General features: G+C 51.8%; 3 protein-coding genes and 1 long non-coding RNA gene across 8 annotated transcripts; 2 read left to right on the top strand and 2 right to left on the bottom strand.

The window, feature by feature from the left end:
- Positions 1-41,757: 41,757 nt before the first annotated feature.
- SH3YL1 (SH3 and SYLF domain containing 1) lies at positions 41,758-78,515 on the bottom strand. 4 transcript variants are annotated; one of them, XM_077844319.1, is made up of 11 exons: positions 78,374-78,515; positions 64,869-64,979; positions 61,480-61,593; positions 58,517-58,581; positions 55,302-55,414; positions 54,525-54,653; positions 52,645-52,813; positions 52,067-52,145; positions 48,163-48,219; positions 43,321-43,391; positions 42,388-42,596 (listed from the first exon to the last, which is right to left on the bottom strand). In XM_077844319.1, coding segments are annotated over exons 1-10 (876 nt in total). In that variant the 5' UTR covers positions 78,375-78,515; the 3' UTR covers positions 42,388-42,596; positions 43,321-43,353. The 4 variants fall into 4 exon arrangements, with proteins under 4 accessions (XP_077700442.1, XP_077700443.1, XP_077700444.1 ...); XM_077844316.1 differs by lacking the exon at positions 43,321-43,391 and having other exon boundaries at positions 41,758-42,596; XM_077844317.1 differs by lacking the exons at positions 43,321-43,391; positions 78,374-78,515 and adding an exon at positions 77,511-77,529 and having other exon boundaries at positions 41,758-42,596.
- A 505-nt stretch (positions 78,516-79,020) lies between these two features.
- Positions 79,021-91,738, top strand: ACP1 (acid phosphatase 1). 2 transcript variants are annotated; one of them, XM_077844321.1, is made up of 6 exons: positions 79,021-79,177; positions 83,845-83,918; positions 84,166-84,279; positions 89,823-89,884; positions 91,427-91,532; positions 91,607-91,738. In XM_077844321.1, the coding sequence occupies exons 1-6, from the start codon at positions 79,135-79,137 to the stop codon at positions 91,682-91,684; spliced, it is 477 nt and encodes a 158-aa protein (XP_077700447.1). In that variant the 5' UTR covers positions 79,021-79,134; the 3' UTR covers positions 91,685-91,738. The 2 variants fall into 2 exon arrangements, with proteins under 2 accessions (XP_077700447.1, XP_077700446.1); XM_077844320.1 differs by lacking the exon at positions 84,166-84,279 and adding an exon at positions 84,005-84,118 and having other exon boundaries at positions 79,022-79,177.
- Positions 91,739-94,289: 2,551 nt separating this feature from the next.
- Positions 94,290-99,821, bottom strand: ALKAL2 (ALK and LTK ligand 2). Its single transcript, XM_077916012.1, has 5 exons — positions 99,536-99,821; positions 98,196-98,249; positions 98,038-98,118; positions 95,642-95,707; positions 94,290-94,911 (listed from the first exon to the last, which is right to left on the bottom strand). Exons 1-4 carry the CDS (start codon positions 99,819-99,821, stop codon positions 95,643-95,645), a joined length of 486 nt encoding a protein of 161 aa, XP_077772138.1. The 3' UTR covers positions 94,290-94,911; position 95,642.
- Positions 99,822-130,702: 30,881 nt separating this feature from the next.
- LOC144281352 (uncharacterized) lies at positions 130,703-136,837 on the top strand. Its single transcript, XR_013349940.1, has 2 exons — positions 130,703-131,062; positions 136,713-136,837. It is a non-coding gene; the product is annotated as an uncharacterized LOC144281352 (long non-coding RNA).
- The last annotated feature ends 4,324 nt before the right edge of the window (positions 136,838-141,161 follow it).

Below are 141,161 nucleotides of genomic sequence, written 5' to 3'. Positions count from 1 at the left end.
ATTTTAATTACAAAATTTCCATTTGGTTCTTGTTCATATTTTCTCCTTCTCCACTGAGATTTCCTATTTTTTATTCATCTTGAGCTAAATTCCCTTTCCTGAGTATAGTCACAGTAGCTATTACAATCCCTATCATTCCAGCATCTTCATCACCTTGAGATTGACCTTTTCTTGGTTATCTTTTTCCTTAAGAATGGGTTCCTGGGGTGCCTGGGTGGCTCAGTGGTTGAGCATCTGCCTTTGGCTTAGGTCGTGATCCCAGGGTCCTGGGATTGAGTTCCACATCAGGTTCTCCTGCTTTTCCCTCTACCTATGTCTCTGCCTCTCCCTCTGTGTCTCTTATGAATAAATAAGTAAAATCTTAAAAAAAAAAAAAATGGGCTCATTTTCCTAGTTATTCCTGTATCGAGTAATTTTGGAGTGCATGCTGGACATCATTATTACTATGTTCTGGAAATTAGATTCTGTTATAATCCAAACAGTGTTATGTTTATTTGTTTGTTTAATTTAGCAGGTTAACAATCTGATTTGACTCAAACAACAAACTCATTCCTAACTGCAGTGGGTGGTGACTCAGTTTCTTAGACTCACTTGAAAACCACATGGAACTGTCCTGCCCACACACACCTTGTAGGCAAGCCAGAGCCTCAGGAGGAGTTTACAGTAGAACTAGGGCTTCTGTCTCTAACTCTTCTGGGTTCATCTTCACTTCCCAGTGGCTATTGCCTAAGCGCTGTCTCAACTCAGAAACTATTGAAAATGGTATCTGAAACTAATGGTATACTCTATGTTGGCAAATTGAATGTAAATTTAAAAAAAGGAAAAGAAAGAAAGACAATGAGATTCTTATTTTTTTTATTGGAGTTCAATTTGCCAACATATAGTATAACACCCAGTGCTCATCCTGTCAAGTGCTCTCCTCAGTGCCTGTCACCCGACAATGAGATTCTTAATGAAGCTTTAGCCATACTATGTCCACATTTTGCGTATTATTGTGAAAGTTCAAACAATTCCAATCAAATATAAAGAAAGAAAAGATCACCTAAAATCTCACCATTCAAAGGCATCCCCGTTAGTTTGGTGAACACTTTTACAGACATCTTTTGGCCTGTGTGTGTATATATGACACTTTAAGCTAGAGCATTTATTCTGAAGATATAGTTGAATAGGCTTGAATATACTTTTTGCATTCAATAATACTTTACAAAAACTTTGTATATTAAGAAGCATATAATTTCTGAATATTGTTTTACATGGTTTCATTTTCTCTTTTTTAAGTACAGGGAAGAATGAAAAGGCAAAAACCATAAAAATGTACTCTCACTATACTTGATCTCTCATTCTTTTACTTATTTCACAAATACTCGTCAAAGACCCACTGTTTCCTGTTCATTGTTATGGTCACAAGGAATAGAGAAGGAGTCCTAAAGGGGAACTTCAGAGTAAAAACAACCAAATAAATAAATAAATAATTTAATACGGTTGTCAGTGGTATGTAGAATGGCTACAAAATCCTCTTACATGATATTGCATTTTAGCGGCAGTTAAAGACCTTGTCAAGCTAATGAAGGCGTATCTGGGGCTTTAGGGAAAAGCCGCCACCCGAGAGCAGCAGCTCGTGTGCAAGTGTGCAGCCCACGGGGAACAACAGTGAGATCTAGGAAGGACCCCAGCTCCCCAAGCTTCAGGATTAAGAAGCTTGTCTCTGGCCCTCACAGAGAGATGATGCTGATCATCGCAGATGCTGCTGCCTTGGAGTCCTCCCTCCAATGGAATACTCAGAAAGGATAGTGAAAATTTTCCTTTCTACTTTTTCATCAATTTCAAAACAACGATTAATCATTTTTAATATAATAGTTCTCCAAAATATGACTGGAGGTTTTGAACATTGTACTTAAAATTTGCAAACAACTACACATCAACAGACTAAATAAACTCTAAGTTCCAAAGTTTAAATCTGATTTTAACACATTTCCACATGGAATGGATGCTTAATAATGCAGTTGAATATCTGACTTTCCAGGAGCATTACCAATGACATTTTTCCTGCAGGAGCACGTAGTCCCTCAAAGACTGAATGTGCAGCTATCTAGAAAAGTCACGTGGATGTGCTATGGATGCACGGATGCCTATTGGAGTGAGCCCAGCTTCAATGCCACACAAGGAGAATTTCCCAGCAGTTAGACTCAACAGAGGCCATGAACTGCCTTCTCAGGCAGTGTGTTTCCTCCCCCTGGAATTGCCTTAGGAAACCCTGAAATGTGTGCAGTAAATGAGAAGCTCGCCATGCTGACCTAAACGAGTGCTGGACTGAGCTCCTTACATCTTACTGGCCTTTGTTTCGAGGTGAAAGAAGAATCCATGTGACACTCGTGATAGCACCTGATACACTGATGTTGATGGCACATCTCCCACTCTATGAAGATGCCCAAATGAAATTTCTTAGAGTTCTTGGTAAGTAAATGGAAAATATGTCATTCTGAATAAAAATCCTCACATTTTAGAATGAACATTCAGGTTTTACAGTTCAGAGTTCTAATACTGGAATCTTCTCCAAAGTTTATGATTTACCTAAGCATAAAAATAAAATTAAAAACTTCTGTTAAGAAAATGAGAAGGCAAGCCATGGAATGGGAGAAAATATTTCCAAAACATATGTAAAAAAAGGATAAGTATCGAAAATATACAAATAAGTCTTAAAACAACAATAAGAAAACAGACAACTCAATTAAAACTGGGTAGACACCTAAACAGATGCTTTCAAGGTATGCAAAGGCCTGCAGATGAAAAATAAGCGCATGAAAAGCTACTCAACATCAGCTGTCACCAGGGGAATGCACACTAAAACAGCAATGAGAGAGCACCACACACCGTTAGAAGAGCCGAAATCCAGGATATGGACAACGCAGGTGCTGACAGGGACGTGGGGCAGAGGAACCCTCCGTCATCGCTGCTGAGACTGAGGATGTGCAGCCACTGTGCAAGACAACGTGGCCGTTTCTCACAACACTAAGTTAGCTTCATCGTATGATCTAGCAACTGTGTTCATATTTAACCAATTGAGTGAAAAAGTTATGACCACACAAAACTTTCAAATATTTACAGGAGCTTCATTCATAAATTCTAAAAAAAGTAGAAGCAAGGAAGATGTCCATCAATAGGTGAATGGATAAACAAAGTGTGGTTCACCCATACACAGGGTGTCAGTTCACAATGTATGGCACTACGAGAAATAAGACAATCTGAGGAAGCCACATGCTCTATGATCCCAGCTATACTGCATCCTGGGAAAGCCAATACTCTGGAAACAGTGAAATGATCAGTGGTTGCCAAGGGCTTGTGGTCAAAACAAAAATCGCCTGCAATTCCTATTCAGCAGCAAACATGCACGTAGAGACGGTGGGGAAATTTATTCCATGGCCCACAGAAATACAGGAATTTAGTTCGACTATTTCATTGATGCTATTTTAAAACACACTCTATTGGCACAAGTTTTAAATCTGTTATTACAACTTTAAGTGCCCAGTGTTACAGATTAAATTATTGGAGAAATTACCAATTCATAACTTCTGTGTGTGTGTGCTTTGCACATACCAGGAAAGAATAAAGCATCCTCTTTCCCATTCTCCAACCCATTTCCCAAAAGCCGAGATACATTTGTGTAGATTAGGGTGTTGTGTTACACACACACACAGGGATTTGGGGTTTATTTATTTATTTATTTATTTATTTATTTATTTATTTTTAAAGATTTTATTTATTTATTCATGATAGAGAGAGAGAGGCAGAGACACAGGCAGAGGGAGATGCAGGCTCCATGCCAGGAGCCTGACATGGGACTTGATCCCAGGATCCCAGGGTCACGCCATGGGCCAAAGGCAGGCGCCAAACCGCTGAGCCACCAGGGATCCCCTGGGATTTGGGTTTAAATGGGAAAAGAAAATTTGCCTGTATGGCTCTGGCCAAGGTCCTTCCCGGGGAGATCTGGAATGAGCTCAGGCCTTGAGTTGGACTGTCTAACGGGAGAGCAACCTGAAGGTCCTGGAGGGGTTTCCAGGAGAGTGCACGGCAGGGCTCCAGTGGGCCAAGGCCTCGTCAGACCCCGGGTTCCCCGGTGACTCACCTGCCCCAGGAGCCTGACCTCGGGGTCTGACTGCGGGGTCCTGCCCCCACCTCACGCTGTCCCTGTGCGGCCGGGCCCCGCCACCAGAGGGCAGCCGGTGACCGCGGGGCAGCCCGGGACATCGAGGCCCGGCGCCCCCAGCCTGGACTCTGCTCCCCGGACCCTCCCGAAGCCCCGGCACGGCAGCGATGCCCCACAGGCCTGCACGGGCCCGGGGCCCTCGGGGAGCAGCACCGCCGTCCTTCACCCACAAACTGCAAGAAAACCAGGAAAGAGAGAATTCCCAAATCATGTTCTTTAAGACACAGTATCTTCACTTATATGGAGCAGAGGAGCCAATTTTGTCTCAAAGAAAGGCTCGGTGACACCTGAAGTACGACATTGAAGAGCAGTCGTGCTTCCTCCAGAGAAACCCTTTTATCGCAATTGGACCCGCACTTTCTGGGTGTGAGTAATGCCCCCCAAACCTGCACAGGATCTTCATAACAAATCAGGGGCGAAATAATTCATTATTCCCTTATCATCACTCTCAGGAAATTCAGGAAGCTAGTGCCTTAAGATGCTCATAATGTCGCAAACATTTGAGTTACTAAACATTTTTAAAGTTTTGCTACTAGAAGAAAAAAACCTTCCAGTTGATGAGAGACCAAGGGGCGCCGGGTGCTGCAGTTGGTGGAGCGTCCGACTCTGGGTTTCAGCCCAGGTGGTGGTGTCAGGGTCGTGCGATGGAGCCCCATGTTGGGCTGGGTGCTCTGCGGGGGAGGGGGGTCTGCTGGGGGAGTGATATGCTGGGGGGATCTTCTGGGGAGGATCTGCTGGGGAGGATCTGCTGGGGGACCTGCTGGGGGAGGGTCTGCTGGGGGGATCTGCTGGGGGGGATCTGCTGGGGACTGTCTCTGCCTCTGTCCCTCCCCCCACTCACATTCTTACACACTCTCTCTCTCTGTCTAATAAATAAATCCAATTTTTAAAAAAGTAAAGTAATGATAGACCAAATGCTCAAATTCCTCCCGTCGCAGGAAGTGTCTCTACCTCAGTGCGGCAAGACCGAGGAAGGAGGCCAGGGCCCTGGAGCGTCAGAGGAGACGAGGCCCGAATGCTGGGTGTGGGACGGCAGGACACCTGCCTACAGGGGAACAGAGACAACGACCTGAAGCCAGAGGGGCCAGGTAAAACCTGGACTGCAAATGGCGCCCCTGTGACCCCAGCGGGGCCCTGTGCCCTGGTGGGGGGAACACCTGCGAGCAAGCACCTGCCTTCCCGGGAGTCGGGAGGGGTTTCTCCCAGAGAAAGGACGCAGGCCGTGGACTGCGCAGGACCTCGCTGTCCGGGAAGTCTCCAGCATGGCCAGCGACTCCCCATCAGATTACCCCAAAGAAAACCCTTGAACAATCCTTACTAATGATAACACACTCTGCTCACCTTTTGAATGGGACTGTTAAATGTGAGCAGAAAATAAAGGATCCGCAGACATTTAAGGAAACTATCTCCTGGTGAAGAGGACGTGACCATAAGCCAGCAAATGGGATTTCTCTGGAGAAACGCAGCCCCCAGCAGAACAATCCACAGTCCGCATGGGCGGGTCCCCTCAGTGCTCAGGCCTTCAGTTGCACGACTGCATCGCTGTCTAGATTTTTAGTTGGTAGGGAAAACCATATGAAATTGCCACTCTTATAGGAAAAAATAGTGTAATATTACCGATTGCACATGTTCAACATAACAACTTAAAAAAAACAGGATGGAATTAACTCACTATCTAGAGCAGCAAGCAAGGAAGAAACAAGGAGTGGAGGATTTTAAAATGATATAATAGCAGGATCGGAGCTCTAAAGTCCACAAAACAGGCTGATATACAGGGTCTTATTTCACCCTTAAGCAACTCCGTAATTATAATTATCATTAATATACGTAAAAATCGAACTATTGAGAAATCCAAGACCAAATAAATGCAGCTACTTGCTGGACCACAGCTTTCACTTGGCAAGGGATCAGCGGCGGCAGGACCAGAGCTCCAGCTCACTGACGCACGCCCTTGACCCTTGACTTCCATCCCCCGAAGGTAATCGGCCGAGAGGGATCCTAGGGTCCGGGAGACGCGCGGCGGGAAGGGCGCCGTAGGGACATTGTGCCAACAGGTGCAAGAGGAAAGCCTGTGACACGGGGGCTCGTGGTCAGGGAGCCAGAACCCGCCACAATCCACGTAACCAGAGGGCATCGTGTCGGCAGCAGACTCCTGACCTGACCGGGGGGAAACACTCATGGCGCTGATTCCAGGAAGGATAAACTTGAGATATTCCAGATGCGAAGCAATTACGCCCTCACTTGGAAGGAAGGACCCAGGGAACTGCAAAGTGTGCGAGCTGAGGAACGAGAACGTATATGCCCACGTAGAAGTGCAGGAAAGTAAAGACTCTCGCCAGGTTTCTGGGGACTAGAGCAGCAACATGCCACACCTACAGGTGCACACACCATACACGTGGACACACGCCCAGTGCCAGCACACATAGGCGCACAGCCACGTGAATACACGCACGCACACACGTGCACGTGCCCTCAGTGAGCCGTACAAGCAGGGTCGAAGAGGCGCCTGGGCAGCAGGGGGCATGCCCTGGGCAGGAGGGTGGCCGCCTCCCCACCCTCCTGGCCTTGTGCACAGGGGAACCCATGACACCTAAGGCTGTGCTCCCCAAATCCGGCTCTGCTTCCTTTGGAGCCAGAGGATGTGAGGTGACGCCCAGGAGGGACTGTAGCTTCACCTTCGAGGGCGGCCTCTGGGGCAGACAGAGAAGGCAAATGTAGGCAGTGGTGGGTGGGGTCGGCACCCCGAGGGCCCCGCAGCAGCCCTGCCGCACAGCCACCCCGAGCAGCCGAGGGCCAGGACGCCCCAGGCCTGCTGATGACCCAGAGCTGCGGCGCCACCTGGAACGCCCCGGCCCCCCGGGGAAGGGCAGGGACTCCGGGCCGGGCCTGGCAGCCAGCACCCGCCTGGTGTCCCTGGAGCAGGTGGCTGGGCCCGACGCCCCGCCCTCGCCCCGGTGCCACCAGGGTGCTCGCCCTCCTGGGGCAGCGGAGCCACAGCCCGTGGGCAGGCCGGTCGGGCCCTCTGGGGTCGTGGGACGGCCTCTGTCCCTGCGGGCTGTGAGGCTACACGCGGGAGGGCCACGGAGGCTGGGCCCGACCCCAGCTGCGCCCAACTGCGCAGCGCTCATCCCGAGCCAATACAGATCTCTCTGATCTTTCAAATGATCTCCTCGAAAACGTGCGAAAACAGAGCAAGTTGAAATTCTGTGACTCCCAAGAAAAAACCATCCAGTACTTGGATGTGACCTGGGGCCTGTGGGGTGACCGACGCCAGTGACGGCCAACGCGAGGCTCTCGTGCCCTTGACACCCCCCGAAGAGCAGCAGGGCAGGCTCCTGACTGTTCTCTCCTAACGCCCCGGGCGTCGGCAGGTCGCCCCAGTCTGCTTATTTCTTCTTTTGGAAAAAAGGAGGAGCCGTTCGCCGGATTCTAGATCCCGGGAAGATGGAGGGAAGCCAAGGGCAGAGGGCCGCTAACCGAAGCGTGAGTCCCGGGGATTAGCGCGCATTATTTTTAGACACCATGACCTTGGCCCTACTGGCACCTTACACGAAGCCGAGCCTACCTGCCGACAGGCGTGGGGAGCACTGCAGGCCGAGTCCCCAGGGGCCGCTGCGGGGAAAGGCGGCGCCGGGGTCCCGGACGCTGCAGCGTGTAAGTTCACGGGGCACCGGCCTTTCCCTTAGAAATGTGTTTGGATTTTAAAGATTTTTGCTAGATTTTGTTCTGTAAGCTTTATGTGCTGCAAGGTCTTAATGAAAGATTTTTAAATGTTGAGTAAAATGCTCACCAGGCTAGTTTGTGATACATATAATAAACCTGTCATGGAATTTATTTTTTTTAAAAACAAGCTTCTTATACACATCGAGCATGAAACTTTTATTTAGAATTTAAGGTCACTTGGGGCTTAAGGTAATGTAAACAAAATTCTCCAAAATGCTAGGGTCCTTTTTTGGGGTGTTGCATTCCTACGAACCGTAATCAAGCCAGGTTTTGTCAGCTCTTGGAAACACCAATCCTTCTTGGCCTGGGAGCTCCAACGCCTCAGGCTACGCCACATGCAGTTTCCATTACGAGGCATAAATTCCCAGATACAGGGTTTTCTGGAAAAACAGACACACCTTCAACATCAATATTTTGATCTGACAAAGGCCTCAAATATTTTTCTTGCAGTAAAAGTTACAAAAAGATGGTCTTGAGTCAGAGGAGATACTTGTGGAGGGTCTGGGTGCTCCATGCCCTCGACGCCCCGAGAGCGGCCAGAGCAGGCCCGTCGCGAAGCAGCTGGACGCCAGCCGGGGGGCCGGTTCCACCTGCGCTGGGCTCCGGGACGTGGGCCTGGGACTCAATATAGTGGTTCAGCAGCAGGTGCTGAGGGCAAAGGGCAGCGGCAGAAGGTTCTAGAAGCTCAGGCCACACGCAATTCCCGACAGCAGTGCCATGGGTGGGTGAAGGGAGGCGTGATGTGGGAGCAGCAGGAACAGGATCCGGAGGGGCCGGCGTCGCCGAGCGTCGCTGCACACCTGCACCTGGCCCCACCCAGGGGCCAAGCCACGTTCCTGTTGCCTTCATGGACCCAAGAGCAGCCTCCACGCAGACAGCACCTTAGTCCTTCAGCCGGCTGGGCCTCATTCAAGAATTCCCCAAATGCTTTTAGAGTAAGGGGATACGTGGGACGATTAGTAGGCGCAACCCCTACAGAGACATCGGGCTGCGGGGCGCGGGCCCAAGTGGCCGTCACAGGGCAGCGCGCTCCGTGGGGGATGCCACCAGCCCGGGTGTCCCAAGGCCGGGCCTGCTCGGCTGGCACAGCACGCTTGTCGTTACAGGTCAAGCTCAGGTCAACGACCCGGTAATCTAACTGAGGACGAGGCAACGAGGGACGAGGCAACGAGGGACCCTACGTGGTTTAGTTCTAGAAAGCTCCCATGGCTTGGGAACAGGAAAACAAGCAGAATGACACATCTTTCAAAGAAAATGCACAAATTTACTTTACTGTTTCCAAATAGTCGCCATCCTTTCTCGGGGAAGAGAAGCTGCTCTGAGTGTGCTGCGTCTTGCAATTCCCCTGGGTGCCCGATGCAGACTGTTCCACGCAGATTAGTACTCCAGGTAAATTATTAATCAGTAAAAACGTGCCTCTAGTATAAGTATCTGAAAGTATTATTCGTTTTCATTTTGCTGCTTTTGGTAACATACAGCGCAGATGATCAAGCTGACCTGGGATGGGTGGTGGCTCTGAGCTCCCCGACAATTATTGGGTTTTATTAGAAGCTCGCGGGAGTTGGGGGCTCAGAACCACTGAGCTGAGGAGCCTGGGAGGCTCAGCTGCTGAAGCATCTGCCTTCCCATGATCTCAGGGTCCTGGGGTCAAGTCCCGCATCAGGCTCCCTGCTCGGTGGGGAGTCTGCATCTCCCTTCCCCCACCTCCCCACTTGTGCTCTATCTCTCTCAAATTAATAAATAAAATGTTTTTTTTTTTTTTTTTTTTAAAGAACTTCTTGAATGTTTCCTGTGGTAGCAGCACCTCTGGGACGGCCCCACGGGATGCTGCCTCCTGGGATTCACGCCTTCCTGCAACGCCTCTCATTATGTTGGGCTGAACCTAGTGACCTACTGTGATAAACAGAATGTGGCAAAGATGAGGGCGAGCTCCTGCCACGGAGGCTGCTGGAAGGCTCCGGCTCCTTCCTACGTGCTCCAGTTCTCTCGCCGGCTTGCTCTGATGGAGGCCAGTGCCAAGGCGTGAGCCGCCCGCTGGAGGGGCCTGTGTGGCAAGAAAGGGGGGGGGACGCTTGGGGGGGGCTCTGCGGTCGAGCGCCTGCCTTCAGCCCAGGGCGTGACCCCGGGGTCCTGGGATCGAGTCCCGCATCGGGCTCCCTGCATGGAGCCTGCTTCTCCCTCTGCATGTGTCTCTGCCTCTCTCTGGGTCTCTCCTGGATAAATAAATAAAATCTTTTTAAAAAAAAGAACTGAGGGAGGCCACTGGCAAATAGCAAGAAGCACTGAGGCCCTCACCCAACAGCCCCAGTGGAAGGAACCCTGCCAAGGACCTCCTATGAAAGAGAAAGCAGACCCCCAGCCAAGCCTTCAGATGCGCATCCCTGACTGACAATAGGGTTGCAGATCTGTGCGAACCCTGGGGCGGATGTCACCCCTGGTTTCCTAAAGCACAGAAGTGTTTATTGTTTTAATCCACCGAGCTGTGAGGCAATTTATTATATTGCATCAATAACAAATAAATTCCTCCACCCTGAGTTCTTCCTATTAAGAAATATCCACCAAAGTGTCTAGAGATACAGCGACCCAATAACTCCAACTTACTCTCAAGTAGTTCAGAAAAAATAACATGCCCCTATATGAAAAAAGACATATAAGCAAATGGGGAGTAATGTAAACAATTGAGGTAAAAGGGCAAATCATAGGTGAGAGCTCCTTCTAATATCCTTAGGATTATTTCAAATTGCATCACAATAAAAATTACCAATAAGATCAATAAAAGACCAGTTTAAGAAGGAAAAGTTTAAAAATTATAAAAGTAAATATTAACAAAGTTGTATGAATAAACAAAAAATGCAAAAATAATGAAAGTCACAAGAAAGCAACATTTTTGTAGCTATGTGAGGTGATGAATGATAACTAGACATACTTCAAAGTTCATTTCACAATGTTCACAAATATCGAATCATTAGGTTGTTCCTGAAATGAATATGTTATATGTCAACTATATCTCAATAATAATAATTTAATTTTAAAACATTTTAAAGAAATTACAGTAAAAAAAAAAGTGAGGTTTTATTTTTGATTAGATATGTGTATGTTACAGCACATGGAATCCTGTGGCTGGTGTATGAGACGTGACAAGAAGGGCACCTGGCCCGAGTCGTGACCCTGGGGTCCTGATACCGAGTCCCACGTCGGGCTCCCTGCATGGAGCCTGCTTCTCCCTCTGCCTGGGTCTCTCTCTCTCTCTCTCTCTGTCTCTTATGAATCAACTTTCTTTAAAATAAAAAAAAAAAAGAAAGGTAACAAGATTTTTAAAACGCGTACCATTGCCTGGTCCACAGTAACAATAGTGATTAAGAAAAAAAAAACCTGACTTGCATAAATAAAGAAAAATTGTACAAAAGTATCAGGCAGTGTTATTTTATAAATCAATTATTAGTTTTAGTTCAGAAAATCTAAAAGGTCTCTGGGAAACACAGAGATATTAGCTATTCCAACTGCTTCTTTGTTTCCTGGAGCCTTTTTTCTGAGCAAAAATATATTCACATTTATACCCATCCCAATATCAGCTGTACGCCTCTATGATTTTTTTTTGAAAACATATCCTACTGGGAATACATAATCTACTGACATTAAACACATTTGTACAACTTTGTTCAACAGTTTGTTAATATATACCAGAAGTTTTAAAACATAACCTTTGGCTTAGTATTTTAGCAGTTTTAGTTTAGCAGTTTCTCTGCCCAAGCGCGGAGCTACAGGAAAATCCCAAACACAAAGTTGTACATGACGGTGTTAAATAGAACAGCAAAAGCCTGGAAACAATCTATACGTATAACTACAAGAAATTATTTAAAAGTGGGTAAAACAAGGCAGCCCGGGGGGCTCAGCAGTTTGGTGCTGCCTTCAGCCCAGTGCGTGACCCTGGTCCCGGGATCGAGTCCCGCGTGGGGCTCCCTGCATGGAGCCTGCTTCTCCCTCTGCCTCTCTCTCTCCGTGTCTCTCTTTCTCTCTCTGTCTTTAATAAGTAAATAAATAAATCTTTTAAAAAAGGTGGAAAAAACATGGGGAAATACTAAAATCTAAGAAGCAATGTATAAAATAGGAATGCCCACTGTAATTTCACATAAAGACTTGGAAGAAACACTATTTCCTTCTTAACACTCTCACGCATTTCCACATCCACCTGTGAAGGGAACAGTCACGCGTCTACACGTGTGGGACCCAAGGAATCTAACAGAAATCCCCTACCCCTGGACAAGCAGAGCAGGACTAACCCCATTTTGTGCTGCACCCGCCCTCCCCTGTGTGACCCCCACGTGGCCCGCTTAGTGCTTAGGGCGCTCCCCCACCCTAGTCAAGCCGCCGAGCACACCCTTCCGGGAAACTGGCTCGTACAGGAATGGGAACCCCTAACTGCCAGGGCTCCTCTGTGGTTTCTCGGACCCGCAATCTTGGGCGCAGCACATGCTGTACGCTGTACTGCGGGCATGTGCCGTCGAACCAGACGAGTACGCAGCGCTCCGCCATCCTGCAGGAGAGCCGGCGATGTTTTCGATCTGACATTTTCTTTAATAATTAAGACAATTAAGAAGACATGCCATGTGTGTCAAAGAATTTTTGGAAACTAAAGACTTAATCAGCTAAGGGGGACACCAGGGAAAACTTAAAAAGAGTTTTTGTTGTTGTTTTTAAAGAATATGTGTGTGTGTGCCAAAATTCAACAGCAATCACAGAGTTTATTTTCCTAAGAATATTTATAAGTGGTCTGGAGAGATGTTTTATTTTTATATTCCTAGGGTATAGTACCGATGTCAAATAGAATCGAAGTAATGCGAAGCCAGTTGTTTTACAGACAAGTCATATCTCCCTGTTGGCTTCAAACCACTTGCTGATGAGATTTTTTAGGAAAGAACAAAGTTTGAGTTCCCCCACAATACCAGAATGCTCCCTCGGAGGCATTAACATCCTGTAGTTTAAGCAGTGGGGAATCTTCAAAATGAGGACGGTCGGCTGTGTTTCTGCGTCCGTCTGTCCGTGTGTCTGTCTCCCCCTCGCAGGAAGCACAGCAGACCCCCGCTACGGGGCGCAGCGTTGCTGGCTGAGAAGGGGAGCAGGACCCTCAGCGGCCTGGGCGACATCCCGGGACACGGTGTCAGCACGAGGACCGCTGCCCCCAGCCGGGGTGTCCCCCCACCCCCGCAACACAGGCATGAGGCCGCAGGCAGCCCCGGGCCCTAGAAGGCTTCCGGTCAGAGTGTCAGCAGGGCTGAGCCCCAGAAGCCCTGAATTAAATGAAACCTCAAAACGAGGGGGATCCCTGGGAGGCTCCGCAGTTGAGCATCTGCCTTCAGCCCAGTGCGTCACCCCGGGGTCCTGGGATCGAGTCCCGCGTCGGGCTCCCAGCATGGAGCCTGCTCCTCCCTCTGCCTGGGTCTCTGCCCCCCACTCTATGTCTATCATGAATAAATAAATAAATAAAAATTTTATTTTATTTTTTTTATAAATAAAAATTTTAAAAAAGAACAACACAATGAAAGATCAGCTCACACTCGTTAGGATGACGGTCAGAAGACTAGAAAATACCAGGCGTCGGCAAGGATGAGGAAATTAGAAGCATCTGCGCGGTCGGTGGGGCTCTAAGTCGCCACAGCCATGGCGCAGGACAGAGGTTCCCGGGTCACGACAGAGAGAATCACCGTAGGACCCCTCTCCCACCCCTGGTGTAGACACCAAGAATTGAAAGCAGGGTCCCGGGACACATCCGACTCCCACGTTCCCACTGCAGCATTAGCCACAGTAGCCAAGAGGTGGAAACAACCCCAAGTTTCACTGGCAGGTGATAAAGAAGACGTAGTTTGAACACACAATGGAATACTGTTCAGCTTTTTTAAAATTTTTTTTAAAAAAAGGCTATTCTGACATTTGTGACACATGCTACAACATAGATGGGCCTCAAGGGTCTTAGACTGAGTGCAATGAGCCTGTCACAACAGGACACACGCGGGTGGTCCCACTCGTGAGGTCCCTACAGCATCATCCACTAAAGACCCGGGCGGCCCGGCCGAGGGGCTCTCAGCTGCGGGGCCCCGGGATGCAGGCCGCCCCTCGCTCCTCCCCTGTGTGCCCGAAGCGCTTCACTGGTAACCCCAAGGCTCTGCGACTGCTGCAAATAAACACCCCCTGGCTTTTAGAAGTGCCCGCGCTCACCCAGCCCCGAGGCTCGGACCCAGAGCGCAGGCCCTGTGGGATTCAGGGCAACGCCGTGGGGGGACTGAGGATCCGCGGACACCAGCCCACGCGGCCCGGAGAGCCGCTGTCCCCGCCAGGTCCCCAGACTTCAGGTGTGCTGTGCTTGCGACTGCTGTCTATTGGCCCCCCCAAACCCGTCCCAGGCCCACTCGCCTTCCAGGTCTTAACCTGCTGTGCCAACGGAAGGAACACCTGCAGCTCTTACTGGAGACCAGCCCCGTAGGCAAGGATCCTAGGAAGCAGGCTTGCAGGGCAGGGAGCCCTGGGGCAGGACGGGGGAAGGGACAGAGGGAGGCCCCAGATGGAGGGGGTTAGGGACGGTGAGCTGGAGGGGAGGGGGGCCCCAGATGGAGGGGGTTAGGGATGCTGAGCTGGAGGGGAGAGGGGCCCCAGATGGAGGGGGTTAGGGATGCTGAGCTGGAGGGGAAGGGGACCCCGGATGGAGGGGGTTAGGGATGCTGAGCTGGAGGGAGGGGGGCCTGGGATGGAGGGGGTTAGGGATGCTGAGCTGGAGGGAGGGGGGCCTGGGATGGAGGGGGTTAGGGATGCTGAGCTGGAGGGGAAGGGGACCCCGGATGGAGGGGGTTAGGGACGGTGAGCTGGAGGGAGGGGGGCCTGGGATGGAGGGGGTTAGGGATGCTGAGGTGGAGGGGAAGGGGACCCCGGATGGAGGGGGTTAGGGATGCTGAGCTGGAGGGAGGGGGGCCTGGGATGGAGGACGGAGGACTTGTGGCGGGGCGGGGGGCACTAGGGACAGTGAGCTGAGAGGAGGGAACGCTACTGTGATTATTGGGGAATAAACCCGGGACAGTCACTGTTTTGTCAGCAGGAGGAGTAGGTGGGAAGCAGGAGCAGGTGCTTGGCCTCCGTTTCTGTGGTGTTTGCCGCCTGTCTCAGAACCTGTGGGGACCTGGTGGCCTGCCCGTCCGGGTGGGCTGAGCCCAGCATCCCTGGGTCCCCCTGTGCCCCCCCAGCGAGGCCTGTAGCAAGTGGAACCCCCTCAGCTGCTTCTCCCTTTCCACCCCACTCTAACAGCCCTATTCCCGCCGACGGTGGGGGGGGGGGAGCTGCTGGTAGCGCTGCCTGGGAGGCCCCTCGATGGCTGTTCCACAGCAACCTCCGGGAGGCCGAGGTTCCTCCAAGCCGCCATCCCGGAGCCTCTCCCGTTCCGCGGCCTCTGGCAGCTCCTTCCGGGACACCTGCCTCCCCTATAAATAGGCCGCAGGGCTCAGCTCTGGGCCTCGGAAGTGTAAACAGTCCTCCCTGGGACGTTATTTCCCTTCAGAAAACATCTGACTCCTAAAATTTTCTAGCTCTGGGGGAGGCGGGGGGGTGTATTTTAGAAATTATTTTTAACCTTGCGCGGTTACACCGGCCGCCTGGGGCCCGTGGACGCTTTCCCATAAGCAGGGACGTGCCGTGAGCCTGAGGACCAGGCGGCCTGAGAGCGATCCCCGAGGCCCCAGTGTAGCTTCCCCCCGTAGCCCACGAGCCGTGGTCACTGAGCCACCAAGTCGATACCCCGTGGATCTCAACGGGCCCCTCGGGGTGTTTTGCGCGGCTCTGGGCCGGCGGGTGGGCAGCCAGGGAGGCGCAGCCCCGACTCTCTCTGCAGGTGCCGGACCGGAGGGGGCCTGAAGTGCCCCAGGATTGGGAGGTCCCCACTGTTAGTGCTCAAGGGGGGAAGCTGGGGCAGCGCGCACACACACCCGGCCGTGCCCGTGTCGACGTGCCACCCTGCGAGTCCACGAGGGAGCGCGCGTACAGCTCTGGAGAGCGTCTCATGCAGAAACAACAGCGTACGAAAAAAACAAAACAAAAAACTCAAAATTCCTTTTTTTTTTTGCCGACACTGTCTCTACCCAAAACATGCGTTGGCGTTTCCGCGCGCCCTCAGTCCTCGTTCATGTGCAGAGGTTGTGCTGACCCCGTTTTAGCCCTGGCCTGGGGAGAACACCCTGATGTGGTGTCCCCTTCCCTGAACACTGTCACCCTCACGTCGGGATCCCCGCACGATGCTCGGTGACTTCACATGAGCCTCTGGCACTCCGCTGCCACCGCCGCACGCCGGGGTCACTCCCTGGGAATCCACGTGCCAGTGGGTACCTCTTAGCATCACCGCCTTCTGCCGTCCGCTTGTTCGCTTGGGACGCGTGTCCCCTAGTTTCCACATCATACCAGAGACCGCCGTCCGCGCTTACAGACGGATGCAGATCGAGGGCTGGAAATACCAGGACTAGAACCTCCTCCCCTCCTGCGCGAGGCGCCCAGGCCTCCCGGCCTCCCGGCCTCCCCAGCACCCGGAGCCTGGCTGTCTGCAGCCCCACAGCCGGGCCTCCCATGCTCCCACGCTCTCCCCTTCCCCTAGGCCTCCCCGAGCAGCGCTGGCCCCGCAGGGAGGTTCCCCGGATTCTAAGTAGCCGCGCTCTCAACCGCGTCGGGCAACGCGAATCCTCTGCCCGCCCTGCTGAGCCACAGCAACCTCCCTGGAGCTCTGGCCAGCGCACTCGGGTGCCCCTCATTGCACGGACCGCTGGCCACCCTGCACCTGCAGCTCCCTGGGCCTCACCCCGGGCCCCCCACCCCGGGTCCCCCCAGGTCCCCCACCAGAGTGCCCCCCGGCCTCCCCCTGGGCCCCTCCTCTGGGCACCCCCAGGTCCCCCCCGGGCCTCCCCCCAGGCCTCCCCGGCAGCCTCATCAGGACTCTGCCCCAGACGGTCGCTGGCAGCTGCCCCCCAATCCCTGCACCTGCCTCCCGGTCCCCAGGGCACCGACCCCTCTCTGCCTCCACCCCAGGTCTCTGCAGACTGTGCTCCTCTGACAGGACAGCCCCGGATTCCAGGCTCCCACCTGGCAGTCTTCAGCACCTGGACTCAGGGGCTCCCCTTGCCTCCCGAGGCAGCAGGTGGCCTGTGTGGACAAGCTACCCGCCCTCCCGGGGCTCCATTCTGCCAGTGCGCCCCCAGCAGTGTGGATCCCCCAGAAGGGCCTCTGCTTCCTTGCCCACGGCTCCCGCCCTCCATTGGCCACCTCGTCCCACCGCCGGCATCTGTGACACTCCATCCTGCATGAGGCGGAGGGGTCGGCTTCCTTCCCAGGTGCTGCAGCTGCCCCTTCAGAGGACCCCCGTCTCCAAGAACCGTGGCCACTTCCCGCCTGTACCCCAAAACCCCGCCTCCGGCCGCCCAGGGTGGATGTTGTCGTCCGGCCGCCAGGCCTCCCCCACGTTGCCCACGGAGCCCACGCAAGGCTTGCCGCTGTTGGTTTGCTGTCCCTGCCTGTGCACCTGTGTGCTCTGCGTTGCAGGGGGGCGGAGTGCAGACGTGACCCGCTCCGAGCGCCCTCTGCCCCTCGTGCTTCGCTCATGGTCACAGAGGACTGTGCGTGATCCTCAGTGGAGTCACACACGGTGCAAAACTAATATGGTCGAGCCATCTACTTGGTCCATCTGCCCCAGAGTAGGTGACAGGAGGCTTCGTTTGAAAAGCTCTTTCACAAGAAGGGACTTTGTAGCGCCAGAGAGGGCTTGGGGCCGGGCACCGGGGCTCCTCCCGCGTGGGGGGCCAAGCAGAGTGGGTGGGGCACGAGCCTGCAGGCAGGAGCCAGCCCTGGACCGCGGGTCTTGTCCCTCCGCCAGCGCGCCAGCGATGGCCCAGGCCTCCTCGGGGTGACCTTGGCCAGCGTTGGGTCAGCAAGCGGTGTCCTATGGATCCCTGGAGACAAAGGAGTAGACGGGCCAAGGGATGGGGCCGTGGAGGGGGTGCTCCCGGCCTTGTCGCCCGTGGGGGCTGCGTGGGCTCACCCAGGAGCATGGGGGGATCCTGGCAGGTGGCCCTCCGCTGGACCACGAGGGGGGCTCTCCTCCCGGCCCGGGGATGGGGTCAAGGGCAACAGCGTCAGCAGCTGCAGAAGTGACCCAGGAAGTCCCTGGGGTCCAGGGTGCATCGTGCGGCAGCCTGTCCAGCCCCCACGTCACCAGCCTCAGAAGAGTCGTCGTCACCGGGGCAGGTGCACAGTCTGCTGGGCCCTGACCTTGAAGTCACCTCGAGCACGGAGCATCCCCGCCAGACGGGACACGGCCTCCGGGGCATCACTCAGCAGAGCCCAGAGGCCTGGGGACCCTGCGACCCCAGGAAGCAGGCCTAAGGGTTTTAAATCTTTGTTGCCAGGTTGCGTGGCATGTGCCCGCGGCATGGATCACAGCCTCAGCCTTCCTCAACTGAGTGAGTTACAGTTCTTTAAAGTCCTGTACGGAAAGGGTCCTCCAAATACGGTGGAAGCCTGAGCCTCACCACGGGGGCGCCCCGCGGCCGCAGACACCTGCCCAGGCCCCGACGGCAGGCGCCGCTCGCTTCGGGGGACGGTCGCCAAGGTTCCCCACCTCCCGCCTCCCGCCTCCCGCCTCCCGCCACCCGCCACCCGAGGGGCCACCCCGGGATGCTCTCTGGCGCTTCCCCTACATAAGAGACAATTGCCCTTAGTCATTTAGGGTAAAAGGTCAGCAGGGCGCCCGGGGGCTCCATTGGTGAAGCGTCTGCCTTGGGCTCAGGTCATGATCCGGGGCCCCCCGGGCTCGAGCCCCGCGCCGGGCTCCCTGCTCAGCGGTGAGTCTGCTTCTCTCTCCCCCATGTTCCTGCTCTCTCGGTCTCTCTCGGTCTCTCTGTTTCTCAAATAAATAAAATAAAATAAACTTCTCTCTGTCCCGAGCTCCCAGAAAGTCAATCTCCAGGCGTGTGCACTGATGTGGATGCTTTACCAGGTAACTTTGTTCTAGAACTTCCGTAGCATTAACCCGTCCGCGTTGTAACGCACGGACCTTGTTTCTAAGGAGTCTTGGATGCGATTTCACGGGAAGGTCTCTTTTGGGGATTCACATCATAATTACAATCTCCTCGGAGGTGCAGGAAGCGACGTTCCAGCCAGTTGGGCGGAGGCAAGCCAGAACCAGGCAAGAACAGGACATATCGTGGTTATGTTTATTTTTATCCTTCAGAAAAAAAGCGAGTTTCCACATGAATTCTTATTGTAGCTGTTACCATCGCTAAGAAAATAAGAGATTACATAAAAGGTTGGACCAAAAAAGTCTCAATGCAGAACCTCAACACCCCAACACATGGAACATTTCCAGCTTCGTTTTCCTTCCAGTTTCTGAACGCGCACGTGGTCCACGCGGCTGCGGCCCTGATGCTCACTGCGGGGCCTCAGACTCCTCTGAACAATGCATCCCAAGCCCTTGTCTGTGGTCGTGATCACAATTTTAATGTCTGAGTAATATTTCAGTTCCTCAATACTGGTAGATAAAATGTTAGTGTGGTTGTGAACAAAACATTGAGAAATGCGACCCGAAGCTTTAGGCATTTGGAAAGCCAGGTGTATGACCTGCGTGGCCGCAGTAACTGTTTTTTTCCCGTCTGCTCATATAACGTAAAATTCATTAAATATATTAGAATGAAATCAGTGTCTCTCACGGCTCATCCCCAATTTCGAGTCAGCGACATGACTTCCCCTTGCCTGGGTCTCGCCGGGTCAGTACATTAAAACAGAGACACTAAACAGAGGTTTTAAACTCATTCTCGTCATTCTCAGGGTCCTCCGCATTCCCACAGTTTAAAGTTAATTTTAAACTTTATCCTTTCCCACATTCTTTTTTTTTTTCTAGATAATGTGCATCTAATCAGGAAAATAAATTCAGATGGAAGCTGCTTGTGCAAAACAGTCACAGCCCGTCGAGGGAGCATGTTCTCTGTGCTCGTTCTGTGGGAATAAAGCAATAGCGTCATTTCAGAAGAGTCAGGGAAATAAAAACCCGAAACACTGAGGAAAAATGAGCCCCAGCAGCCTGTGGAGTGTCTTGAGCAGCTCAAACCTACCCCCACGTGCCTTTCCATCTCACTCAGCCTGAGTCTGGTTTTGCCCAGACGCCCCCAGGCTACGAGGCTGGCTACAAGCCAGCTGAGGTGTTGCTGACCTGACAGGTGCACCGAGCAGAGAAGGGAGGTGCCGCCCTGCTGTGGAGCCCGGGAGGCAGACGGGAGGCACTGCGGGTGCCCAGGGTGGAAGGGACGCTCCTCCCCGGAGACCAAGACCCACATCAGACCAGGTGCGCCTCACTGTCATCTCACAGCGTGGCGTCCCCAAGACTTAGTTCCAACAAAGGTTGCTTCCAGTGCATCCTTATGCTAGTTTTCTAGGCCCCAGTGGGTGACAGGGACACAAGCACCGTCCGTTTTGCACCAGATACAGAGTCCCTGTGGATTCCTCAGTAACCCTCACACCCCCACACCCCACAGGGATGCTTGGCGCTTCGACCTGCCTGGAGCACAGTAGATACTCAAGAAACACGTGATTGGACGAGTGGATGCCTGGATTGGCATGTTGCGTCGTAGGCCCCCGTTCTTAGAGGAAGTGCTCTTACCGAACGATGGAAGCATGAGGTCTTTGCGTGGGACCCACGAGCGTAACCGGCACCCAGGGATCCCTGCTCGTCAGCTAGCATGCGGAGCTCAGAGGGCACAAAGACGCAGCCTCTGTTTCCCGGGGAACGACCCTGCCTGGTGGGGGGACAGGAGACAGCGTGTGAGCTGAAGGCCAGCTCCTTAGCTCTGTTAGAGCGAGGGCCTCCAAGGACCAAGTTCCCGGCCCACCCTCACCACACGTGTGACATGAACTGCAGTTAGAATCCCAGGTGCAGTGATTCCTGAGCTAACAACCCCACATGGTGCTTGGGCCCCCACAGCTTGTTCTGGGACCACCGTGCTGGCCGGGGGCCGAGGCTAAGAATGCACGGGGTCCCCACTGGTGGCTGGGATCTGAATGCCCTGCTGTGGCTAAGCCAGAGGCCTGTGGTGGTTGCAGTGGAAAGCCCATGTGGCAACAGTCGTAGCAACACTACTTCCCAATGCTGAGTATTTCCTGTGCGTCCAGGGCTCGGGGAGATGACTCGTACTCCTTATTGTGTGTGGTGCCCGCTTTGCAGATGAGAAGCCAACCAGGACCAGAAAACAAAGAAATTGCCCCAGACTGGCCTCTTTCTTTCAGACTTATGTCCAAGTGTGGGTAGCTTTCCCAGAAATATTGTTTTAATATTTGACGAGCCAACAGCCTAAGGGCTGCAGACGAGCTCCAGGTGGACCCCGAGCAACCCAGTGAGGAGGGCCCTCAGCCCCGTGAGGTCCCCGCTGTCTGCACCTTCACTGTCTGCTGATGCGGCCTACGGGAATTTGTGTCTGAAGAGAGAGCTTTGTTTTCAGTGAGATGATAATAAAAACACAATTACGAAATACTGTCACTGTGCATGTAAAACACGTGGAGAAGCCAAACACAACAGGGACCCAGCCAAGTGCAGCCGTCTGGCCATGACCCCTAAGAATGCCAAAGACAGACTCAGGCCTTAACGGCATGTTCAAGCAGCACGGAAAAACATGCAAACTTTTCTGTAAAAGCTCTGCAAAAAATTCAAATGCAATTCTGCATTTGTTTATTTTGAAATCATTTGATACTTACAGAAAATGTGCAAACTAATACCTAGATTCCCCCATATGCGTCTTCCTCTCGTGCTAATACCTTACGTGATCACTGTACAATCACCTAAGCCGTTACCCTTGTCACAGATTTTAGTTGGCTGTCGTGTCTTTCCTCTGTGGTCCTCAGTGTCCCAGGGTCCAGCCACGGGCCTCCCTGGGGTCTCCCTGTGTGAGCCGACAGCTTCTCCCCGGCTCTCGAGAGAAGCGGGTTCTGGTGCAGACTGTCCCTCTTCCCTTACCTTTGTGACCAAGCGTGTTGACTGACCCACTACACACGCGTTCCTGCATTTTGGGGTCTGCAAGCGTCTTGAGAACCATGAGCTCATACCGATGCCCCTGACCCTGCTCCCACCCTGCTCTCACCCTGCTCCCATCCCGGCTCTCCCTCTGGAGACGTGAGCTCCCCTGCACTCCCACCCTTGGGCTCACGTCGCTGCTCACCCGGAAGACAGCGGGTGCCCTGTGTGCATTTCCGCCAATTTTCTGTCACTTTCGGGCTCTTTGGTTCTGTTTAAAGTGGTGTTTTATTTACATGGTGGCCTTCTGAGGACCTCTGGGGAGCTGGGTGGAAACTGCTCTGAGCAGGTGCACTGGTGTCGCCCCCTCCCAGGGGATTGGCCCCAGGCTGACCCTGGGCTCCAGGAAGGACCCAGCCTGACCCCAGGCCCTCCCAAGTCGGACCCGTGTCACCTGCTGGCACCCCAGGCATGAAGACGCTTGCGTCTGTGGGTCCACCTTTGGCCGGGGTCAAGGGCGGCTCCGAGCCTGGCCGAGCCTGCAAGGCCCCATCTGGCGCCTGGGGAAGGTGGGCCCACGTGGCCTCCAGACCCACGGGAGCAGGGGGGCTTCTCCAGGCCCCAGGGGGGCCGCGGAGCTCCCTGGACCACGTCCCCTGGGCATGGGGGAGGCGGGCTGCGGCCACACCCCTGGAAAGCACTCAAACCCTCTGTTTTTACCGAGGGTCAGAGGTTTTCCGTGAATAAATGCTTCTCAGCTTGTTTTATGCTTATGGCTAATTTTTGGAGTTCAGAAATGGTTGTTTTTGACAATTTTATCAAGCTTTTTCATTGCTTTTTTGGAGAGAGAATCATGCGAAGCTTCTTACTCTGCCTTTTTGCTAGTCCCCGGCCAACACAAAAATGTTTTCTTTCCTTTGCCTAAAATAGATATTTCGCCAAAGATTGACTGTGAGTGAGGGGCACGGACATTCTTAAACTCCCATGTTTGCTTTTTTAACCGACTCCTTTGCCACTCTAATTTAGCCCGTTCGGCTGTGGGGAGGGGAGAAAATGCTGACTTATTTATACCCTGGTTGAATTATATCCTAGGAGGCTTGGCCTGTGCTCTAGCTTATAAAGATACTTGGAGACTGAAGTATCACTTTTCGTTGTGATCCCTGCCAAATTTGCTTAATCTAAGAACATGATAATCAAGACTTTTACAGTGAGACCCAACATGCTAATGAGGTTCTGAGTCACAATAGGCCTGGGAAGGCCGATTATTACTCTGACTCCCAGGGTTTGGATCACAGGGCAGCGTCGCATTCCTCAGATTATGGTTGTGCTATAAGCCTCCCAACTTCAACTTGAGTGGAATTAAATCAGCAATCTGTTGCCTCGACTGTACATCGCGTTGTTTGAGTCGTGGCTGGGACAGGATCAAACCCGGGCCCCGACCGGCAGACTGACTTATGCAGTCCGTCTGTGTGGAATCTGCTGCCCTGGCGGCCTCTGTCTCCGTGATGCTCGCTGTAAGGCTCACCTGAATCACGGGCATTTGCCGTTTTTCCCTAAAGGTGGGTGTTGACGTGGCCTGCGTGTTATTTCCCAACCATCGATCATTTTAGAAGAGAATTCTACTTTTTGGATGTTAAGCCATTCTCCAAATTCAACTCACATGACCTAAACATCACAATTATTTTGCCTCTTCCCATTATTAAAGTCTCATTAGTTTATAATCAAAATCAAGAACGTGTTTTAAAAAATCCTTCTGTTTCCAAAAGCCTCTCAAAAGCTCTGTTTCCAAGAACAAAGGAGCATTCCTTTGCTGAACTATGTCATTTCATAATGTCTAGAAACAGAGCAGAGAAGGACTATTCACTCACTACTGCCGCCTGGGTTGAGAAAATATTTATCACATATTGAAAATATGTCAATTTGAAATATTTTATGTGACTTCCTATGTAATTGAGAATGTACACTCTGCTCTTAACGTGCCCGACATGCTCCCCGTCATGTTCAATCTTCGCCTGCTTCCCGCGGCGGGGACGTTTCCGTGCGCCCAACAGCCCATGGGTTGTTATTGTTGTGAAACAACATCCATGATGGAAACTATCCACGTGCAGGGTTCATCCTACACACGACGATGCACATATCAGGGCGTGAGTGGAAACGAAGCCTAGAAAATAGCTTTTCTTTGGTTTTATCCATATTACCAAAAATCAGACTGTAACAAGCAGATGATTTTGGTACTGAAGTCCTTGAATATTTATCTATACTTCGTAGCTCATGCCTATGTTTTGCATAATCTACACAACGTAGATTTTTATTAAAAGACTGCCTTTTTTGTCTTACCCTAACTAATACCATTTCTGAGACAATGTGTTTGGTGTGACGTTTCTATATTCTAAACACTGACACCGTAACCCTTGAACGTGTCGATCCAGACCTCCAGGTGCAAGGTCACTGAATCGGTGAGCACCCCCTTTCCCCTCTGGGAAATCACTGGGAAGCCACAGGACAGGGGCTCGGGCAGCTTTAATAACCGAGGAAACCCCATTGTCAACATAACAGGCAGCAGGTGGGATCTGCAGATGCCCGATGGATTCTGGGCAATGTCCAGTGGAACCGGCGTCAGGCCGCCGTGCGGGGCGAAGCCAGGGCAGGGGTGGGGGAGCCACGGCCCACTTGCTGGTGGCGAGGTCTGCGGTAGCAGCTGTCCTCACACGGCGGGGACACGGGTGTGCATGGGGCTCAGGAAGCCCCCGCGCACAAAGCAGGAGTCGTGCAAACCATGTGAGCAACAGCACAGCTCCTCCCACCTCACGGAAGCCCTGGAGAGGCCTGGCAACCCCCCATTCAACGATCGGGAGCTCAGAGGAGAAGGGAAACTCCTAATAAAGGGGGCAGGAGGCAGGGACACTTGGAAGGAACCGCGAAGTGAAGTAGCATCGAAAATTCTTTCCAGGGGCGGCCCAGGGGGCTCAGCAGTCTAGTGCTGCCATCAGCCCAGGGAGTGATCCTGGAGACCCGGGGTTGAGTCCCGCGTCGGGCTCCCTGCATGGAGCCTGCTTCTCCCTCTGCCTGTGTCTCTGCCTCTCTCTGTGTCTCTGTTTCTCATGAATAAATAAATACAATCTTTAAAAATAGATAAATAAAATAAAATTCTTTCCAATAGATTGGTATCACGACTAACATTTCATCAACTATAAAAGTCAATACAATAGTTGCTATAGTAAAAAAAAGATCATAAAGCAGAAAAGCAAACTCTTTTTTTTTTTTTTTTTAGTTTAAACAGCCAACCTTTATTCTCTCACAGTTCTGATGGCTAGAAGTCTGAAATTAAGGTGTTGACAAGGTTGGTTCCTTCTGGAGACTTGAAGGGACAATGCATGGTTCCATCCCCTTTTCTAGTTTCTGGCAATTCTTTTTTTTTTTTTTTTTTTGGTATGTTTTTATTGGAGTTTGATTTGCCAACATATAGCATAACACCCAGTGCTCATCTCACCAAGTGCCCCCCTCAGTGCCCGTCACCCAGTCACCCCTACCCCTCGCCCACCTCCCCTTCCACCACCCCTAGTTCATCTCCCAGAGTTAGGAGTCTCTCATGTTCTGTCTCCCTTTCTGATATTTCCCACTCATTTTCTCTCTTTTCCCCTTTACTCCCTTTCACTATTTTTTATCTTCCCCAAAAGAATGAGACCATATAATGTTTGTCCTTCTCTGATTGACTTACTTCACTCAGCATCATACCCTCCAGGTCCATCCACGTCGAAGCAAATGGTGGGTACCCATCCTTTCTGATGGCTGAGGAATATCCCACTGTATACATGGACCACAGCTTCTCTATCCATCGTCTGTTGATGGACACCGAGGCTCCTTCCACAGTCTGGCTACTGTGGACATTGCTGCTGTGAACATTGGGGTGCAGGTGTCTCAGTTAGAAAAGCAAACTCTTAAGGAAGAGATGCTGCGATAGCAGAGAAGGTGAAGCATGAGTGCACAGAAATCAGAAAAGTAGCTTCCCCTCCAACAGGGCAGCAAACGCAGAAGCAGCATCAGTGTGACGAAGCCTCTCAGGAAACTCAGTAGAAAGAAGAAAATTTAGAGACAGTGAGTCAGGCTTCAAACTCTTCGTGATTGTGTGGATCAGAAATGGAGACCCAAGAGGGCCTCAGAAGCAACACTGACCTGGCCCAGAGAAGGGGCCCAAGGGGCCGACAGGGCTGGGGTCCTGCTGGGTGGGCCTCGCCCGAGCACCCGACCCGCACTGGACTCCAGGGGAAGCCGTGAGCCGCATACCAACAGAGGACAGACAGCTGGCCGTGGCGCCCAGGCTGGCGGGAGACCCCTAGTCACTTGAACCTGCAAACGGTTACATGTTGCCTCAAGAATAAGTGAGAAGAGCTCTGCACTCAGAAGGAAACGGAGGGGCCTCGCTCATGTGGATGGACTTGGGGTCCAGGCTCTCACCACCCACATGCGCCATGGAGCCTTTGGGTGGAAAAGACTTCTGGACTCAGAGCCCCCAGGCTGTCCACAGGAACGGATACTCCCTGGGGCTCTGCAACCTGAAGCCAAGGCACAAACCATTGCCAGGAAATTGATCTGTCTGCTATCAAACACCCCAAAACCAGCACAGGAACAAGGCATTGATTTTAAGAAACAGCAAAGAACCGAACAAAGCAAGGGACTCACAAAGGACCTCAGTACTGGAGTTGCCAGACAGGAGGCATGAAATCACATGGTTACACGCATGCAGCAGAGCTGGAACATCCTAGCTAGGACAACAGACGATAAAGAAGGGAGGCCTGTTTGAAAATTCAGCTAGTAAGACATCAATAAATAAAAGTGTTAAGAATTGAAATTTGGGGGGATCCCTGGGTGGCTCAGCATTTGAGCGTCTGCCTTCAGCCCAGGGTGTGATCCTGGAGACCTGGGATCAAGTCCTGCGTCGGGCTCCCTGCATGGAGCCTGCTTCTCCCTCTGCCTGTGTCTCTGCCTCTCTCTCTCTCTCTCTCTCTCTGTGTCTCTCATGAATAAATAAATAAAATCTTAAAAAAAAAAAAGTAAAAGAAAAAGAACTGAAATTTAAAACTTGATGGTGCCTTAAGCAGCAGAGTGGCCACAATTGAAGATGAATAGGAAACGAAAGTATATGTCTGAATACGTTACCCAAACTACAGTCTGATGAGCCCAAGAGATGGAAAGACGCCGGAGTCTGAGAAGCGTGGCCACAGGGAGGAGGCTGGCGCTCCCTGGGAGCTCAAGCGGAAGGGACGGAAGGGAGACCACGGCAAAACTTTAAAGAAGTTTGCTCAGGGTTTTTTCAGAATTGTTGAAAGTGCCGTCCTTGGGTCCGGGGAGCCCATTGTGTTCCTATTACCATAGAAGGAAAGAGTCAACACTGAAAATAAACAAACAACAAGAATTTCGCTCCATCCATTCTCACCATATATAAAAATGATTGCAAATGGATCACAGACCTAACTATAAAACCACAACCTGTAGCGCTTCAGGAAAACACTGGAGAAACTCTCCGAGGCTGAGGGTTTGGCAAAGGCCTCTCAGATTCGCCAAAGAAAACTTGATGATGTGGACTTCATAAAATCAAGAGAGCTGCCCTCTGAAACACACGGTGAAGAGAAAGAAAACACAAGCCACAGACAAAGAGAAAGTACTTGTAAATCGTAGATCTGACGGTATCCAAAACACATAAAGAAATTGCAGAGCACAATAACGAGAAACAAACCAAAAGTGGGGAAAACACGGACCTGGAGAACTTACGGAGAAAGCTGCATGAAGGGCCGAGGAGCACACGTGAGATGCGCGAGCGGGCGTGGAAGCAAGGGACACCCTTGCTGTGTGTGTGGAGCTGCACACCCCTCAGAGTGGCCGCCGCCCCCGCAGGCCTGCCTCGTGGGAGCAGAACCCTGAGCGTCCCACGCGGAGCCACGTGCAGAGAGGCGGTAGCACCCTCGGTCTTGTCCCATCATAGCCAATAGGCAGAGAGGGTGTCTGTGGCCCAGGGTGGAAAGCGCGCGGCCCGGGGCAGGACCTGCAGGGGAGAAACCTGGAGTCACGCTGAACCGGCGTGGTCAGGCCCCAGAGTGCTCGTCACGGAGCGCAGCTGGGTGGTTGCCTGGGGAGGAGGGGTCAGAGAGGGCAGCAGGAGGGGTGCTGGAAGCTTGGGGAGTCCCCCGGGCCCGGCCTCACCTCTGCTGCACCCCTGCCCTGGCTGCACCTGCCCAGGAGCTCTCTGCACACCCCTTCCTCCCCTGGCACGGTCCTCCACAGCCCCCGCCCGAGGTCCACTCGCTCCTATTCCTTAATTGTGTCGATGCTGCATACTTATTCTAGATATATTTTTATTTTTATTATTTATGTTTTACTTTTTTTTGAAGATTTTATTTATTTACTCATGAGAGAGGCAGAGACCCAGGCAGAGGGAGAAGCAGCCTCCCTGCAGGGAGCCCGATGTGGGACTCGATCCCAGGACCCCGGGGTCATGCCCTGGGCAGAAGGCAGCCGCTCAACCCCTGAGCCACCCGGACGCCCCTAGATATATTTTTATTTATTTATATTATAAACATTTTAAACATCTTTTAAAAATATCTCTGTTTATTTTATCTACTGTGCGCCTTTCCTGAGAGGAACGAAGCTTCACGAAGACATTTCTTGGCGCACTGTCCCCAGGGCCCCCAACAGGGCTGGACGCATGGTCGGCACGAACTGGATGCTCACCGAGAGATGGAAAACTGCGTCAGCGCAGGGGCCGCACCCGGTCCGTCCGGAAGGCCCCCGCTGGGGCGAGGGAGGGCACTGGGGGCGCCTGAGCCCCTTGGAGCCCTGCCTGCCCGCGCCTCCTGCCAATCCACGAGGAGAAGCTCCGATGCATTTAATTCTGCATTTCCGTGTCTCTTATTCTTTGCTGCTACCTACAGTGGCCAAATTATTCAAGCACAATTTTTCACTATTCCGAAGGTGTAGCTCTGCGAGAGTGTGCAGGGCACTGTGCAACGAGACGAGTGCCACAGGGTGCGCTGAGCATGGTCAGAGACCGCACAATAGCAGAGAAAACCTGCCCAAGACAGGCTGAGGCAGGAGAAGATGCCAGAAGGGCAGCAGGAGCTGGGTCCTGAGACAAAGAGTGCCTCTCCCCAGATCCCTGGTGTGGGAGGCGGCCTCTGCCACAGGACCCCGTGGGTGTCTGGGCGCTGGGTCCCCCCATCCAGCCTCGGAAGGTGGGGTGCAAACTCGGAGCAGTGTCCCAGGCTCGGGGCCTTGGGCCTGAGGCCCTGGGCTGTTTCCCTCGAACCCCGGGGGCCCCCCACCTGCACCCACCGCCGCAGACCTGCCCCGCGGTGCGCCCTGGCCTGCGGGCCGCTGCATGGACAGGCGGACAGGTGCCCGCAGGGGCAGGAGGGCCGGGCCGGAGGGACGTGTGACCCCCGCGCGCCCTCAAGGAGACAGTCCGGGACCCTGAGCCGCCCTCGTCCCCGCGGGGCTGGTCGCGATGGGGATGGGCCTCGGGCTCTGCTCTGCGGCCCTCGACAGAGGCCTGCGGGTTTTCTGGGGGAGCCCACCTGGGCTGTGGGTGCGCGGGGGCCTCGGCCTCCCCGGCTCAGGGATTCGAGCCCACGGCGGCTTCTGCTCGGAGACCCTCCTGCACACCTGCGGGCGCCGCCCTCCCGTCCTTCTCCGTTTGTCCCCGCAGTGTCCTTGCCCCGGGAGGCCACAGTGTCCTGCCCCCCCCGCCCCCCGACGCAGTGTTATTTTGTTTATCTAATGTCATTGTAGCTGTTGCTGTTTTAGCTCTTGGAATTGCGCCTCCCTCACTGGGGCAGCCCCGTTCACCGCAGCATCCCCAGGACACAGGATGCCCAGCAAGTGAGGTGCCCAGAAAAGTTTCCCCACTAACACAGTGAGTCCTCCTTGGAATCTGTTTCCATTTGACTTGTTGATGAGGAAAAACTGCCAAAGAGCAAAGAAAAAGCACCCAGGCCCTTATCCCACGAGTCCTAGGCCCCTGGCAGCCATAATCAGCCGAGGGTTCCGGCTGGGGCTGCCCAGACCAGGTGGGCAAAGGACCTCCCTTCAGGAGCTTTGGGCCCAGCCGGGGTGGGACCGTTCGGGCCGAGGCCTCAGTCCCCGGTGGCACCATCAGGTAGAGGAAGGAACCCACAGGAAAGAACCCCGGGAAGGCCTGGGGCCTGCAGACCCGTATTCCAAGGAGGTTGTGGGGCCGGATGGAGAGGAAGCAGTCCGTGGGCATCTGCAAGCGCTGGGCCACCTGCTACGGCCACACACTTAGGAGTAGAACCCAACTGCTCCTTCCTTTTCAATACATCTCGTCCAAATATCCGTGTAAGCGAACAGGTGGAGACGCTGGTGAAGCCAGTGCATTGGGATCTTTCGGTGGCAAAGAGACTGGTAGCTGCTCACAGTTGAGCTCCCGCTCGAGAGCTCTCCCTTACTGAAGCCACATGAAGGACAGACACGTGGCCTCTGCTCACCCACTCCTCCTCACAGACCTGCAAAGCAGGTATTTTCGGGGGGCAGAGTGGATTTCTAAGCCATTGTAGCGAGTACTTTGCGAAGCACGGGGTGCGGTGGGCTAACCCCCCAGAGTCCACCGTCTGCCCACAGAACCATGTCGAAGGAAGTGAGGCACCTGGCCTCTGGCCCGTTCTCCCATTTCAAGGTTCTGGAAAAGGACAGTCACATGATAAGTTTCACGAGAGCCAGATTTTAGGTTGGCCTCGATTTCAGGGAGAGTGATCTGACTTCGGGGGAAGGCAGAGCGTCGTCCCATGCCCTCGGCTTGGCCGTTCTCACCTCTGGGAGCAGAAGGGGGCTCCGCTGGCTGCTCGTTTGAACCTGCCTGTTGTCTCCCTCACCTGACTTGCTGGAGTTAGTTATTTTGTTGGAGATGTTTTCAGGAAGTTCTGTGGCCTCATTTTAACTTTCCTGGAAGCAGTTAAGGTAAAACCATATTTAAATATAATTAAGATGGTTCTGCCAAAAAGAAGGAGCCTGGTGATATTGGAAACATTTAGGAGCATGTATGACACTCTTTGTGGACGTCTGCAGCTCTGACAGCGCGCAATGCTGCTTGGAAGCCTCCCCACCCGAGTGGGAACTTGGGCAATCTTGGTCAGCAAATAAGTAGGAAATTGAGAACGCTGAAACTTGGGAGAGCAATGGGAAATGCATGCTTTATACCACAGATGGCAAAGGAAAATTCACAAAGTGTTTAGTGCCTCCAGGTTGTGTGTTTTTTTTTTTTTATAAGTATGTTTAATTCTAATTGAAACCTTGGATAAAGTTTCCAAATTGTAGGTAATATCGAAGAAATGCTCGTAAGGATGTTGGATGAGAAAAATGTGAATCTTTTAACAAAAGTTGACCTTTACTGAAGTCTAAAATGAAAACATCAGGGGCACCTGGGTGGCTTAGTTGGTGAAGCATCTGCCTTTGGCTCAGGTCGTGATCTCAGGATCCTGGGATCGAGTCCCACGTCAGGTTCCCTGCTCAGCGGGGCGTCTGCTTGTCCCTCTGCCCCTCCCCCTGCTCGTGCTCTCTCTCTCTCTCAAATATATAAAATCTTTTTAAAAAGAAGAAGAATCAGGAATGGCTCCTAGGGAACTCTGTGGCCTCAGGAAATGGATGAATGGAATCTCCATTGACTAAGCAGGAATGTTGAGGGAGGTCAGGCCTAGTAAAGGGGAAGCAAGAGTCTAGTGTTCGACAAATTAGGTTGGAGATACTATTACCTGCCCAAACAGAGCTGTCGAGTGTATGGTTGGAGGTGAATCTGGAGTTTAAGGAAGAAGTTAGAGGGACCAGGATGGTAACACAGGTGCCCGGAGCATAAAACTACTCCTAGAGGAGTCCCTCTGAGAGACATCCAGAAACGAGCCTGGTGGTCTTCCATTTTGGGTAACTAGGAAACACCCACATTGAAACAGGAAGGAAAGGCGGAGACACATTCTGACCACAAACCCTGCCCCCTGCCCAGCACCACGCAATCAAGGGGCAATGCCCACCTCCCGGCTTCTCCCTGAAGAGCGAAGGTTTCGGACGGAACATCGAGTGCCCCAACTTTAAGGCTGCCATCCAAGGGATGAGCTCCCAAGTCACTGCGCTCTGAAAGCCAATGCGGCTTACATTCACAAGTCCCAGGGGACTGTTGCAACCCAAGAAGCAGTTCTTAATGGGGGCACAAACACTCAGGGCATCTATGCCCCCAGGGCTCGGCTGGCAAACACCATGTCCCACAGTCCCCTTCCTGGAAGGGGCTGGACTGCACACTGTACAAGCTGCTCCCCGAGGGTCCAGCCTCTAATCAGCAGGCCCCGAGGTGCTGCCTGTGATCCCCCTGACCCCTGAGAAGCCAGTGCACACTTATCCTGCTTTCTTCCTCTGGCTTGTTACAATAATGAAACAAGGCATCTCCCTGGAAGACTGTTCACGCATCAGCCACCCCAGTTCTAAAGCTGCCATTCACGGGACGGACCCCCAGAGCACCTACCTCTGAGAGCCAGCAGGGCTGACATCCACGGGTCCCACAGAACTGTAGCGAACAAAGGAGTAGTTTTTAAATGGGCACAGGAGCCCCGCCCACCCCGCAGGAAGCCTCCAGGCCCAGTGCGAAGGTGGCAGGAGAAAGGCTTATCGCCCAGTTTCTCCACAGAAAGAGATTAACTACACCCTTTCTCAGTGCTGCTGAGGGTCTAGCTGGCAACCAGCCTGCATCTAGGTGCTGACCAGAGGGTCTAGGGATCCTCCCCTTTGGAATACCCTGGTTGCGGCACGCCTTCAACTACCGGCAGCCACGAAGAGCAAAGTAGGTAGTTTGGACAACCACAAAGTTTTGGGGGCCCACCTGTAGCTCAGGTCACAAGGTTCAACTCCTACCAAGAGCATCAAGACTGGCAGAGGGGACTGTATTATCTAATGTCCAGAAAGCAACACAGAGACTGGGAAAATGAAGGGTCAGGGGAATAAATCACAAAGAAAAGAACAAGATGGGGACGACTGGGTGGCTCAGCAGTAGAGCCTCTGCCCTGGGCTCTGGGGTCACACCCTGAGCCGAACGCTCAACCGCTGAGCCCCCCGGGACCCCTGATTACACACTTTTAAGTTGGTGGCTACAGACAAAGGAAGTGTCTAAAGGATTTTCATATGTTGAAGAGGACTCGGAGGTGCTGGAGTTGGGGCTCCTGTCAAGGTTAGGGTGCTTTCTGCCTCCAGCGAAGCATTAGCAGGAGGACACTTGGGAGTTCTTTGAGGACCATCACCCTCTGCCTGCCGCAGGGATTTGTCAACGGGCTGCAAGCTGTAAGGAAATTTAATGTTATCCACGTTTCTTTTGCCTTTGTTTTTCTCGTCATTCCTCCCTGAACAATTTTGACCCTTCAATCTTTAAGGTCACTGAGGTTGGCAGGTGTCTTGTGTAACTTCTTCCTGCTGAAAGGAGGCATAGAAACGTCCTCACCTGTGGGTCAGCATCGGTCTGGTTGGGGAGCTTCTATGTAGGATTGACCAATGGCCGAGGCAGCCAATCCCAGGTAGAAAACATAGACGAGCCTCCCTGAGTAGAAAGGCTTGGAGTCATAGCAGCGAAGGAGACTTGGTACCAGGTCGGGAGCCGCCAGAAAAGACAACAAAATAAGCTTAATATTATTTTTTTTTTTAAACTTTGTTATTTATTTATTTATTTATTTATTTATTTATTTATTTATTTATTTATTATAGTCACAGAGAGAGAGACAGAGAGGCAGAGACATAGGCAGAGGGAGAAGCAGGCTCCATGCACCGAGAGCCCGACGTGGGATTCGATCCCGGGTCTCCAGGATCGCGCCCTGGGCCAAAGGCAGGCGCCAAACCGCTGCGCCACCCAGGGATCCCCAAGCTTAATATTATTATAAGAAAGAGAAGCTCAATAAAAAAAGGTCTTTTTTTGTTTTGTTTTGTCTTTTTGTTCTACAATTCATTTACTGAACTGGGACTAAAAAAGGCCTTTGACAGTTGACCCAAATTTCCCTTCAGTCCAGGAGTTTAACCAATGAATAGAGGAAAGAGAGAGGTCATTTAAAACCAATTTAGGTGTCCATGTCTTAGTAACCCTGTCACATTTTGTGGTGATCTGGAGTCTATACACAATGATCTGTTTTATTAAAAATAAAACCGTGAGCTGCAGTCAGGGTCTCCAGAGCCCTCCGGCTTCAGAGGGTCACCTTTTGAATTTCTGGGTGACTGCATGTCCTTTTTAGTTAAAGGGGCTGTTTTACGCTTGGCTAAAGCCTCTATTTGTAGTTTCACATCAATAAAGGTGGCTCCTTGCACAACACGGCTAAGGGAGAAAATCATCCACAAGCCCTGCTTATTCGATGCCTTGCCTTACCAGTATCCTAATTATGAGGAATCAGGCAAATGGGATAAGATTTGTGTGGGAACCTAGGCACCCCCGGGAGGAACATGCAGTCCGATCATAAGGAAAGTGGGGCCACCCGTGGTCTCCACAATGCCAGTCGACTCCACGGAGTGGGCTATGCTCTGGGTTCCAAGGAGTTATTTTTTCCTCTCAGCCACACAGAATTGATCAAGCTGAGAGCTGAGCTATACAATTATTGGGGAGTCCTATTTCCCAGCTGTTGAAATGATCATATGCCCATGGTTACTAATATGGCAATTTCTCTGAAGTTTACCTCTAGTTGTCTAACTTCGGTAAACAGTATTCATGCAAAGACAACCAAAACCAGGATTTAACATCCACAACAATGTGCTATTGAAGTATAATTTTTCTCTCTAAAATCACCCTTATTTCCAGAGATAGCCAAATCAAATCTAATTTGTTTGAAAAACAAGTCCAATTTTAACAAATGTGGCCTAAATTTTTATGTGTGCCCAGAGAGAATAGTGATTGATCGTAGATATCCTTTAAAATCTGCTTTGCTAGAACATTTTCTAAGGAATCTGGATTGAACTTTTTATCAGCCTCTCCGGGTCTGAAGCCAAACCAAATATTTGTCGGCAGACTTGCCTGCACTACCTGTCGATTTGTGTGAATTCCTGTTCTCAAGTCCCCAAAATACCCCGAGGTTCCTGCACCTGCCAGGACGTGACATTCTTTACTCACCTGGTGAGGCCGCTGGGAACCGTAGCCTGTATCGGCCAACATCTCCAAGGGCTCCATGGCTCCAGGCTTCATCGAGTCCACCTCAGTTCCTCCAAGCTGTCTGGTCATGGCCAAGCCTAGGAATGTCTCTCAAATAGGACGTCGCTATCAAGGCCTTGGCAAAATAACCAGTGTTCCCAAAGGTGTCCTGTTAGGAGGAGAACAGGTTGTTGCTGAGCTTATGCAAATGACTGTAATTGCCCTGAAAGAAAGAATCCTCACTGAGACATTTTGAATTTCAGAGGGTTCAGGCAGAGGGAAAAGTTAAACACTTCCATTTACTCACAAAGGGATGTTTCTTCGTGGTTCTGTATATCATGGATGGTTGAAGAGGAAGTTTCCTTAATCTGGACAAGCAAACATTAGAGAACCAGCTGTGTTCCAAACAAGAGCCACAAAAACGACAATCATCTTCCTCAGTTCGTTTAGTTCCGTGTGACTAATTCTTACTCAGTGTGAATACAGCTTTTTTTAGCTAGTTGTGGAAATTCTTACTCAGTTCAGTCATTTATGATCTTGAAGCCATCAAAAACCTGTATTTGTCAAAAGCCCTTTTTATGAATCTCTTTGAAGATGATTCACATTTTGCAAGAGAATAAGAACAATAATTCTAAATGATGACTCAAAAGTGGACCTGGTTCAAGATCTGCTACGAAGACTTCATTATAACGCAGCCGACAAGGAAATTCCGTTATTTCTGTGCCACATAATGATCAGAATATCGAGCGATGGCCTTATACCAAAAGCTACGAGAACTTTAGGAATTGCATGTCATCTCTGGACCAGTTATAGCATTTACCCAAACAACATAGCCGAAGGTCTAGCGTTATTTTTTTTTATTTTTTTATTTTTATTTATTTTTTTGTTAATAATAAATTTATTTTTTATCGGTGTTCAATTTGCCAACATACAGAATAACACCCAGTGCTCATCTATCATTATTTAACAGTAGTAACTTTAACATGCCAAACAAAAGGCCTAATTAGTCAAAAAAGACTTCATTTACATTTCAATTCCCAGAGAAGTTTGTTTAAAAACCTCAGATATTTATAAAATACAAGCCTAAATAGGATTACAGATCATTACAAAACTTAAAACTTGATTATTTATTTAACGAAAGTGGCAATAAGAGATTCCAAAGGCAAATACATAGGGTTATAGAGTACCTAGCCCTACGACCCAGCAATTGCCCTGCTGGGGATTTACCCCAAAGATACAGATGCAGTGAGACGCTGGGACATCTGCACCCCGATGTTTATAGCAGCAATGTCCACAATAGCCACACTGTGGAAGGAGCCTCGGTGTCCATCGAAAGATGATGGATAAAGAAGCTGTGGTCTAAAAAAAAAAAAGAAGAAGAAGCTGTGGTCTATGTATACAACGGAATATTCCTCAGCCATTAGAAATGACAAATACCCACCATTTGCTTTGACGTGGAGGGACCTGGAGGGTATTATGCTGAGTGAAATAAGTCAATCGGAGAAGGACAAACATTATATGGTCTCATTCATTTGGGGAATATAAATAATAGTGAAAGGGAATAGAGGGGAAGGGAGAGGAAATATCAGAAATATCAGAAAGGGAGACAGAACACCAAGACTCCTAACTCTGGGAAACGAACTAGGGGTGGTGGAAGGGGAGGAGGGGGTGAATGGGTGGCACTGAGGGGGGCACTTGACGGGATGAGCACATCCTGTATGTTGGCAAATTGAACACCAATAAGAAATAAATTTATTATTAAAAAAATGATAAATAAAAAAAACAAAAAAAAAAACTAGCTTCCTTAATATTGAGAAGTTTTGTTTTTGTTTTGTTTAATATTGGGAAGTTTTAACTTTAACTCATCAAAGGCCTGATAAAGACAAAACTAAGTTTTGGTTTTCTGGACAGACAAAAGGAAAAAAAAAAACACCTTTGCTTACATTTTCTTACCAAGAGCAGGCCACCCATTCGAGAAAACTTTGTTTTAACAGAGAGAAAAGCAGAATTTTAATCTTACACCAGTGAACTTTTAAAATCCACTCATTTCAACCTTACTTCTGACCACATAGGAAATCCCTCCCAGAGATCCTCCTTTGTAAACCTACAACATTTTCATTCGGATTTTGATGTCAGCTCTTGCTCTCCAGAGGCCCAGTCTCATCTGAGGACAAACTCACTTTCCTTTACCCCCACACCACGTACCCCCGTTGCTTAGATCCTCCTCACGCACCTTCCGCTCCCTTCCATCAGCTTTTAAACGTCTCAAGTCCTTGTCGGGAGGCCGTGCAGTGCTACGGAAGATCAGTCCTCTCTGACTGGGTTTCTGCATTTAGCGGAATTTTAACTCTTAGGAATCATAGTGTCCAGTGAGCACTAGAGAGTAACCAATTGTGAACTGTCTGTTACACCAACATTCTTAGCAAATTTATGAATATATTTCATAATTTTTAGGAACATGCGTTTTCCATAGTATGACTTTTCAGTAAGACACAAAGCTTGTTTTCCAAGACTCGAATATCCTCGGCTTCTCTGAAGTAAGAAGTCAGAAGTACAAACCTGTGTGTAGTGATTATGGCTTTAGTATTTTTATCTCGTTTGGAAAAGACTTAGGTGGCCAGTGAGACCCAACGTAACATGCAAGCAGGACTTTAAAGTTCCAGGCTACTAAAGACTTTGAAAGCTTTCTTACAAATTACCCGTGAAAACCTTGAGGCGGACAAAATTAACCACCATTTCAAGTCGTCGTTTCGCTGACAACAGAGCCCAGGGACCTATTCAACCTTTAGTAATCTTGGTAGAATAAAAGTCTTGTATTTAATGCTGAGGACAGACACATCCGTCTTAATTAAACCAACAAATTCAACCATTAGGTTAAATACCAGATATGTGCCACCTGGGTCCCCTTAAATAAGGTCAATTTGTTCCCCTTTGTCAATTTTTACCTGGGGCACCAGTGGGAAAATCTCTAGAGATTTTTTTCCTCCTCGGAGGAGCAGGAGGCTGGGGGCTGCAGGTGGAGGCTCCTATGGGGTCCAGTCATGCAGGCCGCGCCCACGGTGCGGGGACAGGAGGAGGGGACGGCGAGGAGGGAGGCGCTGCCAGAGAGGCGGGAGGTGGGGAAAAGCCCGAAGGGCCGAGAAGGGGGCTCCGGGTTCCACAGCTCGTCAGCTCAGATGAGCAGACACATGGCTTTTACACCGACGGGTGCATATAGAGCATCCATGTCAGGCCCGGGGAAACGGGGAACTTCCCCGAAACTCCTTCAGTTTTGTGGGAATACTCCTCGGGGTCCCGTCCCCAGGTACGCTCACCCGAGAGTGGGCTCCAGTTGGCATGCCGTTAACCCAAGAAACGAATGAGGGAGAAGCCCCCACAAGCAACGAGAGTTCCCTGGGTCTGGGGTCTGTCATAGGAGGAGCAGAGGCAGTCAGCATCCCCTTTATAGGGACGACCGTGTTTCCTCCAGCCCCCTGGGTTTATTAGGAGGACGAGGCCTGTTTAGACAATCAAACACTCCATCCGGAGGGGTTTAGTAGCCTGCTTAGCAGCCAGACACATTCTGCAAGGGGCCCTCCGGTTGGGGTCCTGATTTAGGGCCTGATTTAGGGCCGTGAGTGCCTGCACACAGCACATCCCAGTCCATTTGCCCGGTTTCCTGTCAAATACATCTGATAGATTGGATTGAAGTTTAATGTCTCATTAATGGGCCATTTTTCCTCGTTTCCTAAGGGGTGCCAGCCGTGCAGTGTTACAGAAGGGCGGGCGCCCCTTAAGCCTTGCCTTCTGAATTGCTCCCAGTGGGTTAAATCTCATCCCAGGGAGAGTCCTAGGGAACCGAGAAGAAACCCAGAAGGTCTGTGCCCGTGCACATCCACGCTACCTGTCCCCAGGCCCGGATTCCCAGGTGGTGACCCCCGCGGGGTATGTCAGGGGGTCCTGGTGTCCCAGCAGCTGGAGGCATTCGGGGCGGGGGTGGTGGCTGTGATCCCCGCCCTCCCAGGCCCCGCAGGATGTGACGTGGGGCAGACCCTGCTTCCCTTCTCACCCCAGGCTACAAATGGCACCGGGAGGGGATCAAAATACCGTGCCGGGAAGAACTTGCCATTTTTAACCCATGGAAAACCCTAGAAAAGTGTTACAGAGGGAAATCACCCAATTTTGTGACTTAATTAGCAGAGGACATTGACGGAAAACCGTGCAGATAGAAACCCGTCACGGGCTCAGCGACTTCCATCGCAGGTGGTCCCGCGGCCCACCCGCCTCCCTGGGACTTCCCATTGGGCACCGGTGTCAGCGGCTCCGGGTGGGTCTGTGGCCAGAGTGGCTACACCAGGGAGGGGGAGGGGCCGTCGGACCCAGGAGGGAACCTCCCGCCGAGTCTTCGATTGGCAGCCGGCCTGCTCGGGGTTGCTTCAGGCCCACCACAGACAACTTTGTGTAAGAAAAAGAGTAAAGGGGGGCATCAGGTTTCTGGGGTTTAATAATAACTAGGTGCCAGCCCAGGGCAGGCTTCTGCTCCTCCTGCAGGGGGGCCGCCGCGGACTGCAGCCTGAGCCACCGGCAGGAAAGTGTCCCCAGAAGGCCGCACTCCCCAAGGGCCCCCGAAATGAAAACAGAGGAAGAGAGGTTTGCACCGAGACCTGGGGTCTGGAAGAGAGGACTCAGGCTCCGTGTTGGGGCCCCAAGATGATGCAATGTGGGGCCCAGGACTGAATGGTCAACAAAGCATTCTTGAGACATTTTCAGGGCAGAGAGGTGTTTTTAGTATCACACGGGGACAGGACCCATCACTGGGATCGTGAGGGGCCACTGGTTACACATTTTTTTTCAAGATTTTATTTATTTATTCATGAGAGACACAGAGAGAGAGAGAGGCAGAGACACAGGCAGAGGGAGAAGCAGGCTCCATGCGGGGAGCCCGACGCGGGACTTGATTCCGGGACCCCGGGGTCACACCCTGGGCAGAAGGCAGATGCTTAACCGCTGAGCCCCCAGGGCCCCTGATTACACATTTTTAAGTTGGTGGCTAGAGACAAAGGAAGTTTCTAAAAGGATTTTCATATGTTGAAGAGGACTCGGAGATGCTGGAGTTGGGGCTCTTGTCAAGGTTAGGGTGCTTTCTGCCTCCAGCGAAGCATTAGCAGGAAGGCCCTTGGGGGTTCTTTGAGGACCACCACCCCCTGCACGTCAATGGGCTGCAAGCTGTAAAGAAATTTAATTTTATCCACGTCTCTTTTGCCTTTGCTCTCCTCATCCAAGAATGCGCTCGCGGAACTGAGGAGCTCCGTGACCAGTTCAGTAGAGAGCACAGACGCGGGAGGAAGAGTCAGCACGTCGGGGGCGGGGGGCAGTGGGGTCCCTCCCAGTCCAGGAGGAGACAGGTGGGGAGTGACGGGCCCCACCCAGGGGTCAGTGGATGGATCCCAGTGGATCCCAGGAGAGAGAGGGAAGCGCGGGATGCAAATGCCCCTCTCCCGGGGGACACAGACCTGCAGATGGGTGAGGGACGGGCGGGGCTGGGTAAGGAGAGAAGATGGGGGGCCGCGTGGGGGCCACGTGGTCGGGCTTCCAAACATCCCGAAGATGCCCAGTGTAAGTAAACCAGAGCTGGGGGAGCAAACCGGACCACCCTGCCCTGGCTGTGGGTGCGGGCGGGGAGGTGTCCTTTCGTGACAAAGGATAACCAGACCCCAGAAAGAAGGAAGCCACTCAAGACATTGTCACCAGTCCTCACTCGCTCAAACTGAGACAGAGCCAGAATCTCAAGGCCGCAAGTTTCCCAGTCGGTTCTCGACGGAAGCCCCCGAAAGGCCCTGAGGGGCAGCCAGCGGGACCCCGTGACTCCTGAGGGCTGTGGGTACCCCGCTGGCCATCGGGTGTCCGCGGGAGTCACGCTGACATCTCAGCGTTGGGGGATTCGTGGCCCCCACCTACCTCGCCTACCAGCCCCTGCCTGTCCCTCCTCAAGACTTTACGATCAAATTGCCGGGAATGAAAGACAAGGACAGAACCTTAAAACTAGCAGGAGAAAAGCAACTTGTTGTGTGGAAGGGAAACCCTGCAGGATGATCAGCGATGTTCCAGCAGACGGGCATTGTCCGCGCTCTGGCCGGGGTGCCCACGGGAGAAGCGAAACACAGCCCGAGGCCAGAAGGCACCTGCTGAGACGAGGACGTCCGGGGAGTGCAAAGTCGCGGAACAGATCCGGAGGGCACGATCCGAGTGACATACGTCAGTAAAAGACAAATACTGTCGGCTCTCACGTCTGTGGGGATGCGAACCAGCCAGACTCCGCCAGACTAGCGTGGTTACCGGGGGGCGGAGTCGGGGTCAAAGACCGCAGCCCGCCAGGCGTGCGAGGGACAAGGTGCAGGGATTCCGGGCGCGGCACGGGGACGGCCCCAACTGGTGCACCGTGTGCCTGAGATCCGCTAAGTGCTCTGTGTCCTCAGGATGCGAGACCCAAGCTGGTGGGAGCCGCTTCGCGGTGCGTGTGGATATTAAACCATCACGTCGTGGCCCAAAGATCCTAGTTGCATCTGTCAAGTGTGCATGACCACAGCCACAAAGAAACCGAGTTAGACAGCCAGTCGCAGGGGAGGTCTTAGCTTCAGGCCGACCAGGGGGCCTCCGGACGCTAGAAACTCGGGGGAAAATCAAGACTATAGCTCACCATTTAAAAAGCATTTATTTAGGGACAGGAGGCCAGGCCGCCGTAAGCTGACTCTCTTACTAGAAATGAGCACACAACCTCACGCAGAAGAAAAGTTCGCGGGGTCTTGTTTAACGCCGAGGGGCCGAGTTCCTCACCGAGTCTCTGCTATTGCTCTACGTGCACGTTGACGTTTGCAGAAATAAAGATCATTTTTAAGGATCCCTGCTCCGGTTTACCTACAACTAGAGGGATTACTTAATACCTTCGTTAAGCTGATTTCTTCTCCTCTAGTAAGAGATGCACGAATCCACGTACCCACGCCCCCGCCCTCAGGCTCTCAAAGTAAAACACGCGGTTACCGCATCCACAGCCAGTCACCCGTTTAGCGATGCCCGAAAATGAGCCGAAAGGACTGTGACCATAGGAATTGGAGAATGTTGACTATTACATGGCACATGTGATAAAATTAGTACAGAGCATTTAAAGACGTGTAAAGTAACCATCCACAGAGAGGAAAAAAATCTTTTACAGATTGGATAAAAGTTTATAGGGCAAAGAGCAGCATTTTAAAACCTGTTAAACATTGCTTAACTGGAATAGTAAACCCCGTCAGTGGTGAAATTAGTGTTTTATGATTCTCAAAGAAGAAAATAATAGGAACTTTAATCCATGGTAACGTAGTTGGCTGGAAAAATGCCAGTTTGACCTCGCAGCTTCCCTTCCCACCAATCAAAGTGTGAATCCGTTTTTGATAGGACTATGATTCTGTCTCCAGCTTGAAAATTCAAATCCCCCGGCTGTTGTCCTTCAAAAGAATATAGTGCCGTCACTTCTATGGGCTGACTCAAATTGCCTATAAACAAAAAAAAAATTAAATTATTTGCATTTTTAATGGGAAAACCTGGGAAAGGTGTGTAGGTAAGAAAAAAATGGAATAATCCAGACGATAACACTACAAGTAAACCCTTGACAACACAAGTGTGAGGTGCACTTATATATGGATTTTTTTTATGAACACTATGATACTGTAAATGTATCTTCTCTTTATTTTCTTAATAACCCTTGCTTTTATCTGGCATAGTGTATTGTAAGAATACAGCACATAGTACATGTAACATAAAATAGGTGTTAATTTACTGTTTATGGTTTTGCTAAGGCTTCTGGTCTATGGCAGGCCATTGGCACTTAAGTTTTGGGGGAGTCAAAAGTCATATGTGGATTTTCAGCTGCACGGGGTTTGGTGGCCCTACGCCCCCCGCCCCATGCCATTCGGAGGTCAGCCGTATTCACATCTTCCCTCACTTAATAGAAGGGTCATTATGGCTCCACAAATAGTAGCTGTTAGAGAAACACGCATTTATATTCATGATGATATCATAAAAGACTTCATTGAAAAACCACGCTCCAGGATAGGGCTAGAGTGCCATGCTCGGTAAAATCAGTCGGTCAGAAGAAAACAAATACCATATGATCTCACTCATATGTGGAATTTAAGAAACAAAATGAATGTCCAAAGGAAGAAAAAAGAAAAAAAAAGAGAGAGAGAGAGAGGGAGAGAGACAAACCAAGAAACAGACCGAGACTCCGAACTCCAGAGAGCCCACTGACAGTCACCAGGGGGCGGGCGGCGGGACGGGAATTAGTGCACCTGTCACGACGGAAAATAAAATGACATAAAATGTAAACACACACACACACACACACACACACACACAAAACCCCCCCAGAAGCCATGCTCTGTAGCTTTGAGGGTCCAGCTCAGATGCACTTTGCTGGCTCATCAGCAGACAGGTTTCCCACGGGCGTCGTGGCTGTTTTCATTTCTGCACTTGCTTTAGATTTTCTTTCAAAATAGAGATCAAACTCAAGTCAGCACAAGCACCACATCTGCGTCTGCGTAACAAGTGCTTCAACACGATGCATAGAATGTTCTGTGTTGTACTGGGAAAAAAAATCCCTTGAGAATTCAGGAGTTACTATGAGTAAAGCACAGTATTATAAACTGTGTAATATAAGAAATATAAGGACACGCACTCCCGTGTTCTCAGCCACGTGGAGTTCTGTGTTTCTGTTCCACATATTTTGTGCATGTATCAGGCAGCGAGATGCTTTTTAAGCGCATCTTACTGCGGATACACTGAAAATATAAATAACCTGATTCTAAAAACAAAACAAAACAAAACAAAAAACAGTTACTTATCTGAAACCTGGCCTGTCAGTAAGACATAAAAAGTCAGGAGTCTACACGTGGGACCGCGACGCTGATTGCAGCTCACACAAGATGCTGCCGCGGCGCTTCAGGTGCCGTGTGGCTTTTTTTTTTTTTTGGCTCTTTGAATCTACAGCAACAGCCCCCAAAACAGCTGATGCAATTGCACCACAGGTATTACCGGCACAGCTATTTTTTTTTCTATCATGCAGACATGTTCTGCATATTTTTATATATTTTATGCTCTATTTACTTTCAGTCTATTGATTGTAAGAAAGAAGGTTAAACATATATTGCAGAAGAGCACGGTTGGGTATCGAGTGGAGGAGCCCCTCGAGCCGGGGGGCGACCGCCGACACACATGAGCACTCGGGTGGTCGTCACCGTGGACGGGGAGTGGCTGTGAGGTCGCGGCGTGGGGGGGACGCAGAGCAAGTCCTCAGGCCTCCGTGTCATCAGCTCAGAGGAACGTAAGGTGATGTCACAGAAGAAGTCATCCTGAACGTCATTTTCACATCAATAATTGCATTGATCACCTCCACTCACGAAGCTCAACCTCCATGAACCAGACTTAATTCACGAGAGCCCTCGAGTGGCTGCTCCTCTCACCTCGGCCCTGGACGCACCGGAAAATAAGAAGAAGCAAACAAAGAAGGTGAACACGGGGATGGCCTGGAGTCACGGCCGTCTCTGCACGGCATCTGTGTGCCTTGGCTGCACAGAGGATGGCGACAGTGGTGACAGGTGGCGGCGCTCAGCGCAGCAACAGCAGCCGTGGCCACTGGGTCAGGCATGCACTCGCCTGTCCTCCCGCGGCTGGGGCGCGCGTGGGGAGCAGAGGTCTGAACGGCAGAGGCCTGCCTGACCCGGGCCCACGGCCTGCAGCGAACACATGAGCCCCACGTTGCTGCCACTGGCTGCACGGGAGGCCTGGACACTTTGCGTGTCAGGCAGCGTTTCGGGAGAAGCAGCTGTGTCCCTGCGTTGCCGGGGTCCCCAGACTCCGCAGGCAGCGAGAGCTGGGGGCCTGGGCCATCACTGCCGGCGGAGCCGGTTCTTGCCGTCGGGGATACAGCCGGCGATGAACAGCTAGAGGCAGGATACCACGAACTGAATGAGAGACGGAGGGGCTCCCAGGCGGGCCCAGTGCTCCCCGCTGGGGGCTGCCCGGCACCCCGGGAGTCGCAGTTCCAGGCACCAGGGGTGCGGAGCAGCGGGGCCATCGGGGTGCTGCCGGGGAGGAGGCTGGCATTCGGTGTTCCAACCGAGCAGAGGCGGGGCGGGGCGGGGGTCCTCGCAGGAGGGGAGACGGTGGGGAGAGGGCCACGCAGGCGCCGGGTCGGGAGAACAAGAGGCCGGGGCCAGGAGGTGCTTGGGGCACAGCCGCTCTATGCTGCCTACGGTCAGTGTTTGCTTCCATCAAGATGGCTTGAGGTTCTTCTTCACTATGAGTATTAGGGATGGTTCCCATAAGGAAAAGTTTAATGCCCACAAAATAACTTATTAGAAAAGACAAAGTGAGCCCTTTTTCTCCCCGGGAAGGCAGTCTGTCCTTCCAGAAAGGGGGCACCCTGGGGCGCAGAGATTGCTGCCGGGACTCCAATGCCTGCCATCAAGACGCCTCCTTCCTTGGCCGGGTATGCCCACGAGTTCTTGGGTTTAAACCCACGAGGCTCTTTGAAGCCAATAGCCGTCCTCCTCGTCACGGTCCCGGAATTTAAATGCACGTGCTCGGTCTCCCCCAGATCAGGACCCCGATGAGAAGGAGCTACAGCGACTGGCGGCCGCCCGGGGGCTCCTCGTCGGCGAGGCGGGGTCCCCAGGATGTCACCGCCCCGTGCCCCGTGCGGCAGACACGGTTCAGGGAAGGGTCTCCGCCTTCGCCAGGTCGGGTTCAAGGCAAACGGAAGCACGAGACCACGCCTTCGGTTTCCTTACACGTTTAATGCAGGCGTGAGCTGCACGGCTGACTTAACTCTGACCCCCGCCCCCCCGGGGCCAGGGTGGCCTGTCACCACCAGGGGCCCTGCAGGAGGGTGGGGGCTGCTGTTAAGGGAGGCACACGAGGCCTCTAGGTGAGGCCAGCAGACAAGCGGCCCTGAGAGGTGATGTCTGGCAGCTGGGGCGGGTGCCCCTGACACCGGGGCACGGAGTCCGAGCGTCCACGCAGCACAGGCTGGCCCCTGCAGTGGATGTGCCCAGGCTGCCGCTGAGAACTACAGGGTGGATAGGAGGCGGTGGTGGGGACGGACATAGGAGGGCACAGGCTGTTACAGAAACGTCCAGTTAACCAGGCTGTGCACTTGCAAGGCTGTCTTGCTGAGAGGCCCAAGTTCCACGGAGCTGGAGCTTCCAAAGGTGGCCGAACCAAAGCACACACAGTCTGGGGAAACGCTGCTTTGCCAGTAGCCCGTGCAGAAGTGCAGCCAGTCACGGGTGTGGGACAAGCCGAGAGCAAGCCCACGGGGCCCAGCCGTCCCCGCGAGGTGCGTGTGAGCTGGGGCTCAGGCCTGTCGCAGCCGGGGCTACAGAGAGGCCCTGGGGAGACCTCACCCCGTTTCACAGCTGCTTTTTAAAAGTCTGATAGCGCAAAGTCAGTTTTATTTTAAAAATAGGCTTTAAATTTTCCTTTTCACTTTTTTCTTCCGAATGCCTTATATTTGGAGAAAGGACTAAAATAAATAAGTATCGTAGTACCCACACTTTGTGCTACTTAGCTCATCCTACCCTCAAACGTTAAAACAAAACTGACGGGCCGGCCGCGGGCAGGTAACGCCATCGCGGGTTGCAGGCTGGTGGCCGCAGTACTGAGTGCAGGTCCCAGCCCATTCCCGAGCCCACCCGGGGGTGGCTTCCCGTGGCTTCGCACTGTCCCCATGCCTCTCGGGGGTGTCGTCATGCTCACGGGGCTGCAGGCCACAGGCGCGCTGCGGAGGACCCGAGGGACACGGTCACAGTCCCTGCGGCCGCCTCACCACAGCCCCAGCGTCCCGGCCCCCAGGGTCCCCCCACGGGACTCTGCTCCGTTCCCCTGAAATTTAAAGTCCCCATTAACGGCAGGCTGCCGGAGCCATTGCCTCATTCCAGCCGAGTCCTTAGAAGCCCGCCGCGTGACATCACGGGCCGCACACACGCCTTCACCTGTCCTGCCTCTGTGGGACGTGCATCTAAGGGTCAAATTTTGACAGCGTCCGATTCTGGCTGTAAATCACGTCTATAGGGGCAGGTTCGTCCCCAGACACCCGAGTCTTCTCACTGCCCCAGGGGCCACAGGGCCCCCCGCCCCGCAGGCCGCACCCGGGCGGGCACAGATCCCGTGCACCTGCCGGGGAGCACGGCCAGGAGAGGGGCCCAACGGGGAAGCCCCGCTGCGAGCGGAGGAAGCCAGCACCCTCGGCAACCAGGAAACGTTGACTTCTGCTTAAGGACCTCGGCTTGAGAGACATTTTTGAAGCACTTTATAAGTTTTAAGAAGAAGCAGATACTTTGTTAAACCTTGACATTGTGTTTCCGTGAAACGGGTAATTCCGCTGCAGGTTCTGTGACCCCGGCGACAAAAGATGATGTGAAAACATAAATGGGCTATTTACAGCGGGTTAACCTTCGCCCTCATTTTGTGTCCTGTTTACACTTCTCAATAATTGCTTAATTCTTCCAAGGAACATTTTCTAAGGAATATTGAAGTAAGATAGGTCGGGGGACTATTTTCATCACAACAAACCCTAATATGTGAATATGAAGCAGTTCCCAATTAATGGCAAAATATCTGAACATGAAAAATAAAAGATTCCTTAAAAAAATATTCATGGGACTAAAATCCAGAAAAAAAATGATGAGACGACGTTGTAATCCACAACGAGCAGAACAAGTCATTCTATTGTGACAAGATCTTAAAAGATCGCACGGTTGGGTCCTCAGACGAGGCCCCGGGGGTCAGCGGCTCCCTGTCCCAGGCTGGGGGCTCCTCAGCAGGAGCTGTGCCTCTTGAGCTCCCCATCACTCTCCTTATCTCAGATTAAAAGCAAGTAAGAGAGCAAAGCATAGCATTTTTTTTAAATGAAGCTACTTCTCAAAACAATGTGCATCTCCTACAAATCAAAGCGGGTCTGGACACCTTCCCAGAGGGTTTGACAACCTGCCATTCTAATCAGAAAGTTCGTGACTGTAAGATGGATGTGAATCATTTTTAACATATAGACGTTTTACCTACCAACTCTCTCCTGATAGCTGGAAAGTTCAGGGTAGAGCTTGTATTTGTTTCTGTCACCTGCAAAATAGAAAAAAAAATGAAGGGGGGCATTTAGAAGACTTATTAGCGTATATAGTATATAAAATAGCCAAGAATGCCGAATCTTGCCCTTGTGAAGATTTTTTGAATCCCTAAGATTGACAGAAATATCAGTATTTTATCACACTTCAAATCAAGAGGAATGCCTGAAGAAACCCAGAGAGAACACCGAGCACAAAGCAGCGGGCAAATATCTGATATTGATGGATCAGAAACCACAAGTCGCAGCCTTGGAATTATACGTTCTCGGATAACACACATACATATTTTTCTGGAAGTGATCATAAAATGCTTGAATTTTTACAAAATTTGTAGCCCCCAAGACAGTGATTTTCAAACATCTTTGCTTAACCCCTATAATAATTTTTAAACAGCATGTATTCACTTGTATATTTTCGATTTAACACCTCAAATTGTTCAATATAATGCTAAAAGTTGTAAAGGGCCTACTTTGCAGCATATTTCAATTTCAATTATTTAAATAATTATCTCTCTCTTTGGGGTAACGGAATCTAAATGTCATAGTATAAAAATGAATCATTATTTTTTTTTTAGGAAATTTTATTTATTTATTCATGAGAGACACACAGAGAGAGGCAGAGACACAGGCAGAGGGAGAAGCAGGCTCCATGCAGGGAGCCCGATGTGGGACTCGATCCCAGGACTCTGGGGTCACGCCCTGGGCTGAAGGCAGATGCTCAACCACGGAGCCACCCAGGAGCCTCTGTAGTGTTCATTTTAATCTTCAAGTCATATTTCCATTCCATTTGTCCCAAAGATTTTATACTAAGGTATAAATATATTTTTATGTAACAGTTTCTACAACAAAAATTTGTACATGAATTTATTTTTATGTTATTTGAAGTAAGCACAAGGCTCTATTAAATAATTTCTTATAGATTGATTATAGTAATCATTATTGGTACACAGCTCACCAAAATCTTAAATATACTATGAATTTTTTTTATTTACTAAACATGAAAGTAAATTTTTATTTGAAAGGCATCTTCATAGACGGGTAAGTCTTTTAGTTCATATACACAAGATGACTATTTCTTATTTCTAGAATGACAAAGTTTCGATACCCAATTGTATCTTAGTATTATTTTTTATTTTTTATTTTTTTATTTTTATTTTTATTTTTTTTTAGTATTCTTTTTTAAAGATATAGGTGGTAGAAAAGCTGGTTCTTATAAAAGCTAGAGAGGGTTAAATGGATATGTTTCACAGCAACGGAACAGGATTATTTTATATTCCTTCCAAGATGAAGGTCAAAAAAACGACTTAACTATAATTAAAACAAAAATAATAAAATATTACTTTTATAACTTTTTGTTTTGGTGATAGTTAGCTGTGTGATTTTTTTTTAAGATTTTATTTATTTATTCATGAGAGAGAGAGAGAGAGAGAGAGAGGCAGAGACACAGGCAGAAGCAGGCTCCATGCAGGGAGCCCGACACGGGACTCGATCCCGGGACTCCAGGATCACGCCCTGGGCCAAAGGCAGGCGCCAAACCACTGAGCCACCCAGGGATCCCCTAGCTGCGTGATTTTTAAAGTAAGTCATATACAATGACAATATTAACGACGACTGTTAGGACGTGACAGTTCCGTTGTCCCCCTTCAGTTCTGTTGGGCAAAGAAACCGAAATCCGGGACCTCCGAAGCCGGCGGCCTCTGCTGGGGGGCCGGGGGGCTCACTAGCAGCTGCCGTCTGGATCAGGCTGGGCCTGTTCTCGCGTTCACGGCCGGACTCGGGACCATCGGGGTCTCCTGCCTAGACGTGAGGGAAGGCGGGGGGGCCGGGGGCCCATGGGGCAGCGGAGCAGGAGCTCGGCAGGGCCCCAGGACAGAGGCCCACCCGCCAGACGGCTGCTGCCAGAAGCTGAGGGGGCGGGGACGGAGAGAGCAACGTGGCAGGATGGGGAGGACGGTATCACTATGCTGAAAGAATGCTTTTTAAAAAAAAACTGACTAGAAATAAGAGATTTGGGGTCGTGGTCAGATCTAGGACAAAAGACATGCCGAGCAGGACTTTCGCAATGTAAAGATAAGCAGTCTGCGATAGAGATGGGAGGAACCTCCCGTTCACCTGCACAGACCGAAATTATAAGGTACGTGGGAATACACGCAACAAAAAAGGCACAGACACTCTGAGCCCCCGCAAGTGGAAAACAGAAAATGGACAGATCACCACAGAAATGCCGAATTAGCAGATGTATGCGTGCAACGTTGTTGTAAGAAATATCCCAAATCAGAGGCAGGTAAGCGTGTGACAGCAGGTGGCTGGTGGCAGCAGGTGGCAGGTGGCAGCAGGTGGCGGTGGCAGCAGGTGGCGGGTGATAGCACGTGGTGGGTGGCAGGGTCATAGCAGGTGGCAGGGTGATAGCAGGTGGCAGGTGGCAGCAGGTGTCAGGGTGACAGCAGGTGGCGAGTGGCAGCAGGTGGCAGGTGGCAGCAGGTGGCAGGTGGCAGCAGGTGGTGGATGACAGCAGGTGGTGAGTGACAACAGGTGGCGGGTGAGAGCAGGTGGCAGGTGAGAGCAGGTGGCAGCAGACAGCAGGTGGCGGGTGGCAGCAGGTGGTGGGTGACAGCAGGTGGTGGGTGGCAGGTGGCAGCAGATGGCAGGTGGCAGGTAAGAGCTGGTTGTGGGTGACAATAGGTGGCGGGTGAGAGCAGGTGGCAGCAGACAGCAGGTGGCGGGTGGCAGCAGGTGGCGGGTGAGAGCAGGTGGCAGGTAAGAGCAGGTGGCAGCAGACAGCAGGTGGCGGGTGGCAGCAGGTGGTGGGTGACAGCAGGTGGCAGGTGAGAGCAGGTGGCAGCAGACAGCAGGTGGCGGGGCACAGGCCACAGCCACTCCCCGCAGCTCGCTCTCGGCCCATTCCTGTGGCCACCGTAGCCCAAGCTGCCGGTCCTGTCACCCCTGTCAGCCTGATGCCCCGCGCGCCCGCCGCGGCCCTCACCTCCCTCCAGCTCCCTAAGCAGGTGTCTCCTGTCACATCATGACAAGAAGGTGAGGAAGCACAGGAAGAGATCTCAGGAGACAGAGTGACCAGGTTCACTCTGCATGTGCTGCGGGGCCGTCGGGGCCGTTCACTCTATGACGTGCTGTCGTCCGTGTGTGAGGCCCGCTTGTAGGTGAGACCTTGTCACAGGTAAGTGGGTATCGGGGAGCACGAGTAACGCGGCTCAGTCCACCCAGTGGGACGAGGGAGGACCCGTGCGTGGCAGCCACGGCCCACGGGCACGTGACACGTGCAGGGCAGAGGTCAGTCCCTCCCCACCTGCTCGTGCTCTCTCTCCCTCCCTGCGTTTGGCGTGACCCCGGGGTCTCAGGATCGAGTCCCCCAGGGAGCCCGCGTCTCCCTTGGCCTGTGTCTCTGCGTCTCTCTGTCTCTCATGAATAAATACAATCTTTTAAAAAATAAATAAAACCACCTTATGAAATCCTGAGCGCCCAAGAATATATAGTAAATAGTAACATCCAGAATATAAGTCTGTGGTACACAAGAGAGAGGCTTATTTTGTTCCCCGTTTCAAATCCACAGGATAACAGCCTTTGGGAGAAATGACAAATAGAAGAAACCAAAAGACTTTAAAGATAAAATATCTCTAATTGGAGAAAGCGTCTCCTGAATGAGAACAGAAGCTTTTCCAAACTACAGCAGTGAGGATTTGGAAGGGGCTGAGCGCTTATTTTTCTCTCCCACACCCGTCAGTGCTTCTATTTGACACTAAAGCTTAACAACGTAGCTTGATTTCTTAATAGCAATATTTAATAATTGCTTAATTATAATTGTATTTGAATTGCAACAAAAGCATTTACCTTGGGAGCCAGAGTTCAGTGGGACTTGCGCAGGTGACGGCTGTGGTCTCGACAGTGGTTTCGGGGGTAACTCTTTAGCCTGAAAGGGACACAAAAATGCACATAATTTTAACATACTTCTTTGCCGCAGAGCACATAAGGCTTTGTTCTTCCGACGGGCGTACCTGAAGCATTTGGTCCTATGCACCTGCTAACAAAACACCCCGACAAGCACCTGCCCTGCGCGCGCTGCACTGGGTGCGAACCGAGGCACCTGCAGGGGCGGCCACCGCCCAGCTCAGTGTGCAGGGTTCCGTGTTGTACCAGGGGTCCCCCAACTCCGAAGGTGGTCACGGGCCCGGCGCACGGCGCCCGGTGCTCCCAGGCCCCTTAGGGACCTGAGCCGTGGGCAACAGGCCGTGTTCCTCCCCGAGGTCGGTACACACGACGCGTCCCGGTTACAGGACGCGTTCACAAGACCTGCAGGTAAATGGAACCGTGAGGGGCCCTGGCCGGTAGTCAGGAGCCCGATTCCGAGGCAGGATATGGCACAGAAAGCAGCGGCCTGTGCCCGAGGGAACGTGGAGAGCCGTACTTACAGCCGCCTTCCTCTGCTCCCTGGCCGCTCTCCTTGCGTTGATTCGTTGTCCCTCGTTTTCATACTTCTCGGTAAAGGAATCGAGAATTTCATAAAGATCTTCGGCTTGAGCGGGCCGCGGTACTTCTCCGAATAAAATGTCGTAAGCCCGGATATCTTGACAATAAAATCTAGTAAGAAATATCAGATTAGGAGCATTCATAGACATGAATCTTTTCTAGAGTTAAAAGTAGGACACACACCTGTATGTAGGCATTTACACGCATCTGGTACCTCATATTTACTATTTTTTCAAACATTAACTACAAGCCCTAACCTGGGTTAAACCCTAAATTCACTCCCGGGCACATCTCTAGAGTCAATCACCAAAAAATAGTTTGATATGCAGATCCTTCCTCCGATAATATAAAAAGCAAACACACACACACACATACATAAGCACATATATGCAAATATACCGAGAAGTACATATATTTGTACAGGTTTTTATTTTTTAAAAATGGTGCTTTGTAATATCTAATAACAAATATGGCTTTGTAGTTTCTTTGAAATGTTTATTTTACAAATACATATAATTACATATTATATGTATTACTGAATTACCGTAATACTGAATTACATATAAAGATTGGCCTTACATACCTCGAAGCCCTGCAGTGCATTAGGAAGTATATTTGTTTCAGTTTATCCAGGATTCAGGGGAACGGCCGTGAGAAAGTCTCCCAAAGGCCCAGAATCAGAAGTTTTTAAAAGAATTCTTCATTTAAGTTTCTCATACTAATAAAAGCAGAAGTAAAAGCCTCTCTCCTGGCTTTAGGAGCCCAGAGCCGCAAACCTGCTCGCACCCCGCCCAGGCCTCCCGCGCTCTCCTTCTGTGGCTGACCTAGAAGTTCTCCTCCCCGCTTCCCCATCACAGCATGCCTGAGGGAGAATGGAGGTCTGCCTCTGTTTTGTTTTAGGGACGAAAGACAAAGGCTGAGTGCAGTGACAGGCCGCCTCTCACAATAGGAACAGTCTGACCTGCAAGGGTTTTACAGATGTTTGAAAAGTACACTTCACATGACACGGCCAACTAATGGAATATTATAGCCATTAACTTACACTGAAGATTCTTTTTCTTTTTCTTTTTTACTATTTTTTTTCTAAATATTTTATTTATTCACGAGAGACACACAGAAAGAGGCAGAGACATGGGCCGAGGGAGAAGCAGGCTCCATGCCTGGAGCCCGATGCAGGTTCGATCCCAGGACCCCGGGGTCACGCCCCGAGCCAGAGGCAGACGCTCAACCCCTGAGCCCCCCAGAGGCCCCTACACTGAAGATTCCTATAATGCCAAGTGGAAAAAAAGGGTTTACAATGGGATCCAGTACAATTACAATCACACGTGGCAAAACAAGGGGAATTACGTTTAGGAAAACACCATAAGGCAATAAAGCAAAATGTGAATCGTGTTCATCTTAAATGAACGGTTTTTTTCTTGTAATTTTTTGTGTTTTCTGGATTTTCTCTAAGTACATATTACTTTAATTGAATCTTTAAGAAATATATAGTTAGAGTCAAATGCTGTGTTTAAAAAGAATATAGGGGCAGCCTGGGTGGCTCAGTGGTTTAGTGCCGCCTTCAGCCCAGGGCATGACCCTGAGGTCCCGGGATTGAGTCCTGCTTCGCGCTCCCCGCAGGGAGCCTGCTTCTCCCTCTGCCTGTGTCTCTGCCTCTCTCTCTCTCTCTCTATGAATAAATAAATAAAATCTTCCAAAAAATAAATAAAAAGAATATATAAGTTTACTCTGCAAACTGGGAACAACTATATGGGTCTATGAAGTATTATTTTCCTCATCATACGTTCCTGAAATCAATTAAAACTATTTGGCTTGCACTTACTTTCGATTAGTTTCTTTCCTTTCAATCAAGCAGCTGCCTTCTAAAGATATGCCAGCAAACAGTCCCCTGGACTTGCAGTATGTGAAGACGGCAGCAGGACTCCTTAGGGCCACATTTCCTTCTAAATTCCTGCAAAACACACGGTCTTGCATCACAGGACCACCAGGGGATGGACACCAAAGGCGGTATCTGCGCAGCCCCAAGCTTCTCATTCGAAGAGGGGGCTTGCTCTGTACTACACACTGAGTATTGTCATGGAATTTAGAAACCTTTTTATATGACTATATGCTCTGGGTTTTCCGCACGTCTACGTGGCTCAAACGACCCGAAAATAGTCGTTCCTTAACAGAGAGGTAAAAGGCACGCTACGTACGGCAACCATCGCTCCAGTGAAACCCTTCTATTCTATTTCGGTTTTTCACAATTTAGTTTGAAGAAGATCTTTTTTCTTTCTCAGTCAATGCTGCCCTTTCTTTATCAGTTAATTAAATTTGACTTGGCTCCTTCAGAGCGTAAAGGTCAATTTTATGTTCGATTCCAGTAGATACGATGACCTGCATTTCTGAAATGTTTAGTTTCTTTTTGTGTGTTCTAGTTTCAGATTTTCTCACTTTATCACACCGGCTTTCTGATTTCTAAACAACCTCAGGCCCTCAGCTTATATAAATCCTTAATCGGTTTCATTGCAACTCAAGCTTCCTCCCCATGCAAAGCTGTGTACACTTTTTAAACCATTACTATCCAACAGCTGTTCGGAAAGTACTGCACGGTGCTCACCTTCCCAGGGGCCCAACTGCCACAGTAAAGTTCCCTCCAAGCGTCAGGTTACCGCCTTTTGCGAAAGCTTCAACTGCTCTGTCGTAATTCAGAATTATTACCAAATCTGATACCTGAAAATGAAGAGAACCATTTATTTACAATTAATTACGTGTAAATATCCTTTAAAGTACATGCTGATTAAAACTCAAATATATACGATACGACATAGCAAGAGTTTCAGTGTAGACAGTGAGAGAAGATGAAGGAAGAATCATTTGTATTTTGAGCTGAGGATGCAAGTAACGGTGATTTCCACAGGGCAGCACAGCAGACCTGGCCGAGCACTCACCAAGGACCATGCATACCCCGTGGGGCTCCGTGCAAACCCCGTGGGGCCCTGTGCATACCCCGTGGGGCCCCGTGAATACCCTGTGGGGCCCCCTGCATACCCTGTGGGGCTCCGTGCATACCCCGTGGGGCTCCATGCATACCCCGTGGGGCTCCGTGTAAACCCCGTGGGGCTCTGTGCATACCCTGTGGGGCTCCATGCATACCCCAAACCCTGTGGGGCCCCGTGCAAACCCTGTGGGGCTCCGTGCAAACCCCCAGTCTTCTTGACATGGTAGTGACGGGGGCCTGGCAAGCTTTGGGGGAACGTCCCAGGGACAGCTAGAGCAGGTCCAGTGTACGTAGGTCAGAAAGAGTAAAAGTACTCCCTTCATCCACACTCGGTGAGAGAGAGAGCCCAGCCTGAGACCTGCCTGCCGCGAGCCAGGGCGCAGGACCCGGGGTCTTCAGTGGCATCTCCACAGTGATCCCCGGTAGGGCCGAGCTCCTACCATGACTAAAGTGCATGCTGTCCTTTTTCTTTCGGGCTGAAGTGCAAAATATTGGAAGGAAGCTAGCTAACCATCAGTTAATGCCTTCTACTGAGTTAATTCTCTACGTGAAAGCAAAGTGGGGACGCGGTGAGGATGCTCAAGACGCACCCGCATGGACGGGTGTGTTCAAGAGCCCAGAAGCACGGATGGCCCTCGGGGACGGAGGGACGGGCCCAAGTTTTGGGGCAGCTGCGACTGAGAGCTGGTGACCCGGGCTCCTCTGCCGGCTTCCCCACCTGCCGCCCTTCCCCACGCGACAGCTGCAGGCCCGGCCCCTTTCGGCCCTGTTGAGGATGGAGACCCGCAGACCCAGAAGAGGAAAGGTGTGCAGATCGATGCTAAGAATCTGGGCTAAAAATCGAACTCTCTGGGTGTGAATCCCACGTCTGCCTCCTGCAGGTTCTGTGAGCTTGGACACACAGCCAAGCAGCTTGCAACTGCAGCTTGCTTCTGTGCCTCGCGGGGGGCGGGAGGGGACCCCGCTCGCAAGTCGTGTACTCTGCATGCGTGTGGACACGGGCACAGACCTTCACGTAAGCTGGTTTAAGACATTAATAGAAATCATTCGTAAATGATTTTATTTTGGCATTTTTTTAAAGATTTTATTTATTTATTCATGAGAGATGCAGAGAGAGAGGCAGAGACACAGGCAGAGGGAGAAGCAGGCTCCCTGCAGGGAGCCCGACATAGGACTCGATCCCGGGACCCCGGGGTCACAGCCTGGGCCGAAGGCAGACGCTCAACTGCTGAGCCCCCCGGGCATCCCTCCATTTTATATATGGACAATTTCTGTGGTGTCAAATGATACAGAATTACTTAGCATTTTATGACAAGTAATTTTGCCAATGATTGTGTGAGCTGGCTTTATATACAGTTTTAGGTAATGTGTATAAGATCGCTCTGCATAATGCTTGGTAGAGACATAGGCAGAAGGTGCAGATTTCCAGCCATGACCGTGGGGATGCCTCGCCGAGTGTCCCCTTCTCCTTGGTACATCTTAGGACAGTTAAGGAAGACAAAATGTTAAGTAAGAGTCAATTAAAGAAAAAAGTAATGCTTTAATTTTCTGTCTCCTCTCAATTCAATTCTCTCTGAAATAAGAGTAAGATAATCCTGTTCTTTGGTGATATCACTACAGAGAACCAGGTCAAAGCCCACAGAGAATCTGAGGAGCAGGACGGGCCAGTGGCTCTACATTTGCTCCCACAGCTTAGGGGAAAAGCAAAACAGATTCTCTGAAAGAAAACTGGAGCAATAGAGTAAATAAACGGTAGAAGACATCTCAAAATTCGATGCGGCTTCTTAAGATGTTTGCAATAAGGGGCGCCTGGGCGGCTCTGTCGGTGGAGCGCCTGCCTTTGGCTCGGGCCCTGACCCCGGGGTCCTGGGGTGGACCCCTGCCCCCGTCCCGTCCTCATGTCGGGCTCCCCACTTCTCCCTGCTCCTGCCTCTGCTCCGCCTGCCTCTTCTCTCTGGGTCTCTCTATCTCTGTGTCAAATAAATAAATAACATCTTAAAAAAAAAAAAAAGTTTGCAATAAGATGTAACTACAAATAAGATGCCGGTTGTGCATTTAAACTTCAATGTTACACGAAGGAATGAGGGAAACCCAACTAGCCTGTGGGAAAAGCTGAGGGAGTAACGTTGACCCCGGAGCAGAGGGGCCAAGGTCGTTAGGAGCAAAGTTACAAAACCAAACAATGCAAAGTCAGTCTTTGCTTAAAGAATTTGAATTATTTGAAGATAAGAGTTCAAAGATAACGAATTCAATAATTCTCTGGGCTGTAACATGACTAGGTGTTGCCACCCGAGGACACACTGGGCTAGTCAGGTGGGCCTGGCTCTGAGCTCCAGCTGGGGAGCGGCTGGCAATCCGGAGCCGCGGGGCCGCAGGGTCCATCTGTTGAGACGCCTGCTCCTCAGACGTGCTAGAGGCGGAGACGGAGCAAAGGGGGACGAGCAACGTCCACCGTCAAGGAGAGGACACTGGCAAACTTAGACAGTTTTAGGCGGAGGGCCGCCCAGGGGGTCAGCGGTTGAACGTCTGCCTTTGGCTCAGATTGTGACCCCAGGGTCCTGGGATCAAGTCCTGCTTCGGGGTCCCCGCAGGGAGCCTGCTTCTCCCTCTGCCTGGGTCTCTTCCTCTCTCTCTGTGTCTCTCATGAATAAATAAGTAAAATCTTAAAAAAAAAATGAAAATTGTAGGTGGGGATCCATCTAGAAAACGAAATACATGCAATAACGCATATTTTGTTGGTGGTGAAATAAGAACAGCAAGTAGTCTCTCAGGTTCTCTGCAGTAAGTTTCAGCTGCTTTTGGAGAAAATGGCAATTGTATGTTTACACACTTACCTCAATTCCTATCTCAAATCCTCCACCAAACCCAGCTATCCCAATGGCGGAGGGCGCAGACCATTCTAATAAAAACAAAGAAACAAGCGTCACTCTAATATTAAAACCCCTTAAATACACACCAAAACCACCATGAGATCCCACCTCACCCCAGTGAGAATGGGGACAATTAACAAGGCAGGAAACCACAAATGCTGGAGAGGATGCGGACAAAAGGGAACCCTCCTGCACTGTTGGTGGGAATGTGAACAGGTGCAGCCACTCTGGAAAACTGCGTGGAGGTTCCTCAAAGAGTTAAAAATAGACCTGCCCTACGACCCAGCAATTGCACTGCTGGGGATTTACCCCAAAGATACAGATGCAGGGAAACGCCGGGACACCTGCACCCTGATGTTCACAGCAGCAATGTCCACAATAGCCCAACTGTGGAAGGAGCCTCGGTGTCCATCGATAGATGATGGATAGAGAAGCTCTGGTCTATGGACACAGTGGGATATTCCTCAACCATTAGAAATGACAAATACCCACCATGTGCTTCGACATGGAGGGACCTGGAGGCTATGATGCTGAGGGAAGTCAGTTGGAGAAGGACAATCATATGGTTTCACTCATACATGGAATATAAGACATGGTCAAAGGGATTATAAGGGGAAGGGAGGGAAAACTGATTGGAAGTCATCAGAGGGGAAGGCGAACCCAAGAGACTCTTAGCTCTGGGAAACACCCTGGGGGTGCCGGGGGTGGGTGGGACTGGGGGCACTGGGTGATGGGCGTGTGGTGGGTGAGCACTGGGTGTGATACACAACTGATGACTTATTGAACCCTACATCTGAAACTAAGGATGTACTATATGTAGGCTCATTGAATTTAAATGAAAAAAAAAAAAAAAAAAAACATTAAAACCCCTTTGGTACCCAAATATGGGAAGGAAAAATGCTACAATGTGAAAGAATAGTGTTCTTTTAGAAATACTAAGACTTTTGTATTTCCCCCTCTGTTTTTAAATATTCTTTAATGAGCATATATAATGTTTAAGTTAAAAATATTTGAAAGGGAGCAGCCCCGGTGGCCCAGTGGTTTAGCGCCGCCTTCAGCCCAGGGCGTGATCCTGGAGACCTGGGATCGAGTCCCACGTCGGGCTCCCTGCATGGAGCCTACTTCTCCCTCTGCCTTGGTCTCTGCCTCTCTGTGTGTGTGTGTCTCTCATGAATAAATAAATTTAAAAAAAATCTAAAAGAAAAATATTTGAAAGGTATTAGATATTGAGTCTCATGGACTCACAAATCCATGCCCCCTCATCTTTCTCTATAAACGTGCACACGACCAAACTAGCCAGCCTGTACCTGTTAACACACATGGCACTTGATAATCACAACTATCGATGCTTGGATGTTTCACAAAATAATTGAGCTGCAATTCTAGTTTTTGGTTAGAATTTTTTAGGAGATATAAGAGAGCAAATGACTTTAAAAAATTTTAATATTATCACTTCTAAGGGCAACACAATAATAAACTGTTTCTATTGTAAAACTCTGGGGGCAAAAACTGGCCTTTTTGTGCCTTGTAGAAGCACAAGAACTGGGTTATAAATTCAAGATTATTAAGATTTTAAGATGATAAATTTCCTTACATTTGAAAACTAAGTACAATAATTCCATTTGAATTAGGAAATAAATTAATTTGATGGGCGGAGGGTGGGACAGTATAAATAAAGTACTTTTCTGAAAATGCTTATTACCTTCCTAAACCTAATTTTGTGTTCTAGGTAACAGGATATGGCTTGAATATATTCAGAACTAATCTATCCCGGCTTAGTGGGGTTTCGATTACAGAAATGAGTGTCATATAATCCCAAAGTTCTTCTCATTTCCTATGTTAGGAACCGACCTGTCTGAGGACAGCCCATCTGGCCGGGATCTGGGGAATTTGCTGCTTCCTTTGGGCGGCTTTTATCTTATCCTGTGCAGACGGAGCAGCTGGCGCTCGGGAGGGGGAGAGAAATGAGGCTACTGGGCCCCGGAGCAGGTCCACCTGAGGCTCTGAGACCCAGGGCGGTCAGGCCCCACCTGAGCAGAGAGCCGCCTGGTCAACCTGCACGGTGACCTTCTCATGGCCCTGGGCCCACGGGCAGTGCAGCGGCTCTGCAGAGGCCTAGGTCTGTGGGGTCACATCAGGGGACACAGGGAGCCTGACCCCGGGGACCAGGGCCCACGCCCCACAGACACCCAGGGGTATCTACTGCACTTTAGGGTCACATCAGGGGACAGAGCCTGACCTTGGGGACCAGGGCCCATGCCCCACAGACCCCCAGGGGATCTACTGTACTGTGGGGTCACATCAGGTGACAAAGGGAGCCTAACCCCGGGGACCAGGGCCCATGCCCACTGACCCCCAGGGGATCTACTGTCATTGTCTTGTGCTCTCTTCCAGACCAACATGAAATGATCTACACTAAAAAATATGTATTAAGAGAGAAATACGTTCAATTATGTGAGCGTACAGAGAATGTTAAATCGGCATAAACAGCTCTTTAGTTGGCTTTAACACACCTGCATGGTTTTAAATTATTATGCTAAATGTCGGCTAAACCTGGAATCGGGGGAAGTACATTTTGATTTCATCTCTGAAAATCAAGGATTAGACTTCACCCCAGAAAGTAACACCAACGTGTCTGATCCCGATGGGCTGTCACCCTCACCCTGGGTACAGGCTTTAAAGAAAAATTCTGGTTTTTGTGGTTTCCCCCGGGAACAGTAGAGTGATCAGAGATGGCTGAGATGGCCAGATCACCTCCCACAGGGCAAGTTACCCCTCGGGGTTGAGGGGATTCCTTCCCGCCACGAGATGCTCGCCGGCCCACCAGGTGTCTGTGCCGAGGGTGGCCCAGAGCAGCCGGGCGAGTGGAGGCTGGGTTGGGGGTTCAGGGGCGCGGGTGCCCATGCCGGGGCCGGATCGGGACTCACCTCCGTGGGGCCTGCGCGCCAGCACCACGCCGCTGCCCCCTCTGGCCGTCACAAGGAAGCCGGCCCGGACCACGGACAGAAGCGCAAGACCTTTGGCTCTAGCGATCACGTGGGCTGCAAGGTAGGAAGCGGCAGGTGAGCAGGTGGGACAGAGGGCGGCGTGGAGGACTCAGGACACAGCGCTGCGCGGCCGGGCCCACGGGGCGGGGGGCGCCCATGGCGGGGGGCGGGCGCAGCTCAGGGCACCCAGGCCTTGGCCACCACCTCCCGTCGGGGTGCTGCCTCCACCGGGGCGCCCAGCGCAGTGCTGCTCCCAGGTCCTGCACCTGATGTCTGAAGGAGGCATGCGGGTGACCTTTCCCTACGGGCATCTGCTAGCAGGACAAGTAATTTGGAAACTTCAAATAATTGAGAATACAACGCATAAAAAAACAAGCTACTTGATTACAGGGAACACACAGGGCAGCTGGAGGAGGTGGGGTGGGGGACGGGGTCCCTGGGCGACGGGCACCAAGGAGGGCACGTGATGTGACGAGCACTGGGTGTCATATAAGACTCTACCCCTGAAACCAATAATACATTATATGTCAATTAATTGAATTTAAATAAAGTCTTAACAAATACAAAAAGAAAAAAAAGCCCAAGTTAGTGTTTTTAAAGGAATTAAGATCCACAAGGAACTGAGTACTAAGGAGAAACCTCACAAGACGGGTGTGCTGCCAGCAGCAGAACTTGGATCTTAAAGCCATATACTTAGTTCACGTTTCATGAATATGAAAATTAGACGTAAACACAGAAAACCCAAGTGATTTTGCCACTTTAAAAGACGTTTAACTTTATAAAATGATCTGATCAAGTATTCAAGTGACACATAACTACTAAGCGGGCTAAGAATACCATTTAATTTATACCATATTCACATTTCAGGGAAGTCCATTACGTAAGATGGATTAATATATGTGCCCCTCAAACAGGGCACCTCCCTTTTCTGTGGATTTATTTACACAACAGGACATCTTCAAGCAACAAGGGAAGGGTCGCCTGGGTGGCCCAGGGGCTGAGTGTCTGCCTTCGGCCCAGGTGGTGACCCCAGGGTCCCGGGATCGAGTCCCGCGTCGGGCTCCCTGCATGGAGCCTGCTTCTCCCTCTGCCTGTGTCTCTGCCTCTCTCTCCTTGTCTCTCATGAGTAAATAAATAAAATCTTAAAAAAAAATAATAACAGAGGAAGCCTAAGCATCAGAAGTTACTCTTGCCTCTGACATCACTTTCCAGGTGTTTCGATTTCTCATCTTTAGTCAAATATTCCATCAAGAAAGTCAAACCAAACCCTCTACTCAAATACGCAGAAATGGTTTTGTACGAGTCCCTAGAAAAACACTAAATTTGTAAATTTAGTTTCAAACCGCTTCAAAACTTTAGCAGGAGACTCTGAGAGAGAACGCATCAAGGGCGTGAAGGCGCAAAGGCACGTGGGGAGGACAGGGCTGGGCTCCGACTGCAGCCTGCTGAGCGTGCCTTTGCTCTGCGTGGAAGGTCGTATGAATGTTGTGATGAGGTTGAGGCTATGCTGTGTATCACATGGGTGTGTTTTTACAACCACATTTTAGCAGAGCATCTTCCTCCGCTCTCAGTGTGTGTACGGTCAGGACTGCCTCCGTTTACGAGGAACAAAAGCAGAGGAATGTATTTTTATTTATTTATTTTTTATTTTTTTTATTTTATTGTATTTATTTTTTATTTTATTTTACTTTATTTTATTATTTTTATTATTTTATTTTGTTTTATTTATTTTATTTATTTTATTTTATTTATTTATTTTATTTATTTATTTTATTTATTTATTTTATTTATTTTTTTGATGAACGTATTTTAAATGTCATGTTTGTATTTATGGATTTTCCACCCAGATTTGGAAGACACTAAAATACCACTAATGCCTGAATAATTTGCCAATTGGCTTTTTATTTACAGTATTGATGCGCTGGTTACAGATCACTGATGGAATTCCACTGCACAGAATCCAGGAGGGATAATCCAAACCCAGATGTTTCTGTGTCAGGAAATACAATTTATTCATGAATTGGGCTAGGAGGCTGCGTATGCAGATGCTCACATATATCAAGACGTGTCTTCTATCTCCTGCTTCAGAATACTGTTACTGAAAATTCGTTTTTTCTGGCTAAATTTTCTTCAAGTCGTAAAGCAGCATTTTATCGAACTGGTATGTGCATACAGATCACTGAGATCTCGTGAAAAATGCAGATTCTGACTCCTTACGCTTCAGAAGAGCCTTGAGATCCTGCATTTCTAACAAGCCCCTAGTTGGTCGAGTCCACACCTTGAGGAGCGAGGCTCCAGGAAGCACTGTGTCCTCCATGGGAGCAGTGACTGCGCCAAAATAACAATCGTTAATATTGTTATTATTATAACAACAATAAATTAATCTTTTTTTTAAAGATTTTATGTATTCATGAGAGACACAGAGAAAGACACAGAGACACGGGCAGAGGGAGAAGCAGGCTCCCTGCGGGGAGCCCGACACAGGACTCGATCCCAGGACCCTGGGGTCACGCCCTGGGCGGAAGGCAGACGCCCAACCACTGAGCCACCGAGGCGTCCCTACATTAATCTTTTTAAACATTTAACGTTCTGCTAACTAACTTAAAAATCTAGCTTAAGAAATTAATCTAGTTTTTTTTTTTTTTTTAAGTTAAATTAGTTTTCGTCCCTGCAGGATCGGCGTCCTGCGTGGCGACTGGTCAAAAGGGAAGGCAGAGGCAGTCTGTGCAGTGCCCAAGCCAGTTTGCACACGAGTCTTCTTGGCCTCTTGGCCAAGATGAGTTCACCTTAACCACCAGTAGGAGCCACTGGTCGTGGCCAAGGACAGACAGTGGTTCCCAACCCCCCTCCCACCCCGACCTAGGTCTTCTGTGCTCCGCCTCCATTAGATCAACGAGAGTGGTTGGGGCGGCCCTGCGTCTGCGTCTGACTCAGCAGCCCTGGCGGGAGGTCAGGCTCTGCATTCTCAAGGCCCAAGGAGTTACTGAGCTGCGTCTTCTTCAAGCAGGATAAAAGGCAAATATCTTATCTCAAGAGAGAAACCCCCAAATCAAAATGTATGTATGAGATTAGCCAGTGATTCTGCAAGATAAGGTTGTGAAGGCCTGAGAAACTGAGGGTGAGGACAGGTGAATTTAGGGAGAGCCCAGGTGCGCCAGGAAGAGGAGGCAGGGAAGGGCGAGGGGGCGGGGGTGTGGGGGCCCGGGAGACCCGCTGGCGGACCAGCCAGGAGGATAAGGTGCTCTTAGGGGTCCCCGGCCTGAGGCCAAAGACCACACCAAGCAGCTCAGGCAACAAAATGAGAAATGAGAGGTACATGGTTTACTTACCAGGAATGATCTTATCAGGTCCATTTCTGGAAGTTATTTCTGTGAATTCTCTCAGGATTTTAGCAGCCTTTTTTGCTTCTGATTTCAAATTGGAAGGTATAGGATTGTTCACTGAAAGATTAAAAAAAAAAAGAGAGAGAGAGATTTTAATGAAAAAATCCAGTAAGTAGGAGTTAGGAATCTATTATAATTTCATTTCTTCTCATGCACAATTGAGCATTAACAAATAGCATCCTTCTAGCAAAAGAAATGAACTGGAAATGCTCAAATTATTGTCTCATCTCTATTCTCCTGATGAATTCACTCTGAGGTTGGGAAACCCTAAACCCTCAAAATCCCAGAAATTATAAAATCCTGGATAAAATCCACATCAAAATGTGGAGCTATCCTATGGATTATCCTCGTCAGTGACGGTGGGAGGGACTCCGGAGCTGCGGATGAGTCCCCCCTGCACGTCCTGGGGGAGTCGGGCCACCACCGGGCGCAGCACCCTCGGGCCCTGAAGGGCTGGCCCTTTGTCACAGGAGGAGGAAGCGCAAGGGCCACAGAACAAGAGGCTTCAGGGCCAGGGGAGCCGTTCAGGCCATCGAATGCATTTTTCACTTCCACCTGACACTTTCAGCTCTGAAAGTTCCATTTGTTCTGGTTTTTCCATTTCTGTCCTCAGTATGTTGTTCTTTCAATACTTGGGCATATTGTAAAAGATACTTCTTTGTCCTCGTCGGACAATGGCGTTCTCTTTGGCCTCTTGGGATGTGGGCCACCCGTTTCTGAGGTTGAGGGGTGGCTGGCAGGTATGCCCCCCACCCTGGGTGGTCCCTGATGCCCGCAGCAGCCTGGGCGGGGCGCCTCACGGGGTCCTGACCCGCCCGAGCAGTGGGGCCGCTCAGGCTCCGCCCCGGTGCCCCATCCAGGGGCTCCCCACGGGCCTCTCCAGTGGAAGCCGGCGCCTGGCGGGGTGGGCTGGTCCCCGGGGCCTCGCCGCCCCCTGCAGACCCTGCCTTGCAGATCCGGGGTCCTGGGCTCCCCAGGCCCAGGTCTCTCCTGCAGCCAGAGACAGGCACGGGTGACCCCCCGCCCCGGGGCTTGCAGGTGCCTCCAGGTTGGAGCCCGGGCGGTCCCGGGGGTCGCCCCCCACTCCCCTGCCCTGGATCTCCCCCCTGCAGGAGCACATCTCGGAGTCCAGGCCTTTCCGGGGGTCGCCCCCCCATCTCCCCCCTGCAGGAGCACATCCCTGGCATATCTGCCGGTTTCTGGGGGTCACAGTAAGTGGCGGGAGCTTTCAGTGTCTGAACCTCTCCCTGGGCTTTCACTTGTTGAGTGACGTCAAGTAACTTTCCATCCCCTCCAATCCCTCGTGCTGTCCCACCAGGGCAGTATTTCTTATTTCTTACTCATTTATAAAGTAAGGGAATTAAGGTTTTTCTAGAACATTAGTTACAAATTTTGATTTGCGGCTTGTCATTTGTCTTTTCAACGTTCCTATGATGGTTTTTCGACTTTTTGTCTTAACGACGACAAGTTCATCTCTTGTAAATTTTACAAGTATCCTGACCAAACAAAATGATTCACAAGTTCATATGGAAAAATAAACAAGCGAGAAAATATGCGGGAAAAGTATATAACAGAAAAATAACGGAGAGGAGATTCTCTGCCAGAAGCTGCAACGTGTGATAAAGCCTCCATAATTTGTAGTAGATGCAAGTATAGGTAGAAGAGTCAATTTTACAAAGTAGAAAATTCAGAAATTGGCCCAAATATATAAAAGTAATTTAATATATAATAAAAAAGCACCTTAAGTCAATGTAGAAAAGCTATGTTACACAATAAATAGTGATCTTTTTGGGGAAAAAAATCATCCACAGCTTCATGTTACTTATGGACAAACTCCAAATTCATCAATGATTTGAAATGCCAAAAATCAAACCATAAAAGAACCAGAAATTAAGTGAGAATTAGTTTTCAAATTCATAGTGCAAAAGGCCCAAGTATGACAAAAAAAAAATCTGTATTTTTAAATGATCAGAAAATATGGCAGAAGCATATTGTAAAGAAAAAAGAAAACATACACATACGAAAATATCGAGGAAAAAGCCACCCCCACTATCAATATCCACCGACACTACTGTCTGCATTTTTGTGTATGCCTCAATTGACTCCTATTGCCAAATATGTAGATTATTTCCATTTTCTGCTTTTACAGATACCGCTGTTGGCTGACAATCATCTTAGGATAGAGTCTCAAGGGTTGGCATCAATGAATCAAAAACAAAAAGAAGTTTGTTAGCTTTTCATTACATCATCAAATTGCCTCCTACAGGGCAGCCCGGGTGGCTCAGCAGTTTAGCGCCTCCTTCAGCCCAGGGTGTGACACCGGGGTCCCGGGATCGAGTCCCGCGTCCGGCTCCCTGCATGGAGCCTGCTTCTCCCTCTGCCTGTGTCTCTGCCTCCTTCTCTCTCTCTCTCTGTGTCTCTCACTAATAAATAAATAATAAATAAATCTTAAAAAAAAACAAACAACAAATTTGCCTCCTACAGATACTACCCAGGTTTCACTGACGGAGCCACCCAGGCGCCCAAAACAGTCCCCAAGTTTAGAACCACTGGGTATTACCATAAAAATTCCCACGTTACAGGCGACACTGGTAACGGCGAAGTCCGTACATTAGAAAACAGCATAACACATTTTATTTGGATTTATCTGAATACTAGTGAATTTTTCTTTTGTTTGTTTACATTTCCTGTTTTGCTTATTTTCTGTTCACATTCTTTGACTGTTTTTCTGGTGCCATACTCTTTTTGTCTATAATTTTAATCATGTTGTAAATCTATGTCTCTGCAGCTTTTCTAAAAAAAAAAATTATTTATAGTTTTTCAGCATATGTTTTTACTTACATGGCAACATTTCTCTAGCCTTTCTACTGTTTTCATCTTTCTAATACTGTGACTAAAGGCCTTAATTAAAACAAAACAAAACTATATGGTCATTATGCTATAGCCTCTTCCAGAGCTTATATTTTACGTTAACTATTTGGTGCATCTCAAACTTACATTGGTGTAGGATATGAAGTAGGAACCTAATATTTTTTACATATACAGCACAACTTACTGAATAATCTATAGCACTTAAGGTGGAAGGGGAGGTGGGCGGGGGGTAGGGGTAACTGGGTGACGGGCACTGAGGGGGGCACTTGATGGGATGAGCACTGGGTGTTATTCTATATGTTGGCAAATTGAACACCAATAAAAAATAAATTTATAAAAAAATGTCACCTTTCTAACAAAAGAAAAAATATTCATATATGTATTCACATATTTAAAAATATATGACAGAGATAACGGGGTACTTGAATACATTATTCTGGGACAGATGGTGGTTCAAATGAAAACAAAATAAGAATATAATATCACATCATACACAATTTCAATAATTGATCGCCTTAATACTGAATGCAAAATTTAGTACTTTTAGAATGAAAGTAATGGGGACGACTGGATGGATCAGTGGTTGAGCATCTGCCTCTGGCTCAGGGCATGATCCTGGAGTCCCGGGATCAAGTCCCACGTCGGGCTCCCTGCATGGAGCCTGCTTCTCCCTCTGCCTGTGTCTCTGCCTCTCTCTCCGTGTCTCGAATGAATGAATGAATGAATGAATGAATAAATAAATAAATAAATAAAATCTTAAAAAAAAGAACAAAAGTAATAGAAAATATCTTGACTATTTGGGCAACGGAGGAATGCCCTAAATAATCCACAATAAGAAGGGGAAACTACAGATATACTCAGTTAAAGTTAAGAAAAAGTTGTATCAACATACATCTGAAAAATAAAAATTCAACTGAAATGCTGGACGGTATCTGTCATACGCATAAATGTCAGAGATCTGGGGTCCAGAATACACAGAGACCTTGAAAAAATCAATAAAAATACAAGTAGCACAACAGAAAACTGGGCAAAGTGTCCGGTTAGTTGATTCACGGAACAGAAACAGTGCCAGCACCGTGGGGGCCGCGGTCAGGACATGCACCTCTTGTGGGAGCGGGCGAAGGCCCGCGGGTGTGCGGGGGCCTCGGGGCTGAGTGGGGGACACGGGGCCTCGGCAGGTGCGACGAGGGGGCATGGGGTGAGAGCACCGCAGCTGCCTCCCACGATGGGTAAGAGTCACGAGGGGCTCGGAGAGACGCCAGGGAGCGGCCCGGAGCCTCGGCGCAAGCGTGGCCCTGCCCCACGTCGGCAGATCTCCGTGGCGGGCCCCGGGCACGGCCGCAGGGTTCCTGACAGCAAACTGACAACGACACAGAAACGCATCCAAAGAAGGAAACAAATTTTCCCCAAGAAGAGGATGAATGACTTTGGTCTGGTGTAGCCTGAAAGCCGCGTTCAACTAGACACATGCATGTCTCCGTGGGAAAGTAGGGATAACAGAGGAAGAACAAGCTGCATGAAGACACGCGGGGGACCACACACAGACACAGACGAGAGCAAGCACATACATTTATTTTTTTATATATATATTTTTAATTTCATTTATTTATTCATAAGAGACACAGAGAGAGAGAGAGAGAGAGAGAGGCAGAGACACAGGAGAGGGAGAAGCAGGCTCCATGCAGGGAGCCCGACGTGGGACTCGATCCCGGGACCCCAGGATCACGACGCAGGCTGAAGGCGGCTCTAAACCGGTGAGCCCCCCAGGGCTGCCCAAGCATCTACATTTATACAACACGTATGCATAAATGATAAAATCTACCTGTAACAAAATATACACAATATTTATGTGTAAAATTCATCTAGAAGATATAAATATACATAACAGAAACCCAATGGTATTTGGCTGGGGGCTGGGGTGGTCCTGGGGAAGGCCCCCCAGGTGCTGCCTGCAGGTTAGTGCTCCCTTCGGCTCTAGAGGAGGCCGCAGGTGCAAATCGCGTCCCTTCACTGGTCCCTCGTGTGTCCGAGACATTCCATAGCAGAGTGTTCAGCATACGCCGAATATTAGGTAATTAGATATTTCGCATGTTGGGGCACCTTGTGAGCCCCGCCGCGAGAGCTCTGTCACGGATCGGTGCCCTTCACGTTGTCTGTCCCCTTGTACCTGCCACGCAGGGCAGTCACTGCCAGGTCCTGGATTTTTAGGACCTGAAGTTACTCCTCATCGTGCAGCCATGTGCTTGCTTAGGGCAAAGCTGTCCCACCGATGGAAGCCTCGTGCTCTTGGGGCTCTGCTGCTTTTGGTGGCAGTCATTAGTTTTTTTTAATAATTTTTAAAAAATATTTTATTTATTTATTCACGAGAGATACAGAGAGAGGCAGAGACACAGGCTGAGGGAGAAGCAGGCTCCATGCCGGGAGCCCTCCGCGGGACTCGATCCCAGGACTCCAGGATCACACCCTGGGCCAAAGGCAGGTGCTCAACCGCTGAGCCACCTGGGCTGCCCAGTCGTTAGTTTTAAGCACAGAGATGACCACAGAAAGATTTTTGGAAGCACGTGAAATGTTTATAGGAAGGAATCTCGAGAAAGCCATTGAAAATTATGTCCATTTACTAGCGACCTTCAGTCTGCCCTTTCCTACTGCTTTGATTACCCTGTTTGCGTTTAGAGGGTCTTAGAAAAAATATGCACTAGAGCAATTCCAATTCCCATAAAGGTACTTGGGCCCCTAGCGTCTCCCCTGGAGGCAGCGTGGCTCCCCGAGGATGTGCGCTCTGTCCTGGGTGCCCAGCGCCTGGGGTGGGACACACACGGCAAGGGCTGTTTGCGGGATACGGTGGCACAAAGCTGCGACCGGTGAGCACGTCCCAAGGAAGAGGCGGCGTCCCCCGTCCGGCTGCTACGGGACAGGATCTGGGGCAGCGCACCGGGCATGGGGACGGCTGCCTCGTTAGACACACGCACCATTACCAGGTGAGCTACCCGGTTCCTAGTTCCCACTGGGGCCCGACGGGACGTGGTGACCGCACCTGTCCCAGCACCCATGAACCGTGCAGAGGCTCCGCTCCATGCTGGGGCCGGGACAGCCAGCTGCCACCCCATGTGCGCTTCCATGTTATAGTGGCCGCAGTCCCCGGGGCGAGGGCAACGTGTCACCTCCATGCCAGGACGCCTGAGAAGTACGGGCCTCTCCAGCCTCCTTCCTGTCGCTGTCACAGCCGCTCGGGGGGTGGACATGAGACCCCTGATGGCCTCAGGGGAGAGCCGCCCGCGGCTGGGTTACTACCCCGGGGAGGCGTGACCCTTAATGTGGTGAGTGCCTGACGGTGGACGCTTTTTATTGCGGCTGATATTACCGCAACAATTACTGATATTGCGGCTGAAATTACTACATTTTAAAAATTATTTCTCATCTTTGAAGAAGGGAGACGGTGGAGGAGTCTTTGCAATTTTCATTTTCCGACGTAAGAGCAGATTTGGCTTGTTTTCCATCTAATCAGTTTGGAGAGGCGGACACAGGGACAGAGACGTCGCAGGCGATCAGGCTACACGGTCCCGTTCTTATCTCCCGGATTATGTGGTCTCGTAACTCACCATTTCAAGCCCTTCTGCAAACTCAAAGCACTGGCTTTGCCTTTCTATGAGGTGCTGAAGAGTTTACGGGAACGCCCCTTGTCTCCAGTAGGTGGACACCTTAGAAGGCTTCGGTGCACTGGGGTCCTGTCTCGTGCCCCTCCTGGTGCCCGTGGCCCATCTAGGGGCTCCGGCCCGGGGGGTGGCTGCAGAGGCTGCGAGGGAGGCCCGTGGCAGGTGTTTGTCCCGGGTGCACCCGGGCCGAGAGCCCCGGCAAGGGCGAGTCGGGGAGGGCCAGGCTCCCACAGGCCGACCGCGCAGGGCTGCCGGGCCTCTCGGGCTGCGGATGGAGCCGCGAGCTCAGGTTCCCTGTCCTGGGCCTGCGGCCAGCGTCCCTGCCACGGGCTGACCCCGCCTGTCCCTCCTGCAGCCTTCCTCCCACCCCGCCCCGAGGAAGCTCTTCATCACGCTCCCAGAAAGGAGCAACACCTTAAGGAGCCCTGCTGCTGGTCCCAGAGCCCACGCTGGGAGGTTGGGGGTGGCGAATTGACGGGGGACCCTGCTCACCTAGCGCCTGGAAAGTAAGAACAGTTTTCACATTTTTAATGGTTGAACATATTAAATCGAACGAATAATAATATTTTGTGTAAAAAAATGCATTTTCAGAGGTGTCATCAGTAAAACCACACCACGCATTAACAGCTGAACACGTGGGACTTATTTTGAGGCTAAGGAACAGTAACTTTGAGAATCTCAAGTAGCAAAATGTGTTCTCGTCTAGAGACTCACACGGCCTCATCCTGAGATGAGCATCACCAGAACACGGGCCCGGTCAGCATACTTCAGTTCTCAGCAACCGCGAAAATTGTGGTTGGTTGTTCGGTCTTGCTGGGTAAGGGCCTACGTATATCTTCAAGTTTCTTTCCCTGGCCCTTTAAGGAAACCACTGCCAGCCTCTGACCTCTTGAAATACAACTAATTTTTCGAGGCCAATTGTACATGCTGCTTCAGAGTGGCCCTTGGGGTCACGGAGCCAGGGCGGACCTCTCGGTGGTGGGCTCTGGGCCCACAGCAGGGCCTCCTTGCCCCACGCCTCAGAGACTGTCCCTCCGTCCGCCGCGGCTCGCACCAGCCAGTCCGTGACCCGGGAGCTCAGGAGCAAACCTGCCCCAGGTGTGGCTTCAGGGCGGCCACCAAGGCTGCCGGAAAGGAGAGGCCAGGCTGTCTCTCGGCCTCTTGCCAGGGTCCTCCCGTCCCCCAGGCCCCGCTCTTTCCCATTACATGCAACTCTCAGGCCCGCGACTGTAAGCACAACTTAGCTCTGACAATTCTCCAAGTTTTATCTACTCTTGAACCTTCCCCTAAATTGCAGGCTCTCAGTCTCAGTGACTTTCTCAATCAAGTCAGCATCTCAAATTATACTGGCCCGCTCGTGAGCCCACCAGGGCCCCACCTGCGCCCCAGCTTCCTCTCTCTCCAGGTGGCCTTTCTCCACCTGGGAGCTCACGCCCAGAACCTGGGCCAACTGCAGCTTCTCTATCGTTGCTCTCAGGGCCACAGCCGTCCATCAGCACACCACACCAGGACAGAAGCCTTCAACATTTACTCAAGATCTGATCACACCTCACCTCCTTCCCGCCACCAGCCTGGCCCAAGACGACGAGCTCTTGTGGTGTCTGTTCAAAGCCTCCTGACTGGTTTCTCTGTTCCTAGTCTTGAACCCCCATGGTCATTTCTCCAAAGAGATGTTCCATTTATGTAATAGCTAAGGTAACAGTATCCAATGCTTACATCCCTCAAAGGTTTCCCATACTTAGTCTGCACCACAGCTTATATCCTTACTCTGTCAACCATACATCTACATGTCTGCATCTCTAACATATCTGTCAATTATATCTGTCTGTATCTGCCTTATCTATCCGTCATGTCATATCTATCCATCCACCATGTCTCTCCATCCATATCTCTCCATCTGTCTTGTCTCTCCATCTGTCATATCTCTTCATCCATCATGCCTATCCATCCATCATGTCTATCCATCATGTCTATCCATCCATCATATCTCTCCATGTCATGTCTCTCCATCCATATCTCTCCATCCATATATCTCCATCATGTCTCTCCATCCATATCTCTCCATCTGTTCTGTCTATTCGTCATGTCTCTCCATATCTCTTCATCTGTCATGTCTCTCCATCTGCCATATCTATTTATCCATCATATTTCTCCATCTGTCAGATCTCTCCATCCATCATGCCTATCCATCCATCATATCTCTCCATCTGTCATGTCTCTCCATCATATCTCTCGATCTGTCCTATCTGTCAGGTCTCTCCATCATATCTCTTCATCTGTCATGTCTCTCCATCCGTCATGTCTCTCCATCCATATCTCTCCATCTGTCTTGTCTCTCCATCTATCATGTCTATCCATCATGTCTATTCATCCATCCATATTTATCCATCCATCATCTCTCCATCTGTCATGTCTCTCCATCTATCATCTCTCCATCTGTCCTATCCATCATGCCTCTCCATCCATCATATCTCTTCATCCGTCATGTCTCTCCATCCGTCATGTTTGTCCATCTGCCATATCTGTTTATCCATCCATCATATCTCTGCATCTGTCAGATCTCTCCATCCGCCATATCTATCTATCATGGTCCTTCGTGCACATCTCCTTCACAGCAATATAAGCTCCATGGGGGTAAGCACATGGACTATTTTGTTTTCTTCACCATAATATCTCCAGCACATGCCATAATGACACAGAGTTAGGTGCCCAGCACACGTGTTAGATGAAAAAGCTATTTGTGTGCCTTTGGGGAATTAAAGATCAAATCCCTGTGAGGACTAGCAGAGTCCATTTACATATGGAAATCCAATGGGTTTAGGAGGAAATGTGCTGAGTAATAGCAAAATTTCTCTGGCTCTTGGACTCTATAATATTTCCCAGGCCTTACGAGAGAGGAGGGCCAGAGGGAAGCCAGGGACAAGCTGACAAGTAGCGCCCAGTGGAGTCCTTTCCAGGTCCTCTAAAGAAAGAGAGATTGAAAAAGAGAAGGAAACCCAAGGAGGTCTGGTTGCCAGGAGCCCAGTGCTCCAGCCTCACGCAAGCCCAGTGCCAATGAGGCTCACCCCACAAGGCTCCTGTCAGCCCAGGGGCGCAGCAGGCCCAGCAGCTCTGCTTGCAGGCAGAACGTGCTGCTGCACTATCGGGTGGACTGCCAGGGCCTTGTGAGTGCAGCAAGGGGCAGCAGGGCAGCAGTGACAGGACTAGCAGTAACGGAGACCAAAGCAAGTCCGAGCGGGCAGTGCTAGCCCAGACCTGGCGTCAGCCTGAGACAGGACGGCCTCCGGGGAGGACGAAAAGAGCCCAACTTGGTAGAAAATGAGCGCTCGTGATACGTCTTCATATCTTCAGCACTTGAGTTTGTGATTTGAGGCTCACCCCCACCCAACTGTCTTTTCTTCCGATTTCCTTTGTGTTCCCAATGCTGTTTGTCCACCATTGAACTACAACCCTTAAGGCCAGAAGCAGCACCTCTCACCCATCTCTGCAGTGCCCTTTCGTGCATCTGGATGCTCAGAACAACTTACTGAATTGGATCAGAAAACTGTGGCAGCCATGTGCTCCTTCTGCTGCTACATATCTGTGGCTTATTTCAGAACCAGCACAGTCTGCCTGTTTCAGTGATGCCGCCCCTGCAAGGGAGTGGGCGACCCAAGTGGGCAAGTCAGGGCAGATCTTGGGCCACAGCAGAACTCCAGCCAAAGCCAACCTACCAGCACCTCATCAATGCTGCCATCCTCCTCCCCAGGCGCTTCCATTTGGACTTGCTACACGACTTTGTCACCGCAGGAGGAGAGCCTGAGAGCAAAGCCACGCAGAAGGGCATTTGACAAGACTTGCAGAGACAATGTGGGCTCTGCAGGCCCTGCTGGAGCGCAGGTCGTGGCAACAGCTGAAGCCCCAGCAGCTCCGGGACTGTTCACACTTGGACCAGCATGTTTTCCTTTTCTGCTAAAGCCAATTTGGATCAGATTTTCTGACACATGCAACTAAAACTTAGTAAATAGTACATAAATCTTAGCCCCGAAGACTTTCTGCTGTGAACCCTATCAAGCAAGCAGAACTGAACCAGTCAAATAAGCAAATTCCACAGTTGAGAGCTGCTATTGCAAACATCCTGCTGTGGGGAAAGGTCGCAGCCCTTTCTGTAAACACGGGAAGGGGGCTATTGGGCTTGGGAATTCAGATGCAGCCCATGGCGCCTGCACACCAGAGGGCCGTGTCTAAACCCCGTCACTGCACCGGGGTTCACGAGCCTGGTCGCGGTCAGGATGCCTCCGCGCTCGGCCGAACTGTACAAGACACTAGCTAATTTGTTTTAATACCACATATTTTTAAAAAATTTCTGATAAAATCATATTGCCTGGTCATAGTTATATATGGTGAATTTCTCCGTCAGAGCCAACGAATAATAATAACAATTTAGATATTAGCCTCAGCTCCTGTCCTCAGCATCGAATCACAGCCCACGCGCCGTCCTCTGCTGTGCCGCAGGGGGTGCGGAGGGCACGGTCTGGCCAGAACGCTGGCATCGTCGTGTGACTGAAGCTGTGAAGATGCAGGTCATTACTAAAGAAGCTTTTCAACCTTAAGTCACGATCAGCATCGCAACATTCATAAAAGCCTTGAGTCTCTTGAATCCCAAGGCAAAGCAAATTCTCTAAGAATATTTGAGTTTCCGCCTGAGAGTCTATGCCTGCCAAACCTCAAGCTAAGAAACTTAGCTTAAAATTTTCTTTAAAAAGTGATTAAAGGGGAAAGGAGAGAAGATGGGTGGGAAATATCAGAGAGGGAGACAGAATGTGAGAGATTCCTAACTCTGGGAAACGAACAAGGGGTGGTGGAAGGGGAGGAGAGAGGGGGTACGGGGTGACTGGGTGACGGGTACCGAGGGGGGCGCTGGATGGGATGAGCACTGGGGGTTGTACTATATGTTGGCAAACCGAACTCCAATAAAAAAATATACAAAAAAAAAATACAAAAAAAGTGATTAAAACATTTGAAAATGTCTATACTAAAACTTTTTTTTTTTAAATTAAGACTTTCTAAAATACAGGGAAGAAAATTTTTACTTTGGAAACCTCAAAAGCTTGAAAGGAGCTTAAGCTGTGGAAATAATTTACATACTGATCACGGGCAATAACCTAGGGTTTGGGAGAGAAACTGACCCCGTCAAGCCTCCCCCATCACTCAGCGCCGGGGCTTCCCAGACTTTTCCCTCGTATCAACAAGCTTCCATTATACGCTTCCTCAGTGGATGCCTGACTACGAGAGAGGTACCTACAGGAAAAGCCTAGAAATTTAGAAACCGTTTTCTAAATGCACGTTAATTAGATATTAACCAAATTAATAAGCCTCATAACTTACATGAAATAAAAGTTAGTTTACTGAATTGATAAAACTCTAACCAAAATCAAAGGACTAGACATTGCTAAGGAAATATGTAGAATAAACAGATTAAATCTTAGTGAAGATAAAAGAAACTTCGGCCATCTATGTAATTTTTTAGATTTTGACATACTGCCCTTAGCTCAGAAGCTTTTAAGAACATTCCTGTCTTGAACACCGCTGACAACTATGGACATTGTTTTGTTTTTTTTTTTAAGATTTTATTCATTTATTCATGAGAGACACAGAGAGAGAGGCGGAGACCCAGGCAGAGGGAGAAGCAGGCTCCATGCAGGGAGCCCAATGCGGGACTTGATCCCGGGACCCCAGGATCAGGCCCTGGACTGAAGGCGACGCCAAACCGCCGAGCCACCCGGGCTGCCCCGGACATTGTTTGTTAAGTGGATTCTTATCTTTCTGTGGCCATGGTGTAACCACTTCCTTTGACTCAAGGGGACCAAGCTTGTCAGTTCCAGAAATCAAAACCGGTCTCTCTGGTCATATTAGCAGCCTTCAGAGTCCAAACCTGAAACCAGACTGGCCATTGGAGCTCCAAATTAGCGCATCCTGTGCGTCTCTCTCCTCCCCCTGACCTGGGGCTGCAGATGTGGGACAAGGAGGAGGGAGTGGTGAGCACTTAAGTGTCAGCATAAGAAGAACCTTGATTAACACTCACTTTATCTTTTTCCAAACTAGAGAGTGACCCTGGCTCGGCGTGGGGCTACACCTGCCCCTCCAGCCTGATCATCTGCTGTGGAGCATGGACTCTTCCCAGAGAAAACAGAAAGGTCACTGTGCTTAGGGTTTCAATTGTGTAGGGTCACGTGTCACCATGACACACCTGCAAACAAGGCGACAGGTAGAAGGACTTCTGGGCAGGGCAGCCGGCCCCGCTTCCTTCCCTCTGGCCCGCACCAGCCTTGCTTTTGAAGCACCACATCCTACTCCCGAATAGTGAGAGCTCTCCTGAGAGTCGGCACTAAGTGGAATAAAGGCTTCCAATCACTGGATCTCTAAAAGCAGAGATGTCTGGTTTTAATCTGACAGAAGATGAGGTTCCTATTTTCTCGTTTTATGGAAACTTTAATAGGGCGTTCGCAAAACAAACAGCCAGTCCTCCTGACTTTAAACAGGGTGAGCAGGATGGAGATCGGACCTTATTTGGATGGTTCTAACATGGCAGTTTGCAAACAGCTGGGCAGCCGCGCTGCACCTGCGGTTCCCGGCTGCGGGTCCCACTAGGGACATTCCCGAGAACAGGAATCGGGGCCTGCACGCTCCCAGGCGGGGGAAACCCCTCCTCCTAGAACTTTCTGGGTCCCACGGATTCCGACTCCCGGGGCAGGGGCCCGGGCGGGGCCTTTGCGGAAGCCGAGGAGGACACTGCAGCCCGGGCCCAGCCGCCCACGGCCCGCCCCGTCCGCGCCCAGGCCTCCCCGCCCAGGAGGCTCCCCGGGGCCCGGCCGCCTGGCGACCTCGGGGGCACCCCCGCCCCCCGCGCCCCCGCCCTGCGGCTCGGCCGCCCGCACCCCTACTCACTCGCGCCCCGCCGCCGCCGACACCTGCCCGGGAACAGGAAGGGCGCTCCCGCGGCCCCGCCTCCCCGGGCAGGCGCACACCTGCGGCAGGTGAGGGGCAGGTGAGGGGCAGGTGAGGGGCAGGTGAGGGGCAGGTGCCGCCCGCCCCCGCGTCCTCGGGACCCAGCCGGCCCCGGCGACCCCGAAGGCGCCCCCGCCCCGCGCTGCCCCGGGGCCTCCAAGGCTCCCCGACTTCGGGACCCGGGCAGGCCCGGACGGGCGGGGCGCGGGGGCTCGGGTCCCCAGGGGTGCCGCCCTCCGTGGGGCTCCGCTCACCCCCGAGCCCCCGGGCCCAGCGCCCCGACCCCGGACACCCGTTCACCACCCCGCCCCCCGGGGTCGCTCACTGGCCCCGGCGCCCGCGCCCCGGGCGCCCCCGCCCGCCTGCAGACTCCTCGCCCCGCCCCCGGCTCCTCGCCCCGCCCCCGGCTCCTCGCCCCGCCCCCCGGCTCCTCGCCCCGCCCCCCGGCTCTTCGCCCCGCCCCCCGGCTCCTCGCCCCGCCCCCGGCTCCTCGCCCCGCCCCCGCGGCGCCCCTTCCGTCCTCCCGACGACTGCGGTCCCCCGTCTCAGTACTGCGCAGGCGCAAGGCTGAGGCGCTCGCCCCCGGGAGCGGCTGAGGGCGTCCTGCGCAGGCGCGCGGGGCGGGGCGCTCGAGGTGCGCATGCGTCGCGCAGGAAACGTCCCGACGCGCTCCGTGGGCGCCCGGCTGTGCGCGCGGGAAGATGGCTGAGCAGGTGCCCAAGTCTGTGCTGTTCGTGTGTCTCGGTGAGGCGGCGCGCCCCGGCCCCGGGCGGGCTCTCCCGGGCGGGGGGGTCCGGGCTGTGCTGCTGCGTCCGACCGGGGACGGCGGGGGGGGGCGGGCGGTGCGACGGACCCCGCAGGCTCCCATCCGCGCGGCGCACCTGCTGCCCGCGCCCCAGGCCGCGTCCCCGCTCACCTGCCCGCTCCCCAGGCCTCATCCCCGCTTCACCTGCCGCTCACCTGCCCGCGTCCCCGCTCACCTGCCCGCTCCCCAGGCTACTTCCCACTCACCTGCCCACTTACCCGCTCACCTGCCCGCTGTCCACTCGGGGTCCCCTCTCACCTGCTGGCCTCCCCGCGACCCGGGTCCCCCTTACGCGCTCAGTCCTATCCACGCTGGACTACCTCTCACCTGCTCAGTCTGCTGATGAGGGGAAAGCAGAAGGACCACCTCGTTTCACCTTGGTGGCGGCCATCACTTGGGTTTTAAGCTCTGCGTTGGAGGCTGGCGTCCGGAACCCACGGTGATTAAAGGCAGCCGGTTCCTGTTGGGTGTCTGGCAGGCCCTAGTGTCGCCGGTTATGCGGACATTACCACCGCGGTGCTCGTTCTCGGGGGACGTGTGGCGTGTGTGTTGATCTTCCGGGCAGTGTTCTGTGTCAGCACGAGCTGTAGTACCAGCCCGTCTTCTCAGTGCCAGGGAGACGGAGCAACGCAGACAAAGTGGCTGCCTCCACAGAGCTCGGGTTCACACCCAAGCACTTGGTTATCTAATAAGTTGATATTGTATCAAGGACTGTAGGGCAGGGAAGGGGGTGCGCGTGGAATGCACTCTTAAGTAAAACGGTTGGGGTGGCCTTACCTACAGGGTGACGCTTGGGCAAAGACTTGAGGCAGAGAAAGCAAGCCCTGGGTCTTCGGAAAAGCATCCCGGGCCCAGAAGAAAGTGGGTGACCAGCCTTGAAACAGGAGTGCTGGTCCTGTTCATGCTGGAGGGAAACCGCTGGCCTGGCCTAGAGACCCAGTAGCCTTTTCCAGCCACACCTTCCTCTGTACCTGGAGACTCCAGGGTAGTTTCAGTGCCTGTTTTCTCAATGCCACCGCAAATACATAACAAACTATTCCGGATGCACGGGGAAGCTATTCCTTACAAGAAATGAGTGCTCCAGGGCAGGACGCTGAACTCCTTATGTAAAGAACCAGAAAGTAAATATTTGCTGCTTTGCAAAAGCAGACCTAGACAATACATAAACAATAATGCTTGGCCGTGTCCCAGTATAACTTTATTTATGGACGCTGCAGTTTGAATTCCATGTGAGTTTCTCATGCTGCAAGATCTTATTCTACTTCTGAGTTTTTCCAGTTATTTAAAAGGTAAAAATTATTCCTGGTTCTGTGGACTGTACACGGAGGGAGCCACGGGTCATAGTTTTCAGATGCTGTTTTAGGGTCTACAGAGACCTGTCTGGTGAGGCCACGTGAGGGCTCAGGCTCACCCTGGAGGAGATAATCCGCTGGAGGATGAAGCCATTGAGCGGAGCTGGGACATTTAGAGAGAAGTGTTCAGCTGCTGTTTTGAGATTAGACTGGGCAGGGGTGAGGCCAGGGGTGCAGAGGAGCGTGTGCTGGATCCGAGTGCATCGCGGGTGGGGGGCTGAGGGGTCAGATTCTGGGCAGGTTCCAGGAGTTGACGAATGCCTTTTCGCACGATCGCCCGACACGGAGCACTAAGAATGCTGTATCTTTGAAATGTAAGAACTACATTCCTTCAGAGCATTTATTTGGGCCTTTTCAGACCGGAGTGTCAGATGTTTTCCATTGGTAAGGCTGATGGCGGGAAAGAACCGCACTCCTTATTTTGGCAAGATTATTGAGGGTTTCGTGTTTTTGTGCCTAAGAGATACGCTCAACTGTTGAAGGCCCCGGTGCTTCCAGCGTGGTTGGAAGTGATAATAGATTAGTGAGGTCAGATGACCTCTTTCCTACAACTGATTGATACTTCTTGATACTTCCTCTGTGCTGCCCATTGTGAGGGGTGCTGCCCAAAGTAGGAGACACCGTCCCTACCCTTGGAGAATGTCATTTTTTCCTTTTGTGCGTCTTAGCCCTTGGAGTACAGGTGTTGGGTAAGGATGTAATATGCTGCCTAATTTGGAAAAAAGCAAGCAGGAGACTTCACAGATTGAGCTTTTTTCTAAAGAAGTCTGCAGATGACATTTTAAGTTCTTAGAACTTTCCACAGGTGAACCTGAAGCACCGTGGTTTACTTTTTTTTTTTTAAGATTTTATTTATTTATTTATGGGGGTGGGGGCGGAGAGGCAGAGACACAAGCAGAGGGAGGAGCAGGCTCCATGCAGGGAGCCCGACGCGGGACTCGATCCCGGGTCTCCAGGGTCAGGCCCTGGGCTGGAGGTGGCACTAAACCGCTGAGCCACCCGGGCTGCCCTGTGTTTTACTTATGAGCTCCATTTTTAATAATGCCTTAATTTAGTGATAGCAACTTTTGAAATCCAGAGAGTAAGTTATGGAGAAGCAGAATTCCGCTAATTTTGTAAGTAGTATGACTTGACTTCTAATTTTTGCAGTAGTAATTTTTTCCCATCTATATTTACACATACATCTTGCGGTAAATACAACTATCTGGGAAAAAAGTCAGTGTGGATGAATATGGCTTGACTTTAAGGCAGTAAATAATCCTAGTTTTTGTCTTGTGGGGAATCTGAGCTGTTATTTTGTAGTTAATTATTTGTAAAGAGATGAGACTAGTCTTTTTATTATGTTTTTTTTTAAATTTTTTATTTATTTATTTATTTATTTATTTATGATAGGCACACAGTGAGAGAGAGAGAGAGAGAGAGAGGCAGAGACACAGGCAGAGGGAGAAGCAGGCTCCACGCAGGGAGCCCAATGTGGGACTCGATCCCAGGACTCCAGGATCACATCCTGGGCTGAAGGCAGGCGCTAAACCGCTGAGCCCCCCGGGCTGCCCTTATTATGTCTTTAGATGTGAGATTGTAAGCATCTATTCTGAAGTTTCAAAATAATAACAGTGGTCTTAAAGTGAATAGAGTGGCAGATAAAGTATTCCCAGGGTGTGCGGGGACAGATAAAGCAATTCTACGTCGTCAGAGCCTTTTCAGTGATTAACATAGTAGGGATGATAATACTTATTTTAAAAACAAAACAAGAATCCAGAATGTCTTAAGGAGAAACGTTGCAACACAAACTACCTCATAGAGGACATCGAGGACTCATTCCCGTGTTCCCTGTTGCGGTTGAGTGGTTGATAAGCTTCACTGCTGTGGAAACTGCAACCTCTGTGGTTTATAAATATATTATAAGGCCTAAGACTAAAGTGCGAACTGAAGAATACTGTGGTAAAGTCGGTGTTGGGCTCACCTACCAGGGCATCAGTTGTGTTTCACACTTCAGAAGATCCGGTGCCCCACGCCTATCACAAACCCGAAGATTTCAGATGAGTAGAGGTGACCGTGTCTGCCTAACGCAGCTCCCTTGACGCCCAGTGTGCTCTGTGTTGCCCCGTAGTGAGTCTCCCCTTTCGTTCCAGGCTCTCTAGGCCTGCAGCCGTTTGTGGGAAGAGGCCCTGGCACAGTGCGGGGCTCCTGTGTCTTAGAACATCCCCTTCCCGCTGGGAAGTTAGGGCTGCGCCCACCAGACCCACCAGCACACGTTGATTGTTCTCTTAGTGATACAGCCACCCAGTAAGTCCTCTTCCTAAGAGCTCAACTCCTCTTCCTTTTTTTCTGGTGAGGAGTTTTCTCATTATCTTGTTCATGCTTTTAGCCTAGTCCTTAGGATGACAGTGTTTTGTTGTTCCAAGGGGTCCTCACGTAATCCATGCCTGGAGGGTGAGCCACACATTGGGGCCGGGGGCAGCTGCAGTCAGTTCGGCATAATCCCATATCCACGCCTGCGTGATGGAACTCCCCTGGCTCTGGAGCCCCGGGGAGCATCCTGGGTTGGCAGTTCCCTGAGTATTTTGTCCCATGTGGATGACGAGAGGGTCACACGTGTCATAGGACCAGAAAGCTTCAGGTTGGAGACTTCCAGAATCTCGCCGTGCTTTCTAACTTTGGCTGATTCTGCTTTGAATCTTTCTGGTTATGATAAAACTATAATCCCAAGCCTTGCATTTTCTTAATTTTTTCTCTTCTAGAGAGTTGTTGAACCTCTAGCAGAGAGGGTGGTCCTGGGGAGTCCCAGAACTCGCAGCCCATGCGGGAAGCTCTGGGTGACCTGCAGGGCAGCATCCTAATTCAGCAGGCAGACTCCAGCAGATTGCACCTTGAAAGTCTGTGTTGAGCTACTGTTGGTGGGATGCGTTCGTGTACTTTATGAAACAGTATTCATCCTTACGTGCAATATACTTAAAAATACGTATTTTTAACCCTGTTTTACTTCGTTTTAAAATAGGCGTGTTGCATCCCGCTTCGTCGATTACATGAGTTACCTCGGGTCACCGATAGCAACCCCGAAAAACAATGATTTGGGTTTTTTTATGTCTTAGTTACTTGTTGTTGGAGTCCTTGGGCAGCTGGTGTCAGGTCATGGAGCGCGGGTTGGGCCAGCATCCCCAGGTGTGCATGCTGACCTCACTTTGCTGACACCGGTGAAGTGGCCGCGGAGCATTAAACCTGACACCCCCTCTCTGCTTTCCCCCTTTTTTAAGGTAACATCTGTCGGTCACCCATTGCAGAAGCCGTTTTCAGAAAACTCGTCACCGATCAAAAGCTTTCAGATAACGTAAGTACGGTTCTGTATGTTAAAGAGGCCAGCCTGGCTGCCTCGGGGCAGGAAATGGCGAAAAAAATTCTTTTTTTCTCCTACAGTGGAGGATAGACAGTGCAGCGACATCCACGTATGAAATAGGAAACCCTCCTGATTATCGAGGGCAGAGTTGCATGAAGAAGCATGGTATCCCCATGAATCACATTGCCCGGCAGGTACTGTACTGGAACTTGAAAGTGCACACGTGTGTTCTCTGTTGCAGTGGGTCATTGACAGTGGCGCTGTTTCTGACTGGAACGTGGGCCGGTCACCAGATCCGAGAGCTCTGTGCTGCCTCAGAAATCATGGCATTAACACAGCCCATAAAGCACGACAGGTAGAAGAGATCTCATTTAATTTCTAATACTGGAGCCCCTAACTTGAGAAGCGGCGAGCTCAGCCACACTGACGTGCTCGTGCGTGCCTGTCCCAGGTCCGTTTTCATAGCCACCAGCTGCCCGTTCTGTTTCACTGCTGGTTCCACAGTTGAGAAGACAGGCACCACCTTGGAATTTGCTGATTAGAATGTTATAATCACATACTGGTGAGAGCCCTGCCTACGAGCTGGAGACCTGGGTTATAATCTCCTTTTTCATTTGTCCCTGTGTGATTGAAACGTGTGAGCCCTGGGGGCGAGTCTGCTCACGTTACAAGTCTCTTGGTAGAATGAAGTTCTGTAACATGTTCAAAACTGTATTTTCACTTGTGAAGGGTCTTAGAGGGTCGCGCTGATACTCTGGGTGCACAGCCTGCTCCCAGCAAGTGGACCTGGGGTCTGGATTCTGGAGTGCTGCACGGGACATTCTGGGGTAGGAAGGTGCGCTGTGTGTCCGCTCTGTTCCGTGGGAAGCCAGTGGGCCGTTGGACGTTTGAAATACGGCAGAGGAGCCCAGGTTTACGTTTTAACTTACGTACGAGGCCGCCTAGAACTGGTAAGCAAGTTAGTGCCCGCGCAGCTCTGAGTTCCTGCAGAAACCCCGAGAGCACCAAGGCGGTGGCGCCTCCCGTAGCCCCGGGCTGCCACTAAGGCTGCATCATTTCTTGTGCAGAATGCTTCAGATATTGTTCTGCGAGGGGAGTTCCTTTATCAATATCCTTATTTTATGGAACTCTGTTAGATGGTTTTAAAAATCTGGCTGGGGCTCCGGGTGGCTCCCTTGGTTCAGCATCTGAGTCTTGATTTTGGTTCCGGTCATGATGCTCATGATCTCAGGGTCCTGGGAGTGAGCCCTGCGTTGGGCACCCTGCTTGGCGGGAGTCTGCTGCTCACCCTATCTCTCCCTCTGCCCCTTCTCTTGCTCACTTTCTAATATAAATAAGTCTTTAAAAAAAATTAAAAAAGAAACCTGGCTAAATCTTGTAACTTCTTTTGTATCCAGCCTAATACGGCGTACAGGCTCTGTAGGCCTCGCAGGGCTGTGAACTGGCCTCGGAAACCACAGGCCTTGTCCAGTGAGGAGCTTTTGGGTCCTTTGAAGTGAGAAGCTGCCGAGTGCTTTTAAGATCAGTTGTCAGGTGGATTACGTATGTAGAAGCGCGGCTGGCAGCGTGGGAACCGAGACTGAGTGTTAGAGGAGACCTTTGCGTCAGACTGGACGGAGACCGATCACCGTTACCTTAAAGCAGCTCTTTGCTGAAGGTTTCCCAACTGTTTTGCCGCACGGCACTGTGTTTTTATTTTTGATCATACCACTTTTTGTCCTCTCCTTTACCTTGTTAGGGAAGGGGGGGTAGTGGGTAAACGTGTTTTGATTGGGGAGAAACAGTTCTGGAGAGAAAATACACAGCCTATCACCGGTCACCCGGCCTCAAGGTGGGGGAACCGGGCTTTGACCATTGGCTTGTTTGTTGTGATAAAGGCACGTATGGGTGTGAGCCGGAACGTTCATGGAAGTGCCATAGAAACACTTCTGCTGCGCTAACGACGTCTCAGCAGCTACTAATACACACGTCATTTTGGCTTAGATAAATTTACTCTGGAACCTGTGAACTTCCCATTTCTGGCTGTCGGCTGACTGTCGGCTAACTACCCATGTAAGTGAACTCCCCGGAGGCCTGACTTTTCCTTACGTGAATTCTCATTGGACGGAATAGGACACAGTCGAGATCACGGCCCCAGTCTCCAGGGTTTGCACACCTCGCCCAGTTCTATTTTCAGCGGTTTAGAGAACGTGGATTTATTCTGAACAGTAGTTTGTGATTTCAAGCTGTCAGGCTTTCAGGTTTTCTATTTTTGAGATTGGATTATTTTTTCATACACAGGCATATAATTTGAGTACAATTGAATTATTTTAAATACACAGGTCTTAAAAAAAGTATCATTTCAGATCTTTGTTATGTTTCAGCATCTTTACAGGCTTTCTCCTTAGCGGTTGTCACAATGTGTATGAGAACTGTTCTGTTGTATCTCTTAAAATTTTGGTTTTCCTAATACTTTAAACCTGGGTTAACAAGTAAAATATCTTTAGGGTGCTTCGTTCTGGGCTTGGGTGTGTGACTGCACGTCAATCAGGTCCGTGGAGATGTTTCCTTTGTTGATACGTTGGTTCTTCTGTGTGACGCCTGACGGGCGGTCAGCGGGTTCTTGGGCGAGTACCGCTGCCTCCACCCTGAGGTCACCACCTGGATTCTTTCTGCCTTTGTACCTTCACGGAATCCTGTAGTGTGTGCCCTTTGGGTCAGCTCTCCCTTGGTGACACTCTCCGCTGTGCCCGTGACGGCTGCTTCCAGGACCTGCTTCTGGTCCCGCTAGCTGCTTCCTCCACCCTGGGCGACAGAGGCCACCGCCGCTTCCCGCTGGGTGTGTATGAGCACCGTGCTGCATGTGGGGAGCGCCTGCGGGCAGTCCTGTTGGGCTCACACCCAGGGCACACACTTGGGGGGATGAACACACGTGTTGGGGGGATGCACACCCAGGGTAACACAGGTGTCGGGGATACACACCCGGAGTCACACACGTCGGGGGGATATATACCTGGGGTCACACAGGTGTCAGGGGGATACACACCCGGGTTCACACAGGTGTTGGGGATATATACCGGGGTCACACACGTGTCGAGGGGATACACACCTGGGGTCACAGGTGTCGGGGATACACACCTGGGGTCACACAGGTATCGGGGATACACACCCAGGGTCACATAGATGTCAGGGGGGATTCACATATGTGTCAAGGGGATACACACCCGGGGTCACACACTTGTCGGGGAGATAGACACCCAGGGTCACACACCTGTCAGGGAGATACACACCCAGGGTCACACACCTGTCAGGGAGATACACACCCAGGGTCACACACCTGTCGGGGATACACACCCAGGGTCACACACCTGTCAGGGAGATACACACCTGGGGTCACACACCTGTCAGGGGGATACACACCCAGGGTCACACATGTCGGGATACACACCAGGGTCCACACACGCAAGGCATACACACACGTCACGGTTCTGTAGCCTCATAAAATCAGTTAGGTAAAATTGTTAAGTTTGTTGATTATCACTAGTGTTTCTGCTTTCAGGATTTGGCCGGATTCATCGATTCCGTTGTCTCCATTCCTGAAATTGCTCTCACTTTCTCTGCAGCCTTTAGGTTTCTCTTTTGGATTTTTTCCAGCAGTCCTGTATGGTAGGCCAAGCGTGCTTCCTGAATATGCACCTTGACGGTTTCCATCAGTTCTGGAAAGTTCTCCGTTTTCCGTCTCCCTTGCGGGCCGTGGCTCTGAGGCTTGGCCTGTTGGCCTGGGCTCCGTCCCAGCACAGCCTGCCCAGAGCCCCTCTGAGGGCCTGTGGCGTGGCCTGGCCGGCGTCCTCTTCAGCAGCTGCTCCCCTCTGGGTGCCCTGAGCAGGTGAGGCAGGGGCAGATGATTTGACAGGAGGCTGGTGTGTGCCAGACCCTGCTCCCTGGGTCCGCTGTGCCAGCCCCGCGGCCAGTCCCTGCAGCCTGTGAGGTTGCGGGTGGGCCTTTGGAGCTTCTCTGCAGCGGCGCCTTGCCCAGGCTTCTCCGCGTCCGGAGCACGGTCTCTGCCTGGGCGCTGCTGACTGTGCGTGGGGCGGCCCTGGGCACCGCGGGGTCTGGCCATGTCCCTGGTCTCTGCGCACGCCAGTGGGAGCGCCCCGCTCCTCTCCACCGTGACGTTGCTGGCAGGCCCCGTCTTGGAGAGTTCCTGCCTCAGATCCCCCCGTGTCTGTGATGTCATGAGGACGGGATCTGTTCAGTGTCAGGCGACCGGTGGACTTGGACAGAGTAATTAAGGTTCGCTGTTGTCTTTCCTCTTCTGAGTTGCCAGGAACCTTCGATGTGCAGGTACATGTTGCCCGTGGGGGCTCCTGCTGGGGTTCTGGCCCCCCAGGCTGTGCCCTCCCAGCGGCACACTCACGGCTTCACACACGCGCTCGGCTCCGAGGCAGCGAGCTCTCTTCTCCGGCGCAGAGCTGGCTTGCCTCAGCAAGTCGTGGCTTGTTCGGCGCGGGGCCTTCCCTCGGCCTTCTCAGAGGGCCTGGTCATAGCTGCTCTTACTGTGATCTAAACATCACATACGCTTCTCACATGCTCTCAGTTCTAAGACCGTCTTACAATCCATAATTGTAGTAATTCTAAAACCATAAAAACATTGTTAATAGTTAATCCTGGGATGTTTCTTATAAGCTGTTTTGGGGAAATAGCTCATGGCATGGCTCTAATAGATGTTGAATAAGCTAGCACCTCGGGAGTGCTAACAGGATACCGTCCTCGGCACCTGATGAACGTGCTGCATTAAGAACTCACACACGTACATTTGAAGAGCACAAGTTACATTTTTAACAGAATAACGAGTGTATTTATCATTTGTTTGCTACACTGATTATTATAAAGACTTTGTTTTTATATTCGAGAGAGAGAGCGAGCGAGAGTGGATGCACGGGCAGGGTGAGGGGCAGAGGGAGGAGCAGACTCCCCCCGCCCCAGCAGGGAGCCCGACACATGGGACCCAGGCCCCAGGGTCACGACCTGAGCCTGAGGCAGCCGCTCAACCGCTGAGCCCCCCAGATGCCCCGAAGCTGACGTCATGAACAGCGTCCTCACTCTGGTTACCCAGGGTTTCCGCATCCTTCCTAGTTTCCTGGTGCTCTTATATTTTAAATGATTTCTTAGTGACGGAGATTATTATTGAAAACTTACATTGTGGGAAATTATTTCCACCTTCGCTATGTGGCCTCTCCTTATTTATAATAGCCAGGAATCATAAAATAATGCTCCCCCTTACGTTTTAGTGGGCTTATGTTGCTAAGTTACGATGTCGGAGACCTGGTAAGTTCTCAGGTTAGAATCAGTAAAAATACCGAGTGGCCTCCTGCGTCGTGTTCACATGGCGTGTCCTCGGGGAGACAGCCACGCGTCCAGGTCCTCGGCGGCCGTTCCGTGAGCACCTGCCTCCCACCCCGGCTCTCCCGACGCCCCTGCACCTGGCTCGGCCTGGTGTCCACGGCCGCGGGTGCAGGGCTGTCCTGCCCGGGAGGGAGCGGCATGGGCAGCCGTTGTTCTTCACCACCGTGTGTCACCAGGGACGACGGACAAGGAAGGCGGAGATGAGGGGGGTTAAGCATGACATTTGATACGTTCGGTGAATTATACTCGTTACTGAGAATTACCGGTGAAGTCAGACTTTGTGCTTATGTGTTATGCTGTTGGGGTTATTCCAGGGAACTTGATAATAGAACATTTCTTTGCAATATGATATGACAAAATAGGTTAACTCTATTTTAAGTTTAAAATACCCTAAATTATTTAACTTAAGTAAGAAATTCAAATATAGCAAATTTTCGTGTGTGTGCTGCTTTGGAGCCTCTAGGCCATTGTTACAAACATAAACACTGTTTTTGACTTCTTGTTTAATTTTAGGTTACCAAGGAAGACTTTGCCACATTTGATTATATACTGTGTATGGATGAAAGCAATCTGAGGTAATCCCATTTTCTAGAGGATATTTCTGTTCAGCTGTCAGTTCTGTAATAGGCCAGTTGTTTGTGGTCGAAAGTGATTTTTTTATTGTCTTAAAGTTCTAAAGGTAGTGATGGTCACAGTGTGTGGGACAGTCTGTCCTGTGTGGTTGTGAGCAGCGTATCCCCGTGTGTGTACGGAGGGGCGCGCCCGCGGGCCACGGGGAGCTCCTGAGCGGGCACAGCCCGGAGCCTGGGCATGCGGGGCGTGTGGCCCGGGAAGGGAAGGTGAGGACAGGGAGACTTACCGCCCTAGCGGACTTAGCCACAGAAGCAGGCAGACGGGCTGGGGTATGCCGTGGTGGCGTCTGCACTCCAAGCCCTGGACCCTTGCTCTGCATCTTACGGAGGAGGCGCAAGGGCTGCGGCACGTGCCCTGCTTCACGGGTGGAGCGGGTCGGTGTGCAGGCTGTGGCCGGGGCTTTGTGCAGCAGAGTGCCCGCCACTGCCCAGTGGCCTGCGTGGGGTCGGACCCCGGGGGACACGGTGTGGGCAGTTAGGAGCTTTGTGTGCAGGGAGAGGAGCTGCACAGAACGCGGGCAGCCGTGCCAGGATGTGAACACGACATGTCACGCAGGTGTCACGGCCGTGGGGGGTCAGGTGACCCATGAGACTGTACGAGGTCATTCCCGTGCTGAGATGAGGGCACTGTGCCCCTCAGTCACCACGACTGGGGTTTACCTGGCGTGCGGAGAGCCAGGAACACCAGGAGCACCCAGCTCTGGCCAGGCCCTTAGCGGGACGCCTCATGTTGCACTCATTTCTCCGGGTGGTCGGCAGGCGGCCGGTGGGTGCTGCTCGGTCACGAGCAGGGTCCCTTCCCTCGGTGTTCAGTGCGGGTGTCTGGGAGCAGATGGAGCCCACGCGTGTGCCCGGGTTGCTGTGGGGACACGCCGTGTTGCTTGGAGGCCTGGCCCCCTGTGTCCCGGGGCACAGGGTGACATCCTGGGTGCTCGGTGGAGGTTGCTAACCATGTGGGGGAGGATGCAGAGCTGAGGAGCTGCCTCTGCACCGCACCACTGGTGCTGAGTGGGGGCGGTGGGACTGCTGTTCAGCTGGGGGGCGGTGGGGGTGGGCACAGACGGGGATGGGGGTGGGGATGGGCACAGACGGCGGGCGGAGTGAGGGGGCGTGAGAGTGGGTGCAGACGGGCTTCGGTGGGGTGGGGCCTGAGTGGGGGCGGTGGGGGTGGGCACAGACGGGGCAGGGCCGAGGTGGGGCGGGGGCGGGCACCCCGGGACTGGGCTCCACGGCCTCCCCGCTGCGGCGGCCTCTGGGTCACCGCTTTCCTGTGTCGTCGTCCCCGCCGCGTGTCCCTGCAGGACGCAGTCACTGACTCCGGTTGCACAGGCTGCAGTGGCTCATCCCGGTGCTGGGGTCACGCCGCTCCGCCCCCGGCCTGGTTCCTCCTAAGCCAGGTGGCTTGCCGGGTGTTGAGGGGCTAGTCCCTGAAGCTCCGCCTGACGCCACGGATCAGGAAACTAAGTTTGTGTTTCAATTTTACAGAGACTTGACTAGAAAAAGTAATCAGATTAAAAACTGCAGAGCTAAAATCGAACTCCTTGGGAGCTACGACCCGCAGAACCAGCTCATCATCGAGGACCCGTACTACGTAAGTACACCTGCCGCTCCCCTGGCGCGCGCTGGCGACCGTGGGCCCGCGTGGTGACCCGCCTGTGCTTCCAGGGCAACGAGTCGGACTTCGAGGCCGTGTACCAGCAGTGTGCCAGGTGCTGCCGAGCCTTCCTGGAGAAGGTGCGCTGACGCCGCGGGCCTGCGCTTCCTGGGGCCCCACACGCAATAAAGGGGTTTCCTCCACGCGGTGTCTGCGGTGCCAAGTGTTGTTGTCGCGCCAGGCCGCCCTCCCTCCGCCCCCAGCCACAGGCCGCCGAGCACACGGCCCTGTTCCCACGGGGACGCCTGCCCCTCGGCACAGCCTCTCCTGCCAGGGCCCCACCCGCACCCCTGCCCACCCTGGGTCACCCCCACCCAACCCTTGCCCACCCCGGGTAACCCCCGCTCACACCCCTACCCACCCCGGGTCACCCCCACCCACACCCCTGCCCACCCTGGGTCACCCCCCCATTCTCCCCCACCAGCTGTGCAGGCTGCCCACACCCCTGCCCACCCCAGGTACCCCCACCCACCCCCGCTCTCCCCCACCCACCCCTGCTCTCCCCCGCTGGCTGTGTAGGCCACCCACATCCCTGCCCACCCCAGCCAACCCCCACACCCCCCGCCCGCACCTCCACCCACCCCAGCCCACCCCCCTGCATCCCTGCTTACCCCAGCTCACTCCCCCTCTCCCCTGTCCACCCCTACCCGCACCCTTGCTTACCCCCGCACCCCAGCCCACTCCACTCACCCCTGCTCACGTTCACCTGCACCCCGTTCACCCTTGCTTACTCCTGCCCACCCCACCCCTGCTCACCCCACTCACCCCTGCTCACCCCCGCTCACACCTGCCCACCCGCACCCCTGCTCACCCCTGCTCATGCCCACCCACCCCTGCCGGCACCCCTACTCACCCCCACTCACCCCAGCCCACCTCCTGCTCACTCCATTTCACCCCCGCCTACCCCCTGCTCACCCCCCACTCACCCCAGCCCATCCCTACCCACCCCCGCTCACCCCTGCTCACCCCCCCCCCACTCACTCCTGCTCACCGGGTGCACTGCACCCTCAGAGGCTCTGACACCTGCTGCTGTATTTCATGAGGGAGTCAGCTTGGTTCCTTTCAAACCACTTCATGTCTGGAAATGTAATTACAGCCAGAAAGCAGGACGCGGTGCTGGCTCCTCTCCGACCGACCGCATGAGGGATGCCTGTGGGACCCAGATGTCAAGTACAGGTTAGCTTAGGTGGGAAAAAGTTACAAATTTGCAGAAAGTTCTTTCATGTTGGAATACTTAAGTATTGATACATTAAGTATCCTTTGATGGGTGATTAATCTATAGACAAAACAGGTCATTTCTGTGCACTTTGTGATAACTAAAATTCACACAGGGGGCCCCTGGGGGTGCTCAGCGATCGAGCATCTCCCTTCGGCTCAGGGCGTGACCCCGGGGTCCCTGGATCGAGTCCCGCATCGGGCTCCCTGCAGGAAGCCTGCTTACCCCTTTGCCTGTGTCTCCGCCTTTCTCTGAGTCTCTCATGAATAAATAAAATCATTAAAAAAAAATTCATACGGGTATATGGCAGAAAAATGATTTTCAAAATAAACTGGGGAAATTAATAAGAATGCAACCAAGAAGTATGTGTCCACCTGCTTTTTTATTGATAAGTGAAGAGTCAGAAAATAATGCCTTCCACCCTCCTTTCAGACGACCTGCGGTGTTGTATGTGCACGTTAGGAAATAAAGCGATAAAACCAGTACGTTGCTCCCGCTTCTTTGTGCAGGAAGTTTGGGCCCTGCAGCCTCACGTGTCCCGGCCGGCCCCTGACCTGTGTCCCTGGCCGTGTCCTCGGGCGCGGCTCCCGGTCTCCACCCAGGGCACAGCTGGGGCTGGAACCCTGGAGAACCCCTGGCACAGGTCCCTCTTCATCCAGAGCCTGCGTGGACCCTTGCTCAGGGGTTGGGACGGGAGAGTAGAGGAGCAGCAGCGGCGCCCCTGGTGTCTGGGCGGGCGGGGTGGGAGCCCAGGGGCAGGAGCAGGGTGGCCTTGCCCCCTCCCCGCCAGCCGTGTGTCCCTGGGCATTTCCCCACGAGTCTTCCTCAGGCATGTAGGGGCCTTGCGGCTCCACAGGCCAGGCCCCGGGGGTGGCTCCGAAGAGAACGGCAGTGGGAGAGGCAGCCTTGCAAGTAGGACTGCGCGCACTTCAGGGTCACGCTCCCTCCTCCTCATGCGGCCGTTGCTTGCGGACCCCAGGGTGGCATCACGCTGTCCTTCGGGTCCTGAGTCCGTCCCTGTCACCTGTACCCCGCGGTCTGCACCCGTGGCTCAGGGACGGACCCAGGCTCCTCCTCGAGTCCCGTCCCCCCCGTCCTCGCAGCCGCATCCGGGCTGCAGCTCCTGCGGGCAGAACTCTGGGCCACACGCGGTCGGATGTTCCGGGCACACGGCCTCTGAGCGTCCGGGCTGCTCCGCAGTGCTACTTCCCGGCCTCGCCGGACCTCGGACTCGGGGAAACATGGACATGGCCTCGTTTAAATATTTGCCACCGTTTCAGGCTCTGCCTTGGGACAGGCCACCATTACAACCTAGCAGCTCCTTTAATAAAAACCCATTTAATTGTCCTTTCCAAGAATTCATGGCCTTCCCCTTTTCCGTGTTTATGCCTCTTCATTCCGGGACGCTCTGGCAGCGTAAGGACGTCCGCGTCCTTCACTGGTGAGCTCGTGGGAAGTAAAGAGTCGCTTTCGAGACGTCATTATAACAAACATTTATTACTTGTTTTATGTACAGCATTTACATATTGCACAGCATCCGGATGCTATCTTACACTTATCATACAAGGGACGAGCGACGTCAGCCCGGATACACTCACAGACTCACACTCCACTGCCTCTAAACCATGACAAGGTGGTTATTTTGTGGGGTTTTTTTTGTTTGTTTGTTTGTTTATTCATGCAGTTCCAAATAATACTCTGGGAATTTGATTGTAAAAGTAACAAAAATATTAAATCATACCATATGCTATATGAAAATATAGTTTCAGACTCTATGTTTCTAAAGAAATACTCTTTGAGATTTCACCTAATCAGGAAAATGAAGTAGCTTTGTCATTTTCCAGCGCACTACGCCTCAAGTGTGGAGCGTCTGCTTCTTCCCCCAAAATCACGCCCGGCAAGCATCGCCCTCCGATGTGCTCACGGACTGTCTGCCAACAGGGTCAGCAGCCACAAAACTCAGGGTAAAGGAGAGTCTGTCTGCAAAAATAAATCTCTTGTGGAGGCGACGTGTGCACGCGGGCGGCAGGCTCCGTTCCCGTTGGTCCTCAAGGCACTTCTCGTGGGTCATGGGCTCGGGGTCCTGTGTTCTGCTCACCGCTGAAAAACACACATGTGGTTTGTGAGTCTGCGCTCTCTTAGCAATTTTCAAAGAGAATCGAATGTCAAATTATGTGGCCTCCCGGGTCAGAGCCCAGGGTCGCAGGTGCCTGTGTCACAGGGGCTCTGCGCAGGGACACCTGGCCAGGCTGCCACCTGCCATAGGGACACGCCCACCTCCCCCCCCCCAGGTGCGCGCGGGTCCTCCCTCCAGGCCACGGCCTTGCGACCCCGGCGACCCCGACAACCCGCCCCCGGCCTTTCTCCCTCCGTTGCGCGTGGGCGAGACCCACAGCCGAGAACAGCCTGCGTTCTCCGAGCAGGGCGCCCAGGCCGTGGGAAGGGTCATCCCGCGGCCTGGGCGCCTGCCCTCGTGCGCGTGGGCAGGGCCGCGTTGCGTGGACGGGGTGGGCGCTCCGGGACCACAGGGAGCCAGGTGAGCGCGGGCGGGCCCGTGGGAGCCGCTGCCGCTCTGGCCCCCGTCGCCCGCCCAGGTGTGGCCTTCAAGCCCAGCTCAGGACTTGCAGCCCCAGGGCCGCGGGGACTCCCGGACGTGTGGCCCCGGGCCGCAGGCCTGCACCTGGGCACCGGGCGAGCGTGGGACGGGGCGCTCCCGTGGGTGCCCGCGGGTTCTGGGGGTGTCAGCCTCCCGCAGAGCAGGCCCGGGAGCCGGAGACCGAGTGTGTCCAGAGGCCCGCGGGCCTTGGTGTGCCGACTGTGTCCGGCTTACCTCATCCGTCCACGCACGCGGGGCTGACAGCCAGCCGGGTCAGGAGCCGGGCGCATCGCTTGTAGTCTGTGGTGGAACAGCGGGGCCTCAGCGCGGTGGCCGCCCCAGGCTGCCCCCCAAGGAGCCGCCTGCGCCCTCCCTCTTCAGGTGCCCCGAACCCCGGGAGCCCTGTGGAGCCTGGCCGGGCACGGGGGCCCATGATCTGCCGACCCGCGGTTCTCCAGGGGCCGCGGTGCCACGCGACTGCAGGCCGTGTGGGGAGGCTGCACGCAGGCCCCCCCCCAGGTTGGCCCCACACAGGACCCTGCGAGAAGGTCTAAGGAAACGGGTCAGCAATCGAGTCAGAGCAGAAAGACCTGGTTGGGGGGCACGTGCAGGGCTCAGGGCGTGACCCCGGGGTCCCGGGATCGAGTTCCGCATCGGGGTCCCCGCAGGGAGACTGCTCCTCCCTCGGCCTGGGTCTCTGCCTCTCTCTGTCTCTCATGAATAAATAAATACAGTCTTTAAAAAAAAAAAAAAAAAAAAAACCTGGGTGGATGGCGCAAGGCAGCAGGTAATTCCTCAGTCCGGATGGACTTTCCTCGCCATCTCACCCAATTTCCTATTAAAGTATTCCACGCTGGCTACCTCAGGGAACCCCAGTGAGGCCTGGTGCTCGTGGCCACGAGTAGCCTCTGCAGCGGGTCCTGTGGAAAGCTACCGCAGAGCGTGAGTTGCTGCGGTCTGCTGCTCAAGAGCCTCCGAGTCCTACGTAGGAGGCCATGCCCTTGACTGAAATTCCGAATGAACGAGCAGACTGACGACGGCGGGTTCACCGGCACGTTAGACAAGCTGCTAATCCTGCTCCTGCAAACAGCTCCCCTAAATATTTAGGGGACGTGATAGTTTGTGTGCAAAGGGGGAGAAAGAGCTCCAAGAGCCGGAGGCCGGTCACCTGGATTCCTGACAGTTCCTCCGTCCCCCCGGTGGCCCCACTACTTCGGGAGGCGGCTCCCCCAGACTGTCCATCGGACGCCCAGGTGCAGGGGGGCAGGGTAAGCGCTGCTGTTTGCAGGAGTCCACGCGACCATGTGTTCCCCACCCCTAACCTGGTCCGGGGAGTCTGGGGAGACGTCAGACTCCTGCTCTCGCACGGCCCCCTGGGGACCACACCGCGGGGGGTGGGGGCTGGCGCCTTTCAGTGCTGACGCCCCAGGTTCTAGCAGTTTGCCATGGAGACCCGGGATCGAGTCCTGCATCAGGCCCCCTGCATGGAGCCCACTTCTCCCTCTGCCTGTGTCTCTGCCTCTCTCTCTGTCTCTCATGAGTAAATAAATAAAATCTTAAAAAAAAATACATATATATATATATATGTGCACATTGAAACAATAAACATGAGAAGGGGCTCTGGCCCCTGGAATGATGATTAACTCTCAGACAGAAGCGGGAAACAGCTACGTGCCAGGTGCACTGGGCATGGACGACCTGGTGGGCCACAGCAGAGCTCGCAAAATAAAATCAGCTCTGTGGGACGTGTGTGCGGCGGCCTCCCAGGGCTGAGCCGCGTGGCGAGGGCCCCCAGGTGGGCACCCAGCTCCGTGTCCCCGGCCACCTTCACCACACATCTGTACAAGGAGCCGCACACACGGCAGCGGCGGCGATTTGGGGGCAACTCTGCTGCCTCAGCAGAAAAACTTGCACTTCATATAAAGTGGCTGATTTTTTTCTTTTTTTTTTTTTTTTAAATCAGGGCAGGGCAGCCTGGTGTGGACGGTCCCCGAAGGCAGCTGGCAGGATGCTAGCGTCCCTCCTGTGGGCCTCCCGTGAGATAAAAGTCACAAATAAATGGGTTTGGGGCTCTAACCACTGTCACTCCAGCTAGCGTGTCACCTGCCAGCACTACACGTTTTATGAAGAGCACAGCAGCCGCTTTAGGGAAATAAAATACGTTCTGTTACAGAGAAACCATCAGAACGCTGTGCTGAGGCTGGACTGAGGGGAGGTGTGCGTTTCCAGGTCGGCGGTGAGGCCGAGCGGGGGAGCCGCGTCCAGGGAGGCTGGGGGGCCCCGGCCCGCAGACTCGGTCCACCCCAGACCATTCCAGTGCGCGGTAGTCATCCTAGCAACTCATTCTTGATGCTTGTTTGTCATATTGAGCAGATACAAATATAGACGACATCAGGCCAGAATTCATAAACAGAACAAGAATGTGAATGGAGGAGCTCGGCCCACTCCAAGACATGATTAATTCCAGCGAATGTAAATAATTTTCCATTTGGCACTAGCTGCTGCAGAACGCAGCCGCCTTCTGCTGCGGTCTGGTCACCCTGACCCTCGCTGCATCGTTAGGAGGGAGTGCGTATGGGCAGGCGGGAGCCAGGGGGGCGAGCGGGAGGCCGCGGGGACGGCGCACTTACATGCGGGGACGGTGCAGTCCCTGGTGTTGTGGTACAGCCTGTGGAAGTGTTTGCTGCACTTGGGACTGAAATAAAGGGGGCCTGCAACGAAGGAAGCCGATGGTGAGTGCTCGCACGATGTGGGACCCGGACGCAGGTAACGGGATGAGGACACTCACCTGTAAGGTGCTTTAGAAACTTGTCCTTCATCCTCAGATCTCGAGGAACAATTTCTGTTTGAAGGGAAAGAGGTTAATTCTCGCTTGGCTTGCTAGAAGCATTTTTTTTTTTTTCCGTGAGATCGGAAGGAATGTCAAAGAAAGACTTTGGAGACCCTGCATTAGCCACGCGGCAACGCACTAAGTACAACAGGCTGGAGCCCCTGCGACCGTTGTATGGGACATAATGTGAAGGTTCGTCATCGGGAGCACATTTTTATTCAGACAGAATATTAGCTCTTCCCAGAGCTTCAGTACTACTTGTCTCTGCCACTGGCACGAAGACAGCGACTGTGAAGTCACGTAAGGGTGAAGGGCTGTGTGTGTGCATGTGCGCGTGTGGACAGACATTTGCATTTTGGGCAGCTTGGTAGGCAGATCCCACAAGCTCTCAAAGTCTTAGAATGAAAACCCAATGCTTCAAACAAACAAAAAATCGTTATAAAACTGCTTTTTTTTCTAGGTCTATATTTAGAAAACGGATTAAATGCCTTCACAACCACCTGTTATGAAGGCTGGTGTGCATGCATGCAAATAGACAATTACCTGGTTTTAAAGTGAGATTCCCGAATGACAATTGTCTTTCTACTTGGGAACTAGCAGGGCTCCCACAGACCTCCTCTGATTCCAGGCTTTGTGCTTGCTTTTTTCTTTTTTTTTTTTTTTTTTTGCAGTCACCTGTAACCATTTTCCACTTGCTCGTTCTGGATGCTCACTTTGCTGGGGCTACGTGTGCACGCGCCTTCCCTGGCCACAAAGACTCCTCGTCTCAGGAGGGCCTGTCTCCTGTGAACCTCACTCACTTGTGCGGCTCAGACGTCTCCTGAGTGTCAGTCTGTATAAAACTGACCTTATCACATTTGACCTAATTGTGTCAGGAAAGCATTAAAAGCTCTCCTACTTTCCTTGGACATTTCCCAGGAGGCACCCACTCTGGGAAGGCTCGGCCACGGGCGGGGGGGGGGGGGCGAGGGGGGCGGCCCCGAAACGTTTCTGTCTCAGTTGAAAGTGCTTTGCTGAAAATATTTCCATTTCCAAAATAACAGCTGACAGCTCTGTGCCAAAGCGCCGGACCCAGGTAACCGCTTGGGGGCCCGGTAGTGTGGGGACGGCGCTAGGCCAGGCCTCCCCATTCACCCACCTCCCATTTTCTTCGTTCTTTAAAATAAAAATCGCCTCTTTTTTTTTTTTCTTTTTTTGCAAACAGTCGGCATGGTTCTATGTTGCTAAGACAGACGCGTTTCCCCAGGCAGCGCGAGTCCCAGGGCCCGTCCCCGCGGGCGCCCTCGGGGGGGACTCACCGACCCTCTGCTCCTCGGGGAGGGAGCGCCCCGCGCCGTCCGACTCCGACAGCTCCCGGCGGCCCAGGCCCGGGCCGTGCAGCCGCTTGGCCTCTCCCGCGTGCGCCTTCCTGAGCTCCTGCAGGATCTCCACGACGAGCCGCAGCAGCGAGCGCCCCGCGGCCGCCTGCCCGGGCTCCGTGCCCCCGGGCCGCGCCGCCCCCAGCACCAGCAGCAGCGCCAGCAGCAGCCCCAGCGGCGGCCCCAGCGGCGGGAGCCCCAGCGGCGGGAGCCCCGGGCCGCGCATCCTGCGCTCCTCGCGGCGGGCGGCGCGGCCTGCGGGGACCGGCGCGGGTCGGGGCGGGCGGGGGCTCCAAGGACGCCGGCCCTCGCCCCGCGCCCCGGCCCCGCCACTGGGTCCCCGGGCCCCACGCCCGGCCCAGGTCCCCGCCCCCGCCCGGCCCCCGCCACCCGCCGCCCCGCGCGCCCTCCCCGCGCCCCCCCCGACCCTCCCCGCGCCCCGGCCCCGCCACTGGGCCCCCGACCCCCGCCCGGCCCAGGACCCCCCGCCCGGTCTCCGCCACCCGCCGCCTCGCGCCCCCCCTCCCCCCCCCGGCCCCGCGCCCCGCCGCGCCCCCTGCGCCCCTCCCCGCCGCCCCGGCCCCGCCACTGGGTCCCCGCGCCCCCGGCTCTGCGCCCCTCCCCGCCGCCTGGTCCCCGCGCCTCCTGCGCCCCCCGCGCCCCTCCTCGCCACCCAGTCCCCGCGCCCCCCGGCCGGTCCCCGCCACCCGGTCCAGGGCCCCCCGCGCCCCCGCCGACCTTTCCAAGTTTCGGGGAGACGGCCCCGCCGCCTGCACTTGGCTGCGCGCGGCCTCGGCACAACTTTCTTCACCTTCCGAGCCGCGCGGCGAGCGGGGCCCCGGCGGGAGGGGAGGGGAGGGGGCGCCCCGCGGGGTCCTGCCCGCGCCCGACCTGCCCCTGCCCCTGCCCGGCCCCGACCCCGACCCCGCGGCCCCGCGCTCCCCGTGAGTGGGTGGGGGCCGCGCCCCGCCGGGCGGCTGCGCTCAAGTTTCCAGCGCCGCCTTTGTGTGCCGGACGCCCCCGCCCCCGGGACCCGCACCCCGGACCCCCCGGACCCCTTAGGACCCCCGCGCCCCCGCCCCCCCCAGAACCTTGGCGCCGCGGCGGGGCAGCGGCTCACACCTGCGCGGGGCACCTGCGCGTCGGGCCGGCGGGGAGCGCGGCGTCCTGGCCCCGCTAGTCCATGGCCCGCGCCGGCCGGAGCGCAGCGCCGCAGCGGGGACCGGACGGGGCCGGGGACGGGGCCGGGGCCGGGGCCGGGGACGGGGCCGGGGCCGGGGACGGGGACGGGCCGGGCGCCGCCGCCTCTTATCCCCGCGCCCGCCGACGTCAGGCCGGTCCCCGAGGGCTCCGCGGGCTTTAATTAGCAGCCGCTCGGGTGTTCGAGGCCCGCGCGGATCCCCGCCAGCCCCCCCGCCCCGCCGCCCCCTCCCCCTGCCGCCCGCCCGCCCCCGCCCTGCCTCCCTCCCCGCCTCCTGCTCCGTCATCCCGCCTCCCCTCCCCCTCCCCCTCCCCCTCCCCCTCCTCTCCCTCGTTCTGTTTCCCTCCGTTCCTGTCACTTGTGACAGGATGAGAAGAAACGCCTTTACCAGGAACTCAGATCTGTTTTTGTCTAAATGTAGATCTTGGGCTATTAAAAAAGGAGCCGCCTGATTGCCTCGGCATTTAATAAGTCGATTAGAGTCGGGTTCGGGGAGCCCCGCGCCGCCCAGGACGGCCCCCAGGCCCGCGGCCCCGCGGACGCCCCTGCCCTGCCCCGGGGACCCCCCGCCCCGGGGACCCCCGCCCCCCCAGCCCCGGGCACCGCCCCCCGAGGCCGCATTTCCCAAAGTGTCGGTGCCCGGGATTCGGGCAGCGCATTTGCGAGGCTGCAACAGCGTATCATCTCCTTTGCCATTTTTTTTTTCTTGTAAAATGTATTATCAATCAATCGCGCGCTTTCCCATTTTATTGGCGCTTTCTGGGCAAGAGCTGGCCGCCCTCCAAGTCGGGGATGTGATTGGGAAAGGTGCTCCCGGCCCCGCTCCAGAAGGCAGGGCTGCGGCGCTGCGAGGGCTTCCGGGACCAGGCCTGGGCGGCAGGGCCAGCCGGAGATCTCGCCCCGCGGTCTCTGGCCATGCGTGTCTCTCTGTCTCTGTCTCTGCTCTGTCTCCGTCTCTCTGTCTCACTGCTCTGTGTCTCTCTATCTTTCTGTCCCTCTGCTGTCTCTCTGACTCTGTGTCTCTCTGACTCTGTGTCTCTATGTCTCTGTGTCTCTATGTCTCTCTGCTCTGTGTGTCTCTCTGCTCTGTGTTTCTCTCTGTCTCTGCTGTCTCTCTGACTCTGTGTCTCTCTGCTCTGTGTCTCTCTGTCTCTCTGCTCTGTGTCTCTCTGTGTCTCTGTCTCTGTCTTTGTCTCTGTCTCTCTGTCTCTGTCTCCCTAGCTGTTTCCAAGGAACACGAAGCGCCGAGATAGCAGATACTATGATGTGACCCCCCCGCCCCGTGGTCCTCCCCACACACACACACCTTTTGGGGGCCGTGTTTACACTGTGCTCTCTTTAAAAGGATCCGGTGGCATTCCGCGTGAGCACCTCGTCCCAGCAGGAGGGCCACCACCATGCAGGGGCAGTTCTCCCCGCAGCCCCAGGCGTTTGGAGTGGGGTTTGCTCCCTTCCCCTCCCCGAGGCGGGTGAGCTCCAGTGGAGGCACCGCCTAGTGACAAGCCTCCCGGCCCGGTGGGCGCCCAGCAGTGGCCCCGCGGCAGGGGCCCCTCCTGCCCAACAGGGCTATGGGGAACTTCCGTTGTAAAACATCCTGGAAAAACTGCTTTTGCAAAAACAATACCGATCCAGTAAAAAAGGAAAACAAGAGGGTAGCCTAATTCTTCCCTTGGAATTACTCTTTTCCAGAACCAGGGGGACAGGATGCACCGAGGAGGGTGAGGGGTACAGGGTCCCACCGACAGGCAGCAGCTACCGCGCAGGAGCGCGTCAACCGCCCGCGTGCTCTGAGCGGGACACACACGGCCACGCTGTCGGTGAGCGTTTCCAGTCCAGGTCACGTAAGATCAGTGTGTTGCACCCCGGACACTAGTATCATATGTCAACTGTACTTCAATTACAAATAAAAACTTAATTTTAACAACTTAGATTTGTCTGAAAGACACCGGTTAGAACTATACCCCCTCCCCAAGTTCCACCGACCAAGGAAGCCTTGCTAGTGATAATATTGTCCTTTTTCCTCTTGTGGTCCTTTTTCCTTTTTAAGGGGAAAGACCAAAGGATCTCTTAACTGGCCAACCATGCGGGCTCCCCCGAGTCTGGCGGGTCTCCTGGGCGCCCCCCTCCCGCCACCGACGGCTCGCCCGGTCCTCACGTGCATGGAGGGCAGCGCGCACCTGCCACTGGCCGGAGCTGGGCTTCAGGAGGCCGGGCTCTATGGGCCCACAGTCACGCTCTCCTCCGCCCCTTTCTGCAAAGCTCTGCGCTGAAGTAAGTCCAGGAGCCACCCCTTCTGAATAAACCATCTTCACAGACTTTGTCCACTTGATGAGCAGTGCACCGAGCCCGCTCTCCAGGCGCCAGCCGCGTGCGGTTCCGTGGGCCCGGTGGCCCCTCCTGCGGCGCGTTCTCACCGGCTCCAGCGATCCACGCAGGTGAAGGCGAAGCCACGCGTAGGCAGACTGGCTTACCTGGAAATCCCAAGGTGTGCCTGACGGGCCTTCGGCTCCCCACTCCCTTCCCGTGGAACCAGGCAGTTGAACTGGAAGGTTCAAGTATACGATTCTGATTGCTACCAAATAAGTCAAAAAATAGAAAATGCGGTATTCCTACGGAGAGCTGAAGGTAACTCACGAAAACAGTCACTGGGAGTTGCTCATCTGTCTTCATGCAAGAAGAGACGATATATTCATCCTAAATAATTTAATCCCCTACTTTAGTAAAAGAACAACTTTCTATTTCTACGAAGGATCCAAAACCGATAAGATAGCAACACTATATTCTGAGTATTATTGGCAAAAGTGATTTCTGCTAGATTTGATTTAGTTTTGTTTCCTTTTTGAGAAAACTATGTATCCTAGAAGGAAAACAAACAAGAGAGGGAAAAGTTGTGTTTAACCCACCTTTAACGTAGATTTATGTTGTGAGATGGGCAAGTTATTTTTTTTCAATATATGAACAGTATAAAGTGCCAGTGTTTCAATTATTATGCATTCTCTTTCTTCCTGCAAAGTATACATTTTATTTGAGATGATTATTAACTACTTCCCACGACTTCTAAAATAGATATTAACTACATGTTTTTACATGAATTGTTATATTAGTTCAACCGTTACGGTGATCATTTACCAATCTAAGATCTCATTAGAGAGAAAAACTACCACCTTCCATAAAGGATGATTTTATGTGCTATAAAGAAATGTTACTGAATATCTAGCTTTCATCAGTTCTGTTATTGCTGCTATTTGACACATTATTAGCTCACGGGAAATGCACTAGCAGGTGTCGGGAGCATTTAGGAAGAGAGATGTCAGGCAGGACCTCGCTGTGGAGGAGGTCCCCGAGGACCGTCACTGTGACCTCTCGGGGTAGTGGTCTGTGCCTACCCTCTGTTTATCCTATAGGTGGATGAAATAAGCCTTCTACCAAATCCTTTCTCGCACACGCAGAGGAGCCTCCCTGCCTCAAGGATAGGGAGGCCGGCCGCCTCCTTTTCATTTTCTGACACTCACTTTTGCATCTGCAGAACCACACTGCAGTGTGGTGCCCAGAGACGTAGGAGCCCCAGGGTGCGCGGAGGCTCGGGACGCTCTGCGGCCTGGCTGGCGCGCTCCTACCCCGTGGCCAGGAGGAAGCGGCCTGTTGGCTGAAGGCTTAATGGGAGCATAGACTTGCTTTTGTTCCCTAGAAGTGGTTCACTTATGAGACCAGATGGAGAAGAGGCCTTAAGGCTTAGTGGCACTTCCCTGCCCCTTGGGGCTCCAGTATCACACTTTTTCTTTTTTTGGATTTTTAAAATGATTTATTTATTTGAGAGAGAGAGAGAGAGAGCGCACTACAGGGCAAGGGGGTAGGAAGAGCAGAGGGGGAGGGAGAAGCAGATACCCCGCTGAGCAGGGAGCCCGGCTGGGATCACATGAGCTGACGCCTGAGGGACGGAGCCACCAGGTGCCCCCAATATCACACCCTCTGACGGCAACACCTGTACACACTCTGTATCGACATGTGAAGAAAAAAGACTCTCCAATTTGGTAAAAGTCCACCTCAAATTCATGAACAAATTGGCCCATGGGAATATATGGACAGAACACAGCCATACGTGGAGAGGAACAACACCAATATATCTATAGGACCATATAGGAGCACCAACCTATATATTATTTCTCTGTGGAAGATCTAATATCTTGATCAAAAGTGACAGGATGAGGGTCACGTAGCGGTTCCCAAGGAACCATAAAAGCGCTGTATTCCAAAGATATTCTCAAACCAACTGGTAGTTTTCTGGGGATAAGATAACCCATCTGTCAACCAATTCATACATTTTAGTGACTTAATGAAATAAAACTTAATTTCCCTCACATTAGTCTCTTGTGGTGGGGAGTGGTCTATTTGTGCTGTCACTCAGGCCCTGCCCTTTCTTTTCTTTTTTTTTAAATTTATTTATTTGGGAGAGAGTGTAAGTAACCGTGTGTGAGCAGGGGGAAGGGCAGAGGGAGAGGGAGAGAGGATCTCAAGCAGACTGACTCCCCACTGAGCACGGAGCCGGACTTGGGACCTCATCTCCTGACCCTGAGATCATGACCTCAGCTGAAAGCACGAGTCGTTTAACCAACTGAGCTCCCCACGCGCCCCAACTCTGCCCTTTCCAAGAACCTGGAGGTCCACACTGGGTCCTCTGCACCCGGCTGTGGCTGCTCCACCTCTGCTCCGCTAGCCAGCCCTCAGCCGAGTGCCCCCCAGCAAGCATGTCCTATCACAATAGGTTCAAATCAGTGCGAGTAAGAGAAATAGGCTTTCTTCAGAAAACTAATACTTGTTACAATATTTGCTTTTCCATTAAGCAATTGAGGAAGAAACCATCCCCAACCCTTGGCCAGGGGTCGGGGACACTGGCCCATCCCCTGGATAATTAGACCAGGAGAAGCGTGGACAGGAGATAAGCCTCACGTAGGGGCGGCTGTAGGCCAGGTGCTGTACCTGGCCTCTCTGAAGCCCACCCCATCTCCAGATCGGGCTCCAGCCTCAGGGGGTAAGATAAGATGACCTTTATCTAAACTGCTCCTTTTGTCTGGGGCAACTTCCCTTCCTCCTACCCCTTGCTTTCATGGAGCAGCTCATCCTGCTTCACCGTAGACACCAGGCCTTCTGGGCCTTCTCCCAGATCTCCCTAATCCCGTATCTCTGCTTCTCCCATCAGGGCACCAACCTCACTTAACTCTCTTTGCTTTCTGAATGTTTCCTGGGTTACTTTTCTGCATCCTCCATTGGCCACCGTGTTTTTGCAGCCAGGAGCTGCCTCTTTATCATTATGCCACCAGCGCTTAGTATCGTGCAGGGAACATCGTCTTCACACAAAGTAAATGATTCTGAAAAAAAAATGAATAAACATGCTATTTTTATGTATTTTTACTGAAAGATGCTCACAAAAGCATTTCAATAAGTATTTTTTATTGGGTGCTTCCTTTTTGATAACCAATGTTTGTAGAATTACAAAGATGACTGGAGCGTGGATCATCCCTTTAGGAAGCATATGATTATACAGTAAAGATACGACCAGAATATTGTTAACAATAAAAGATCGTACCCAGTCGGGGCTGTCTCAGAAGAGAACTGGGAGTAGTGTAGACTCTGCCGCAGAAGTGCTACTCGTAGTGATAAGGGATAGTCATATTGGGACGGGACGGAGCTTCCTAGACAGAGGGAAACGCAGGTGCAGCCTGTTCAGGTGGGGCCCTCGGAGCCCCAGGGAGCCTGTGTGGGGAGAACAGACTGTAGGAGGGGGGGCGACACTCGCTGGAGAGACGGCTTTCCTGGCGTCCACTTTCTTTGGGAAAGCAGCGTGTAGAGTGGCCACGAACGTGGCCACGGAGCCCAGACGTGGGCTGGCGTGGCGACTCCCAATCACCAGCCTGGGAACTTGGGCAAGACAATGCTTCTGAGCCCAGTTTCTTCATGACTCACAGGGAAAGGACTTAGGACACAATCCCTCAGGGGCTTGGTGAGTAGCAGCTACAATGATGTATGTCGAGCCTTCAGCGCAGGGACTTAAAAAACTGAACATTTCCGACCATTTCTAAGTCTCTCGTAGTGTACGCTGGCATTAAGTCTTTTCTTTCTGTAGTTCATAATTTCGTATTATATCCCATAAAAAAGAGCATCATCTATATTCTCTATAGAGTTTCTGGGGCAGCATAATTCTGTAACTCATTCAAGGCTGCATAGAAAATCTATGGTTAGAAAGTGGACTAAAATATTCTAAATTATTAGGTGTCCACAGACCCAGCAATCAGAGTAGCAGCAATCAGAGACCTCAGAATACTAACTGTAGGCTCACCCCAGTGAGTGTGCTCACCCCAGTGAGTGTGTTCACCACAGTGAGTGTGCTCACTTCAATGAGGGAGTGTGTTCACCCAGCGAGTGAGTGTGCTCACCCAATGAGTGGGTGTGCTCACCCCAGCGGGGGAGTGTGCTCATCATAGTGAGTGAGTGTGTTCACCCCAGTGAGTGAATGTGCTCACCCCAGTGAGTGGGTGTGTTCACCACAGTGAGTGTGTTCACACCAGTGAGTGAGTGTGCTCACCCCAGCAGGGGAGTGTGCTCACCCCAGTGAGTGTGTTCACCACAGTGAGTGTGCTCACTCCAATGAGGGAGTGTGTTCACCCAGTGAGTGAGTGTGCTCACCCCAGTGAGTGGGTGTGTTCACCACAGTGAGTGTGTTCACACCAGTGAGTGAGTGTGCTCACCCCAGCAGGGGAGTGTGCTCACCCCAGTGAGTGTGTTCACCCCAGTGAGTGTGCTCACCCCAGCGAGTGAGTGTGCTCATCCAATGAGTGGGTGTGCTCATCCCAGTGGGGGAGTGTGCTCATCACAGTGAGTGTGCTCACCCCAGCGAGTGAGTGTGCTCACCCCAGTGAGTGGGTTTGCTCACCCCAGCGGGGAGGGCACTGCCAGAATGTGAGGCAACACACAAGGTACCTGTGAGGGAAGGTGGCATGTGGGTGGTTGCGCGGGGCTATGACGTCCTAGGAACCATCTGTGGTTTGCTCGCGCCCCCATGCAGTCGGAGGAGCCTCCGACTAGGGCAGTGACCCTTCTCCGGGCATTCTTGCCACAGTTACGGTTCAGTCCAGCAGTCGGTACTGGGCACCCCTCAACTCCGGCTGCTTCCTGGTGCTGGCGGGAGTCAGAGTTTCAGTGGCCTGGAGCAGGAACGGCTCTACCCCCCAGGGAGGGGTGCCCGCGGAGCACCCCTGACTCACTGGACGCTCAGCAGCGCTGCTTGGCCTTCCCCGTGAGCAGCCCGGAGAGGGGCCTTTGTGCCTCCAGCCTTGGCCTTTCGGCCTGTGGGGGAGCCCAGGCGGAGGGGCCCCGCGAGCTGAGCGGCGGCTCAGGGATGGGGAGGGAGTGAGGATGGGAAGGGCGTCCCCGTGCCCCACGGACACGGGTGTCGGAGCAGGAGAGAGGAGCCGTCCTACGTTCTCAGGACCTCTGGCCTCACGTGGATCGAAATCGTGGTAACCGCTGTCCTGTGGCACAGCTCGGCCCCATTCAGGCATCGGAAGGATCGATGCCCACCTTTCCCCTTATCTGGGGACAAACGAGCACAGTCATGTGGCGATTGCAGAGCCCGTGATGGATCCTTTCTAAATGTTTTAAAGACCTAGGGAGTGGGATCCCTGGGTGGCGCAGCGGTTTAGCGCCTGCCTTTGGCCCAGGGCGCGATCCTGGAGACCCAGGATTGAATCCCACGTCGGGCTCTTGGTGCATGGAGCCTGCTTCTCCCTCTGCCTATGTCTCTGCCTCTCTCTCTCTCTCTGTGTGACTATCATAAATAAATAAAAATTAAAAAAAAAAAAAAAGACCTAGGGAGGTCCCGAGGCCAGGAGGGTCTCACCCCATGCTGCTGTGTCGCTTGTTCAGGGGCCGATGTGCCTTCACCGGTGTCCTGACTGTCCTTATTTCTGCGCGTTACTGAAGAGCCGGATGATGAGGTTATGACTCTTGCTCTTACGTGTACAATACAACGTGTTACGCCGTGGTTGCTTCACACGCAACCACTAGCACATATTTACAGAAGCACCCGTTAAAAGATACCCGAGTCGGGATTAAAAGGGCCTCTTCTAACAGTGTTTCAGCAAAGATTTAAACAATATCTTGTACAGCAGGATTTTGGCAGATGGCGATGGGTGATTGTTTTCTCTCTGCGGAGTAGGAACATTTGAGTTTGAGAAGAGATCCCATCTTTAAAAAGGGCACTTTATTTTTGTGTCTTTAAATTGCTATGATTTACTAAGATCAAAATATATTTTAACTGCCTTCCACATTTTATTCTTTCTTTCTTTCTTTCTTTCTTTCTTTCTTTCTTTCTTTCTTTCTTTCTTTCTTTTCTAATTATGTTTTTTTTTAAGAGAGGGGGAGAGAGAGAGTCTTAAGCAGACTCCATGCCCGGCTCTGAGCCTGATGCAGGGCTCGATCTCATGACCCTGAAGTCATGACCTGAGCCACAATCAAGAGTCAAACGCCCAAATGACTGAGCCATCCAGGCACCCCTGCCTTGTTCATTTTAATAATTGATATTATATTGCATTTATGTTATAAAATAAAATCCAAATATATATATTTGGATACATATATATATATATCAGATACATATCAGATATGTATATCAGATATATATATATATGAAAGTAACAGCTTTCATTACCCAGAGTCTGATATCTGACTTTCTTCGGATAAGGCCCTCAGTAAATTTAATCAAACATTATCAATAACTGTGATGTTAATGAAGATATAACCAATCTAATGAAAGTCTGGATTGAATCAGTCATTTCTAGAATTTATTGGTGTCATTTTAAAGGCATTTCTAGTTAAAGTGTTAGCAATACACAGTTTCAAGGGTTTTCTTTTTTTTTTTTTTTTTTTTTTTTGCTAAAATTAACAGATAGATGCTAACGTGGTTGGCAGTTCTTACTTCCTATGACTCTGTTATTACTCAAGTCCTGATGAACATTTCTGACAAGAAGTCTCATGCACACACCACAATACGAAGAGATTCCATTTTTATTGTCAGCACCCTGAAATCACAGAGTGATGGAATAGAGTGGATACAAATTTAAATCAATCCCAAAGCTTTCACTGGGCCCAGCTGTTTTCTAATATAATTTGTATGTACAAGGAGTAAAAGAGCTCTTTACATTTTTGACTTTTATTTGAACCCTTACATTTAGCAGGTTTGTGAAAGAATAGTCCCATATGTAGTGGGTTGGTAATTATAATTTCCTCCATCTTTTAAAATGTATTTAATTTTGAGAAATTGAGATATTCTATAGCAACATCTACTCTACAAAAGGCAAAAACATTTAGATGAAAAATGAAAAATGGAGTCAATCATTCCGGTGCTTCCAAATGTTTGGCATCTGTAGAAATTCCATCTGAATGACTGGCTCAGTTTTTTGCAAAGTATTTTTGCAGGGCTGACCCTGAGAATATGCTTGTAATTACTAAGGTATATCCCTGAGAATATGGGTGAAATTTAAGTTGAATTGAATCTTAAATATGCTAAGGATGTTTGTTATTTAAAGAATCTGTGGTTAATTTATTTTTAAAGCAAATAAGCTCTTCGTAAGGAAAATTCATTTTTCCTTCATTTATTTTGGTAAATTAAAATTTATAGCAACTCCTAACTCTGGGAAACGAACGAGGGGTCGTGGAAGGGGAGGAGGGCAGGGGGTGGGGTGACTGGGTGACGGGCACTGTGGGGGGGCACTTGACGGGCTGAGCACTGGGTCATATGCTCTATGTTGGCAAATTGAACTCCAATAAAAAAACAAAAAAAATGTAAAGTCTCATCAACGAATAAATTCCTAAAGAGCAAAGATAAATTAATTAACGTCAGTATCGAAATGGAATTTTAAAACACTTGTGAATGTTTTAGAATTATTTCTTTTCATTCTATAGTAGTTACATTAAAACTGATATTTAAGTTACAATAAGCTGCCTGAGAACATTGTGATGTTTGCAGATAAACAAAGTTGCTGTGTTTCCTGCCCCCGACTCCCACGTTCCCCAGCCTCCTCACCCCGTGGACCCTAGCTCACTTGGGCTGCGGCCCTGGGGAGGGAGGGCAAGCAGTTTGGGGGGAAATGTGTAGCAGCCCACTGTGATTCCTTCGTGTTGCTCGAGAAAGGTCACGCCTACTATCCCCACCCGTGGGGAGCGCGCGGGGGAAGTCTTCTGCGGAGGAGAGACCCCTCCCCGTCGGAGCCGCCCTCCATGCACAGGCCCACGCTGCTTCGGAATGCGGGCTCCAATCAGGCGGGAGCACGGGGCTCCAGGAGATCTACGGACTCGGGCTCGCCGCGTGGCTGGTGATGCCCTTGGGGACCTGGCCTCCCCGGAGTCACGGGCCAGCTGGGCATCCTCGGCCGACCCCGCTCACCTGGAGGCTGCAAGGGCGCGTTTCACTAAGATCTCGCTGCCATTCCAGGTTAGAAGCAAACCATTGCCTAATTTTAAATACATGGGATGAGGTTAAATCAGGTCTGCAGCTGTGTGGGTTCGGTCAAGCTCCTCGCCGCCCTGCGCCCCCTCCGCCCTCGGTCCCACTGGAGCCTCCACAGCGCGCAGCTCGGTCTTCTATGCAGTAGATGGTGCCACCCGACCTTTCACCCCAGACGCCTCTGTTCCTCCCGACTCTGCCTCTACCTTCTATTTGCAAGGCTGACAGCTCCCGCATTCCTTCAAACCACCAAGGAGGACTTCATGGTCGGGCTCCAGCTGACCTGAAAGTTGAGGATGACGATTTGGCGATGACTTTGGTCGCTAGTTGGAGAAGGCTCCAAAGTAGCTGGGATACATACGCAAGGGACGGAACACTCAGTGCACACATCGGCGGACGGCCGCACACACCAGAAGCTGGGGCAGGAGCCTCGGGCTCGTCAGGGGCTCGAGGACATGACCCAGCAGCTGTCATCCCTCTGGGGGTCTCGTCGCAGCCACGAGTTGGTCAAGTCTTCTTTGGCAGGATCCATAGGTGGCCCTGGCGGTGTCCTCCCCGTGCCGGGGCTCACGGGCCGGAGGGCCCTCTGGTCCTTGGGAGGGTCTGGAACGGAAGCAACGTGCACGGGAGAATGTTGTGAAGGTACTGAAGAGGCAGGAGCGTGGGGGCCGTGGGCCGCGGGCGGCCACATGACGCTGGAGGCGGCTGCTTCCTCTCCTATTTGTCAGCAGGATAGGAGGGGACGGGTTGGTCATTTAGCAGGTGGCGGGCAGGCTCTGGGGAAATTGTGGACTCCCAGCCTGGACCCAGATGGCGAGGGTGAGGACGACGAGGAGGGGAGGGTTTCTGGTGCAGACAGATCAGCTTGAGGGGCCCTCGGGGAAAGGGTGGGGGACAGCAACCCACCGGATTTGCCTCCTCCTCCCTCTCACTGATGGCGTCCCTGGAGGCAGGAGGGGATCGAGGATTAGGGTCAGCCCCGGATGGCTGGTAGGGGAGAGGTCTGCAGAGCCTGTGGGGTCAGACGAGCTGAGCTGCGTGCGCCTACCTGTCCCCAGGTGACCCCGGCCGTGAGTGGCACGCACTTCACCCCTTAGGCTCCAGGAAGAGCAGTGACCACTGCTTGTTCCTGCAGAACTACGTGTCCCCGGGGGTGGCCTTCCTGCCCCGTGGATGAACTGCACCCCGACTGAGCGGAGGCCGAGCAGGCCTGGGGCTGAGGGGCCGGGTCACAGTCCACGCTGCCCTTGCCATCCTTCCTCGAGAGCCGTGGCCTCTCCACTTTACAGACACGGGGGCTTGGGCCTGACACGCCTTTGGCGAGAATCTCCCCTCGTTGGTGTGTTTTTGAGTTACTGGGTGGACCATAGACCGTCACGCTGGAGCCGATCCGACGGCCTGAGTGCGGCGGGAGCTCCGTGAGGCCCAGCTGCTGTGGGCCCAGCCCCACGGACTCCAGGACAAGTTGGGCTTCCACCTGCTTTACATGCGGCATGAACATTCACAAGCTTCCCTGCTCAGCAGAGGTTGGGAATCCCTGACCCTGCTCCCCCCTTTCTCCTTCATCCCAAGTGGCTACGTTTGAGGTCGCTCCGCTCTGTAAGCAGCAGAAGAGGCCAGGATTCAAGGCCATTGGCGCGACCTCCTGCCTCCCTCCCACGGCCTCCACAGCTTCCCGCTGAAGGTGACCGGGTCCATGAGCTTATCCGGTAAAAGGAACAAGAAGCGGGTCCCCGGGCGGTTGACAGCGTTCCCGCTGAAGGACGGACGTGTTCACCTGTTCACCCGGACAGGTGGCAGGAGGCGAAGGTGAAGGCCGTCGCCCTGCGTGACCACTGCCGGCCTCCCCGAGCCCCGGACGCCGAGCCTCGGGGCAAAGCCGCCCACGGCCGGTGCTTACGCGGGGTTGGCCATCACCGATGTTCAGGGACAGGAGCGCATGGCTGCCTGAGGTTGCCCGGGAAATCTCCGTGCCCACCAGTGGCCAACAAAAATCCATCTGTGTCACATGCATTTGGCACTTTATTTTCCTTTAGTTGTCACTGTGACTTGTGAGAGATGCCTTGGTCCCAGGTGGCCCAGCCTTGCCTGACGGTGCCGCACGTGGCCGGCGAGAATCCGAGCAGGGAGTCGTCGGGATAAATCTACTCAACAAGTGCACAGGCCGTGGCGCTACCTGTCATTGGGCGGGGTGGGTGCTGGGTCCCTTCGGCTCCCTTCGTTGCTATGGCAACCACTCTGTTGATCTCTCCTCCCTGTTAAATGGAGCTTTATTTAGCAGCATCCCGCTTTGCTCTTCCTGCTGGCCGCGCGGCTTCAGTCTGGGGGGGACAGCCGGCCGCGCCTCTGCTGAGCATTTTGTCTCTCCTGAATCTTTTTTTTTTTTTTTTAGAGCCAGTTATTGTCCTGTGTGAGTGGCCGATCCTCACCGATAATTCATCTAAAACTACAGTAGGATACACTATCACTTTTCCCTTTTCACTGTAAAAGAAAAACACAATTCGTGTTTATACAGAATAAATCAGGCCCCCTTCCTGCTTCACTTGCCTCCGAGGTCCTTTGGGGGCCCCTCGTAGGAGCAAGAGGCCGGCACGCGCTCCTGCTCCCCGGCTCCGGCTCCCTCTCTGTCACTCTCTCCAGGACAAGCCCCTGAACCTTTTATACATTTTAAAAATAAAGCACAGCCCCTTTATTTTGCCTCAGGGTTTGCGCCGAAAATTTCTTGTGTATCCAGAGATCGAGAGTTTTCCTCGGCAGCCGGTCACTCGGGATCTGATCGGAAATCCACGTTGAAAGGGATGGGCCGTTCAATGGAAGAGTGTGTCTTTGATGTACAAGATTTCCCTCCTAGAAGCTGCAACATCTCCTTAAATAATCCCATAAAAACTTCAAAATAATGAAATACAAAGTGCAGGGGTCACGCTGAGCTGATGGCCGTCCTGCTGTGACTCCGTGGACGGTGTCTGGTCTCCGGTCGGGGCGCGAGGCACCTCTCCCCCCACCCCCCAGTTCATCTCACACTCCGTAGTGGCAGAAAGCAATTTGTTTCCAACAGAAATGTTAGCTTCCTTCCCCAAACTGGGAGATCGGCATGTTTTTCTTAAAGCGGATCAGAAACGGCCAATGTCAGCGTAAAGAATCAACCCTCGAGGTCTGCGTGGGGGGTCGTGAAGCCGGGGCCCGACATTGTTCCCCAAACAGCGAGCTGTGCCGTGTGCTCCGGGACGACACCCATGGACCAGGACCTCGCGCCCTGGGGTGGCCGCCCTCCCGCGCTCACGGCCCAGTGGCTGCGCTGCCGCCTGTGGGCTCTGCGTTCGCTGCTCGCACTTACCGGGCACCAGGGTTCCCACAACCGTGAGCGTAAACGTGCCTTTAAAAAGGCATTTTAAAGACTTCCTACGTTCCATCAAAGCCCTAAGCACCCCAAAGTGTCGCACCTTGTTCCCTTCGGTCTCCTTGGTGGGAAACAGACGCCTTCGCACAACTGAGCAACAGTTTCTATAATCGGTCGGGGTGGATTTTTTCCTTAGATTTTCCCGACACGCGTGTGACGTCGGGGCTGGGGCAGCGTGGGGCAGCGTGGCCGGTGGTGGGCATGGATGGGAGCCCACTGGAGACCAGGTCCTCCGAGGAAGCCGGGCCGAGGCGTCCCCCCAGATGCCCTTCAGCAGCATGACCGGGCCCACGACCTCCGAGGGGAGCGTGTCGCGGGGCGTGACCATGCATCCTGCCAGGGGTGTCCTGGAGCCCCTCCCTCAGCGCCCGGGCCCCAGCAGGACCAGTGGCCCCAGGGGGCAGGACAGAGGCCGCGCTCTGCAGACCGTTGGTGCCGGGCAGTCGGCTGGGCTTGGCCCTGCACGGCCCTTACCGGGTGGCCCGCGGGCTACGGAAGAGGGTGCGGTGCTGTTCTCGCCACGTGCACTCCAGTATGTTTGACCAGACAGACAGACAGACAGGGGTCCGCTGCCACGGGCCTACGTGTCTGTCCAGAGGAAGGAGGGGACTAGCGAGGCTTCTCTCGGTGCTGACAGTGCCGTTCAGAGGTGAAGACGCAGGACAGCTGAGCCCTTATCGAGTCTCCTTGTCGCCATCCCAGGAAACCACAGCTCAGGGAACCGACCTCCAGCCGCGGAGGGCAGCACGTCTGCCCGGGGCCCAGGGCGTGGCGGCCGGGCTTCCCCGCGTGGGCCTGGGGCCTAGGACTCGCCAGCTTGTCCCCAGCAGGTGCACGCCGGGCTCCCGAGCCCCCGCCTCTGTCACCCGCGGGCGGCACTGGGTGCCGTTCCTGTCGGAGACCCGGGGCCCTTCCGTCGGGGGGGCTCAGCTGCAGCCCGAGTGGGCCCCGCTTGGACACCGGAGTCAACCAGTGGAGGACGAGGGCTCGCGGCCGCCGCCCCAGCAGGACCCTGGGCTCCGCGGCCGTGGTGGACACGGGACATGCCCCTTGCATGGGGGGGATGAGGGCAGCGCGCAGCCAGATGGCGAGGCCGGGGACACAGCCCCAGCGAGAGGGGCCTGGGGGGGGCCCGGGGGGCCGGCCGCGAGGGCTGACCCCACCTGGCCACGCCGAGTGCTCACAGGCGACGGACGAGCTCCCGCGCTGCACAGACGCGGCCCCAGCGCCCCGCTCCGGGGGGGCAAGTGCTGCAAGGCTGCTGGTGGGCGCTGAGAGGGGGCGACCCCACGTAAGGACAATAACGCGCGGGACCCGAGATGCACAGTGGCCCTGGGGTCCCTGGCGGCTCCGAGGGGCGAGTGTCATGATGATCCCACCAGAGGCTCGGGAGCCCGGCCCGGAGCCCCCAGGCATCCTCGGGGTGTCACGAGGCCGGCGGCACGCGCAGAGCCAGCTGTGGCCTCACCGCAGGGGTAGCCTTGGGAACACGGGCCTGCGAGGCAGCCGTCACGGGGAGTGGTCGGCACGCAGGCTCCCGCTGCCCCTGGGGAGCCAGGCTCAAGCTGTGGGGCCCTGCAAGCGCCGTGTCCACACCTCCGGCCACAGGATGACTCAGATCTCCTGCGCTTGTACAGCGTCTGGAATCGGAGCCAGATGGGAAAAGTCTGCTCTTCGGCCACACTGACCCGCGGGCTTGGCGGCCGGGGAGGGCTGGGGAGGGCCGGGGCCCGCGTGCGGCCTGGGAGGCGGCCAGCCGGACGGGGCATTCAGCGCCGATGAAAACTACCTTGCGGCTTCCGCAAAGCGCAGTCCAGGAGGAGCAGAGACTAACGTCCTGCTGAGCTCCCGGCTGGCAGGAGGCACCCGAGTGACCCCGCGACCCTGGGACCCCATGCAGGCAGGCGGGGCTCTGGCCGGGGTTGGGGGCTGCAGCCAGCCTGGAGCCTGCCTCACCCGGAGACCTGTGCTGGGCCCACGGAGCCCCGGTGCCCTGGATGTTCCCAAACCGCCCGCCTGGGGTCTGGACCGATTAGGAGCATAGCGAGCGGCTCGTGGGTGAGGCGAGCACGTCGAGCCAGCGCTGTGGGACGCAGCCGGGGCGTGGGGGGCGGGCTCCAGGCGGTGCAGGTGGGCCCAGGTGTGCCCGCCACGAGTGGCTTGCCCTTGTTGACCTCTCCCCATCCCCCTCCTCTCTCCATCTGTCCCCTCTCCTCCCCTCACTCCCCATCCCTCTCACCCTCCCCTCCTCCCCTCCCCATCCCTCCCCTCCTCCCCTCCTCCCCACCCTCCCCAGTCACAGGTCACAGCACCAGGTTCGCAGGCCCTGGCACATCGGTGGAGGCACGGGGCTGACTGGAAGGTGGGGGCCCATGTCTGGCGCCCCTCACACTCCAGGATCCGCCGACCCTGGTGGGACAAGCCTCGGGCCAGGAGCCCCAGGTCCTGATGGAGGCCATCCCCCCCCATGTGCTCCCGCGGGGGGCCGCGGCGCTGCAGGACGAAGGGCCGGCCTTTCCTCGGCACCCGCCTGTGAGCACAAAGTCCTTCGCCACCAAACTCAAGATTCAAAAAGAAATTTGAGCTTTTCATCGAGAAAGATATTCTTAGCGTCCATTCATCTGGCTCCTTGGTTCTCTTTACCCGCCTGGTACCCAAATAAAGGCAAAATTCCACCGTGGGTTCCGCAGAGGGCCACTGGCCACTTCCTGGCCTCGGGCCAAGCGACTTCTGCTCAGCGCGGCTAGAATTTTTCATCTTCCCCTTGGTGGCTTAGTAAGCGGCAGCGAAAGGCCCAGGATATAAACAGCCGCACTGCTTGCAGCAAGGCTGGAGGACGGCCAGCAGCCCGCACCCCGGCCCCGGCCCGCACCGCGGCTCCGCTCACTCTGCCTTGGGACACATGCAGCCAACACAGAACGTGCAGGTAGGAGATGGGGGTGAAGGCCTGGGATTTGGGGTCAGATCGCACCGGGGCCGTCTTTAGGGGCGCCCAGCATCTGACTGAGGGCGGGCGAGGCCGCTCGCCGTCGTGCTCAGAAGTGCTCCGCATCGCAGGAAGGAGGAATCTCGGCGTAAGGACGTGGCGTGTAGGATCCGGGGGGATCCTGATTCCCGTGGTCCAGGCCATGGCACAGCCCCGGGGGGGCGACTGCCGCTGGATCCCGGTGCGGGAGCCGAGGCGGGAGGACGTGGGACGCGCGGGGCCGCGGAGCCAGTGGCTGTGACGGCCGCACCATCGGCATTTTTTGAAAAGTTATGATTCGTGTCTTTTTAATAAAAGAATCTACTGACTCTTGAGTAATAGGAACCCATTTTTCTATGAACGTGGGCAACTTTCTCTTCTCCCATTTGCAGAAAATATAAAAGAAAGACACAGAAGTAGCATATGATTGTTTCAATTTCCCGTTTCTCTGCCCAGACATCCTTCGCCCCGGGCCCGGGGTAACGTGCCCCTAGGACGACACGCACCTTGGACATCGGGGACAGGAGCGACCGCGCCTCGCCCTCCCTTTGTTCACCCTTGGCTGGTTTCCTAGGTGCAGTTTCACCCTGGGACGCGTGCCTTGGCCGCCAGGAGCCCGCGGGCCTCCCCGTGTGCGGCGTGGAGGGGATGCCATCTGCGTGGGCGCAGGCTCCAACTGGTGGATGCTCATCATTCGGGGCTATTTTGGGACACACCTTTCTCAGCAGTAAATCTGGTGTGAAATTGCCGTGCTTAAAATGTCAGAATCTGCCAGCTTTTCCTCCTTCTTTTCCACGCAGTTCCAGCAGGGCTTGACCAAGGACTGTAGTTAGATCCCTGGGACGCAGGCGAGGGGAGACCCCGTGGCGGCCGGGAGTCCCCTGCGTGGCCGGGGAGGCCGGGGCGAGCGGGAAGCAGCGGGGGCCTGGAGACCATCAACAATGGTTAAACACAGAGATGCTTCACAGAAGCGTCACTCAGTAGTAAGTGCAAATGGTGACATCATTTCCAGAGGATCGTGCATCCTCCTTCGTGTGCAGGGTGTCGGGCCTTCTGCGTGGTGGCGGCACCGCGGCCTGTGGTCTGTCCAGGATCGCGGACGTGCGTGCTGGGGAGTCCTCGCGTTGCTGCCGGCGGACCACACGGGCAGCCTCTCCTCCCCCGCAGCTCTCGGCCTCACGTGTGTGAGCTGGAGACGTGTATACGCGTCCCGACCGCAGGCAAGTTGGGAGAAGGGGCAGCTGTGATGTGTGCGGTTACTTCTCTCCGTCCTCACTTCCGAGGGGCTTATGTGTCCATCGAAGAGGCCACGGACAGGGGGGCATGAAGTGCGTGTCCAGAGGGGACAGAGGAGCGCGGACGGGGTCGGGGGTGATGGCCTGGGTCCCTGCCCTGCAGGAGCCTGCTCGGCCTTGAGCAGCGGAACAGGAGTGACGCCCCAAACACACGGCCCGTGGGGAACAGCAGCTGGCTCGTCGGGGAAACACGGTTCGCAGCGTCTGCACAAGGAGGACGGTAGTGATTTGTCCTGTTTCACCAGGACTCACAGAGCGGTGCTTCTCAGGGAGGCGACAAATTGCTTCAAAAAAGAAATTTAAAATGCATTAAGCATCTAAAAGAGCGCTAATTTTTAGATGTTAAAATAGATTTACTTTGGATTTAAGGTAATAAGATTAGAGTGAAAGGTGTCACTTATTTATTTATTTTTTAAGGTTTTATTTATTTATTCATGAGAGACACAGAGAGGGAGAGAGGCAGAGACACAGGCAGCGAGAGAAGCAGGCTCCATGCAGGGAGCTCGTTGCGGGACTCGATTCCAGGACCCTGGGGTCACGCCTTGGGCCAAAGGCAGCTGCTCCACTGCTGAGCTCCCCCAGGGGCCTCCCAAAAAGTGTCCCCTAAAAGGGGGAAACGCTTCTCTCCCGGGCCGGTCCCTCCGCCAGGCACCTGCCGCAGGGCTGGCCTCCAGCAGAGCCCAGAGAGCCCAGCTGAGAACTGGCTGGACCGGTCCCTGCGGAGTCGGGTGGTCCGCTCTGGGTCCGCTCTGGGTCCTGGGCCACAGTGTCGGAGGGAAGGGGACTTTCAGATCCCGACAAGCAGAGGAGAAAGAGTCGCAGGCTGCTCGGGGGACAGGATGAGCATCTGCAGGCGGCGGGAAATGCTTCAGCGCCCAGAGGGGACTCTGAGCCCCAGGAAGCTGCGACTGGCGAGGGGACCACCAAGAGTGAGTGGCTCCAGCGTCACGTAGGAGGGTGCTCGGGCTCGCATCCTGGTCAGTGGTCCCTTCCTCTGGGTCCTGGGGTGTGCTCGGACGTCCCCGCACTGGACGCCTTGCTGGGCCCCAATGCTTGGCCGCCGGTCCCTGGGCCTTTGTTCCTCAGATCGCAGCCCGGGGGCCCCCTGACCCCGGGGCTTCCAGCCGGATTCTCGGGTCAGTGTTTCGGCTGAGCCCGCGGGTGGCAGGGGAGGCAGCTGGTCCCCGCCCTGTGGCCTCTGTCTCACCCCTCCCAGGCCCCCAGGTCCCCAGATACCCCAGGCCCCCAGGCCCCCAGGCCCCCAGGCCCCCCAAGGCCCCTAGGCCCCCCAGGCCCACCAGGCTCCCCAGGCCCCCAGGTCCCCCAGGCTCCCCAGGCCCCCAGGCCCCCCAGCCCCCAGGCCCCCTAGGCCCCCCAGGCCCCCAGGTCCCCCTGGCCCCAAGGCCCCCCAGGTCCACCAGGCCCCCCAGGCTCCAAGGCCCCCAGGCCCCAAGGCAGGCTGCAGGCAACAGCATTTGAGAAGAGAAACCCTTAGAGCTGCACGCGAGCCTTAAAACCCGTCGTCTGTTTGTTCCCAACCCGGGGCCTCGGGGTCTCAGGGCCGGTCAGGGTGCCCGCGGGGGACGAGCGTGGGGTGCGGGGTGCGGTCCCGGGCCCGGCGTGTGCCACGGGTACCAAGGCGCCACCCGGCCTGGGAGCTGCGGGGAGTCTTGCGGAGGACGAAGCGCTTTGCCTCTGTCCCCTGCATCTCCCCGAGTCCACATTTGTCCACCGTGCCAGCAACTGTCACTCCCTAGATCCGAGAAGGACACGGAGGAAGGGAAAGGCGCTCAGAGAAGGCTGAGCCCGTGGGTGAAGGAGTGGAGACGGCGTGGGCTCGGGTCCCCACAGCTCAGCTCCGAGGACACTGTGCCACCGGAGACTCTTTTGCTTTAAATTACGCTTTTGTTTTCTTTGTGCCGTTAGTTGTTGCCTAACCAGGAGTTCTCACGCTCTCCGAGAGTTTTGCAGCTTGGCCTTTTGTTCCCAGCGCAGGACTCCAAAAATGGTGTAAACGGCCTCTACTTGTCCGAGGGAAACTGTGACCAGCTTCGGCTCTTGCGTGCGTGTCTCCAGACTTTCCAGGGCCACATAAATAATTAGAACCTTCAGAACAGAATCTATGAAGGTAAATATGAACCCCCCCACCGGGTCGCTAACGCTGGCTCAAGTGCTCGGGTTCCGTGGTTCTGCCCAGCAGCCATCAGGGCAGGAGACGGATGAGGCGCGAGCGCGTCCTAGAGCCAAGCGGGCTGGCACAGGTTGCTCCCGGGCCTCTGTCAAGTCCTCCGCGTCTCTCTTGCAACACAACTCAATGTTTCCAGATGTTCTGAGTTTCATGGTTTATGGATTCAGGCCCTAGAAGCCAGAAATCTTATTTTCCACACCCTTGGGATGCATCCTGCTGAAACTGGAACTCAGAGTTCCTAACGATGTCGGGTCCAAGACGATAGTTCCACGGAGCAGGTGAGGAGTGGCCATGGCACGAGTCCCCCCTCCTGGCTTGTCTCCTCTGATGCTGTCCTAGAAGGTCCTGTGAACACACTGCTGAACTCTCATGACTCAAAAGACAAACTCTGTTTGTTTTTGTTCAATTTTCCAAGTTTTATATAGAGTTCCCATAAATAAAACATTGTGCTTTGAGACTGGGAGGGCATGAAAACAGATAGAGTTTAACCAAAAGTGGTACCTAATATTCGATCCCCGGGTGGTTTCCTAGGAACCCTGATTTTTTATATTAGGAAATAATTTAGGCCTCCACTTTAGGCCACTTTAGGCCTCCACTCAATTGGCTTTTTCATTTTTTTTTTTAAATTTATACATGAAGCGTTCAGAATGTTTCTGTGCAAAATATTTGTGTTCCCTACAGTAGTCAGTTAAGGGCACGGGGACTCCTGCAGGAATCAGTAACATGCCCGCAATTTAGTGCCCTCTTCGCAACCTGTGGCAAAGCTTGGATTCATATCCTGACTCAGCTGTAGGATGCAAGTGAGCTTCACAGGTAATTTTTTTCGTCAGTGATACATACTGAGGATGCTGTGCCCATGAGATATGGACCAAAACTTATTATGTTTAAGATATTTATGGATTCATTCTTTACCTGGTATAGCTTTATTCTCTGCTAAAGCAACCCCAGGACAACCGTATTTAAATATAGAGATATTCCTATATATTTTGATTTTTAGCACCATTAATTTTTCACAGGGACGTTATAAACCCTATCTATGTACTGATTCAATAATAGCATTCAAAAACAAACATATGTCATATTTTTGGCTGCTAAGAGTAGATACTCTAACCGATGGATTATGGAGATCTTTATTTTTGAAAGAAGGGGGGAAAGTCAAGAATGGGTAAATATATTAAAAAGTAGGGCTCCTAATGATTTTTATTTTATTTTATTATTTTATTTTTTTGCATTCAATCTGCTGGGATATATTGTTTTTTCTAATAATAAATTTATTTTTTATTGGTGTTCAATTTGCCAACATACAGAATAACACCCAGTGCTCATCCCGTCAAGTGCCCCCCTCAGTGCCCGTCACCCAGTCACCCCCACCCCCTGCCCACCTCCCCTTCCACCACCCCTAGTTCATTTCCCAGAGTTAGGAGTCTTTATGTTCTGTCTCCCTTTCTGATATTTCCTACCCATTTCTTCTCCCTTCCCTTCTATTTCCTTTCACTATTATTTATATTCCCCAAATGAATGAGAACATATAATGTTTGTCCTTCTCCGATTGACTTATCTGGAGGGTATTATGCTGAGGGAAATAAGTCAATCAGAGAAGGGCTCCTAATGATTAAAATGAAAGTTTAGGTGGGTGATTTGGGATGGCCTGTGAAAATATGTCGTTTTTTTGAAGGTGAGCAGAGATCTTAGAAGTTGAACATATTCAAACAAAATCAGTTAATGAATGAAATTTAGCAGCAGTTTTGTTTTTTGTTTGTTATATTTTGTTTTGTTTTGTTTTGTTAAGCCCAGAAGTGGGCTTAACAGACTTTCTATAGATATGTAACAAGAGAGAAATGTCAAGCAAAGAGACAACAAAGAGTCAAGAAAAGAGAAAAATGTCAAGCACAGGTAAGAGGAACATATAGTTAGAGGAGCCAACTACGTAAACAGAGGTCAGTGAGATAGTGTATCAGTTAGTTCGGGCTGTGCAACAAACGGCCTCAGAACTTAGTAGTTAAAACAAGAGCCATTTTATTTAGCTCTCTATTCTGTGGGCTGCTGGGTGGTTCTTCTGGTCCGAGGTAGCTCAACTGATCTCTGAAGGGTTGTAATTCATCTGTGGACCGATGACAGGTCTACTGGTGGCCAAGGGCTACTTGACGATACACTGAAGTTCTTTTTTTTTTTTTAAGATTTTATTTATTTATTCATGGGAGATACAGAGACAGAGAGAGAGAGACAGAGGCAGAGACACAGGCAGAGGGAGAAGCAGGCTCCATGCAGGGAGCCTGATGTGGGACTCGACCCTAGGACCCCAGGGTCACGCCCTGGGCTGAAAGCAGACGCTAAACCGCTGAGCCACTGGTGATTCCTAAGCTGAAGTTCTTTAGCTCTTCTCTATCTAGTTTTTCATTTACCAGGATAGTTTAGCCTCATTAGCATGGCAGATTTAGGGTTCCAGGATGAGAATCTAACCATACCAGTAATTACGTTAAATGTAAATGGGCCTAATATTCCAATTAAAATGCAGAGGTTGTCTAAAAAGACTGAATAGAAAATAAGACTTACTATAAGCTGCCTGAGATTTTAAATATAAAAAATAGGTGGAAACTAAAAGGATGGAAAAAGATATACCATGCAATGAATATAGGAAAGCTGATGTGGTTACCTTAGTACCAGACAATGTGGACTTAAAGACAAGGATTTTACCAGAGATAAAGAGGAACCTTTTCCAACAATAAAATGGTCAGTTTTTCAGAAAGACATAATAATCCTTATGTGGAGGTATATAAATACAGAGCCTCAAGATGCATGAAAAGAAAACTGATAGAATGAAAGGGAGAAATAGACAAATCTAAAATCACAGCTGATGATTTTCAATGCCCCTTTCTTGGTAATTGATAGAACAACTAGAAAAAAATCCAGTGAGGATATGGAAAATTTGAGCAATGCTATCAACTAACTCGACTCAATTTACCTTTTTTCAATTTAATTTTATAGAATACTCTACACAACAACTAGGGAGTAGACATGCTTTTCAAATGCAGCTGAAATATTCACCAAGATAGACCACATACTAGGTCATAAAACACGTCTCCATACTCTCTGGAAGCCTGAAAACTTACAGGCTTTTTGTTCTCTGATCAAAAATTGAATCAAATGAAAAATCAACTAGAGATGAATGGATAAAGAAGCTGTGATACACACACACCCACACACACAGTGGAATATTACTCAGCCATCAGAAAAGACAAATACCTACCACGTGGTATCAACATGGATGGAAATGAAGGGTATGATGCTGAGTGAAATAAGTCAGTTGGGGAAGGACAATCATCATATGGTTTCACTTATATGTGGAATGTAAGAAATAGTGAAAGGGACCATAATGGAAGGAGGGAAACTGAGTGGGGAGAAATGAGAGAGGAAGACAAACCATGAGAGACTCCTCACTCTGGGAAACAAAGAAACAGTTGCAGAAGGGGAGGGAGGTAGAGAGATGGGGTAACTGGGTGAAGGGCACTAAGGAGGGCACATGATGAGGTGTGCACTGGTGTTCTATTATATGTTGGCAAATTGAACTTAAAATATTTTAAAAAATCAACTACAAAAAATTTTGAAAAGACTTCAAATGATTAAAAATTATATAACACACTTTAAATAATTCAGGGGTAAGAGATAAAAACACTAGGGAAATTGGAAAATATTTTAGCTTTATGAAGATAATTACAATAATAGCAGCATTTAGAAGGAGATTTGATGATGCTTCTAATGATGATATTAGAAAAGGGCAACAGTTTAAACTTTCCCTATGTTTCCACATAAGAAACTAGAAAAAGAGAAGTAAACTAAAACCAAATGAATAGGATGAAAAATAAATAAAGAGCTTAAATGAGTAAGGTAGAGAAAGCCAAACAATAAAGACAAAATACTATAAGGTGGTTCTTTGTAAAGAATAATAAAATGGATAAATCTGTAGTGAGACTAATCGAGAAAAAAGGATAAAAACACAAAATATTAGAATGGAAGAGGGAATATCACTGCAATTTTTACATAATTTAGAACGAGTAAAAGAAATATTATAAACAAAGAAATTCCAATTAATTTGGTGACTTAGACGAAATGGACAATCTTTGATAGACAACTTACTAAATGACACAAAAATAAATAGAAAATTTAAATAGCCATATGTCAACTATTCATTTGAACTTTTGTATTGAAGATTATTAAATTTAAAAAAAAAACGTACCACAAAGGTATATTTGAGCCCAAATGGTGAATTCTAGAATGTTGGAAGAAATAATATAATCTTAATTAAAGTCTTACAAAAATAGGAGATAGATGAAGGAATACTTTCCCACTGATTTTATTCACACAGCCCACCCACACAGCCCTGATACCAAACATGATAAAACAAAAGGATAATACAACATTGCCAAATACATGTATTCCAGAAATCTAAGGTTTGATTTAATATTTAAAAAATCCATCAATATAAACCAACATATTAATAAAATAAGGAAAAATTATATAATTTTTAAAATGCAGAAAAATATTTGACAAAATTAAACACTTATGTGTGATGAAAAATCTTAGCAAATGCAAACAAAAAAATAAAAAAGAACTTCTTCAATCTGACAAAGGTTATCTATGAAAAACCAGCAGCTCACTCAATGGTAAAATATTGAAGGCTTTTCCCCTAAAGACAGGAACATGACAAGGATGTTCTTTCTGACCACTGAATTTCAACATTGCATCAGAGTAGCTAGCCAGTGCAATTAAACAAGAAAAAGAAATAAAAAGGCATATGAATTGGAAAAGAAGAAAGAAAACGGTCTTTATTTACACACAGCACAATTGTGTATGTAGATAATTTCAAGGGATATACAAAATAACTACTAGAAATAGTGAGTTTATAGCAAGAGCATAAAATACAAAGTAAATATAAAAATTAATTGCATTTCTATTTCTATATACTAGCATCAGGCAAATGGAAAATGAAATAAAACCTAATTTATAATAGAATTAAGATGGAATATAAAATATTCAGAAGCATATTTTTAAAAAGTGGTAAAGAATAATGCAGGAAATTAAAGAATATTTAAACAAATGGGGGGAAATATTACTACCATTAATGTAGAGATTTATTTTGTTAGGAATTCAAATACCCACAAATTGTTATTTAGACTCAACACATTCCAATCAAAATGCCAACAGGCTGTTTTTGTAAAAATTTACAAATTAATCCTAAAGCTTATATGGAAATGCAAAGGACCTGGAACAGCCCAAATACTTTCGATGAGGAAGAAGAAAAAAGAGGAATTCTCCTACCAAAGTGCAAGGCTTACTAAAAATCCACAGTAATAAAGACAGTGTGGTGTAGACAATTCCATCAATGCAACAACAGGTGGCTGGCTCGGAAAGACACCCAGGTAGATGATAAATTGATTTTTGACAAATTTCTAGAGAAACTAAGTGGAGAAAGGGTGTTTTTAAAAATGATGTTGGAAAAACAGAATGAATAAATGGAAATAGCCAATCACTTCTATCCCTACCTCTCACTACAGACATAAACAGATTACGGTTCATATGCCAAATAAAAGCTAAACCTATAAAGCTCCTTGAACAAAGCACAAGGGAATATTCTGCAGCCTTCCTAAAGAGAAAAAAAAAAAAAAAAAGAAGAAGCAGCAGCACTGGCCCCTAAAGAACAAATTGGAAAATCAGACTGCACCAAAATGTTAAGACCTTTCTGTGAAGCGTATTATTAAGAAAATACAAAGGCGAGTCATAGAATGGGGGAAGATACTCATAATACATCTGACAGAGACTTATCAATAATATATAAACGACTCAAATGAGTCGATAAAAAGTAGAAGACCAAATAAAAATGGTTCAGTGATTCAGGCTCCGGTTCTCCTAATGAAGACGCACGTAAACTCCATAGAAACACGCAAAGGCGCTCAAGAATGTTGGATCTCAGGGAATGTCGATTAATCTCAGGATGCGATATTGCAATTTGCTAAAAGCAAACGTTTAAACACCAAATCTGGGGGTGGGAGGTGGTGGTCGGAGGGCAACCTGACCTTTCACATGTTGCCAAGGCAGCGAGAAGCGGCTCGGTGACTTTGAAACACTCTGGCAGGTTCTCGGAAGGTAAAGATGCACCTGCTGGGGCCTCGGGGGGCCGCGCTGACGTTTAGCCAAGATGCAGGGGAGAGTCTGTCCACAGAGGAGCTTGCCCGAGAACGTCCAGTAGCTTCTCTCACGGCCCCGAAGGCTGCAGGCGATCCACGCAGCCACCAGCAGGAAAACAGGTCTTAGGGCGACAGGCGCGCTCACAGGACCGGGAGCACCCCGCGGTGAAGGAGGCGCCCCGCCATTCAGGCGGAGCGTGGGCCGGGCCGGGCCCCATGGCTCGGGCACCTGCTTGGGACCCCGTGTTGCCTTGTCCCTTCGCAGAGACCGCGAACGGGCAAGCGCGTGATGAGGCCAGACCCGGGCCAGTGTGCAGCGCTGGTAGGACTGACACAGCTCTTGGGGTGATGGGGCTGTTTCTGTGTCTCGACTGGTGTGCTGCGTGGGAATGGTGGCCCCGAAGACATGGGTCCTGAGCCCTGGGCCTGTGTGGGTCCTTGGACTGGGGAGAGGGACTCTGCAAATGTGATCAAGTGGTGATGCCCAAACACAGAGACGCTGGGTCGGTGCGTCCTGCAAGAGGCCGGAAGGCGGGAGGGACGGGGGGCAGGGAGAAGGGGAGACACGTGGGGGACAGCCTCGGAGCTGGGGACGCCAGGGCATCCACCGCCCGCCCGACACCGGGACTCCGGGGCCGCGGGATTCCTCCTGGGGGGAGGTGAGCCCTGGGGGGCCCTGCACGGAGCATCCCGGCGTGGCAGGGACCCAGCAAACCCAGGAAGGCCGCAGGGCCGCACTCGCTGGGGGTCGGCGGGGGGGGGAGTTCTGAGGGCGGTAAGATGCTGCAGGGGCCCAGGCGTCACCTGTGTCTGCCCGAGCCGCAGAAGGAACACCACCAGTCTGAACCAGAACAGACACTAGGCTCCGGGCCTGTTGATGTGTCTGCGTGGGTCCATCCCTGGAAACAAATGTGCCCTGGCGGGGGGTCCGGGTGTGGGCTCTGGGGGCACGGGGTGAATGAGGCCCCACCAGGCCTCCCTCCCACTTGTGCCCTGAACCTAAAACTGCTCTAAAAACTCGTCTTTCAACGATGTACCTGTAAGGTCTGCGGTTCTGACTGCATGGAAATTTTACCTCAATTTACAAACCCTCAAAACAACAATAAAACAAACAAAAAGAAGGAGAAATGCACCCCACGGCTAGACACACGCACGCACGAATGCTCGCACCGGAGGAGACCTGGGCCCACCCTCCGCGGAGCCTTATCAAGGCAAAGACGGGCTCAAGAGAACCTGTCAGGTCTCCGGACTGTCCTTCTAAATCCACGCGACACGGTCGCTTTTGCGGACTGCGCGGCCCTACTAGTTTTGATCCCACTTTCCTCTGACTGGTGAAGCCTCTGCCCCCAGTAAACCGGGGTCACCCCTGCTCCGCCTCGTCCCTCCCCGGCCCCCCTTCATTCCACTGCGGCCCAGGGTCCCCCATTAGCCTACGGAGAAGAAGCAGAGACAGAGGAGAGCAAGGAGAGGAGAGGCCACGGGCCCGGGAAGAGCAGATTCCATCAGCGTGGGGGCCCCGGGGGGGCAGAGGGAAGGGGGTGCTCCAGGACCTTGGGAAACGGGGTCCCTCTTCCTGTCGTTAAGCAGGGAGCAAACTATGCACGGATCAGTGGTGAGAAGGCCCAGGGAGCAGGAGCAGCCCGGGAACCCAGGACCACCTAGGGGTGCACAGAGGTGGTCAGGGTCACCCGAGAAGGATGGGTGCACAGAGGTGCTCAGGGTCACCCCAACAAGGACAGGGGTGCACAGAGGTGCTCAGGGTCACCCCGAGAAGGATGGGGTGCACTGGGTACCCTGTAGTGCCCACTCGAAGGCTGAGATGTGGGGAAAGGAGGTGCCGGGAGCAGCTAAAGTGCAGGTACTTTGCAGGCGAGAAGGAAGGTTGAGCATCGTGAGGTGCCCACCTGGGCCGTCCCTGGGGGTGCAAATAAAAGGGTGGCCTGTGCCTGAGTCAAGGTGCAGAGGGGACCCCGAGGGCCACAGCCCGGGGCACATCCGTTCCCCGCGGCCGCCGGGTCTGGGTGATACTGGCGCTGGGTCTGTGCTCGGAAGCCGCCCCCCAGGTGTGCCCTCCCCCGTCTCCGCCCCAGGCCCCTCTTCCTGTGGGGGTGGCCCCTGTCTCTTTCATTCACAATTTGCTGTTAAGTGTCCTTGTCTACATTTCCAAATTTAATAAGAAAAGGTTTAAAATAGTCTCTGCACAGTGAAAACCAGAAAGGACTATAAAAGGTTAAAAATAACTTTGAACATGTTTAAAAATATAATTGCTTGGGATCCACAATCTGCGGCTCTCAGCTGGCTCTGCCGAATGCCAGCGCTTGGGCTCCGGGGCTCACGTCCCTTCATTGACTCTCAGGGCCCGGAGGCCACGCACGCGTGTCGCCCACCCCGGAGTCACAGCGTCACCAGTCCGCGCACGGTTCTGCGGCGGGGTCGGCACTGGGAGCTCGGCCCGGGGCCGTGTTCTGAATCCCCTTCTTTATGCATTTTGGGTCTTGTGTGAAATTAAGTAGTTTCTCACTTTATTTCCCCCGAGGCAGGCCGAGCGTCCAGGTCCTCCTGTTGGCAGCATCTCCCGGGCCCGGCTCGAGGGCAAAGCCCAGCTGTGCCATCGCAGGAGGCGCCAGCCGTCACGCCGTCCCCACCCTCCGTCCCCACCCTCTCCCACTACACCCGTCCTCCCTGCAGAGGTCGAACTCGGGCTTTTCCCTTCGTTGGCGAGAGAGGCCGCAGGCTCCCTCTCATGACACTGGACGGAGGACCTGGGTATGGCTGCAGCGTCGCCTGGACAGTAGCCTTACGGTTCATGACAGGCTGCCTAGGTGTCCGGCATCTTGGCTCCGAGAGGGACAGCGCAGGCAGGCGCGTGTCCCCCTGGCTCGTCTGGAGGTGCCTGCCGAGGAGCAACGAGCCCTTCAGCAGCCATGAGGAAGCCCAGGCTCAGCCTCTGAACGGGTCGGGCTGGGTCCAGGCGGGGACGATGGGTGCTCTGGGTTCAGTACTTGTCTCTTACCTGCGGGAGAACCGCAGGCGTATTATCAGGGAAGGTGGGGAACAGACGGACAACAAGCAAACACGCAGATTGGACGACGTTGCGCGCAGAAGAAAGCAAAATGATCAAAACCATCCTGAGGGAGGTCAGAGGTAGTGTCCGGTGAGAACAAGACGGTCTTAGAAACATTCAGAGGACGACAACACACCCTTGGATCCTGAATGTATTTCTCTATATAAAACAAAAGGTTAAGTCCGTAAAAGAGCCGGATGGTACCGTTGAGGAAATCTTTGGAATTTTAAGGCAAAGAGATGGAAAAGCCGACAGAGAAACTTAAGGTTCCGATGAGTCCCGGAGGCTCACTCGTATCATTAAATCAGAATTCTAGAATGAGAAGGCAGAGGAATTAGAGAGAAGGAAGTAACTGAATTGGTTACAGAGCGAAGTTCCAGAACCAGGAGATACGACTTTCCCGTTTGACAGAAAAAACCGAGGGCCCAGCACATTGGGGGGAGGAAATCTAGCCAACCTGGAGCCCTGGAAAGTTCCAGAACAGTGGTGAGCTGAGGACCAGGAGCACGAGGGGCCGGCCATGGAACCACGTACATTCCGCGAAGCAGCCCTGGCCCGGGAAGGAGAGCCAGCTTTTCACAGGGGATGATTTTCGAGGGGAAGTGCCACACGGAGCCAAATACCCGAACGGGGGACGGAAGACGGGGATCTTCGGATGTTATCAAACGTGTTCAAAGGTCTGTGCCTCCCAAATGCCCTTTCCAGGGGAGCCCCTGGCACATTCCCGTCGCCAAACTGGATGGGCCGGCAGGAAGGCCGCGGGGATGCAGGGGTGGGGGGAGGCATCCCCTGAGCGGTGGGCACGGCCGTGCTGGTGGCGTCTGTGTATCCGACGAGAGGGAACCCCGCGTCGGGTTGTGTCCCCAAGACTCAACCTGGTGTGTGTCTGAAAGCCTCGAGAGGAGACTCAGTATTGCATTGCTCAAGTAACAACCCGATAGAATACAAGGCAGTTATTAACTCTAGAAACATCGAAATCTTCTTTTAAAAGACAGATTTAGAGTCTGTCGTATGTGTCGCGTCAGTTGAATGTGCAGTCACAAAACCGTGAACACCACATCCCAATGTGGCCTGCAGTATAGACAGATCCTGGGGGAGGACGGGGGTTTACGGTACGTTCCGGAGGGGAGACGGGGCGAGTCGTGGGAAAGCAAGGCAACACGTGGGACGTGGAAACTTCAAGAGTGCACACTGACCCGTGACACGGGGACGTGGAGCCCCTGCAGAGCATGTGAGCCGGAAGGGAAAAGCCTCTGCCTCCTGAACAACCTCCATGAAGATAACGGGCAAAACGGGCAACACGGACAGTTCACGCAGACAAGACAGAGATGCAGCTGGTGGAGCTGCTGGGACCCGACGCCAGGGCCCTTCCCCGGGAGCCCCGGCCTCGCTCCCCGGAACGCCGCACGGCACTTGGGCGCTCTCCTCGGGGGCCGTTTAAGCAGTAAAATCTCCAACAAAACCCACAAAAAAATGCCAAGATTGGACACTGCCTGTGCTGTAAACACACACTGTCCCCGGACAGGCCCGACGCCGGAAGGCAGGGGCAGCCTGGGGCTCGGCTTGGACGTGGGCCTCGCTGTGCGGATCTGCACGTAGCCCTGCAGCAAGGGCTGAAGGAGGGACTTCCGGTTGTGAATAAATTCTGGTGAGTGGGTGAATTCACGAATGCTTTGTAATAGGTTTTAAAATTGGGAAGTGTGAGTCCTCCTACCTTGTTTTTCCTTTTCAGGGTTGTTTCGGCTATTTTGGGGGTTCCTTACAATTTCATAAGAATCTCAGAATCACCTTTTTCCATTTCTGCAAAAAAAAAAGGGGGGTCATGAGGATCTGGAATGGGGCTGCTCAAACCCACAGATCCCTTGCCATATTCGTAATATTGAGTCCTCCGGTCTGTGGAATGGGAGGTCTTTCCATTCGTGGACGCCTCCTTTAATTTCTTTCAAGCAATGTTTTGTAGTTTCAGTGCCCAAGTATTTTACTTCTTTGGCTCAGTTTCTTTCACGCATTTTATTCATTGGGACTCGATTGTAAATGGAATTGCTTTCTCCATTTCCTTTCAGATTATTTAATGCTGGTGTGCAAAAACACAACTGATTTTTTTTTCTGTTAACCTCGTACCCTGCAATCTCGCTGGATTTGCTCTAATAATTAGCTTTTGATGTGCATTCTATACGATTTTCTTTTTTTTTTAAGCTTTTATTTACTTATTTATTTGAGAGAGTGAGAGGTAGAAGCAAGTGAGAGAGAGAAAGAGTGTGCATGAGTGGGGGTAAGAGGGGCGGGGAGGGGGAGGGAGAAGCAGCCTGTCCACTAAGCTGGAGGGAGCCGGGTGTGGGGCTGGGCTCCTGCCCTGAGCCAAGGCAGATGCTCAACCAGTTGAGCCACCCAGGCGCCCCTACAGGATCTTCTATTTATAGAACATGTCATCTGCAAACAGAGATAGTTTTACCTCTTTCCTTCCAATTCGAATGGCTTTTATTTCTTTTTCTTGCATAATTGCTTTGGCTAGGACTACAGCACAGCAGTGTGAAAGTGGGCATCCTGGTTTGTTCTGGTTTTAGACGGAGAGATTTGGTCTTTCACCAACAATTGTGAAGCTAGCTGTGGTTTTTTCAGTTGCCCTTTATCCTGTTAAAGGCGTTCTCTGCCATTCCCAGTTTGCTGAGTATTTTTTAGCGATGATGAAAGGATGTCGAATTTTAGCAGATGCTTTTTCTGTGTCTATCGAGACAATCACGCGGGTGCGTGCAGTTTGCTTCGCCCTATCAATGTGTTGTAATTCGTGATTGATTTTCTTGCATCGCTGGGATAGATTCTACTTCATCCAATCCTTGCGTCACGTATAACCCTTCCCGTGTGCCAGGGTTTGGCACGCCGGAAGGCACTGCTACTCCGTAATGTTCACGCCTTTGTCAGGTCACTGAGCTTGAGCTTTATCTGATGAGTCCAGGTCAAGGCCAAAACCCGGAGCTATCTTAACTGTTAGTTAATAACTGCTGGGTATAGCTTTGCTAGTTGGACATTTCAGAGAAGTGGAAATTAATCACATTAAAGTTAGCATACGAAAAATAGATTTCTGTTTCTAGGACTTTTTTTCAGTTCCATAATAGATTTTTAACTATACCGCGTCAGCAAGTCTGTGATCCTGCAGTGAATTCACACCAAATTTATCCAAGTTTAAAAAATAAGAATACTAAAACATTTGTCATTGTTATCGAACCTCATATTTAGAACATAGGGATGTGTGAAATCTGATTTTTTTTAATCTGATTTCATACAACATCAATATCTCTCCCTTTCTCTCTCTCTCTCTCTCTCTTTTATTTTTTTACCAATAGTGATTTATAATAAAATTTAACTTTGAAATATTTTTCTCTAGATAAATAGTTCCTAAGCATTACTGTTTTTGTTTGGTGTGTATCAAAGGCATAACTTATTGACTCACCATGGACTCCTGCATTTTCTCTATAATATTGTCTTCAGCTATTGAGTTAATTTTCTTTCTGTTAGTTCTTATTTTTCGTTTGAATTACAAAAGTAATAATTTTCTATAGTTATGTCTCAGTAATATAGTTTTTACCAAAAATGGTATAATTCTGGAGATAGTTGCTACATTTTCCCAAGATACTCTTTAAAAACTCATGATACGTGTATATGAAGTTATGTCCATTTTTACAAAACTCATGTCTTTTCTCTGCTCATTTGCTTTTGGAGATATTAGAGTGTAGAATTCTTATTTCACATTTAAAAAGTGACCTCTCTGGGAATCCCTGGGTGGCTCAGTGGTTTAGCTCCTGCCTTCAGCCCAGGGACTGATCCTGGAGTCCCGGGATTGAGTCCCACGTCCGGCTCCCTACATGGAGCCTGCTTCTCCCTCTGCCTGTATCTCTGCCTCTCTCTCTCTCTGTCTTTCATGAACAAATAAATAAATAAATAAAATCTTTTTTTTTTTTAAAGTGATCTCTTCCACTAAAAGATGAAAATCCAAGACTTTTAAATTTTTTATATTTTAGATAATCATCATTAAAAATTGACTTATTGTAGCATACAACTGTTGCTATTAAGATAACTCTAATAATTAAAATTAATATATATTTATAGCAGTCTGTTTTTAACCCCCTTTTTGGTGTTAGCACAGTGTATTGCAGATGACGGTTACTGTCGTGACTGCAAGAGCGTGGGCTCCATCAGGCCTGGGGTCGGTGGGCCGGCCGGTGCAGGGCTGCATGGGCGAGTCCCCTCCTTCCTCCTGTTGTCCCTTCTCCTTCTGGTCTCCTTTCCTTGCTTCTTGTCTTGTTTGTTTCTCTTCGTTTCTCCTGTTTTCCCCTTCTTCCTTCCTTCCTTCCTTTTTTCTTTTTTTCACTCACATTTGTTGAATAAAGAAGCATATAGCCTTAAGTAGTGATTTTATATCGCATCCATCCATCCATCTCATCCATGAGATGATCCATCTCATCTCATCTAACATAATTTAAAGTATGTGTGTGACCATATCCTGAAATGCTATATTATCTGCCTGCTGGATTAAGTTGAGTTAAGAACTCTAAAAGTTCTGCAGTGCCTCGAGGTCATTGCAGATATTGCTTGAAATACTTCCCTTTTCACAATACCTATGTACTCCTTATATAGTATTTTGCAAAGAAAAAAATTAACATAATTGAGAATACAATGGAAGCACTTCGATAATTCTGATTTGTTACCAGAGGAAAATGTGATGCTGCTTTACATTTCTGGTTACATCACTCTTAGGTTGACTATTGTTTTGACAGCTGAGGTAAGGCTGCCTTGGTATCAGAAGACACTAAAAGCAGTTTATATCCAAGAGGGCACTGAGGGTGGGATGGGCACCCCCAAACAGCAGGTAATTCTGCAGCTTCCCTAGAAGTGAGTCACAGCCAGCAGCAGCACTTGTTCAGGACATCTCCTTTGGTCACCAGGACCCTGCGTGCTGCACACTTGACCTGCATGAGCTGCTCGGGGCCTGGGAGACCTTGCTCTTCTCCAGCAAGTTGCTTGCGAGGAAAGGAAGTCCCTGAATCCACACGCCGGTGTCAGCGGCTGGGTGTCAGATCCCACAGATCTGCTGCCCCCTCACCCCGATCCCTTTCTCCAAGGGCGCAGGCTCGGAGGCTCCATTGCTTCATCAGGCGCAATTTACCAAAGCGGTAAAAAAACACACCGCCCGCCCGTATGTCCCTGAAACAAGATGAAAGTTCTTCATGAAAATGCTCTGCAAACGTGGGGTCTGTAGTCCCGGAGCAAGTATCCAGGTTTCATCCCTCATATCTAAGCAGGGAAGAATCTTTCTCCAAGCCTGGTTGAGGGAGAGAAATTACCTGATTCATCGGGAATATAATGATTCCCTTTGAAGAGCAGATTTTACTTGCAGTCTGACAGGACAGTAGAGGATGGAGCGGGGGAAGGAGAACAGAGAGGAAGCCGGCGACTGGACTCACCAGCTGGCCTTCATCACTGGTCAGTGTCTAAGGAATTTAAATATATTTAAATGCAGGGAACACAGGAGATCCCTGGGGGGCTCAGCGGTTGGGCACCTGCCTCCAGCCCAGGCCGTGATCCTGGGGTCCCGGAATCGAGTCCCGCGTTGGGCTCCCTGCACGGAGCCTGCTTCTCCCTCTGCCTGGGTCTCTGCCTCTCTCTGTGTCTCTCATGAATAAATAAATACAATCTTTAAAATAAATAAGTAAATAAATAAATAAAATAAAAAACAGCACTTAAAAAAAATCTAACCCTTCCGTGGTCAAACAATGCCAACTACCAGTTATAAAATAAGTAAGTCCGAAAAGATCTTAAAAGTTCTCATCACAAGAGAAGGTGTGTAACCGTGAGGAATGGATGGTAACCACACCTGCTGGAGGGGTCATTTGGCAACACCTGCACCCATCAAACAATTATGTTGTCCATCCGGAGCTAGCACAAAGCAGTATGTCAATTATATCTAAATAAATAAAATGTTAGAGATTCCTTGGTCTTTCACTTACGCTTAATGCTTTTAAATTCATGTTACTTCTTGGAAGACACCAGATGATGAGTATTTGTATGTCTTGAGTCTGTTCTTAGCACGATCCCTTTATTTGTTCATCGGTTGCTGTTCCATCGTAATACTTTCTCAATCCTTAAAACTTTAAAATACATTTTAATGTCAGTTATCCAAGTGTCAACTTATTGTACTTTAAATATGCTTTTAGAATGAATTTTTCTCTCTTTCTGTAAATGAGCTTAGGTTTGTTCTGTCAGATTATATGGGAAGAATTGATATCCTTGTCGTATTTTGTTTTAATTTGAGACCTCTCTCCATTTATCCAGGTCTTCGAGAGTTTTCCCCCATCCACCAATGACGGTCCTCCATACAGATCCTCACGTGGATGCATGTGCAGTCCTGCGTACTGTATACTTTTGTTGCAGTCATTAAAAGATTCTTTTCCATCATACTTTTTGATACCAGCCCTGAGATTTCTCACATTTACCCGTGTCTGACCACCGTATCTCATTACTAATTTCCAACACGCTCCCTTGGGCTTTGTAGGTAAATAATCTCAAGACCTTCTTGAGTAAATGTAAGGATTGGACATAATTTTTGTCATCACCTTGGCACAGAGGCCAGAATATACATTTCATTGTAGCTGTTATTTACACTAAGTAATTGTGATAATATTGGGCATTTTAAGGAAAAAAGGATCCTTGCTTATTTGTTTTTTAAGAATGAATTTCTTGTATTAGTCCGACATTAAGTTTTTCCATGATGGTTTGCAACTGATTTTTTTAAACCCAATTTTTATATAAACAGAAGATTTTTCCCCATAAGTAGATGCTGGATTTTATTATAAAGCAGTTTTATGATCTCTATAAATAATGTTTTTCTTTGGTCAAGGGTTGTGATGAATTTTGAGGATGCATATATTAGTATTAAACTATCCTTACATTTTTATGTAAATACTGCTTCATCAAAATGTGTGATTATATTAACATACCTGGTACTAAATTAGTAAATACATTATATATAGGGTTTATGTCTCTAGGATGGAAAACACTCTTCATAATGTTTTCTAATGAAGTGATTTTGCACTTTCTTTTATATCATAAATGGCTTTTGAAAAATAATTATTTTTGCTTATTTTTAAAGAATTAGCATTTGAATCATATACTTTGTCATTTTTCTGTCTTCTAATTCTTTTTTTTGTTTTATTTTTCAAATGCTGTCCTCACTCTGTGTCATAATTCATTAATTGCATGCTTAAAGCTAATAATAAAATATTATTGACTAGTATTTTAGGCGCTATTTATTGACGGTGTAATTATACTACTGGCTATTTGTATTAAAGTCATTTTAGCCTGTGTTCCTGTAATAGTCACACTCAACTTGACAACGTTCTATTCTTAAAACCTATTTGTTTTTTTAAAACAAATATTTAAAACCCATTGTTTAAAACTAAGTGTCAGGGCAGTCCTGGTGGCTCAGCAGTTTAGCGCCGCCTTCAGCCCAGGGCGTGATCCTGGGGTCCCAAGATCGAGTCCCCCATCGGGCTCCCTGCATGGAGCCTGCTTCTCCCTCTGCCTGTGTCTCTGCCTCTCTCTCTGTGTCTCTCATGAATAAATGAATTAAAAAAAATAAAAATAAATAAAAATAAAACTAGGCGTCACTTCCCGGCACATGGTACTGGTCTGACTGGCGGCCCTAACAAGCCACGGATTTGGGGGCCTGCACCCTGATGTGCGGGCTCTGCGGGTCCTGGAGGCTGGAGGCCTGAGGTAGGGCGTGGACGGGGCTGGTCTCTGGTGACCTGAGGTCTTCGGGGCGTGGGCTGCCTCAGGCCTGTGTCCTCCCCTATGTCCTCCCGGGTGTCCCCTCTGTGAGTGCTCCCTCGGGCTCTTCCTCTTGTGGGGACATCAGTGCTCCGGGAGTAGGACTCTTCGGTGGCCTGGAGCCTTCGGGAATGCCCACACGCCCTCTGCGGTGCCTTCGTGCTGGGGTGAGGCCTCGGCCTGTGGGTCCGGGGCGCACCGTTCCCTCACGTGCCTTGCTGCACTTCACGTGCTAGATCTTGTGATGCTGTAGATTCAGATTGATATCTGAGTCCGGTTTTGTAAACAGACTTCTTTAGACACGTCTATGTTTAATTGGTTTTATTTATTTGTTTATTTGAAGAGCGAGCGAGAGCGAGAGAGCACGGGCAGGGGGAGAGGGAGAAGCAGGCTCCCCGCCTAGCAGCAGACCGGCCGGGGCTCCATCCCAGGACCCCGGGATCACGACCTGAGCCGATGGGGCCACCCAGGCTTCCCTGTTTAATTGGTTTTAATACTTTCTGGAATGTTTCCATGCTTGAACTCTGCTTGGATTCGTGTCATGCTGGATTAGAACTACTCTCCGGGGAGATCTTTCGGGAAGGCTTCCCGAGGGGGATTGTTTTGAGCTGTATTTCTATTTATTGGCTCAACCGCACCTTGATGGCTAAAACATCGTGCCGTCCTGTGTCCTCTTTCCACCATTGGTGGGCCTTATGCCATATTTAGATAGTTAAGGTTTAAGAGGAAAATTGTATTTTGGTTGCTGAGCAGACAAATTCCCCATCATTGTCTTGCTAATAAAACTCAGGTTCTTTCTTTATGCTTGTTGTCCACACAGACGTTGTCACTGATTTTTATTTTTATTTTTTTTTTGGTCTGGAATGACTGCATTTGTTCCTTTTCAGCTCGAGAAAGTTGTCTTATATAATCTTTTTCTATTGTGGTTCTATATTCCTGCTTTTTTTTTTTTTTTTTTTTTTTTATCACTAGAGCTCTTTATAAAGTTCCTCTATTTTCTGTTCTCCACAAATATCCGCTTCACTCCCATGACTTTCTTCTGCTTCATATTCTGGAGCTGGGTTCTGTTTTCCCTTCGCACCTCAGAGCAGGTTTATGAATGATTATTCAAGTCTTGCGAGCAGCTCCCCGCCTGCACTGTTACCAGGACTTTGCTCTTTTACGGAGCTTTTCTGGGACAATTATATGTCCCCGGGGCCAACCTAGTGTTGCCAACTCAGCCCTACCCTCATAGCTTTAACCACCAACTTCCTGCAAACACAAAGTTTTGCCTCAGATGGCTGCTTCTGAGCCACCCAAGGACAGGGAGCCTGCGGCCTTGGCCCCACCAGGGCCCTGTAAATACGATGGGATGAGGGGAGCAGGTTCGGGGCACCTGCATTCGTAATCTGGGGGGAGACTTTCTAAGAGCTTCCGAGTTCCTCTCTTCTCTTGTGGAGGGAGGCCTTGGTTGCATGGAGCCAGGCCCGGGCACGCTTTCTGACCCGGGCTTCCTCTATTCTATGGGAAGAGAAGGTTCTGCGCAGGGAGGCTTACGTGTGGGCTGCGGGTGTCGTGCATCTTCAGCTTCTCCTCCCGGCTGGTGGGGAGAAGGGGGCCCCACGGGGGGAGCCAGAGGGTTGTAGCCACACTCAGATTTCCCCCTGAACCGTCCGTCGGGCTCCCGCTCACTGTGCCTGCGCAACCCCCCCCCAACTGGCTGAGGGCAGCGTCTTGGAGAAGGAAGCTAGGAGGTTCTTCCAAATCCTGTTTATATTTAGCGCAGCATGCTGATCTGTGATTACTTGCCAGTTCTCAGTTTATATGACTGAACTTAAACCCTTTAAATATTTTAGTGCGCAGAGATTTTAGTGTGTAGGAACAGTGACATTTTTAATTTCCAAAGGATGAGAGAGAGACTTTTGCTACATTTCACTCAAATTTTAGAAGCCTAAACAAAGTGCTTTAGTTGCTCCAATTTTAGAAGTTTAAAATTGAAGGTTTATTTGATAATCTGGAAAGATCACGTGAATTGCCATGGATTATGCAAAAAGCTGTAACCGTGTGACACTCGGCGAATATATGAACATCTCTGGACGCGTCCTGAAATCTTGGATACAGGCTCCTGCGGCGGATTGACTCGGGTGGGCGTGGGTGTAGCCCAGTCCCGGGAGACAGGTCCTGGAGCAGTTGGCTAACTGTCCGCCGCCGTGAATGGTCTTTCTACTGTTCCTGGGGGACGTCTTACGCTGGCTTTCAGGGGTCCATGGGAGGTGGGGGGCTCCTTTCCAATGCCGCGTGTCCTGCGGACATCCCAGGGGCACTAGGGCTTCCCACCTGCACTGACCTTTGGTTGTCGCACCTCGGGGAAGGGTGCTGGCATCTAGTGGGTGGAGACCAGGGGTGCTCCCCAATCCCCACTGCGCACAGGATGGGCCTCACGATACAGACCACCCGGTCCAAGACGTCAGTAGTGCCGAGGCTGAGACTTTGCGACGCGCACGGTTGAGCCGTGATGTGGCTCTTCCTGCCTCCGATGATGTTAGTTGTCCGTCATTTCCCTGCACCACTGGTGTCTTTGAATGTATCCTTGGTGTAGCTACAAAGCTTCCGTAGGCCTGAAGACCATTTCATTTTTTAAAGTACATATATTTTTTTGCCTACAAATGCTCGAAGACATATAATAAAAGTGCTTTAGTTGTTCCAAAAAAGAATGCTTTATCTGTTCCAAAATCTAAATACTGCACTTGAAAGAGATTTTAAATCCATATGGTCCACATGGAAAGGCTCTTTCATGAATGCTTGTTGGCTTGGGACGTTACCAATATCATGTTTCAAATGACAATATTCCCGAGAATCTTAAAGAATAGTATAATTAGAATCATAGGGATTCTGAGCTGGAATGAGTTTCGGGGACCATCCAAGATTTGTGATGTTCAGCCGGACGGTCTCCAGCGCTTCGGAGGTGACATC

Source organism: Canis aureus, chromosome 12 (assembly GCF_053574225.1).
Source record: "Canis aureus isolate CA01 chromosome 12, VMU_Caureus_v.1.0, whole genome shotgun sequence".
Lineage (NCBI taxonomy): Eukaryota > Metazoa > Chordata > Mammalia > Carnivora > Canidae > Canis > Canis aureus.
This window is presented reverse-complemented; position numbering and strand designations above follow the sequence as displayed.

What these genes read in the sequence shown, in the direction of transcription:
- SH3YL1 (XM_077844316.1), bottom strand. An exon ending in GGCGCGCAGGCCCCACGGAG is followed by an intron (nt 58,582 to 61,479) that starts GTGAGTCCCGAT and finishes TGTTTTTATTAG; the next exon opens with AATGGTCTGCGCCCTCCGCC. An exon ending in ACTGAACTCTGGCTCCCAAG is followed by an intron (nt 48,220 to 52,066) that starts GTAAATGCTTTT and finishes TCTATTTTGCAG; the next exon opens with GTGACAGAAACAAATACAAG.
- ACP1 (XM_077844321.1), top strand. Translation starts at nt 79,135, where the DNA reads ATGGCTGAGCAGGTGCCCAAGTCTGTGCTGTTCGTGTGTCTCG. An exon ending in CAGCCCATAAAGCACGACAG is followed by an intron (nt 84,280 to 89,822) that starts GTAGAAGAGATC and finishes GTTTAATTTTAG; the next exon opens with GTTACCAAGGAAGACTTTGC. An exon ending in ATGGATGAAAGCAATCTGAG is followed by an intron (nt 89,885 to 91,426) that starts GTAATCCCATTT and finishes TCAATTTTACAG; the next exon opens with AGACTTGACTAGAAAAAGTA.
- ALKAL2 (XM_077916012.1), bottom strand. Translation starts at nt 99,821, where the DNA reads ATGCGCGGCCCGGGGCTCCCGCCGCTGGGGCTCCCGCCGCTGGGGCCG. An exon ending in CCCCGAGGAGCAGAGGGTCG is followed by an intron (nt 98,250 to 99,535) that starts GTGAGTCCCCCC and finishes CCCTTCAAACAG; the next exon opens with AAATTGTTCCTCGAGATCTG. An exon ending in GTTTCTAAAGCACCTTACAG is followed by an intron (nt 98,119 to 98,195) that starts GTGAGTGTCCTC and finishes CCTTCGTTGCAG; the next exon opens with GCCCCCTTTATTTCAGTCCC.